This window comes from Pteronotus mesoamericanus, unplaced genomic scaffold (assembly GCF_021234165.1).
Source record: "Pteronotus mesoamericanus isolate MK-2021 breed Mesoamerican mustached bat unplaced genomic scaffold, CSHL_Meso_final contig_130, whole genome shotgun sequence".
Classification (NCBI taxonomy): domain Eukaryota; kingdom Metazoa; phylum Chordata; class Mammalia; order Chiroptera; family Mormoopidae; genus Pteronotus; species Pteronotus mesoamericanus.
In genome coordinates, this window is record NW_026555060.1 from 22,197,708 (window position 1) to 22,341,886 (window position 144,179).

The window sequence follows — 144,179 nt, forward strand, 5'->3', positions numbered from 1 at the left end:
TATTTTTAAAATGGCACATTAAATCCTTTGATGAATAAAAAAATAATAACTTTAGTGAGGCCAGCTTTCTAAGTTTTTCTTTATTTTTAGAGTTTTTGAGTCATGTTTAAGACATATTTCCCTGTCTCAACATAGCCTTCTCTATTTTTTAAGCAATTTTCAATTTCTTGCTATTCTTTAGCATTGCTTGGCCATTATATCTTTGTCATATGATACATGTATGGGTATGCTAGGTCTTGACATATACATATATACACCCTCCTGTGTATTTTTTTTATGATTTCTTTATTCTTGGAGCATTGGTTAAACCACTTTCTCTGTAAATGTAAACTTTGTAATTAGCTTGTCAAGCTCTAAAGTTAAAATCTTATTGTTACTATATTAAATTTACAGAACATTTCAGCGATAGTTGGTATCTAGACAGTTTTGAATCTCCACATCCATGAACATGGCACATTCCTCTGTGTGTTTAGGTCTTCATTAATTCTCACAATAATGTTTTGTAGCTTTAACTATAATAAAGTGTGATGTTTTGACATTCATTAGATTTATCCCTATTTAATATTTTAGAAGCTATTGTAAATTGTATGATTTTTGTACATTTATTCTTCAAAATTTGTTTATTAGTGATATATAGAAATACAACTAATTCTTATATTTTAACTATGAACATAGTGGCTTTTGTAGATTCATTTATTAATTCTGATAGTTTCTCTTTAGGCACCAAAAATGTAATCTGCAAATAACGGTCCTTTCCCCATTCTTTTCTAATTGTTATATTATTTATCCTGCCTTACAGTACTGGCTAAGATCTCTAGTATAATATTGAAATGAACTAATAATAGCAGATAACTTTGTCTCACCTTGATTTCAGGAGAGAGGTTTTCCATAATTCATCATTAAACTTGAAGTTCTTTAGTGGTTTTACTTGTAGTTATTCTTTATTGATATAAGGATTTTCCTTTTATTCTTGATTTACCAAGAATATTTATCATGAATAAGTGTTGAAGTTTGTCAAATGCTTTTTCTTCAATTGTCAAACTGATCATATTCTCCTTTTGTCAGCTAAGGTGATAAACTACATTAATTATCAAATGGTAAACAACCTTGTATTCCCAAAATCATTTGGTACTGTTGAATTATCTTTATCTATATCTCTGTATTAAATTTACTAATATTATAGTTCAGATTTTTGCATCTAATGTTATGGCATGAATTAGCCTTTACTTTCACTTTCTTGTAATATCTTTGTCAGGTTTTACTATCAAGTTTGTTCTGACTTCATTTTTTAAAAAAAAAGACAAATGTTCTTTCTATATTCTGCAAGAGTTTGCATATGATGATGTGTTTTTTTCCCTTAAATATATGTGATAATTCATCAGTAAAGCCATCTGGTTTGGGGATATCTCTTACAGAATAGTTTTAAATGATTTAATATACTTAATATTAAATAACTACAGAAAGTTTCTCTCCTCTTTTCCTAGAAATTTTTTTTGTCTGAATTATTAAATTAATTGCCATGAAGTGGTTTATATCTTCCTGTTATCTTTCTAATGCCATTTCTATCTGGAGTACTGTCCAGTTTTTCTTTCCTGATATGATAATTTGTGATTTTTTTTCTTGTTGATATTTTCAAAGAATTAACTCTGGGTTATGTTTAATTTCTTAATTTTATGTTTTTTATTCTTTTGATGTTTGCTGTTATTTTTATTTATATCTTTCTGCTTTCTTTGGGTTTGTGTATAAGATTGTTTTTTCCCTAGCTTATTATGATAGAAGCTGAATTAACTCATTTTTAGTTTATATTCTTTCTAGGAAATACACTCAAAATTATAAATTTCCCTGTAGGTACTGATTTCTCTATATCCCACAGTTTGAAAATCTTTTATTTCAAATAACTTATAAATCCTACTTTCATTTTTTTGTCCTGGAGTTATTTAGAAGTGTATTGCTTAATTTTTTTAATAGTTTTATATTTTGTAGTTGTTTTGACATCAGTTTTTAGTTTAGTTATTCTATGGTTAAAGAATATGCTATCAATTATTTCAATTTTTAAAAATTTATTAAGGTTTCCTTTCTGTCCCAGATATGGTCATCTTTGGTATATAAGGCACACATTCTTGAGAAAGACTGTTTTCTGTCATGATTTTGTGTAGTGTAGCAATTGTGTTGTATGTATTTTCTAATTCTTCATTGAATTTTATGTTTTTATTTAAACTCAAATTTTAGATTCTTTTTTTAATAGAATAGGCCCTTTATTGTTTACAGGTTATATTTGAGTTGCACAAATTATCTCACCCCCTCGATGTTTTTGGAATTCCTGTATTCATTTCCCCATTCAATCTTGGCTGCCACACTGAGAGATAAAAATGCAAAGATACTTTTTTTTCTTGCATTTATAGGGAAAACTTAACAACAAACAGTAATTGCTCCAGGTCTGTCAAATAGATGCATTTGAATTTGTTTCTGCTTATTTGGTCAGCTATTGAGGGAGACATGTTATTATCACATTATAATTTTGGATTTATAATAACTCTCCTTTACATCTGTAAATTTTTTATTTTTATACTTTAAAGTTACCAATTGGGCATATACATATTCAGAATCGTGTAACCTTCAGTGTAGATTGAACATAATTATTATTAAATAGTCCTATTTATTTCTAGGTGTGTCTTAGTTTCTATAACCGTTATGTTATGGCTATAAAAACTATCTTTTGGTTAGTATTTGCATAGATTATATTTTTCCATTATTTTCTCCCAACATTTTTATGTTCTTATATTTAAGATGTGTTTCTTTTAAGCAGCTTATATTCAATTTGATTTTTGTAGCCAATCTGTCAATCTTAGTTTCAAATTGCATTACATAGCCCCCGTAGGCTTAATGGCTTACAACCCAATTTGTGTTTAAAACCTAAAATGTTTGCCCTATTTACACCCCTCTCATTTTATATTTCTTCTTCTGTTTTCCTTTCTCTTCTATTTTATTGAATAATAAGTGCATTTATTATTTAGTTTTTTACTCTATTAACTAGTTCACAATATACTCTTTTTCTGTTCATTTAATAATTGCCTTATAACTTAAAACATAGTATTTTACTTAATAAAATCTTATGCAAATTATTACCTGATCACTTCCAAGATAGTGCTAGTTTGAGATCACATCAACTGCATTTACCCTCTCACATCTTTGTATTATTGTTGTAATACAGTTTAATTTCATATACATTTTTCCAGTTTTATTGATAAATAATTAAAATACATTGTTATATAAGTTTAAGGTGCACAGCATGATGGTTTGATTTGCATGGATTGGTATATGATTACCCATCTCATATAGATACAATAAAAAAAAGATTCTCCTTGTGATAAGAATTCTTAAGACCTACTCTCTTAACAACTTTTCTGTATGTTGTACAATAGTGTTAACTATAATCTCTATGCTATACATTATATCCCTAGTATTTATCTTTTAACCGGAAGTTTGTACCTTTTGACTACCTCCTCCAGTTCTCCCTCCCTCCACCCCTCACTTCTGGTAACCACAAATCTGATCTTTTTTCCTATGACTTTGGTGTCTTATTGTATTTTAGATTCCATGTATAAGTGAGCTCATATGGTATTTGTCTTTCTCTGGCCTTTTTCACTTAGCATAATGCCTTAAGGTTCATCTATGTTGTTGCAAAATGACAGTATTTCCTTGCTTTTTTATGGCTGAATAATATTCCTTTGTTTATGTATACCACAATTTCTTTATCCATTCATCCATTAGTGAACACTTAGGTTGTTTCCATATCTTGCTCATTGTAAATAATGCTTTAATGAACATGAGGATATAGATGTTTTCAAGTTAGTGTTTTTTTTTCCTTTGAATGTATTTCCATATGTGGAATTGCTAGATCATATGGTGGTTCTGTATTTAATTTTTTGAACAACCTCTATACTGTTTTCCACAGTGTCTGTACAAATTTACAATCAGCCAATTCCACAAGAGTTCCCTTTTTTCCTCATACCCATGGCAGTTTTTTTATCTCCTATCTTTTTATTATGGTGGTTCTAACAGGCACCAGGTGATATGTCCTTGTAGTTTTAATTTGCATTTTGCTAATGACTAGTGATGTTGAGCCTCTTTTCATGTACTTGTTGGCCATTTGTATATCTTCTTTGGAAAAATGTCTATCCAGGTCTTTTGGCCATTTTTTAATTGGAGGATGATGATGATGATGATGATGATTTTGCTGTTGAGTTATATAAATTCTTTATATGTTTTATCTGTTAACCTTTATCCGATATATAGTTTGCAAATATTTTTCCATTTCATAAGTTGCATTTTCATTGTTTCTTTTGCTGTGCCATACTTATTTTAAATACCAAGATAGTATCTATTTTTTGTACAGTGAATAATCATTTATATTTGCATACATATTTTTTCTTTTTCAGGGCTTTTTATTCATCATTACATTTCTGTCTGGTATCATCTTACTTCCATAGAATTCCTCTTATTTTAATGTAGGTCTGAGGGTAAAAGTTTGTCTCACTTTGTTGTTTTTTTTTTAAAGGGTGTGAGTACTTATGGAATTTTTTCTCCAGTTATAAAATTAAAAGTTGGCATGTCCTTTCTTGACTTTCATGATGTCATTGTATTTTTCTCTGGCATCTACATGATTTGTTGGAAAATCCAGTTTTAAGTCTCGTAATTCTTCTCTAATGTTAATGTTCTATGACTGTTCAAGATTTCTCTTTGTCTTTGATTTTCAGCATTTTGATTAATGTTCTTACATGTGAAGTTCTTTGTATTTATCCTGCTTGAGGCATCCAGAGCTTCTTGATTCTGTGGGTTGACTTTTTTCATCAGCACTGGAAAACACTGGCCATTATATCTTCAAAAAATGCTCAGCCATATTTTCTCTCTTCTCTTTTAGGACTCCAAACACAAAAGTTTTTTAGAGTTTTTCTTTGCTTCACATGTGTCTTTTGTTCTTTTCTTTCTTTTTATTTTTCGTGCTCAACTTCAGTTTGTATATTTTCTACTGAAATGTCTTCCAGTTTGTTAATCTTACTCTTCATGCATTTTTTATTTTTTAATTACAGTTCACATTCAATATTATTATCTATTAGTTTAAGGTGTTCAACATGGTGGTTAGACAATCAAATACTTTACATAGTATTTTTCTCAATATTGCCAGTACCCACCTGGCACCATACATATGTGTTTTTGATAAAGTGGTTCTTTTTAAAGTCTTTGACTATTTTTAAATGGGTTGATTGTTTTTTTAGTATTCTGTTTGAGGAGTTCTTTTTCTATGCTAGATATAAAAGATCTTTCTAAATTTCATTTTCAAAACAGTTTCTCCTAGTTTCTGACTTGCCTTTATAGTCTCTAACACTAACAAAGAACAGGAATTTTTTTTTAATTTGTTAATTTTTTCCATTACGATTTAGTCCCCTTGTATTTCCCTCCTCCCCTGCAATAACTACAGTGCTGTCCATATTCATGAGTCCCTTTTCCATTTTGCTCAATCCCTACGCCCCCTAACCTTCCCCCGGACCACCACTAGCATCATCCTGCTCTCCATCTATGAGCCTGTCCCCAGTTCCCTTGTTACATCAGTTTGTTCATTAGATTCCACATATAAGTGAAATCATATGATATTTGCCTTTCTCTGACTGGCTTATTTCACTTAACAAATGTTCTCCAGGTCCATCCATACTGTTGCAATGGGTAAAATTTTCTTCTATTTTATGGCTGAGTAGTATTGCATAATGTAAATGTTCATAGCTGTTTTATCCAGTCAATCTACTGATGGACAATTGGGCTGCTTCCATATCTTGGCAATTGTAAATAATGCTTCTATGAACATTGGACTGCTTATGTTCTTTCAAATTAGTGTTTTGGTACACTAGAGTTCCCTTTTCTCTACATCCTCATCAGCACTTATAGTTTGTTGATTTACTAATGATGGCCATTCTGACAGGTGCAAGGTGATACCTCAATGTGGTTTTAATTTGCATCTCTCTGATGGCTAGTGATGTTGAGCATCTTTTCATACATCTATGGGCCATCCATATGTCCTCCTTGGAGAAGTGTCTATTCAGATCCTTTGCTTATTTTTAAATGGGATTGTTTCTTTTTTCCCTGGTGTTGAGTCATATGAGTTCTTTATATATCTTGGAGACCAAACCCCTATCTGATGTATCATTGGCAAATATGTTCTTCCATACAGTCAGTTCCCTTTTTATTTTGATGATGGTTTCTTTAGCTGTGCAGAAGCTTTCTAGTTTGATGTAGTCCCATTTGTTTATTTTTTCCTTTACTTCTCTTGCCCTAGGAGATATATCTGCAAAAATATAGCTGCATGGGATATCTGAAATTCCCTTGCCTATATTTTCCTCTAGGACTTTTATGGTGTCACAACCTATATTTAAATCTTTTATCCATTTTAACTTTATTCTGGTGTATGGTGAAAGTTGGTGGTCTAGCTGTTTGTTTGTTTGTTTGTTTGTTTGTTTTTGCATGTACCAGTCCCGTTCTTCCAACACCATTTATTGAAGAGGCTATCTTTGCTCCATTATATGCTCATGCTCCCTTTGTCACTGTCTATGGGAATGCAGAATGGGGTAGCCACTGTGGAAAAAGGTATGGAATTTTCTTAAAAAACTAAGAATAGAACTGTCTTTTAACCCAGTGATTCCACTGATGGGAATATACCCTAAGAATCCAAGTCACTGATTCAAAATAACTTGCACCCATAGTGGCACTATTTACAATAGCCAAGTGCTGGAAACAGCCTAAGTGCCTATCAGTAAATGAGTGTATCAAAATTCTGTAGTACATTTATACAGTGGAATACTACATAGCAGAAAGAAACAAGGAACTCCTACCTTTTATGACAGCATGGATGGAACTGGAGAATATTATGCTAAGTGAAATAAGCCAAGAGGTAAAAGAAAAATACCATATGATCTGACCTATAAGAGGAATCTAATGAACAAAATAGAACCACAGGCATGGAAACATGGAACAGACTGAAAGTGACCAGAGAAGGATGATGGTGGAAAGAAGGGGAAGGGGCTAGACAAAGAACATGTATGAATGACCATGGACATGGACATGGACAACAGTGTGGGAATTGACTGTGGTAGCAGAGGGGATGGGTTGGGTGGAGGGGGACAAAGGAGGAAAATTGGGACAATTGTAACAGAATAACAATAGAAAATGATTCTTAAAAGATAGTGTTTTGGTTTCCTTGGTATATATTCCCAGGAGTGGGTTCACTGGACCAAAAGGCAGATCCATTTGTAATTTTTTGAGGTATCTCCATACTGCTTTCCACAGTAGCTGTACCACTCTACATTCCCACTAACAGTGCATGAGGGTTCCTTTTTCTCCATAACCTCACCAGCACTTGTTTGTTGATTTGTTTATGATGGCCATTCTGACTGGTATGACATGATATCTCACTGTGGTTTTAATCTGCAACTCTCTGGTGGCTAGTGATGCTGAATATCCTTTCATGTTTCTGAGCCCTGTGCATGTCCTCTTTGGAGAAGTGTTTGTCCAGGTCCTTTACCCATTTTTTAATTAGATTGTTTGTCTTTCTTGTGTGGAGTTGTGTGAGTTCTGTATATATTTTGGAGACCAAAACCTTGTCCAAGGTGTCATTGGCAAATATATTTCCCCATACAGTTAGTTCCCTTTTCATTTTGCTGGTGTTTTCTTTAGCCTTGAAGAAGCTTTTTAATTTGATGAAGATCCATTTGTTTAGTCTTTCCTTTATGTCCCTTGCTCTAGGGGACAAATGGTGTTGGGTGATCTGGACAGCTACATGCAAAAAAATGAAATTTGACCACCAACTTAAACCATCCACAAAAATAAACTCAAGATGGATAAAAGGCTTAAATGTAAGTTGTGATATCATAAGAGTACTACAGGAGAACATAGGCAGGAAAATTTCAGATATTCCACACAGCAATATTTTCATTGTGTTAGTTTTAGACTTACTATGCACAGAATGATTTAATATGTCTATAGGTTGTGAAATGATCACCACAGTAAGTGTAGTTAATATCTATCACCACACATACTTAGAGATTTTGTCTCATGATGAGAATGTTTAATATTTACTTTCTTAGCAACTTTCAGTGTGCAATATATATGGTATTAACTCTTGTCATCATGCTGTACATTACATCTCCAAGACGTATTATAGCTGGAAGTGTATAATTTTTGAGCCCCTTCACCCATTTTGCCTGTGCCCCCAATATCTGACAACCACCAATCTCTCTTTTGTATCTATGAGTTTAATTTTTATTCTTAATTTAATGAAAGCTAATTCACTGTTTTTTCTCATATGTATTGTGTTTTGGTATCATTCTAAAGAAATCTTCATCAAACACAAAGTCACAAATATTTATTCCTATCTTTTCTTCTATGGGTTTTATAAGTTTTAATTTAGGTTTATGGCCTATTTTGAGTTAAATTTTGTGGGTGGTACAGAATATGAATCAAGGTTGCTTTTATCCATATGAATACCCAATTAATTCGGTGCCATTTATTACATTAAATATTCTTTCTCCATTGAATTGCCCTTTCCCTCTTGCTGAAAATCAGTTGACTATATATATGTGGATCTGTTCTGTTTTGCTCATCTATATGTCTATTTTTGTTTTTATTAATTTTTTTCAAGTATATTTGCATTCAATATTATTTTGTAATTAGTTCCAGGTGTGCAGCATAGTGGTTTTATGGCTATTCTTTCATCAATACCACAATGTCTTGATTTCTATATCTTTTTCTTAAGTCTTGGAATCAGATATTTGTATATTTTCAATATCTTTATTTTATCAATTTATAATGTATTTTTAATGGTTAGAGACTACTTTGCATGATTTTTATTTTTTTAAATTTTCAATGTTTCTTTCATAGTCTTGAATATCTTGGTTAAAGTTCCATGTGCACTAGAGAGGAATATTTATTCTGTTATTGAATGGAGTGTTCTATAAATGTAAATTAGATAGTATTGTTATATCTTCTATGTTTTTGATGATTTCCTGACTTCTTATTTTATTACTGAGAAAGAAACATAAAGTCTACCATTATAATTTTGGCCTTATCTATTTCTCTTATTAGTTTTAAGTACTTGCCCCATATATTTTTTATTCCTCACCTGAGGATATGTGTATGGATTCAAGAGAGAGAGAAACATTGATGTGAGAGAAAAACATCAAGCATTGCTGTGCCCTGACAGGGATTCAAACCCACAAACTAGGCATGTTCCCTGACCAAGAATCCAACCTGTAACCTTTTCAGTATATGGGACAACACTCCGACCAATAGAACCACCTGACCAAGGCTATTTGCTTCATGTATTTTTAAGCACTGTTGCTAGATGCATACACATTTTAGATTTTATACCGTCTTGGTACATGGGTTCTTTACTGTTAAATAATATTCTTTATCTCTCAAACAATTGCTTTTCATGAAATCAGTGTTTTCTGATATCATTATAATTAGTTTTATTTTAGTTATTGCTTGAATGGTTTATTTTATACCATCTTTTCTCTTTTTATCTTTCTATGTCTTTATACTTACAGTGGATTTCTTGTAGTTAATATACAGTTAAGTCATTTGATTTAATTTAAATTAAAAAGTATGTACAATTTTAGTGGGTTTCTCATAAATACTATACAATTGGGTTATTTAGTTTATAATTCAATTGGACAATGCCTTTAATGATGTACTTATACTATTTATATTTAGTATAATCATCGATATTAGTAATAAAAATGAACCACCTTTCTAGTTATTTTTTATTCTTTGGTACTTCCTGATTTTCTGCTTTTTTTCATTGCTTTAAGAACTTTATGATTACACTTTTATCTCTACTATTAGCTTATCTTTTTTCCTAGGAAAATATTTTTTCCTGGGACTTTTTAAAAATAATTTTTATTGTTATTCTATGAGAGTTGTCCCAATTTTCCCCCCTTTGCCCTCCTCTACCCATCCCAATCCCCATTCCCTTCATTTCTGTTATTGCTTACTTTATTTATACGTTGAATTTTTTATAACGTACTTTCCTTGGTAGAAACCCTTCACCTATTAACATATCCACATTTTCCACTATTAATCATATTAATACAGTATATTAATTATGATTATTTTAAACTTCTTGTGTGATAGCGCCAACACCTGGGTCATACTGGAGCCTGATTTGTTGATGTCCTTGATATTATGTTGTTTTTTCTTATTTCTTTATATTTCTCATAATTTTTGTTTGAAAGCTAGACATCTTCCATTGAACAGTAGTATCTGCAGTAAGCAGATTTATGTCTGCAAATGAGCACACATCTTCATTTTATAGGTTATTGGTGTGGAAGTTAAATCAATGTAGCCATGACTTGACCTAGATTTGGATTTGGTTTTCCCTATGGTCACACAGTGCACCACAAGATTCAAATTCCTCTAGTGACACTTTGTGTTTAGTGTAGTGACTTCATTTCTGAAGTATTTTTATTAATGTTTCTTTTTTACCACCAGCCCTATCCTTTCTCTGTGATCTCAGTTCTCTAATATATTCAGGAAAGGTTAAGTTTTTATAGCTTAGCCATCTTTTTTCTTAATCTTAAAGTTTGGTAGTAATATTCTTTTCAGCTTTGTCCATTTTAAGCAAAATCCTTGCATCCTTGATTTTAACTTTCTCTTGGACTACAAGATTCTCGTACTATGTCAAGAGTAGGAAATCTCAGAAGGGACTTTCTAGAACACTTTGAGATAGTTTGGAAAATAGATTGATAGGCTGAGTTTGGCAATTTTTTGCTGAGTGGCCACAATTTAAACATATGCAACCAAAATTTATGTATACATTCTAAGAAAACCCAGGTGTTAACTAAAATTAATAATAATGGCTAACATTTATTCAGTGCTTAAAACATACTAGGCACATGCGAAGTGTTTTACATCTCTCATATCATTTAATTATATTAGCATCACTGTAAGATAAGAACATATAATGATGAACTCCACCTTCTACTAGAGGAAAGTGAGGTCCAGAGAACAATGACCTGGCCAATATCACACCATTATGAATGTTCTATAAAGTCCTAGAAACCCCTGTATTCTTTCCTTTTGGTGTTACCTGGTTATTCTTTTCTCTTGTGAAAGGTATTCTATTGCACTTATCTGTTTTGCTGTGTTCCTTTTTTATATTGTTAAAAGAACAAATGCTTAAGAGTTTGGCAAAGTATCCTATCTATTGCTAGGTTTTAATTTATTTTTCTGTCACAAAAGATTGATGAGTTATCTACCTTCTAAACCTTCTGTATTGTTTACTTATGATATAAAGTTGGTAAAAGTTTTGAAAATGAGGTACAGAAAAATTTTCTATTTTTTATTCTGGAACTATCATGTTTATCTCTCAGTATTAGCAGAGTGGGTCTGCTCATAAATTCCATCACTCTTGCTGCTATTTTTGTGTGGCAGATTATTTCTTTATTCACGAGGCAATAAAAGGTCACTGGAAAGAAGAATATAATATTCGCTCTCATAAAATAAAGTTAAACAGTATTTAGCATTTATATCTTTCAGTATAGTAAACAAAGTATGGTTTATTTGACTCAATGAAGACCTATGATACCAAAAAAGATAAATTTAATGATTTGTTTGAACATGGGAAGATAAATCTTGCACAGCATGCCCTCAGCAATGACATGCTACCATTGTCCTAGTTCTATGTAAATTGGATAGAAAGGCAAAGCAAACCTGGATTCTTGTTCCAAAACCTCTAGATCCTAGTCCAGGGTTAAAGTCTGAAAAATCAACTGAATAAGTACAATTTATTTTTTGTTTACTTGCCTCATTTTTATGCTACTTATTAAATAAGATTGTCATAGCTCTATATTTGCAAAAGAGAATAGAAACAGAAAAGGTCAAGTGTTCTTTTTAATTACATTTTATTTCAGTGAGTGTGAGAAAATGTAAAATTTTCTGACCTTTCTTCACAGATGCCATGACAAAATTATTTTATATTAATATTTATTTGAGACAGTCATATCTGTGGTTAAAGATTTAGCAAGCACATTGTTAAAACTGAGTTGGGAATTAAGTGTAAATGCAAATTTATTATCTTTAGAAAATTTCTATGAATTTTATTTGTAAAAGTTATTTTGTACAAAATTATCTTAAGAAAATTTTTCTTTATAATTCCTTTATAAAAAATGTTTCTTTATAGCTTCTTTATAAAAAATGGTCAATCATTTTTGTTGCCATAATTAAATTAACATAACTAAAATACAGTATTTTGAATAATCCAAATATAAAAATAATGCATTTCTTCTTATAAAGTGCATGACTTTAAATATTTTTGTGCAGAATTATTTTCAGTAGGATTATACTGTTAAAAAAACTAGAAAAGAAAAGAAAAACAACAGAAACGTTTCAAACAACAGTGAGGCCAGCTTTTGTACCATTTATCAATCTAGACATTTCCAAAAATTTTGGTGTTTCCCCAAATAGTAAAAGAAAATCCAGTTTCAAAAAGTGCTTATTTCCTCTAAGTTATTTACAAAAAAGAAATCTAGTACCACTCCACTGCTTAAACTCTTCTTTCCAATTTCTTTTTTACACATTCTGTTCCTCATGATCATATAAAAATCTGTCCCATGTTTTTATAAGGCTTTTACAAAGGACTCCCTTTATTGAACAGCAGAACATGGTCTTTTCTTTTTGTCTCTCTAATTAAAACATTGCAACCTGGGGAAGCTATCAGTTAGTTTTCAGAAAATGTCATTTATTTTTTTTTCTCTTTTGGCATAGCAAGAAAGTGGTGACATTAACAAAAATGTTCTGGTCCCTAAAATTAGATATAAACCCACTAATACACAACCTCCGTGTCTTCAGAATAGGCACCCAGTAATTTATTTCAACATAAATCAACTTGCTTTCACTCTATAGTTCAGGTGTGCTGAGATCATTTTTTAAAGAAATGTATTAGTTTAAGATTTTTCATGCCTTCTGGAATCCTACATCTATATTTTCTTTCTTAACTCATTCTCTGAAGTTTGAATCAAAGATCATAAATCATGGTACAACTCCAGACTTAGTAGATTCCTAATTTTGGCTGCCATTTTAAATGTTTTTCCCCCCCACAACTAAACTTTATTGTATTTGACTAACATGACTGCCTGGAATAATAAGATTTTGTTTTATTTTTATATTACTTTTAGTAGAAAACTCTTATGCTCTATTAGTAAAGGCATAGGCAAGATCTTAATAATTGTATAAACCAATTCCTTTACATCTTTTTCTGTTTTCCAAGGGAATCAATAGACTATGTGTAATGGACACATTGACTTAATAATGCTTTGCTTTTAAAAAGATTTCTTTTGAGATGCCTCAGCTCTAATAAAGAATGTCAAGCAAACAGCATAATCAATTCATGTTTAATGAGCATTCATAAATATTATGATGAATGTTTACAGTATAATTAGGAAGGAATTTCTCAAGAAATTTTGTTTCTAACATCTAGTCAGGCATATTTTCAGAGAGGCAATGTGTGTTTGGATGGCTCATATGTAAAATTCATGTCGGAATTTTGATTAAATATGTGATACAGGATATCTACTATACATGTGAGAAAACCAGAGTAACTGGTTTTGTCTAGGAAATATTCAATCCATAAAAGTTGTTTACCTAAAAGAAAAATGGCCAAATTGACTTTACATAACAGAAAGGTAAACCTTAGTTTAAAAAGCAGCAATTTCACTAAAAAGGAGTCATGGGATTTAGTTAGAAAACTTAAATGTTTTTCCCAGCTCTGCACTAAATGCCATGTGCTCTTAACCAACTGGTTTGATCTTTCCAGAAATTTTTCTGGATTGCTTATCCATAAAATGAGCAGAAGACCTTTTGACTTATAAGGTCATATCCAAATCCACAATCTACAGAGAAAGGACCAATAGAAAAGAATCAAAGAATCCTTTATGTATGGACTGACCAGACAACCCCCAACGTAGGAAAAAAGAATACTTTCCTATACTTTATAAGGAGCTCACCCAGACTACCAAAATATACAACTTTATTCCAGAAAACTTTAACTCTACAGCTATCTCTGGACAGCACTAAAAAATGATTTTGATTACCCCTTTTCTGGTAAATGTTTATCATTAAATATAGGAATTTTGATTTGGCCACTTAACACCTGGCATATTTTCTTATGGTTCAGAGTGAGTTCTGCTGATAAAAGAGATTGCTCACGGAAAGAAATCAAACAATGATATATTTAGAAATAAATTTAACCAATGAAAACAATAAAATACTGATAAATTAAATAAGAAACAAATAAATAGAAAGACATCTTGTGCTCAAGGACTGGAACTTTTAACATTGTTAAAATGTCCATATTTCCCAAAGTGGTCGCAGATTTATCATAGTCCCTATCAAGATCCTGATAGCATATTTTATCAAAATAGGGGGAAAAAAACCCATAAAATTTAGGCAGAACCACAAAATACCTCAAATAGCCAAAGCAATCTTGATAAGGAAGAACAAAGATGCAGGCATCACATTCCCTGATTTTAAAATATAGTACAAAGCTACAGGAATTAAAATAGCATACTACTCTTCCAGTCAAGATAGTGGCATAGGTGCATACAATATTCACATCCTCCCACGATGACATCAAAATTACAACTAAACTATAGGACAACAAGCATCTAGAACTACCTGAAATATAGCTAAAAGGAAGTCATACAACTAAGGAATTAAAGAAGAAGCCCCATCCAGACTGATGGGAGGGGCAAAGATGTGGAATGGGCTGATCCCACACCCACACGTGGTTGATAAAAATTGTGAGGGATATCTGAGCTGCAGAGGTCTCCCTGAGGAGCAAGGAGTCAGCACCACACCAAAGCCTCAACAAAAGGTTCCAGTGCCGGGAAGAGGAATCCCCATTTTTATGGCTATAAAAACTAACGGAGATTGAGGCTGAGGGAGACCGATGACATCTGGAGGTACAGGCAGTTCCTCTTAAAGGGCCCATGCACAGACTTACTCAGATTCACTTGCTCTGAGCCCAACGCTGATACAGCAGCTTAAAAGGCATCAAAGATACATAGGGAGGGACTTAATTGTCCAGCATCAGGCGAGAGCTGGAGAGCAGCTTTCTCCCAGACAGAAGTGCTGTCAGAGCCCGTTGTTTGATGAGCACTCCCTGAAAACTGGAAAGTGAGCACCATAGCCGAATCTCTATCAATCTGGCTAGCACTTCTTGCTCATCCCTGGTGATTCCTTGAGGCTCTGCCCCACTCAACTTTCAGGCCCACCCATGCTGTTCTCGCTGGCTTTTCTATATGAATGTCCTGTCTTTGCTTATTACTTCAGATTTTCCTACAGTGTCTCAAACAAGCAGTATTTGGCCTCAGCATGCCCTAAATCTCTTGCTAAGTGGCCCCAGATGCAGCACTAGCAGCAGCCAGCCTTGGTATGCAGCTTGGTCTTTCCAAGCAAAAGTAGGTTGGCAGCAAAAGTAGTAGCCATCTGCAGATCACTTTGTAGCTCATGTCAGGTGGCCTTGGGCAGAATACAAGTGACAGCTGACCTTGACCTGCACCTCTTGATGATGGCAGCAGAGCCAGCTCACCCAGTGGACAGCTACAGATCAAGTTAAAGCATCACCACCCAAACACCTTCACAAGCACTCAGGGGCAGATTCAGTGGGTCAAGAGCCCCGCTGAAGTAAGTCCTGCTCTATGGGGTGGGCTCCTGCACAGCTGATCCTCCATGGTGGTTAGAGGTCAGTGGTCTCAGCCAGTCCTTTCAGCTGTGGGTAAATCCCGCCCATTTATATGCCAAGAACAATCAAAGCTTAACTACAAGAGAATGTACACAGTCCAGCCCACAAGGTGTGTGCACCTTGAGTGCCCACCTTGGGGACTGGACAGGCTGTGCCATTGGACCCTACAAAACACCTACTACTTTAAGCCACTCTAGCTGGGGAACATAGAAGCTCTTCCTAAGACATAAAAACAAACACAGGGAGACTACCAAAATGAGGAGACAAACATATCCCAAATCAAAGAACAAAATAAAACTCCAGTAAAAGAAGTAAGCAAAACGGAGACAAGCAATCTACTCAAATGCAGGGTTCGAAATGCAGGATTATAAGGATGATCAATAAACTTAGTTAGAACCTCTACAGCATAAAAAGGGACCAATCCGAAATGAAGTATACACTAACTGAAATTAAGAATAATTTACAGGGGATCAACAGTAAAGTAGAAGAAGCTGAGAATCAAATCAGCAATTTGGAATATAAAGAAGCAAAAAAACACCCAATCAGAGAAGCAAAGAGAAAAAAGAATTCAAACAAATGAGGATAGTATAGGGAGCTCTGGGACTACTTCAAGTGTACCAACATTCACATCATGGGGGTGCTGGAAGGAAAAGAAAGAGAGCAAGAAATTGAAAACCTACTTGAAAAAGTAATGAAAGAAAACTTCCATAACCTAGTAAAGGAAATAGACATACAAGTCCAGGAAGCACAGAGAGTCCTAACAAGATGAACCCAAAGCATCCCACACAAGGACACATCATAATTAAAATGCCAAAGGTTAAGACAGAGAATCTTAAGAGCATCAAAAGAAAAGCAGTTTACCTACAAGGGAGTCCCCATAAGAACGTCAGATGATTTCACAATAGAAACTTGCAGGCTACAAAACATTAACAAGAAATATTCCTCTACCCAGCAAAGACAACATTTAAAATCAAAGAACAGATGAAGAACTTCCCAGACAATAAAAAGCTAAAGGAGTTTATCACCACCAAGCCAGTAATATATGAAATGTTACAGGATCTTCTTTAAGGAAAAGAAGAAAAGAAGATCAAAAATATGAACAATAAAATGACAACAGATACATATTTATCAACAATTGAATCTAAAAAACAAAATAAACAAGCAGAAGAGAAACAGACTCATGATAAGTACAGGAAACATTTTGACAGTTGCCAGATGGGAAGGAGTTGGGGGGATGGGTAAAAAAGGTGAAGGGATTAAGAAGTACAAATGGGTTGTTACAGAATAGTCATGGGGGTGTAAAGCACAGCACAGGGAATATAGTCAGTAATATTCTAATAACTCTGTATGGTGTCAGACAGGTGCAAGATTTATCGGGATGATTACTTAATAAGTTATAAATGTCTGATCACTGGGGTGTACAGTTAAATTATATATGTTAGTTGTTTGAAAAATAAAAATGATTTTAAAATGAGAAAAAAAGAATATGAACGAATGCAAGAGATAATAAGAGTCAAAATGACCTTACTAAAAATGTATGGTATTAGCATAAAAATAGACATATGGACCAATGGGACAGAATAGATAGCCCAGAAATAAACCTATACATGTATAGCCAAGTTGATCTTTGACTACATGATGGAGAAAGGCTAGTATGTTCCACAAATTTTGTTTAGTGTTTAACCACTAAAACTATAAAAGTCCTAGAAGAAAACATAGAGGAAAAGCTTCAGGACATTGGGCTTGGCAATGATTTCTTGGACACTAAACCAAAAGTTCAAGAAACAAAAGCAAATATAGACAAGGACTATATCAAATAACTATCATCTGCACAGAAAAAGAAACAATTAATAAAGTATTGGCAAACTAGAGAATGGCAGAAAATATTTGCACATCATGTATCTGACAAGCAGTTGGTATGTAGGTAACCCCTACTACTCAATAACAAAATGAAAAAGAAAAGGGAATAAGCAAAAACACCTGATTAAAAAATAGGCAAAGAATTTCAATAGATATTTCTCCAAAAAGGACATACAAATGGTCACCAGGTACGTGAGAAAAACTACTCACCATCACTAATCATCAGAGAAATGTAAATCAATCAAAAGCATAATGAGAAATCACCTCACACTTGTTAAGATGGCTATTATGTGTTTTTTTAAGATAACAAATCTTGATAAGGTTGTGGAGAATTTAGAACCTCTGTACATTGTTGGTGGGAATGTAAAATAGGGCAACTGCTGTGAACAACAGTATAATGTTTCCTAAAAAAAATTAGAAATAGAATTACCATATGATTCAAAGTGTGTACCTCTGGGTATATGTCCAAATGAATTGAAGTTGGAATCTTGAAGAGACATCTGCACAGCCATGTTTATTATAGTATTCTTCACAGTAACCAAGATATGAACACAAACTAAATGTCCATTTATAGATAAGTGGATAAATAAAATATGCTATAAACTTACCATGGAATATTATTCAACCCAAAAAAGGGAGGAAACACTGCCATAGGCAACCACATGCATGAACCTGTAGGATGTTTGCTAAGTGAAATAAACCTGTAACAGAAGGCCAAATATTGGTGGTTCCACTCCTGTGACTTATTCAAAATAGGCAATAGGACTCATAGGAACAGAAAACAGAATGGTGGTTGCCAGAGGCTATAGGGAGGAGGAAATGTGAGCTGTTGTTAACAGGTGGAAAGTTTTGGCTATACAAAATAAGTAAGCTCTAAGAGACCTGCTGTTCAACATTGTACCCACAGCTAACAACATTCTACCATGTGCTTTAAAATTTGTTAAGAGGGTAGAGCTCATGTTAAGTGTCTTACCACAATAAAAAAGAAAAAAGAAATTTATCCCATCCTGTTCTACTCTTCTTGCCCATGAGTGAATAAAAAATATCCTCAATATGTGATTTGTTGTAAATATCCATAAGCGTCATGCAGAACACTACTTGGATATCCCAGGCAGATTTCTTTTCATCTCCAGACGCTTCAGTTTTTCATCCATTCACAAGATAGAAGCCACTGAGAGGAAGAATGTTGCAGTGTCTTGGTGCTATTTCATCAAACATAGTGCCTCCTGAGAGAAAATGAATCAAAATACGTGGCTGTCAGTGAACTGTTTGGGGTTAGCAAGGGAGGGCACTCAGGAAATATTGATTTGATTGCTAAAGTCCATTTGTGGTTTCCTATAGATGTCTTTGAAAAGATTTCCAGACCATTAAAACATAGTTTGCTTTATAATGTTTCTATCAAGTCGACACAGTTATCATGGGAACAGTGCATATAACTTTGTTGTGCCTGATTAAATTTCAAAAGCCTCTTCATTCATGCCTGGGAACACACAATTTGAAATAAGACTCACTGAAAGGTGACTATTAACCCTGCTAATGAGCAAATGTAATTTTTGTCACTTGCAGATGACACTCGGTATGTTTTGGGCTCATATTTCAGAGAAGACTTCTGCATGAGGTTCATTCTAGCAGAAGAAATACTTCTTGATTATTGACCTGGAGCAGCTTGCAGGATGTGCCTGCTCTGCGGCAGATGCCAGATTGGCCTGAGTCCACCCTTGGGGGTTGCTCATAAAAATGAATGCCTTTATCCGAAAGACAATCTTTTGTGAGAGATGAATCTCATGTGACGTTTGACCATCCCTAGACATGGCAAGGACATAGATATATGTGCCTTTTCTGCAACCTTTTCTGCAGGCCTCTGATTTCTCTGTCTTATCTAGAGAAGGCTTCTAGGGCAGGCAGAGAATGAGGTCTACCAGGATGCTCCCTGTAATACTGAGCTATTGAGCAGACCATGAACCTTCATCAAAGCACTTGTGATCGTGATGGCTTTGATAATGTCAGAGGAATTCATTCAGAGAGATTAGGGTACCCATGACTACATGAGAGCTTCAGAGGAGGGGGAAATAAAATAGAGTAATGAGAGGGCATTGCAGGTCATCTAAGCAAGCCGCCCACCCTCATTCAGAAAAGATATTAGTATCTGCTTATTACTGCTAATGAGGTATCTCCCTTCCGAAGAGGTGAGATGACGTTCCCAAGATCACACACAGAATGAGGAAATGGAAAGAAAAGTGTGGACCCCTTAATGCTGTGTTATGGCACAGGTGCTTCTTTGTTTACACAGCAATATTATCTTGAGTGCAGAGTCCAAAAAGAATGGCCATATTGCAGACTATGACAATAAGAACATTTCTGTCCTTGTACAACCTTACAATTGCAGCTCTCCCCCCAAAAAAAATTCTTACCAGAAGGTAGTATAAAGCAGAGCCAAAAGGAGGTAAAAGCAAAGTGCCTTGGGAATACAGGGGAAAGAAGCTGTATTGACCCCTAGGGGAGTCAGGGAGAAGTCTGTGGAGGAGTAGCGCTGGTGCCGAGCCTCCGAGCATGGCTAAAATTTCATTAGAGAGAGTGGAAGTCCCTCTAACGACTAAGGGAAGAGAAAGCTTGCACACAAAATCATGGGCCTGGAAGTCTGCCTATGGGAGTGAAAGTTAGTGGAACAAAAAATCATGGGCCTGGAAGTCTGCCTATGGGAGTGAAAGTTAGTGGAACAAACTAGTGAGCGATAAGACTAGGAAAGTATATTATCATTGCCTGGGATTTTTTAAGCTATGTATTAAGGACTTTGACCTTTATAGTGCAAACATTGAGGAGTCATTGAAAATTATTTAACAAAGAAGTGGCATGGCATGATTAGAATTTTACCTTGTGGACAAGAGTCTGCAGCTGCAAGTCAAGCAATGGAAGGGACTGACTATGAAATAGAAGTAAAACAGGAAGCCACTGCGATGAACAGAGATTTAGGGGATTAAACAAGACTAAAGCCAGTAGGAAAAGAAAGAAAAGCAGCCTCAGGGGTCCTGGTGGGAGGACCAAATACTGCACTCATTTTTTATAATGCGTGCAGTCACTGAACAACTACTGAGGGAGAGGCATTTGTTAAGTGATAAAGATCCAAGGGTAAACAAATATATGTAGCCTTTGCTTCTAGGAGCTTGCAGTCTAAGATACAACAAAGATAAGTAAACATGTAATAATAACAAAATAAAAATAAGAGTAGTAAATGTGAAAGAATCTTCCAGAAGGGGAACAGGATGTGAAATGGTCAAAGGCGGGACAAAATAAGCCTGGTACATTCAAGGAGCTATCAGGCCTGGCTACAGCATTGAGAGAAAGGCAGCCAACTGAAAAAGATGAGACTGGAAACACACTCATCTACCAGATAATGGGAGATCCCGTAAACCACAATGAGTGTCTGTACTCAATGCTGAGGCCAGTGGGAAGAATAAGGAAACAACATTTTCAAGTTTCACTTTTTTTTTTTTTTTTTTTGTTCCTTGACTTGACCCTGCCCTCCCCTTTCCCTGCCCACCCCTCCCTCCTTCCCTCTCGACTCTGCTGGTTTCTTTTTTTTCTTTCAATGTTGCTGGTCATATTTTCCTTGCATCTTTGTTTTGTTTGTTAGGTTTCACTTACAGGTGAGATCATATGGTATTTGTCTTTCGCCCCCTGGCTTATTTTGCTTATCATAATGCTCTCCAGTTCCATTCATGCTGTTGTGAAGGATAGTCATTCTTTTTTCCTTTCTGCTGCGTAGTATTCTATTGTGTAAATGTACCATAGTTTCGTGGGGTATTTTTTTCACTTTAAAAGAGCAGGAAAAGAATGTGAATGAGAAGAATTTTTTAAAAACAGCTGTGGGGAGAAGTGTAGAAATGAGGAAAGTAAAAAATGTTAAGAAAATTATAAAAACCCTAAGGGTTTAACAATCAGGAACTCAGAGTTTTTGAGAGAGCAGTTTCAACAATCACTGCAGAAAAATCCAGATTACAAAGGGTTTGAGAAGAGAAAGTAAGATAGTTGGTGTCACATCATTTTTCAAGATGTTAGGTGACCAAAGGTGAATAGATAGATAGTTGTAAAGGAAGTAGCAGTATCTAGGAAAGGGTTTCTTTTGTTCATGGTGAGTAGCTTGAGGTCTTTATTACAGGAACAAAAGAAGCTCAAAGAAGAGATTGCAAAGAAGAGCGGCAAAGGGGCTGGAAGAAACACTTGGTGCAGTAAGGAAGGAATTGTATTGAGATATAATAAGAAGCTGTGAGAATTTTTCCCAAAATCCTAAGCAAAGCTAGTAAAGCCTTATCATGATTACCCATGCTCATTTTTTTCAGAGTCATGTACAGAAATCTATCACATGCAAGATTTGCTTAACAAAATCTTTAGTGTTTCTGGGAAGCCTACAAAACTTTGCAGAACTGCTCTCCCAGTTTTAAAAGATGTTACTTTCAGCCAGGAGTATTTCCTGTTTTAGGGAGAAAGAAACTGTAGAAGAGACATTGTACTCTTTCCTTTTAAGCTGATTTTAAAAACCCATCCAAAAATTATTCATAAGGTTTAGATCATGGTTCCTGCTCTATTAGGTTTAATTAGTCAATGAGGTGTCCTTGCTGGATGCTCCTTTCTTACAAGATAGAAAAGAGGCTTCTTGCCAAAAAGAATAAGACAACCAGCGGAGAGCACAGCTGGAGGTCTGTACTGTCTGGCCTGGCTGTCAGGGATCAAGCATCCTTCTTTTGCACTCTCTATTCCTTGGCCAAGTCAGCACCCAACTTAAAAAATGTTTTGATGTTAATGCATCTATCACTATCTTAAAAGGAGAAGCCTTCCTTTCAACAATCATATACTAGCTTAATCATGGAGTGTAAACATCACAGAAATTGTTGGGGATGTAGAAGTAGGTTGGAAATACAAATAAAACAGTGCAATTTGACTTCATGCATATCTGCCTCTCTTTTCTGATGCGTCCTCTTGTTACTTGAATCTTGAGGACGAACTTGGCTGGGGACATACAAAACCTGGACTATCCGGAAGGCAAACTGAAATAAAAGAGTTAATTGACTATCAAGACACAAGTGCTTCACTAGACAAATGATTGTTCGTTTTCTAAAGCCCTGTCTTTCTCACAGGAAAAAAAGACATGAAAAATAAGTCATCAATATGTCATATTTCATTGAATATCGAAAGCATACTTGATTGCAATACATATTCCAATTTCAGACATGTTAAACATGAAAAAATATGTCTTGAAACCAAAGAAATATGGTATCTTGAGATGGTGAGATTGAGAGTAGATGAAATTAAACCTCAGATTGTCTTAATAGTCTCTGTAAAAAAGAAAATGCTATTGTGAGCTGGGACTGAGATGATCTTAGTATACGCTGAGGGTTGAAGAGAGCAAGGAGTGTTTGGAAAAGCCATTGCCAGAGATGATAAGGAATAAGTGAAAACTTTTCCCACTGAAACTGCTCTTTCTTCTGCTTTTTTTTATTTTGTATTTCCCTAATAAGCTTGATTTTTATTACTTATTCATAATGTGAACCCTTATATTTTTATAAGTATCTATTTTGTCTTACTTACCTTATAGTTCTAATATCTGAAGTCCTTGGAATTGAATTCTGCTATTTCTACCCTTAATCTGATTCTGTGGGAATGTTAAGAGGCCTGTGTCAAAACCATGTTCATCTAGAGAGTGTTTGCCTTAGTTACCGATAGACATCAGAGGTCTGTAACCATTTGGATTTTTGTTTTAACGCTACAGTACAGCTTTTTTTTCCCCATTTATTTATTTATTTTTTCATTTAATTTATTTTCTTTATTTTTTCAAATACATTTGTCTCTGCCTTCCCCCCACCAACTTCCCTTGCCCCTCCGCCCCGCTCCCTCAACCCTTCCCCTTTGGTTTTGTCCATGAGACCTTGCTACATGTTCCCCGACCCTCCCATTCCCTTCCTTTTCCCCGTCCCCCCCTCCCTCCATCCCTCTTGTCTCTGGTCGTTTCTTTTCCTTTTAGTGTTTTGCCTTTTACGCTTTCTTCCGATTTTGAGGGACTGTCTTCTATTCAGGCATGCAAGTTAGAAATTTGGGGTTATCACTAATTCTGTCTTTTCCCTCTCCTACACCTTGCCAATCACCAAGTTTCATTAATTCTGCGTCCTAAACATTTATCAAGTCATTCTCTACTTCCTTTCCCTGCTGCAATTCTTGTTGTTAAGTCTCTTATCGTTCCTCGCTTTAGGTACTGGTATAATCTCTTTTGTTAACCAGCCTCCTCCACAGGCCCGGGTGCTCTCCGACCGCTGGTATTCACACTTACGTAAGTGCCCTCTCCCGCATTGTCGCAAGATCGGATGATGAGACCACTAGAACATGGCAGAAGTAATTACATGTCACTTCTCAGCCCAGGTCTTAAAGATGTTATAACTTCTGCCTTGCTTGCTCTCTCTCTGGGGTCACTCCCGGTCGGGATGTCGGCTCTCCTGTCGTGAGCACCCTCTGGCAGCCTTTTAGGAGAGATGCACATGGCACAAACTAAGGCCTTTGCAGAAAGCCAATAGGGAATTAAGGTCTTCTGTCAACAGATGTGCGCATGAAATTGGAAGTGGATCCTTCATCCCTACTTAAGCCTTTAGGTGACTGTAGCCCCAGCTCTAGTTTTTTAAACTACTTTATTGAGGAATGATCGATATGCAGTATATACATTTCATATATTTATTTAATTATACAACTCGATAAGTCTGAGGATAAGTATACATTTGTGACACAATCACTACCATCAAGGCCATAAGCCTATTCATCACCTTCCAAAGACTCCTACTGCCCCTTTATTTAGTGTGTGTTGGCGGCGGTGGGGCGGGGGGGACGGTGTGTGGTGGGAGGAAGTAAAAACACTTCACATAAGATCTACTCTCTTAGCAAATTTTAAGTATCCAATACAGCATTGTTAGTGGTAGACCCTAAGCTATGTAGTAGCTCTACAGACGTGCACAACTGAGACTTTGTATCCTTTGACCATCACCTCTCCATTTCCCCTGCTCCCAGCCCCTGGAAACAACCACTCTAATCTCTGTTTCTATGAGTTTGTACTAGAAATTTGTACCTTTTGGCTACCTTCCTCCAATTCCCCAACTCCCCACCCCCCACCTCTGGGAACAACAAGTCTGGTCCTTTTTAGATGAGTTTGTTTTTCTTTTTTAGATTCCACCTGTACGTGAGATCATCCAGTATCTGTCTTTCTCTGCCTGACTTATTTCGCTTACCATATTGTCCTCAAGTTTCAGCTATGCTGTCACAAATGACAGGATTTTGTTGTTTTGTTTTGTTTTTTTACTAGCTGAATAATATGTTATTCTCTCTGTGTATGTATATATCACAACTTCTTTATCCATTCATCCATCCATGAGCACTTAGATTGTTTCCATGTCTTAACTACTATAAATAAAGCTGCAATGAACATGGGGGTACATATATCTCTTTGACATAGTGTTTTTATTTCCTTTGAATATATCCCAGAAGTGGAATTTTTTACTATGTGGTAGTCTTATATTTAATTTTTTGAGAAACCTCCATACCGTTTTCCTTTTTCTTCATTGTTGTTCAAGTACAGTTGTCTCCATTTTCCCCCTCCCACTAACCTCCATTCTAGTCATCCCTACCTCCCACCCTCGAACCTACACCCTTTGGCTTTTTCCATGTGCCCTTTATACATGTTCCCTGATGGCCCTTCCCTTGTTTTCCCCCATCATCCCTCTAACCCTCCCCTTTGGTTACTGTCAGTTTGTTCTTTATTTCAATGTCTCTGGTTTTATTTTGCTTGCTTGTTTGTTTTGTTGATTAGGTTCCACTTATAGGTGAGATCATATGGTATTTGTCTTTCACCCCCTGGCTTATTTCACGTAACATAATGCTCTCCAGATCCATCCATGCTGTCGCGAAGGGTAGGAGTTCCTCCTTCTTTCTTCTGCATAGTATCCCATTGTGTAAATGCACCATGGTTTCTTTATCCACTCATTTACTGATAGGTACTTAGATTGCTTCCAGCACTTGGCTATTGTAAATTGTGCTGCTATGAACATTGGGGTGCATATGTTCTTTCGAATTGGTGTTTCAGGATTCTTAGGGTATAATCGCAGCAGTGGAATTGCCTGGTCAAAGGCAGTTTCATTTTTGGCTTTCTGAGGAAATTTCATACTGCTTTCCACAGTGGCTGTACCAGTCTGCATTCCCACCAACAGTGCACTGGGGTTCCCTTTTCTCCACAGCCTCACCAGTACTTGTTTGTTGATTAGTTTATGACCTCCATACTGTTTTTCATAGTAACTTCCCCAATTTACATTCCCACCAACAGTGCACAAGATTTCCATTTTCTCCACATCCTTGCCCACATTGTTATGTCTTGTATTTTTTATGATAACCATTCTAACAGGCATGAGGTGATATTTTACGTGGTTTTGATTTGTTTCCCTTCATGTTTAGTGTTGAGCACATTTTTGTGTACCTATTGACCATTTATGTACTTCTGGGAAAAAATGTATACACAAGTCATTTGACCATTTTTTCATTTTATTTTTTAGTTTTAATTTTTTAATATTTTATTGATTATGCTATTACAGTTGCCCATTTTTCCCCCTTTACCTCCTTCACAAAGCCTGCACACTTTGCCCATTTTTAAGTTGGATTAATTGGGGGTTTTTTCCTGTTGGGTTCTGTGAGTTCTTAATATGTTGGATATTAACTGCTCGTTAGATGTATGATCTGTATAGGATATATGTCTTTTTTATCATTTCTTTTGCTGTACAGAAGCTTTTTAGTGTTATGTAGTTCCACTTGTTTATTTTTTATTTTGTTGTTTGTACTTTAGCTGTTATATCCAAATAATAATGCCAAGGCCCATGTCAAGAAGCTTTTTCTATCCCTCTCTTTTTTTTACAGCCAAGTAGTGTTCCATTGTATAATGTAACACAGATTTTTTTTTTTATCCATTCATCTACTTATGGGCACTTGAGCAATCTTAACTATTGCAACAGCATGGATGGACCTGGAGAGTATTATGCTAAGTGAAACAATCCAGTCAGAGAAGGACAAATACCATATGATTTTACTTACATGTGGAATCTAATGAACAAAATTAACAAATGAAATAGAAATATAATCATAGATAAAGAAATCAGAGGGATTGGGGAGCTGGGTGAAAAAGGTAAAGGGATTAAGAAAAAACTCTCATAGACACAGACAACAATATGGTGATTGCCAGAAAGAAAGGAGGGGTGGGGAAGTAGAAGAGGATAAAGCAGGGCCAAATGGTGATGGAAGGAGACCTTGGTTGATGAACATACAATACAATATGCAAATGATGTATTATAGAATTGTATACCTGAAACCTATATAAATTTACTAACCAGTGTTGCCCCAATAAATTCAATAAAAATTAAAACAAATAAAATATAGAAAGAAGATTTTTTTCTCTGTTTTCTTCTAGGAATTATGTGGTTTTCAGTCTTAAGTTTAAGTCTTTAGCACATTTTGAGTTAATTTTTGTGAGTTGTGTAAGATAGGGATCTACTTTCATTCTTTCACATGAGAATATAAGTTTTTTCCAGCATCATTTATTGAAGAGACTTTCTTTTCTCCATTGAGCATTGTTGGTTCTCTTATCAAATACTATTTGACTGTATATGCATGGGATTATTTCTGGTTTCTCATTTCTGTTCCACTGGCTAAAGTTTCTGATTTTATGCCAGTATAACACAGTTTTGGATACTATAGCTTTGTAACATATGAGTAGTTTAAAATAAAGGTTTGTGATGTCTCCCACTTTGCTCCATCTCAGGATTGCTTTTGCTTGTGGTCTTTTGTAGTTCCATATAAATTTTGGGATTGTTTTTCTAGCTCTGTAAGAACTGCCATAGGAACTGCATTGAATCTATCAATGGCTTTGGGTAGTATGGATATTTTAATAATGTTAAGTCTTCCAATCCATAATGGGGCAGGATATTTTTTCATTTTTTTGTGTGTGTCTTCTTCAATTTCATTGATCCATGTCTTAGCATTTTCAGTATAGAGATTTTTTACCTCCTTTGTCAAATATATTTCTAAGTATTTTATTGTTTTTGATGCTATTTTAAATGGAATCATTTTCTATAATTCTTTCTCAGGTAATTTGTTGTTAATGTATAGAACTACTACTGATTTTTGTGTGGTGGTTTTGTTTCCTGAAACTTTATTGAATTAATTAATTAGATTAACAGTGTTTTGGTAGATTCTTCAGGATTTTCCATATATAAAATCATGTCATCTGCAAATAGGGACAATTTTACTTCTTCCTTTCCAATTATGTTGACTTATTTCTTTTTCTTACCTGATTGTCCTGGCTAGGACATCTAGTACCACATTGAATAAGAATAGTGAGAGTGGGCACCCTTGCATTATTTCCTACCTTAAATGAAAAGTTGTCAATTTTTTCACCACTGAGTATGTTGGCTATGAGGTTATCATATATGGTTTGTATTATATTGAGATGCATTACTTCTGTACCTAATTTGTTAAGTGTTTTTTTAATCATAAACAGGTGTTGAATTTTGTCAAATGCTTTTTCTGTATCTATTGAGATGAATAATCATTTATTCTTTCATTCTATTAAGGTGATGTATCACTTTGATTGATTTTTCATCCTTTCATCCCAGGGACAAATTTCCACTTGATCATTGTGAATGATCCTTTTATTGTGCTGCTGAACTCAGTTTGCTACTATTTTATTGAGAAATTTTGCATCTACATTCATCAGAAATATTGGCCTATAATTTCTTTTCTGGTAGTGTCCTTTTCTGTCTGTGATACCAGGTAATGCTGGCTTAATAGAATGAGTTTGGAAGCATCCTCTCTTTTTCTAGTATTTTAGAAAAGTTTGAGAAAGACTGTATTTTCTTCTTTAAATGTTCGGTAAAATTCACTAGCAAAACTTTCTGGTATTTGGCATTTCTTCATTGGGAGCATTTTTTTTTTCTGATTCACTCTCTTTACTAGTAAGTGGACTATTCAGGTTTTCTATTTGTTCCTAATCCAGTCTTGGTAGGTTGTATATTTCCAAGAATTTTTCCATTTCTTCTGGATTGCCCAGTTTGTTGACAAATAGTTGTTCATAGTGCCCACTCATGATCCTTTGTATTTATATGGTATCAGTTGTAATGTCTCCTCTTTTATTCATAATTTTATTGATTTGGATTCTCTTTTCCTTGGTTAGTCTAGCAAAGTTTGGCAGTTTTCTTTATCTTTTCAAAGACCAACTCTTAGTTTTGTTAAGTTTTCTATTTTTCTGTTCTCTATTTCATTTATTTCTACTCTATGCTTATTTCCTTTCTTCTACTAACTTGGTGCTTAGTTTGTTCTTTTATTTTTTCCCCTGAAGTGTAAAGTTAGGTTTTTAAAGCTCTTTCTTGCTTTTTCTATGCTGCCTTCCATAAGCTGTGGTATGTTGTGTTTCTGTTTTCATTAGTCTCAAGATACTTTTTATTTTTTTTCTTTAATTTCTTTTTTGATCTATTGGTTGTTTAAGAGAGTGTTTTTTTTTTTAATTTTAAAAGATTTTACTTATTTACTTTTAGAGAGAGGAGAAGGGAATGAGAAAGAGAGGGAGAGAAACATATGCGACATCGACGGGCTATCTCTCACACATCCCCAACTGGAGACCTGGCCCAAAACCCAGGCATGTGCCCTGACTAGGAATCAAACCAACGATCTTTTGATTCACAGGCTGGCACTCAGTCCACTGAGCCACACCAGCCAGGGCTAAGAGAGTATGATTTAATTTCCATAAATTCATGGTTTTCCAGTTTTCTTCCTGTTATTGATTTCTAGTTTCATACCACTGTGGTTAGAGAAGAAACCTGGTATAACTTAAATCACCTAGAATCTATTAAGACTTGTTTTGGGATCTAATGTATTGTCTACACTAAAAAATGCCAAGATCTAAGCACTGGTTGTTGCAAACTCCTTCCTCCCCTTTCCATAAGAATCAGATTCCCAGTAATCAAGCCCCTAAGATACCCTAATCACCCTCCTGAGTCAAGAGTGGACTGAGTAATCCCAAAAATCTACCATAATTCTGAGGGGCCTGGATGTTATCGCTGGGTTCTTTTTGCACTGGAGAAATAGTAGGCTCATGGGGAGAATATGGCGCTGCCACAGTGTGGGGAAGGGGTAGTGTGGTCCATGTATATCCTGCTCCTCTTACCCTTCTAATGCAGTTTGTCTTGGTCTCTGTGGTGCACGGGGTGATTCAGTCTCACTTCTGTGTTCTGAGATTTTCATTGGTGTCTTATCCATGATTAGTTGTTGGTAGTGCTTCTTGTGAGTGGGAGCAAAGTTGGGAACAACATATTTTAGCATCTTGGTAACATCACTCTTCCACATTTTCTTGATCCATTCATCTGTAAATGGACATTTAGATTATTTTCATATATTGGCTATTGTAATAATGCTGCAATAGATATGGAAATGCTGGTATCTCTTTGAGATCCTGATTTCAATTCTTTTGGCTAAATCCCCAGGAGTGGGTTTGCTGGGTCATATAGTAGTTCTATTTTTAATTTTTAGAGGTATCACCATACTGTTTTCCATAGCAGTTTTACCAATTTACATTTCCACCAACAGTGTACTAGGGTTTCCCTTCATCCTCACTACCACTTGTCTGTCTTTTCTTTCCATTCCTTTTTTTCCTTTTCTTTTCTCTTTTTTTGTTTCTTTCATAATAAACATCCTCGGCATGTGGTGATAGCTCATAGTGTTTTGATTTGCACTTTTTGTGATGATTAGTGATGTTGAGCACCTTTTCATGAAACTGTTGGCTGTTTGTGTGTCTTCTTCAGATAAATGTCTGTTCATGTCTTTTGTCCATTTTTAAACAGGTATTTGGTCTTCTGTTGTTGTTTTACAAAGTACTGTATATAATTTTCATGTACAATTTGAAAGAGTATTAATAAAAAGAATACTCATCACGCAGGTCAAAAATACAATGTTTTCAATATCTTTGGAATACCCTATCTGTTCATCTCTAATCACATCTCCTCTCTTTCCCCTCAGAGTTAAACTCTATTTTATATTCATCTTTCTCTTGTTTTCCTTTATAATTTTATTTCTAATGTGTACAACTCTAATTAAATTATTTTGCTAGTTTTACCTATTTCTGAACTCAAATTTATATATTTCTGCGTATTACTTGGTTTCCTAACATAGGGTTCATGCATGATGAAAAAAGCTGTAGTTCATTTTATTTTCAACTCTAGCAAAATATTTCTTCATTTGGATAGTCCACAATAAATTTGCCTAGGCTTCTGCCATCAAGTATTGCAGTTTTGTTTTGCTATGTGTTACTATTATAAACCATGCTCTTATGAATTGTCAAAATACAATTCTCTATTAATTTCTCCTGTTGTTTAACATCTGGCACTAACTGTCAATTTGCTCCAGACTTATCATTTTAGCAATGTTTGTATAAGCAAACAGCCCTAGAAAGGTGGGGATAAGGACTTCCTCTGAAGCTAATTTATTTATGTTCCCAGAAAATAAAGATAGACATAACCCCCTACCTAAAGATATTCCAGGGTAATAAAGATAAAGATGTTTCCCCTTAATCCACAAAGAAAACTGCTTACACTTCAGGCTAATAAGGAGATGTCTCTGTCTCTGAAAGGGAGGACAGGCAGGTTTATTGGCAGCTCTTACATAAGATCCCAGTCAGAGTTTTCTCTGTAATGCATTTTCATTGCTTGTACAAAAAACACCTGGCCCGCACCACATCATCCTAAGGGAATTGGGGTCTACCAGTTACTCTGACCATTGTTTTTGCTGTGAATAATTTATCTTTTGTCTCTAACTCTGATATCTTGTGTATTTTTGCCAGTATCTATGAATCTCCAATGGGCTAACTTAATAGGTTAGCAGGATTGCTAGCCAGTTGAAATCATCAAGTCCCTGACTTGTTGGTACAGGGTTCTCCAACCTGCAGCCCGTGGGCTTCATACAGCTCAGGATGGCTGTGAATGTGGCCCAACACAAAATCATAAATTTACTTAAAACATTATGAGGTGTTTTGGTTTTTTTGTGTGCATGATTATGTATTGCAATGTATTTAATGTGTATCTCAAGACAGCTCTTCTTCTAGTGTGGCCCAGAGAGGACAAAAGGTTGGACACCCCTGACTGGGAGTTAACATTAACATTCTTGTACATGTCTCTTAGAGCAATTTTTTAATAATTTCTTAGGCGAAATTCCTAAAAAAAAAAGAATAGCTAGCTTGTAATTTCACTAGTTAATGCCAAGTTGTTTTAAAAAGTGGTTAAACCAATTTGCACTCCATTTGATAATGCTGAAGAGTTTTTGGTTTTGTATCTTCATCAATACCATGCTTGGTATTCTCAGTTTTTTCAGTTTTTCTCAATGTCTTTTGTGTGAAAAGACATCTTGTTATGATTTTAATATGCAATTTACTGATCTAATGCAGCTAAGCAATTCCTCATATATGTAGTAGCAGTCTTGTTTCCCTTTCTACGAAAGTCCAGTTGACGGTTTCTATTTGGTTGATTGTCTTTGTCTAGTTAATTTCTATAAGTTCTTTATTTTTCTGGAGCCTAGCCATTTATTAGTTATATGGTATGCAGATATCTTCCCCAAGTTTTTTGCTTTTTGTCTTTAGCATATATTTTGATAGTTAGAAAAATTTACCTTTAATGTAGCAAAATTATCAATGTTTTTCTTTATTATTTTTGCCTTAGGATCTTATTCCAGAATCATTACCTGCTCTCTAAAATATAAAACTTTGTGTTGTCTTTTGAAATTTAACATTTTTGGTTTAACACTTAAATCTTTGAACCATCTATAGCTGATTAGTATTTATGTTATGGGGCAAGTTGCCACTTTAATTTTTCCCATGTGGATAAGAAATTGCCAGAGCACAGCTTACTGAATTGTCTGTCCTTTCCACACTGTGCTACAATGCCAGGTCTGTCATATATCAGATGTTGACATACAGGTGAGCCTGATCGAGGCTATGTGTTCCATCGGTCTCTTTGTCACCCCCTGCCTTGATACACATTTCTAAGGTTATATAATCACTCTAGCATTATAACGTCTTGTCTGCCAATATGGCAGGTTTTTTCCCAGTTCTTCAAATATGTACTTGCTTTTCTGAATACATTTTAGAATCAGCTTGTCAAATTCTACAATAAACAGGAACTATTTTAATTAGAAGTGTATTTAATCACACTGATTTTTGGTTGAATTTATAGTATTGTATATTTCTAGTCATGAACATGTTTTATCTCCACCTTTTTTTAGATTTTGCCAAAAACATCTTGCCCATCTTTTGTTAGATTTGTACTGATACTTTATTTTTCATGTTACTGTTAGAAATGGCATCCTTTTAAATTGCATTTTCTCATTGTTGCTGGAATGTAGAAATAAATTGAACTTTGATATGTTGATATCACTAAATTCTAATAATCTGTCAATTATAGATTTTGATGTAAAAAAATATATCACTTAATGATATAGCATTTACTGATAGATGGGGTGCAGGGTGTGAGAAGAAGAAAGGGGTGAAGCATGGCCCAAGGTTTGGTGAGAGCAGGTGAAATGGGAAAGATGTACACGGAGCAGGATTGGTGGGGGAGTGAGAGAAATCAGAAATTCTGTTATAAAAAGCTTTTTAAATTTTCAAGTGGAGAAGCCTAGTTGCAAGGAGATATGTGAAGCTGGAGTTTAAGCAGGTGGCAGACATACATTTATGAGTGAATATGTACCAAAAAGTAAGTATTAAAAAAAATAAGAACTAAGCACTCAGGCCTAAGTGGTCAGGGAGAAGAGGATGAACCAGCCAAGGATCCTATGGAATGACACAAATTTTTGCTTGTTTTGAGAGGACCGTACATGTAGTATGAATTCAGGCCCTAACCCTCTTTGAATGTGATCTGGTTGTAAGAAACTCTTATGTTCTCCTTGTCGACCCAGATCCCTGCCATGATGTTATATCGGGATTTCATGGGCCAAGTCTCCAGTCCATCCTCCCACCACTCACAGACTTCTCATTGGACTCCTCTCCACTCTTGCAATCCCTCAAAACGTAGGTCTGGGCTAGTGGACATAGGCACTTACCTCAGGGCAAAGTTAATCAGGATCTGTGTGTTTTTCATTATTGGCCTACAAGTAATTGCTCTACTTTCCATCACCTCAAACTGTGCATTAACAAATTGTATTTTAGCTAGAATTTAGATATAATGTACCTGGAGAGATATTTTTTATTAACCCTCACCAAATGATATATTTATTAATTTTAAAAGAAAGCAGTGGTGGGGGGAGGAGGGAGAAAGAGAGAGAGAGAAACATCGATGCAAGAGAGGAACATGGATTGATTGCCTCTCAGATGCACCTGACCAGAGATCAGACCCACAACCTAGGCATGTGCCCTGACGAATCAAACTCGTAACATTTCGGTACACAAGACAATGCTCCAACCACTTATCCACAGCAGCAAGTGTGAGAGATTTCTTTAAATATCCAAACTGCTTCACCATCCTTGTCAGATTTGTGGTTAGATTGGGTGTAGGGTACGAAAAATTGAAAGGCATCAAAAATGACCATAAGGCTTTTTGGGCTGACAAACTAGTGGAGTAGCCATTTGCTGAACTGGTAAAGATTAATGGGTGAATTATCCTCTTTTTTATGGGGTGAGCATAGAATCAAGAGATGAGGCAGTAATGAACTGATATAAATCCCAGATTAGAGTTGTCTATTTCAAAGTAATCGTCTTGGGAAATCTTTCATTTATTCCAGTGATGCTGCATTTCAAAATCAGTTTGGGATGCCTTTTAAAAGATTGCTATCAGAACCCGTAGAATATTTTTTTCTCAATATCCTGTGTAGCAGTAAATCTCTGGTCTGTGAGGATGAATTTGCTTTTTAGACACAGCCAAACAATTATTTAGTACTGGGTCTGTCGACAATAGTGTTTGATCAAAGCAGAGAATGATGGTTTGGGGTCTAAAATGAGTATGACCACACTTGAATGACTGGTTTTCTTTTGTAATATCTCTGCTGGCTTGTGCATGTATCAACACATGTGATCAATGTGCATTTATTGATGATGAGCCTCTTTATAGCATGATCAGTGACCCTGGCCAGAGTGAGTCAAAATCATATACCATAAATCCGAATGAATAATCGTGAAGAGGCAGAAGGATTCCCCGCACTTTCTAATATATCTTGCACTTTTGTTTATCCACTGGAGTTTAGTGTAGCCCTACAGAGGATAGTGCTTGTCAGTGATGCTGACTTTGAATGACAAAGTTTTCACATAACCTTCAAGTAAAGCCTCAGTCCAAACCTATCACTGACGGCCTAGGGATTCCCTTGGCAGCAATAAATGTCTCAGGTTCATTTTTCACTGGATAATGCTATGGCTCAGGGTCCCGGAAGAAAATTACACATGATTCTATTACATTTTAAATGCTGCTGATTCCCTTCCTTACCGACCTCCCTTTAAGGAAAAAAAAGGTTTCCTTTGTCATTTTTTCTTCATTTATATCTTTTTTGTTTCCTTTTTAGTTCAAATATCCTAGATAATGGTACTGTAAATAATCTTAGTGATTCTCATACTCACTTTAACATAATTTTCATGGATCTCTTCATCTATAACAAATACATGTGTCTTGGCTTTTGTGACAGTGTTAATAATTTTGAATTATTTTGCCATTAAAAGTATAAGGATAGAAATTATAATAAAATGTTTCTACATCTCTATATGTATATGTATTTTATGATAAAAACTATGAATTTTTGCATGACATTAAGTTTCTAATTCCAAAATAGCTAAGGAATATGATGTCTGACTTTCTGTATTATGTAATCACATGTTTACAGATAGCTGAGTGATTGTTTTAGACTTAACCAAATTGCGCTTCTATTTTTTCCCCAAGAAAAGTCATAATTCTAAGCTGGATTAGGAAATGTAAAAAGTGACCATATTAGATTTGTTAAATAATGTTTATCTTGTTTATTTTAATTTTTATTGAATTTATTGGGGTGAGATTGAATAATAAAATTATCTAGGTTTCAGATACACAATTCTAATAACACATCACCTGTATATTGTATTGTGTGTTCACCACCCAAAGTCAAATCTCCTTCCATCACCATTTATCCTCCACATATTCTTTACATGCCCACTTATGGTTAATTCTCAGATTCTTTTTTTTTTTAATTTTGGGGTTCCTGCTATATATGTAGAAAACAAAGACAGAGAAGTTAGCAAAAATTACCTCCTAAATTACATGGGCATTTTGATGCCAAACCAACTAGCTCTTCTCAATGTACACTTTTCAATAGCTTGCTTTCTAATTTTAAATGTAAATTCTTTGATAAACAGAAAGGGAGAGTCCTGGCACGAAAGGAGTTAGAGAAGGCTCATACTCATAGAAAGGAACTGGACTTCAAGTGCTAGTGACAAGGGGTCAGTGTGTCAGGTCCAAGAGAGCAATACATCCTCTTAACCCACAGCACATCTACTCAGCAAGGTAAGAAGGAAATAGTGGGAAATAAGTGGGGGAAAGTGACTTTTTGTGATTTCTAATTTCGTGAGTAAATTCTTGGTCAGTTTATGTGCTCCAAGTGTATAGAAATCTGTGATATGGACCCACTCTGTTTCTTCATTAGCTGATAGATATGATATAATACAAGATGAGCTGGTCTAATTTGAAATCCAGTTGTCTGTAAACTTTTACATGGCCAAATTTTAAAAAATTAAAATGCATAGGCAATTAGATGTCCTGAGAGATACACAGAAATTGTTACACATATGTATACACAAGCACACAACCACTTCCTCATGCGCTTTATATCAGGTATATAAAGCGCATTCTCTTCGGTTCACCACATATCCATTAAACAGTCACTCAAGAAGGAAAGAAATGGAAGATAAATAATTTTGAAATATTATTTAGTGACTATTACAGAAAGAGGAAAATAATTCTGTAATATTCTGTAAAAATGAAGAGGTATAGACACAAATAAATAATTATATTAAATGTAAATGCAAAATAAAAAATCCTTGTAAATGTGAGTGAAATTATGTAAAATACACATACATATGGACAAGGACAAGGTCATATTACAAAATAAAAAGTAAAAGAGCAATTATTTATGCAGCTATTTTTTTTAAGAAATCTATCCCAAAGATACACAGACAAAAATGCAACAGGCCATGTGTACAAGGATATTCACTGTAGTCTTATTTCTAATAGCAGAAGACTACAAACAACTCAAATGTTCAAAAAAGAGAGAACTTAACTAAACTGTGGGGCATCCACAAATTAGAATATTATGCAGCTGTACAGTGGAAGACAGATGATTCTCAATACTGATACAGGCTAACCTCCTAAATATATTGTTATGTGGAAAAGCAAGTCATAAAATTGTGTCAATAGTTAAGAAGTTGGGGAAATATCAATATATTTATTATGGACATATTTCAGATATAACTTTTAAAATATTACTGAAAAGTATAAAGCAAAAATTAATAAAATTAATAACTTTCATTTGGAGAAAGAATAAAATGGAGAGGAAAGGGATAAAGTGACTCTTCCGTGAAAATACTTTGCTTTATAATTTTGCTTTTGGAATCATGCAAATGCTTTATGCAATTATAAAACAACATATAATCAAAAGGAAAGAAAAATAATTCTTAAATATTAAAAAGAAACTGAATTATTTTGTACATACAAATGATATATAAAGTTGATAACTACAGTGACAATTGAAATTCTTTATTTTAAATGCAGTGTACTGACTGTGTGTTCTTAACAGAATATATTCTAGAAGCAAAAGAACCACAGAAGTCCAAAAGTGCTTCAGTATCTTATTAGTACTAGTAATATTAGTAGTGCTATATTGAAATTTTAAGATTATAGTATATAATGAATAATATGTATGTTAATGTAGTTAGGAACCAATATGATCAGTATATGAGACACAGCTATAAAGTAAAATGTATTGTCAAAATAATGTAATTTCTAGTATAAGCTCATGATTTATTTTTTCTTAATAAAAATATAGTTGTAACTACTCCCCCCCCCCCCCCGCAAATGGCCTAGAAAGATAACCTAGTAGCATTAGACACTATTGGCATAAAGGTAAGAAAGTTTTCTAAATGTTCATAGAAAGTGTTAATTCAAACTCTCCTACTGGAGTTCCAGAGTGTTGTGTGGATCAGTATGTAATCCACCATGAAATTCTCCTAAAGGTAATCTCTGTGCACCACACTCTTACTCATAAATTATGTAAAACACAAACTTCATGAACTTTTACCTTCTACTTAAATAAAACACTCAAAAATAATAGAAAAGTTTTAAGGCCAGTTTGACTGACCTTTAGTATTTCTTTCAAAAATATATAGAAGAAAGAAGTTTTAAAAAGTTACTATATTTAGACAATGAGCTAGTATCTACCTCTATAAATAATAATTCTCACATTTAAGTTTACTAAAACTTTTACCTTGTGTTAAGTCCTCCTTATCAAGTAAGAAATAAAATTTAGGACAGATATCAATATACTGTAAATAGACCAGTAATAAAAGATATAATCAACTCATAACTGCCCAAACTAGATGGTCATTTAGAGTTTTAGATATAACTTATTGAAAAAGCGTTTAAATAATCACCTTAAGTGTTATTTAAAATGATTTGTAAATGGACTTTCATCATCTGTACTACATTCTGCTCAACACTAATTTTCCAACATGATTATTTTAAAACATAATGTAAAATTACAAATGAGTTGTTGAAAGTGTACTTTAAAATATCATAAACAAAACAAAAAAATTTTAAATACTCAAAGAGAGAACACAAAAGGACAAAATAATACACCAGATTTATAGTAAAAACTATCAAATTGATTTTTGAGAAAATATCTAAAACCAATAATAAACACAATCAATATTTTTGAGATTATTAAATTTCTGTTTTTTTCATTAACAAGACCATTAGTGTGAAAACTGTGGACATTTCTCTATTTTAATGATATTTTATTGATTATGCTATTGGAGTTGACCCAGTTATTCCGCCTTTGTTTCACCCACCACTCCCTCAGGCAATGACACACCATTGTTCAAGGCAATGAGTCATGCATATATGTTCTTTGGCTACTCCAATACCTATACTGTGCTTTACATCCCCATGGCTATTCTGTAAATACCTATTTGTACTTCTTAATCCCCTCACCTCTTTACCCACTCCCCCACATCTCCTTCCATCTGGCCACCATCAAACACTCTCCATATCCATGATTCTGCCTCTGTTCTTGTTTGCTTAGTTTGTTTTTTAGACTTAAGTGTTGATAGATAAGTATATTTGCTATTTTATGATTCATAATTTTTGTCTCCTTTTTTTCCTTAAATAAGTCCCTTTAACATTTCATAAAATAATGGTTTGGTGTTAATGAACTCCTTTAGTTCTCTCTTATCTAGGAAGCTCTTTATTTGCCCTTCCATTCTAAATGATATCTTTTCTGCCTAGAACAATCTCTGCTGTAGGTCCCTGCTTTTCATGACTTGAAACATTTCTTTCCAATCTCTTCTAGGCTGCAAAGTTTCTTTTGAGAAATCAGCTCACAGTCTTATGGGAACTCCCTGGTAGGTACTAACTGCTTTTGTCTTGCTGCTTTTAAGATTTGCTCTTTATCTTTAACCTGTGGCATTTTAAATATAATATGGCTTGGAGTGGGTCTCTTGTACCCATCTTGTTTGGGACTCTCTGTGCTTCCTGGACTTGCGTGCTTATTTTTTTCACCAAATTAGGGATGTCTTCTTTCATAGATTTCCAATTTCTTGCTCTTTCTCTTCTCATTATGGCACCCCTATGATGTGAATGGTGGACCTCTTGAAGATGTCCCAGAGGATGCTTACACTATCCTTTTCTTCTTCTTGTTCTGATTGGTTGTTCTTTGCTTCCTTATGATCCAAATCATTGATTTGATTCTCAGCCTCATCCACCCTATTGTTGCTTCTCTATAAATTATTCTTTATTTCAATTAGTGTATTCTTCGTTGCTGACTGGATCTTTTTTATGCTATGTCCTCACTAAGTTCTTTGAGTATCCTTATGACCAGTGTTTTGAACTCTGCATCTGATAGATTACTTATTGCCATTTGTTTAGTTCTTTTTCTGGAATTTTGATCTGTTTCATTTGGGCCATATCTCTTCATTTTGGCAGCCTCCCTGTGTTTGTGTGTACTAAATAGAGCTTCTATGACTCCCTGTCTTGGTAGTATGGCCTAATATAGTAGATGACCTGCAGGGTCCCCTGACACTGCCTCCCCTGTCACCCAAGCTGGGTACTCGAGGTGTGCCCTCCATGTGGGCTGAGTACACCCTTCTCTTTTAGTTGAGTCTTTATTGCTGTTGGCTGGTCAATGGGAAATTCTAACTTCTGCCCTCTGTAGAAGATCACCTGTACAGGGGCAGAGTGGTGGTCTGTAGCTGCTCACTGGCTTCACAGGCTCTGGGATTTCCCAGGTGGTACAGGCCAAGGTCACCCTCCACCTATGTTCTGCCTGTAGCCACCCTACCTGAGCTATAAAGCAACCTGGGATGGTTGCTACTTGTGCTGGGCTTAAAGATTTCCAAGGGAAGCCAAGCTGTGAATCTTAAGCTTGTGGATATTTCTGATAAATAATTTCAAAATTTAATGGTTTTGAGGACTAGCAACTTCAGATAAAGAATCCACAAGTGTCTCTGAACTAACCCCAATTAATTCAAGTTCTAAACAATGTCACAATATAAACATTTCCTATTGACTTGGTATCTAGGTCATTACCTTCCATAACAAAATAAGCAACCCCCCTGCAAAACAGTCAAAAATGTTGGCTTGCCAATGCATTTAAAAATTCAGGTATCTGCCCAATGTAAGTGGAAATCAAACTCATTAAAAGGATAGCAGGTAACCCAAAGAACAGGCAGAACTGAAGATCGAGGCATGTGATAGTACTTACAGAAAAACTACTGAACAGGTTTGTGAGAATATTGCTGCTGCACTCCCAGTGCCCCGCACACTGAACACTCTTTGTTGCTACTGGCACTACTGCCCAATGCTGGCATCACAGGGGACTCCCACCTCAAAATAAATGACAGAGGCACGCCACTGGAGAAGCTTAAGTCATATACTCACAACCTAACTGCAATGGGGGCTGGAAAAGGGAAAGTCTGTAATGTTTAACTTTTACAATGGGGGACAGGTTCTCCCTCCTGCCAAGACTCATAATATAAGAACTTTAGATGCTGGGTTGACAAAGGGATGACAAATATCCACTCCAAGGTGGTTCTGTCAGGACTATGAAAAGACACCCAGGTAGAGAGACACATTAACCTGTTACCTGATTCTATTGCATTTCATTATGTATTTACTTCTGTTGCCTCTTCTAAATGTTAGCTCCTTGATGGTGCCAGCTATATTTTAATCACATGTGTTTCATTAGTGCTTTTGGTACAGAATCTAACATTCTCATCAAATGGTTGTTGAGTAAATAGAGAAATGAATGAACAAATGAGTGAGTGAGTGAATGAATGAATGAATGAAATAAACACTCTTACTTCATGGTGGTAATAGACCTAGGGTGATCTGATGGCATTTAATTAAGTTTCTCATTACGTTTCCTTGGCATGGTTGTGCATTCCAGAGGTTGATCCTTGAAAGTCTAAAGACATTTTCAGAAACTTAATGGTAATAGCCATCTCTTCTGTCATGAGACAGAAACTCTGGGACTTGAGCCCAGAAATATACACATGGAAGAATGAGAATCAATACAATACAGACCTCTTGAAGCAGGCAGCTGCTCAAGAATATATGGATCTTCTTTCATTTCTGATAGAACCTACTTCTTGTTATCCCTTCTTAAACCTATTTATGTCAGAGTTGACTCTTGGATAAAAATTAATGATTGATTCCAAAAATGATTCATTACACATTCAACCCAAAAGTCTGATTAGCATGTGACTAATTGGTTCCCTTCTCTTCAAAGAAAAAACTAGGACACAAAAATTGAACTTTTGCGGGGGGACAAAGAAAGCAAAATATATGACTTTGCAAATTCATCTCAGAAAGTTTTCTGAATGTTGTGATTAGATGTTTTCAAATATTTCATCATTAAAGATTGGACAAACTAAAAATAAGTTGTCAAGGATGGCTTAAGGGTCATTTTAAGGGACATTAAAAAAGGAATCTGTTATTCAAAGATTTTATAGAGAAGATACATAATTCATTAACAAAGCAATTTGCAAATCAAATGAGGCTAAACCTGTAGGATTTTAGTAATAAGTATGAAAGTCTTTTTAATCCATTGAAACTATGTTTTCTTACTTACCTAGCTGTAGCTTAAGTGCACGTAAAATGCATGCTGTAGAGAGAATGCAACTATATGCACAGTCTATGCAACTTGAAAGTCTTAGAAAAATATCTGTTAGCCTTTAATTTTAAAATACATTCTGCGGATCCACTGAATTTTCATAGTTCTTTGTAGCTAAGAAGTAGTACAATCTAAAAATCTCAAAAATAAACTGGTGGACAAGTTGTATTTTCAGTCCCATTTTATGCTTGTTTAATTTTGTAGGGTACATAATTGTTTTTTTCCCCCAAACTGAATTTCATAATTTTCTTCATGGCCAAAAGAAAACAGAAGCTTTGAGAACATGTTACGTGGGATTTATTGTCTGTTTCAACAATCTACTTCTGGTTCTGTCCAGAAAGGTTTAGGTCAGCAGCCTTAAAACTGCAATTCAGGCCTTGATGTAAGGATTCTCTCAATGGTGAGAAAGTGGGAAAGGACAATGTGTGCAGGGATAAGAGAGGTAACTGGTTACTTATTAGGATTGAATTTAAAAAGACAAGGACGTGGTGGAAGTCTGACTTACAGATACTTTGCCTAAATCTCTTCTTTTTTTCCCTCATCCACTTTCTGTTTTCTTCTAGCTGAATTCTAGCCTTGGAGAATTTTTCAATCAATATCAAAAGTTAGGAAAAGAGAGAGAGTGAAGGTAACAAACAGATTCAACTCTTCCATGGAATTTTGCTGCAAAAGGAACAAAGAAATGGGTATCTGCCAGGAGGCATATGGAAGTATGAGAAGGCTCTCTTTCTTTAAAGGGTAGAGAAGAGATCATTATTGTGGTGATGTCTTTAAGCAGGCAAAGGGAAATGGGATTCAAAATACAAGTGGAAGTGTTGGCTTTAGATGAACACAGAAAGTTCATCTGTGGAAACAGAAGGCAATGCAGGATGGGAGCTTGTGGATGCTCTCTTCTGACTATTTCTGTTTTGTCAGGGAGGTAGGAAGTAAGATCATCTGAAAAAATTGCTTAGAGTGTGTCCAAGGTTTGAGAAGAGTTAAGTATAAAATTGTTAGTTGAGAGAGAGAGGATAGAAGTGAGAGAGAGAGAGAGAGAGAGAGAGAGAAACAGAGAGACAGAGACAGAGAAAGAGAGAGAGAGAATGGGCAGGGAAATATAGCATTTCCCAGCATTGTCTGAGGTCGGTGGTATAGTTACAATGGTTGGGTATTTTTCTCTTACCAGGTTCAACATTATATGTATAGGCCTTCAATAAACCAAGTTTGGGTTTAACAAGGTGAGATTTTACTACTGAGGACTATGGGATCAGGTGAGAGGTCATGACAGTTGAGGGTGTAAACAGTGAAGTTGTAATGATGGACCATGGAATACAAGCAGGCTAAGAAAGAAGGTGAATACAAGACAGGGTTAAGGGACATCGATGATTTAATAGGGCCAATGAAATATGGGACCCAGAGATATACAAACGTTGCTGGATATAGGGTACAAAAGAACATGAGCTGCAACATAGAAGGTGGTAGTAAAACAGTGGACACCAAAAACAGATTACGGAGGCTGTGCAGTTATCGGTAATGACAAAGTCTAGTGGGGAGAGCAAGGTCATTCACAGAAAGGAGGTCAGGTACTGAGAGGGAGTATCATCTATTTATGAGTATATACTAAAATCAGTATGAAATATTAAAGTAGTATTAGATGTTGGAAGAAGGATCCCTAGCCTAAAGTCCTCAACTTAGAGTATCAGATCAGGTACAATATGTGTTATATGATAAACCCCAATAAAATAACAGCAGCTATTAGATTTGAGGGACTAAAACAAGACCTCTTTGATGCATAACTACTACCCTTTGGAGAAACAGCTCTTACTTGTGACTGGGCTCTGTTAGAAACTGAAATATTGTTGAGCAATACCTGCTGTTCATGCAAACTGAGCTGTGTATTATACAGTATGAGCTTTCTACATCTGCTGAGCCTCAAAACTAGGTGTACTTAGCTGCATTTCAGTAATAAGTGAAAGTGGTATTTATGAAACCAGACACTCAAAGACCCTGAAACGCAAAAATATATTTCCTGTGGTTTGCTCTTCCCTCAAGCTTCCTTCCATTCATCCTTGCTCAACCAATTCTTGGGACGCTCTGATGCCCATTCACAGAGTAAGAATGTTGACAGTGCATGACAAGATTTGACCTCTATTCAGTAAGGACTCTGAAATCTGTCTCCATCCACTCTGTAGTTCCTACATAGAAATTCCTACCAGTCTCCAGGAAATGGTTAAGTGGCCTTAATTCCACATTCTGTTGCCATTTTTTCATCTTTTTTTATGTGCGTTCTCAAACAATTTAACAGAAGCTTGAAAGAAGCTATTGTCAATTTCAATACAGTATTTGTGGTAGCTACCACAAACACTGAATTACTGACTATCAAACCAGTGCTCCCAGAGGAAATCCCAGTTAGGTTCCTATGAGCTCAGGTCATGATATTTTCATCAACCAGTCAATACATAATCTTGGTTTATGTGTGTTTCTGTTTAAAGACACCTTATTTGTTATACATTGCTAATTAATTATCATTGAAACCACAGCCAGCAGCACAATAACTCATGACTTGCTAAAGCTTATCTAGCTCACCTATTTTCTTTGTAAGACTCATCATAGTCTTCTTGTGCTTAGAAATATTAGCACTTTAGTGCTATGCTTGGAGCCCATATTAAACAGCAAAGTCACCAACAAAAAGCACAAATATGTGTAAAATGTAGCACTAAATAGACTGAAAGTGAATCTTGTTAACAGTATGAGAGGTGAAATGAGAAAGCAGAGCACTACCTGGGTCAACCTCAGCTGACATGAGTATCTGAGGACTCAAATTTTTTGCCACTCTACCATTGTTCATGATTGGCTGCAAAGGTGTCACATTTAGTTTGGGGATTACAAATGTAGTTTAGTGAAAAGGAAAATTTGCAAATGCAAAATCTGAAAATAATGAAATCAATGATATACTGGAGAAAAATCATTGGCCATGTGTGGGTGCTGTTCCAGATATCTTCTCTGAGCAAACTAGACTTCAGAAAAGGCACCTTATACAATTGTCCCTCAGTCTACCTATGGGAAAAGTGATATGAACACTCCTAGCATCACATTGACGATGTGTAGGGAATTATACTATTAACTGGTTTTTGGACAAAGAAAAAGGAAAAGGAAAGTGATAACACTACTTTCCTGTGTCTCCTAATCTCCTGCTGTGCTGCCAAACTGAAATGTTCTCAAAATCCTCTTTTGGATTGGGAATGCTTACAAATAAATATTAGCTTTTTAACCTTGTGCATAATGACTTGGTTAGCATTAGGCCATCTTTAGTCGCTTGTTCTAAAGAGAAAGTGAAGGACTAGAATCCAATCTCATCATTCAAACAAATATCTGTACCTTAGGGTCTGGCCTCAGGCTTTTGATAGAATTTGCTCCCATACCCACACACCTTTATCAACTCCTGTCAGTCAGAAGCAGAATGTGTTTCTTAATTGGTCTTCACTATGGTAGGAATAATAATAGCTAATATCTAATGAGAGTTTACTGCATGCCAAGAACTATACTAACCATAGTTTCATTTAATCATTGTAATAATCCCATAAAGTAGTGTTAGTATATTTAATTCACAGAGATAAGAAGCCTGAGCCTTACAACTGCATTTAGATAATTTACTCAAGAACATAGCTATTTAGTGGTATAGCCAGGATAAGGGCCTTGATGGAAGTGTCCCAATAAATGCTAAGCTTGTTATTTCAGAAGCATGCTATATCAGCAAGGATAGGCGGAGTTTTGCAGCAGTAACATGCAACCCCTAAAATCACAGTAACTTAAAATCACAGAAATTTCTTTCTTATGTATGCCACTTTACACATCCATCCTGGATGAGCTGTGGGTCTGCACTGTGCTGCTTTCATTCTAGTCTGCTCCAGGCTGGTGGAGCAGTCACAATCTGGACTATGTCCAGTCACCAGAGTAGGGGAAAGAAAGTATAGCAATATCACCCTGGGTAGGGAAGCTTCTTCCTGGAAGTGGCATTACTGCTTCTGCTCACATGTGATTGCCTAAAGCAAGTCACATGGCAAATCCTAATTCCAAGGGATCAGGGAAGTGCAGTCCTACCAAGTCTGGAAGTGGAATGTATGCCGGATAGCATTAATGACCACCACACAGGAGCTTATGTTTTATGTCTTATTTAGCTTGAAGACTTCTCAGAGAACCAGGGACTCTCATTTCTGACTCAGCTGCTTTGGTGTTCTTAGAGGGTGCATTCCATTTAGCTAGAAGCCAGGACACCTTTATGGTCAGATGCTGCTGACCATAAAAAAGATTTTTAAATAGTGGATATATTTCTAAATCTTTGTGTTAATGGTTGTATAATATTCCATTGTATTACTAGTTTGTTATATATTAAACAATACCCTACCTTCTGAAACTTCAGTTGGTATCTATTTTTTTATTATTTTAACCCAGAGCTGTTATAAATATTATCTATTGGAACAGATCGTGTTTTTTCTTATTGGTTTAAATATTTGATGTTTAACCACTAAGAGGCTTTTCTTGTCATAAACGTTTCAGATAGCTATCATGGTTTTCTCTTTGCCTTTTAAGCGTGATTATTGCATTTTTTGACAGGGAAGTTTTCAAGAACTCTGTTGGAACAGCCACATATGAGTAGATGAACACTCTGTCTCCATCCTGTGTATCAAATCAATGATCAGAGCAAACGAAATCTGATTGTGAGCTTTAGGGTCTTAATACCCTATAGCTGTCATTATCTTCTAGAATTTCTGTTTGCTTTTTTTAATTGATTCCTTGGATGCTTTGATCTCTATCTCTATAAACAATAAAGAATAATAAATCAAACACATGAGAAAGAACAAAATTTAGTTTTATTAAAGGAAAAAAGAGAACATTAGGTTAGGAAGACAGACAGGAAGAATGGATATCTCTAAATAATGGCAGATGCGCTAAGATACAGATCATATTACATTTCTCTAGATCATTTCTCCAATTTTCTTCTCATATCTTAGTCTCCAGCATTCAAGTATACTTGTTTTTTGGCTTCAAGGCACAAATCTCAAATGCTCATATTTGCTCATGTTAGATCACATCCAAGTACAAGTCTAACATTTTGTTCTTTGCTGAAAAAAGCAAGTTCATCCTCCTCTGATAATGCAAAAATGTTTTAAACTAAGTCTTCTTTTACTATCAGTATAGCTCTCAAACATTGTGGAATTTATCAAACAATATCTATCAAATAACACAGAGATCTGGGGCATTAGACATTTTACTTGATACCCTTTTATACCACTTGAATGTTTTACAAGTATTTGTAATTATCTTTACAATGATAATTTGTGATTAAGATATATACATAAACTAAGGAAATTAATTTAAAACAAAATATGCTTAATTATTTTATGTGATGCTAAGAAAATTCTAAAGATAAATACAACAGACTTTAAAGTATGATGGTAGTTTGGCGCAAAAGGCAAAGATATTCCTATGTTACTCTACATCATACAGCTAAAGAGGTTTCAAAGTTAAACAAAATCTTGATTTCACTGTAATTCCTATGACTTCTTTGAAATACATTACTTAGCATCACCTTGTTCACACTTTTTCCTCTAAAAAACAAAACATTGAATTAATCCAGAGCCTCTATTCAAGAATTACATTGTAGAATGTAGTTTAAAAGTTAATTTCATTTAAAAGAATAACAAATTTCTCAGATGACCTAAGGAATGAAATAAAGTCATTTATTTACAAATCACTGACATCAAAATGCACTGTGTGGACTTATTATCACAAAAGAAATGTAGAAATTATATTCTGATTTTTAAAAATGCCTCTCATTGGAAAAGTGAAAACAAATTATGTTTCCATGATGAGATGTAAGAAAGAAATATTCCATAGGTGACATGAATGTTGTTCAACAGAAAACTTTCTGAATCAGCCCATGAATAAGAAAGATCTATTTTAAAAAGTATTTGGATAAAGTAAGTCATCTCCTGAGAACTGTTTCACTACTAGATTCAACTTCTCCTGACCTTATGCTGATTATATGATAAAGTTTTATGAGGAGGTATAAAAGTGTAGCTGCTACTCAGTGTGGGGGAAGGGGAGCCAATAACAAGGTGACTGCTTCAACTACTCCATTTAAATAGGAGCACAAAATTATGCAAAGGGATAAAAATCATAAATATTTTAGGACCCTGATTGATGGACATTTGGCAATATTTTGAGATATTTAAAATTGGCAGTATATTTTTCTCTAGGCAAAAGCTATAACTTAAAGTTAAAATGACTGTAGCCTCAGGACTGAACTAAGCTAAGTAGTATTAGGCTAAGGAATCTTGAGGAACTCTTACGGTGGATTAAGCGGCCAGAGGGGAAATAAAGGCAGGGCCCTCACCATGACAATCTAACAAAGAACTTACTACAGGAGTCTAGAAGCAAAAGCTCACATGTTGACCCAGTAATAATGAGCCTGGTTCAATACAACAAGTGTTGTTGCTGAACAACAAATGAAACTATGATAGCGTAGGAGGAAGGGAGCCCTTGAAAGTCTGTGTGTATCATCCCCACTAGCTGGGGAAAGGAAAACCTTGAGACTGTTTATTCATCCCAGGGCCTGGAAGGAGGGAAAAGGAATAATCTACAGTGCTCAAAGAAAGGGCCCATAAACAATTTTAATTAACTGCCTGCCTTGCATCATGTATGCAAAATAAACAAGTAATGTCTGGAGCACGATAAGGATTCCAGCCATCAGACCCCCGACCCATACCTACATTTAGGTAGTCACATCACCCCTGAAAGCTGATACCACCTTTACCGGCCAATCAAAATGTAACTCCTTCACCCCCACCCCACCAACTATATAAGTCCTCAGAACAAAGGACTCTACTCTCTTGGCCTCTTTTCTTAGCCTCGTGGTTCTCTTGCCATGCAAGGTACCCCTGGCCAGCCAGCCTCTGGTGGGAGGGGAAGCCCCTGGCCACCCTTTTGGCCACCTGGCTTCTAGCCACCTGGGCCTCTGGCCATCTGGGAGCTGGCCACCCAGCCTCTCGCCACCCTACTTTTGCCACCCCTGCTCTAGGCCACCCTTGTTTTGCTTTTCTATTAGAATTTAACATTAATAAACTTTGCACACTAGTAGGCTCGCTGGCCTGTAATTCTTTACTTCATCAGTGAGAAGAATCAAGGTTCTGGGAGTTTCTCCCGTAACAGAACTATTTCTTTTTTGTGTGTCACCTCTAATGAAATTGTGTTGTACCCTTTCTTTTAGTAAATATTCATTCATTACATGACTTAACGACATATCCTACTGAGGCTTCTTGAGGTAGAACTGACCATGTGTAACAGCAATTTAACAATACCTCACAAACACAGAACTATTTATCTAGTAACTTAAATTACCTAAAATAACAAAAATCAAGAAGTAATACAGTACTTGAATAGCCAAAACAGGTAACATACAGACAAATTTTATGAGCTCTGTGCTCACTGAAGAAATCTTTAGGCCTTTGCTTTCTGTACCTAACACAACTACAGACATCCTTTTAACTGCTTTGTTTATTTACTTTCTCTATCTAAGCAAATTAGAAGCAATAAATTAGAAGTAGGGGACATTAAAGACACAAATTTACATCAGAAAGAACTGGTAACATAGCCTGACCATTAAGGGATGAGAGAAAAAAAAAATTAAAGCATAGATTCAAGAACTCAACAATGACAACAACAACAATAGTAATAATAATCTGTTGTCACTTAATATGCCATAAGTGACCCTTGTGTCTACCATTGTATAGGTGAAAGAAAGGCTGAATCGGGCGTATGCTAGTATTCCTATACAAGAGACATATCATCCTCCACGGAGAAAGTATATCTCTACTTTTATCATGAAATACTGCTAAGGGTTTGCACTAATCCATGTTCACTGAGGAAATTTCTACTTAGCTTCTTAGAAATTTTGACATCAGGAAAAGGGATGACCTCGTTAAGAGATATATACTTCCAGTCACTGAAACTGCCACATTAAATTTAATAAATTAACTCTTTCATTTACACAAGGATTGGAAAAGTAGGTTTACAGTTGTTGGTATGGAAAATAATACAATAATTAATAAATAATAATTCAAGAATAAACTGTGTCATGTACTCACAACTGTAAACCTACATGCCCCCCCCATATGTCTTGTATCATGAAAGTCCCTTATGAATCAAATTATCTTTGATTTTACTGATGAAATCCAGTTTTTAGACCTGGAATTCTAAAGACATGAACCTTAGTTCCTGGCAAAATTATGAAGCCATGCCACCACCTGGTGCCCCCAACCCCAACCCACCCCCATATTCCCAACCTAAAGATGATTTCTCTTCAAGCAAAGTTTCAGCACAAAGATTCTGATTGAAAAGCTTTTGCTATATTTCCTTGTGTAACTATTCATTTTCTTAAAGAAATCCTAAGAGTATCTACCCATTTGCATAAGGCAAAAACATTCTTTAATAAGTCACAGGCTGTGATTTTTTACAAATGACCCAATTACTGCTCTTTTAGACTCTTTAAACATTCATCATTAATAAATTTCTGGTCACACCATAGACATTACTTATAACTATATGGAGAAACACCTCCAAACACACACACCAAAAAAAAGGCTGCTAGAAACAAAAATAAAACTTTTTGTTTACAGCAAGAAGAAAAAGTATTAAGGACTAACAAGTACTTTTGTGATTTTAAGCCAATTTTTGGGAAGGTTAAGTTCTGAGGGATCATTGCAGGCACTCTGTCCAGAATAAAACTGAAACCTGTATCTGTAAACAGAAATGTCCTGAGGTGGACGTTCTAACAATCTTATAGCGTCATAAACATCAGCCCATGCCCTTCTGTGATTTCTCCCTCAGAGGGCAGCTCTAGGCACTGGTCAGAGCCAAATAGTCATGGTTGTTCCTTATTACCTTAGACATGGTTTACAAGCACAACCCTATTTTAAAAGCACACTGGTGGAGAGGCCAAGAGTGAATCCATGGTCTTGTTTATCTCTGAGTGTGTTTATGAAAGCTGCGTTTAGACAGGGTCAGGGCACTGTAAAGGTGTGTTCTCCTTTTCAATTGATCAGACAAGACTTTGTGGTGCTATTTAGAAAAAAAGGAAAGGGGATTGACAGTTGAGTAAATGGCTTAGTTCTTTTTTTTATTGGAGTTTGTAAGTCATTCAACAGAGATGCTTACACAGAGCTACAGAGCCTGTGGTAGGAGGCAAAGCATGGGTATCATTCTACAAATGCAGGTGTACCAATCACACCCACAATGTGAGAAAAGATGTTTATTTAGAAACTACAGAAGATGTGAACCCTGCACTCATGTTTAAATAAAAAGCAATAAAAAATTAGTTTGTTGCCACTTCCAACAAACCCTCCCCCCAAAAAGTGTTTTTACGTATCCAAAAACATGTTTAGAAGGTGGTCTCATACATGACATCTAAAAAGATATTAGAGACAGAGTGCAGATCTAGAAACTGAAGGTCAATGGCAACCCTGCAGAAAGCATGGCAAAAGGTTGTAAGCCCAATGTTAGTGTCCCTTTCAGTTTTTATTTGTTCTGCTTCATTGCCAAGCCCCTGTTTGCTTGAATGAGAAAATACAGTATTTGTTCAGGTAATTATCAGTGGGTAAGAAAGCATTACTTGAATCTTGGCTCTGTCCTTCACAGCTGGACAGCTAACCTTCCTATTCATCATTTTTTTATCTTGTTAAATGGGTATAATAATGCATACCTTCCCAAACTGCAAGCAGTTCTAGAGGTAATGTACGTAAGGCCCCCAACATAGCGCCTACACAGGAAATTCTCAATAAACAATTGGAAGTTCTCACTAATCGCATTTAGGAAGACCTCATTCACAGCCTGTTTTTGCTCTCTGTACATTATATTTTGACTTAAAAAACACATAAAAAGTTTCTAACTTTTCTTCCTGATTATTTATTCAGCTGTAAAATGAGGCTAGCAAGCTGAGAGCATATTTAAATCAGAGGTAAAAATTATATTTGTAAACTGCTTAAGACCCCTTGAGAGGAGGGCATTCGGAAATGCATCGTTGGTATTTTAGTAGAAATAAAATGCTGCTTTGGGAGTAAACTTTCTCTTCATTTATATGACATAAAATACTCTTCTGTAAGATAGTGTCTTTACAAAGACTTCCTTTATTGCTGGGAGATTGTTAATATAACACACAAAGTCTGGGGCAGGGACAGAAGCCATGACAGTGTGCCTCCGTGGCTTCATAGGAGGATGTCAAACAGAGAACCTGTGAGAAAATTCTGAAATCAAAATGCAAGAGAAATAAAGAGCTCAAAAACAGAGGGTTTTTAGTGTGTGTTTTCTTCCTCATTTGTTTCATTGTTTCCTGTACAAGGACTCAATGATTAGAGAAATTTATTTAGAAATATCTGTATTTTGGTAACTCTGTGTTGTCAGATTAGGTATCTGTATAAATCTTCTTATACAAGAAGTTAGTCAAAACTGATGGTGATAATAGTGAAAGGAAACTAGGTAAAAAATTATTTTGCAGTCAGGATTCTCGATGTCAAATAGATTGTATTGATGATTCATGATCTGAACCCTTCAAAATACATCCAGTAATTTAGTTTCATAAATACCATTTCAAACACATTCTGTATTCTTTCTAAAATTTTTAAAATATGAAAAAATAAAATTGGTACATTAAAAGATTTGGAGACTTGAAAATCAGAAGACAAAGTCTGTGTTTCATACCATTTATATGAAATTTAGAGACAACTAAATGGAATTTTCCACCTTATCTAACCTACATGAGAGGACAAAAGAGTGGATAGTCCAGACTGCAAGCAGTGACCTATAAGATTAAAAAGAAGTCTCTTTGTCGCAATTTGTAAGTGATAAAGTGCCAAAAGACAGGCTTGTGGCAGTAGCAATACATTTTCTTCAAGGCAGTAAAATCATCAACAAGGTGTCTGTATATGTGCAGTCCTGCTTAAATATAAAAGCAATTTTCCAGAACCCTGTAGCTTAATTCTATTGTTTTCGTCAAGAACGAATATTCTAGATCACAATTTTCAGTCACTGATTGTAATGGACACAACTTGAAAAATGGATGAGGAAGCTCCCCAAATGATTACAGAACAAGGATTCAATACCATCAGTGGCAGTATTTGCATTTATCTAAAAAGAGATTAAATGCTAACAGGTCTGCTGTACGTTTGCCTGCAGAGCATCCTTGCATGCTTTTTCTATTAAATTAAAGTAGGGAGGGTACAAGACTACAATAGAACAAAGTAGAACAAAATATAAATAAAATAAATCTAAGTAATACAAAAATGCAGTAGTACAAAAGTAAATATACACAGAGTAACACTGATTTTTAAATAATCCATAAATTAAAAATAAAACAACTCCACTAAAAATATAAATGCCACTTAATTGTACCACTTGCAACAAGTTCGTTTTAGGCTAACTTTTCAAGTCTAAGGCAAATCCGAAGTTGAAAGATGTTAACATATCACCTTTGAATATTTAAATTCAGTTAAGACCAAAGGCAGTTTTAATTATTTTGATTCTTAACAGTTTTTATGGATAATTTTATGGCTAATAATAATTTGTGTAAAATGTTGCTTAGAAAGAGTAATAACTTCTGTGTGAAGAAATAATCAGGTTGTCATGGGTCAGAAATTAATTATTCTCTCTGCTCTTTTGTACCACTTACTGTCATTGCGCAAGTTCATGCTTTGGAGGTTTTCTTATCCTTGGAAGGGTCTTATTGCTGCTGGTGGTGCCATCAGGGGGCATATATAAATGACAATCTCAAATTAGAGCTTCATGATATTCATTTTATGACATGCATAAGTGTGTGTACTTAAGAAGTTGGCAGGGGTACTTGAGTGGTTGTTTTAGAAGCACACAGGGGACAGCACGTGACGGGAAGGATAAAAGGATTGTAGGACGCAGGGGAACAGGGACAGCGGAGTATCGATGGCCTGACAACTTTAATTCAAATAGTTTGGAAGATACCAGGAAGAAAAGAGTAGCATAGGTTGCTCAGAAAATAGTGTGTTGCAATTAATTGAGTTTTTAAAACAATTATAAGGTTTCAATCCTTAACTTTGAAGATAGTTCTACAGAGGATTTTTTGTATTGATTAGCATATTAAGTAATATGGTTCTCTATTTCATTGTTACGATAATTTAAGGTCTTGTAGAAGCTCATTCTGCACCTCACATATCACTGTATACATATGACGAATTTAGAGAAAAAAAGCTCTGGAAGACTAGATTTAATGTGCATAAAACCAGGACATCCTTAAGGAGTCAATTCTTTCACAAACCTCTAGTATTACCTTCCTTTTTGGAGATTTGCTTTCTGATTTTTTAAAAACAATATTGTGGAAAGATTTTTATTCATTGAGTATTCTTATCTTTCCAGGTTTCACTTATCTAGAAAACCATGATTCGGAAAAATAAGCAACTTAAATTTGTGAAACACTACTCCAACCACGCATTTGAAAATCTTGCTTACATAAGTAACCGACCCTAATGATGAAGCTAAAACAATAGTCAAGGTTGCCAAGACACTATCTGAAAAAAAAATTCTTGTGATTACTATCCCTAAAAACTCTTTAAGTGATTAGGCAGTAGCCTGGGTAGAATAATTTAGCAGTAAGTGATCCCAGAAACAAAAGGATAGAGCAAAGCAATCTGCAAGCACTCCCTTACACCCAGCTCTGTGTATCTACCCTCGTACAACAGAATTCAAATGTGTTTCTTACTTGGGGAAAAAAAATCTAACTTATCTATTGTTCCCCCATCCTCATACAATTCCTTATAAGCACTGTAATTCTGACTTTTCAGTTGCCCATTGTTAGTAAGAGTGATTTCTCTACTCTTGAAAAGTCTGTAAGTCATTTGGTCTACCGTCTTTCTTTTATAGCGAAAGGAACTAAGCCAGAAATCAGATGATTTGTCAAGACCACACAAAATATTTCCTCGTAGAGCCAGAACCAGCACCCCAATCTTGCTCTGCTTCATACGTGAGTCTTTCATATTTAACAAGAAAAGTAGTCCTGAGTTATTCTATGACTGAACTACAGATAATGCATCCCCACCTCATGACTGAGGTCTAGAAGGCCAAATTCCAAAATATCAGTGAAGACTTTGTCTTTCTGAAAGAACAATGTAGGCCACACCCTAGAGACGTGATTTTCAACAGGTGTGCCACGAGAGTTTTAAAGCATGCAATACCTGACTATTTAGTCAAGGGCACCGACCTCTTGTCCCTTAGAACAACCAATACAATAGCCGTGCGGTGTGAATGAATCAAAATTATATCTATTTTTTGTCACATCAGCAAAAAATATAACATATTTTTTGGTGGGCTGCAGAATTTTAGTAATTAGTCTATATGCGCCATGAGATGAGAAAGGTTGAAAATCGCTGCTCTCGAAGGTCATTGTGTCCTGGAGGACATGACTGTTGTTCCTGGGACAGAAAATGAGTTAAATCCTAAGGGTAAGGAAGGGCTTAATTATCTCTGTTTTAAATATTCTAATGTAGAACTTGCTAGTATGTATTCATTTTCATTCCTTAAAAGCCAAGTATTAATCTACCAGTTGGGGGAAAAAAAGATAATTTTTAAGAAGATCTGACATTGAGTGTATAAAAGTGAACTTTGCAGGATTCCACAACCTGGAATGAAGTATTTCATTTAGTGTTAGCAAGAAACCTGGGGTTGTGAGGAGGAGGAGACCCTCTATATACCCTTAGGCCTGAAATTTGTATTTATGTGCCCAACTTCAGAACCACTTGATACACATACACTGCTAATCTCTATGTAAGAACAGTGTTTTTTAGAGATTCGTTATGTCTACTAAAAAGACCAGATTCGTGGTAGGATGAAATAGGTTGTTTAAAATAACATAACTCTGGGGTGGAACTCCTCTGGAATGCCAGAGTAAGGACCTCAGAAAATGTGCTCCTTCATAAAACCAAGAATACTGGCAAATAAGGTTAAAATTAAATTTTCCAGGACCCTTAAAATTATCCAAAGGCTTTCAAAGATCCAAGGAGCATTTATTGAAGACAAAAAACTAAAGCTCAGTAAGGACAGTGAACTTGTGGCATTTTAACTTCCTTTCGCAGTTCCCTCTCCCTAGTTCCAGAATCATCCTGAAGACCAGCAACCTTGCAACTCTGCTAACTGAAAACAGCAGCAGCCCAGCAGCACCGGAGAGAGCCAGAAATCCCGGTTCCATATAATTATCACAATTTCACCTGCCTGGAGGTTCCCTTGAAAGGGGTCAACCATTCACAGGGCTTGTCTCTACTATTACCTAAATAAGAGATCTCTCAGTGAGGAAAGTCCTGACCCCAAGTCGTTAGTCTAAATCAAAGAACTTGCTTTACACCACATGAGGTGATTATATCATTGGGGAAACAAAGCTGGCCAATAATCTGAAAAGAAAAATCTAAATAGGAAGATATCCATAGAAGGCAAACTTCAACATATTTCTTTGGATCTAGAGGGCTACAGGTATGTGGAGGAAACAACAAAAGGCTTAATCTTATAGCTCTGGATGACCTAGAGGTTTTGTACAAACTTGAAATGAAGGCTAAAGCAGAGCTTTAAAGTGCCTGGACGCTCAAGGCACGCCATAAAACAAGCACAGAACTCAGCAAACAGTGGCAGACTCACTGGTTCAATAAACTGAAGGAAATCTCTGACTAGTCATTATGTGGCCATTAATTAAGCTAACTAAGAGAGATTGCAACAGCTGCACGTGTTGCAAAATTAGTCCAGGAAAGTCACTAAACAAACAATCTCTAGAGCAGGAAGTGAAGCTCACTTCCAGGTAACCACAGGATGTCCAATATTCAACAAAATTATGAGACATGCAAATACACAGAACATACAAAAGTACACAGGAGAATTTTAAATTGCAGTCAACAGAAACTGTCTTTGAGGAAATTCAGGTAATGGGCTTAACAGAAAAAAAAATAAATCAGTTAGTATATATATTATTAAAGAACTAAAGAAAGCAGCATCTAAATAATTAGAGTATTAGGGTAAAGTCCAATCAAATAGAAAATAGCAATAAAGAAAATTTATTATTTTAAAAAACCAAATAGATTCTGAAATTGAAAAGCATAATTACTAAAATAAAAAAATATGCTACAGGGACTCACCAGCAGGTTTGAGCTTCAGGGATAAAGAATCAGCAAACTCTTAAGCCAACTGAAATGCCCAGTCTAAGGAACAAAAAGAAAAAATAATGAAAGAAAAAAAAGAGCACAGCCTAGAGACCTGAAGGATGTCATCAAGGGTGACCAACAAATCCATAATGAGAGTCGCAGGACAGAAGAGAGAACAATGAGCATAAAGATTATTTGAGGAAATTATGGCTGAAAACTTCCTAAATTTGACAAAAACATTAACCTATACATTTAGAATCTCAACAGAGAACCACACCTAGAATATCAGAGTCAAACTATTGACAACCAAAGATAGAGAGAGAATCTTGAAAACATCAAGAAAAAAAAGGGGGGGTCATCATCATACCTTCCCTATAAGAAATATTAAACGGAGTCCTTAAAGATGAAATAAAAAAGATACTAGAGACCAACTTGAATTCATAAAGAAGAAATAAATATCACCAATAAAGTAACTACATAAAAAATATCAAACACAGTATAAATGCATTTTTGTAACTCTTTTTTTCCCCTATTTGGTTTAAGCAACTGCTACATAATACTATATTTGTAAAACTCTGTTGAAGGGGTCATGTACAGAGATACAAATTTTAAAACAATAATAGCACAAAATGTGTGGGGAAGAGACAGAGCTATATTACAGCAAAGACTTCCTGTATATTAAATCAAATTGGTGTTAATATAAACTAGATTGTTTTAAACTAAAATATTAATTTTAATCACTGGAAAAATCATGAAGAAAATAACTTAAAATATATAGTAAAAGAATAATAAGGAAATTAAAATGATAATCTAGAAAAATACTTATTTACTGCAGAAGCAGTAATGGCAGAACAGAGAAACAATACATAAGATATAGAAAACAAATAGCAAAAGAGCAAAAGTAAATCCTGCATTGTCAGCAATTACATTAGAGGTAAATAGGTTAAACACTCCAATCAAAAGAAAGAAATTAACAGAATGGATAAGAATATACGCTGTTTGCAAGAGGCACACTAGATCTGAAGACAGGTTGAAACTAAAAGGATTTAAAAATATACCATGCAAACAGTAACCAAAGGAGTACTAGAGTACGTATAATAATAACACACAGAATTAACTTTAAGACATAATTACTAGAAACAAAGCACATTTTATAACAAACAAAAGATTAATCCATTTGAAATATGTAACACTTGTAAATATATATTCACCTAATAATAGAGCCCCAAAATATGTGAAGCAAAAACTGATGTAATTGAAAGAAAGAATAGACAGTTCTACAATAGAATTTGGAGGCTTCAGTGCTCAACATTCATTATCAGATAAAACACCAAGGCAGAAGGTCAACAGAGAAATAGAATCTTGAACAATACCATGTACCAAATAGACTTAACAGACATTTCCACCCAACAGAATAGATATTTTTTCTCAAGTGTCCATAGAAATTTATCTAGGATTGACCATAAGTGAGGACATACAAAAGGCCTGAATAAATATAAAAAGACTGAAACCATATCTCATATGTTCTACAAAAGCTATGAAGTAAAATTAGAAATTAATAATACTGGAAAACTTACATATATGTGGAACTTCAATAATATACTCCTTAATGAAAAATTAAAGACTTAAGTAAATGAAAGAAATCTCATGTTATGGATAAGAATACTTAATATTACTAAAAATGCAATACCCCCCAAATTAATCTACAGATGCAGTGCATTTCCTATCAAAATATTAGCTGCCTCTTTTAAAGAGACTGACAAAGTGATCCAAAAAATAGAAAATGCAAGGGATCCAGTGGTCAAAACATTCTTAGGAAAAAAAGGTTGGCGAAATTACATCCCCCAATTTCAAAACCTAGTACAAACCTAGTATAATCCAAATAATGTGGTACTGTCATAAGGATACACATGGTGTTCAAAGGTTTAGATTTGAGAGTTTAGAAGTAAACCCTTACAGTTATGGTCAACAGATTTTCAAAAGGGTACAAAGATAAAACAATGGGGGAAAGAATAGTCTTCTCAACAGATCATGTTGGAACAACTAAATATTCACAAGCAAAAAAAAATGAGGCTGAATTCTACTTCACATTGTAAAGAAAAATTAATTCAAAAATCAATAAGCTTTTTATGTAAACCTTCATAGTCTTAGGTTAGGCAATGATTTTTTAGATGTGATACCAAAAGCAAAATAATATATAAATTGGAATACACCAAAATTTAATAAATTTTATGCTAAAATACACTATCAAGAAACCAAAAAGATATCCTATGAAATGGAAGAAAATATATGAAAGTCATGTATCTGAGAAGGGGTTTATATCCACAATATGTAAAGAACTGTTCAAACTCAATATTTTTAAGACAAATAACCAATTTAAAAACAGGCAAAGGATTTGAACAGTCTTTTCCTCCGAAAAAGACATACAAATAGAAAATAAGCATATGGGAAGATGTTAAACATCATTACAATTAGGGTATGCAAATCAAAACCACAGTAAGATACCAGTCACACCCACTAGGATGGCTACAATAAAAAAAGATATTAAGTGTTGGCCAAGATGTGGAGAAATCTGAACCTTATACCTTGCTGGTAGGATTATAAGATAGTGTAGGCACTTGGAAAAAGTGGTTTGGCAATTTCTTAAAATGTTAAACATTAAGTTACCATTCGACCTAGCATTTCATTACCCAACAGAAATGAAAATAATGCATCCACACAAAAATTTGTACATGAATGTATCTAGCTCCATTGCTAATAGCCAAAATGTAGAACAATCTAAGTGTTCAACTGGTGAATGGGTAAACCTAGGTGGTATAACCATACAATGGTATATTATTTCTCAATAAATACAAATGAACCCAAATACATGTTATAACATGGGTTAACTGTGAATAATTGTGTAACTGATAGAAGCCAGTCACAAAGGAGGACTTATTATTTCATTTATATAAATTGTGTAGAAAAAGCAAATTCATAGAGAGACAAAGTAGACTAGTGGTGGCCAAAAGTGAGGAAGGGGAAAGAGTGATCGCTAATGACTACGGAGTTTGGGGGAGAGGGGAGGTGATGTAAATATTCTAAAATTAGATAGTGGTGATAGTTGTATAACTCTCTGAATATTCAAAAAAACACTGAATTGTACACTTTCAAATGGTTACTTCTATGGTATGTGAATTTTATTTCAGCAAAGCAGATTCTAATAAAAAGAGATCTTACAAAATTATACTCCAGCTCGCTCGCCCCTCCCTGACGGGCCAGGCACGGGGACACCCCAGCGGAGCAGGCGGTGTCAGCGAGGTGGGCACCCTTCGGCTCCGCACGGCAGGAGCGGCCCAAGGCGAGCCGCCCTCCCCCCTGCTCCGCCTACTGTGCGGCTCGCGCTTCCCTCCAGACCACACCCGTCAAACTCTGCTGCTGCTGCGGAAGCGTCACCGGTGCCTGAAAAGCAGCCAGGAGAGCCGGAGCACCGGGTGGGCCTAGCCGGCACCACGCTGCAGAGAGCGGAGAGCGGCGGCCCGCCGGAGGCCACAGCAAGCCCCAACACGCTAGGGCTGCGGATCCTGGGGGCGGGGCAGCCGGTGCTGGGAATGACCTTGAGGTGAGCTAGGAGCTGGTCCCCTTCTAAGGCTAAGAACCGGAGGAGGAGGAGCTGAGCAGCGACAGCGCCTTGGCGCAGCTGAGCCTGGACGAAGTCAAGTCGCCCCCGGTCCACCAGTTGGAGAACCAGGGCAGCTGCTGGGACTTGAGGCAGAGAGGCTCCGCAGCCTCTCGGTTCCCTTTCAGAAGCCGAGGGACTATTTCGCCTGAGTGAGAAGGCCCCAGGACAGCGCCTTCTTTAAGGATACCCTGTACCCTGGGTACCTGTTCCTCCTGATCGTGGATGTGAGCAGCCTATACCTCCCCAATGGCCCCTTTCTTCAGGAGGAGCCTGCTTATGAGATGGCCCCTCCTTGGTGTCCCCTCCAGCGCTACAGTCAAGGACATCAGGTCGCCGCCCCATCACACGTGTCCAATAAAGTTCCTGTTGTTCAGCATCCGCATCACTGCACCCGTCAACGCCCCCTCATCACCTATACTATTGATTTTCAACCTTTTCCATCGCATGGCACACATAAGCTAATTACTAAAACCTTGAGGCACACCAAAAAATAGATATTTTTGCCAATGTAACAAAAAAAATAGGTATAATTTTGATTTATTCACACCGGATGGCTATGGTGTTGGCTATTGTCATTTTTTTTAAATTTGACAATCTGCAGGAAAAGAGGTCAGTGCCTCTGACAAATGAGGTATTTAATGTTTTAAAAATTCTTGCAGCATAGGGGCTGAAAATCGCTGACCCTACAGCAACCGCCGCTTTTCCCCTGGCTCCCCAGAAACTGATCCAAAGACAGGAGGGACAGGCATGCCCCCACCCCCTCACCCATCTGAACTGTCCCCCATTATTACCCACTGTCTCCTGGAGCTGTGGGACAAATCCCACATGCCCCGTGGCTGGCTACTCCCCAAGCCAGGGCAGCCCATGTACTCCAGGCCTGGTGGCTTCCAGCACCTCTACCCAGCCCCCGCCATGGATGCCTCAACGTCCAGCCTGGCTGCCAGTTGGTTCTCCCCTCATATGGTGGCTCCGGTTCCTCCTGGTCTGCCCACCTCAAGGAATCCCCACCCCACCATCCGCTCCCCCATGGCCAGCGGGAACCAGCATACTCCAGGCTGAGCCCAGATGTAGGCTCAAAATCACCAGTCACGGAGAAGGAGGAAGAAAAGATACCCCTTGAAAAGAAACCCCTTAATGCCTTCCTGTTATATATGAAGGACATGAGGACCAAGGTAGTAGCTGAGTGCACCCTGAAGAAAAGTGCAGCCATGAACCAAATCATAGGAAGAAAAGTGGCACAACCTGTCCTGAGAAGAACAGGCCAAGAAGGAGCGGCAGGTTCACTCCCAGCTCTACCCGACCTGGTCAGCCCAGGGCAACCACAGTAAGAAAAGGAAGAGGAAGAGAGAAAAACAGCTGTCACAGACACAGTCACCGCATCAAGTCTAAGAGAAAGAGGGTTCTCTGGCCTCCAAAATCAGGAAGCCGTGTGCTCAGCACCTGCCCTTTGGGAAGCCCTTTGACAGCCCTGCCTGTTGCCAGGGTAGCATGCTCAGCTGCCCAGCCACGCCTCCTCAGCAGCCTTGGCCTCACCGGCTGCCCCCTGCAACCCACTCAGAGCGAGACCCCCTCTCTCCCGCACCACCAAGCCGGTCACCCGGGCCCAGCTGGCTTTCTGCTCAGCTGCCTTCCTGTCAGCTAACGCTGCAGCTATGTCCTCTGGCCACATGTGCAGCCAGGACCCCTACCCATTCTCCCCACACTCCTTGCTCCTCCTCTCCCAGCTCCTCCACCTGGGTGCGTGCTCACAGCCCTTCTGACTCCTCCCCCTTCCTTCCCAGCCACACTCCGTGCCCACCAGGCCCTCCCCTTACTCCACGCCCACTCTCTTTCTTTGGTCACCAAATCTGCCCACTAAGTTGTCCCATGACCTATGCAGGCTGTCAAGTAAACCATTAAGTAGTAATGATTCAGAAGAGGAGGCAAAAATAAAGGAAACTTTATAGGTCAAAATTTGACCACTCTGAACTATTCTGTAAGGTGACTGGCAAGAACAGCACTTTACATTTTGTAGATGCAACCAGTAGCTGACCTTACAGCTGTTTTAAAAAACAGAAGAAAACAAAACCACCACCACCAACAAAATCTTTAAAAGAAAAGAGAATTGAAAAGTACTGTGTCATTTTTCCCAGATGTGCACTGGGCAAAAGACCCCCTTCTCTTTACTCCAATACCCTCCTCCCTCCTCTGTGGTCCCCACTTGCCCCAGCCCCACACCCAGTCTGCATGGTGTCCATTGCTGAGATTTCTAGGCTATTGCTTCTTCATCTAGACCCTGTTCCTGGACATTTGCTTTTATCTCACCCAAGTTTTCTCCTTTGTTCAACTCCATGGGTTCTTGCCTTCATCTTCCTCACCCTGCGCTCAGTGTTAGGCTATCCCCACGTAAGAAGACACTCTGCCTGGTTCGTCTTCACCGGCACCCCTTTCCCTCAGCAGTCCCTACCCTACAGCCCCCAGCCTTCGAGGGGGGAAAGATCCTCTGCAGTGGTTCTTCCCTACATTTGAAGGGACTCCAGGGGCCTGCCACTTGCTGAGCAACGAAGTCTGTGTTCCACCCCGTTGTCCAGATTCCCCCTCACAGTCCCAGAGTGGCAGAGAGGACCTGCCCCAGGGACTGGCTCGCGGCACCTGGGTGAGCGCTGGCAGCGTGCCAAAGTTCTAAAGCCCTTCCTCCCTCCCCCATCGTCTCACATGCTTCTGCACGTATTTCTTTTTGTTTTTAATGGGGTTTTTGGAGCAATTTGAATTTCCAATAAACTGCTTATTTTCACAAAAGAAAATACGATTGCAGTTGTAGGACCAAAAAATAAATAAATTATACTCCAGACCCAGAACCTAAACGAAAACAAAAACAAAAACATAAATTTGGCAGTTGGAAATTTAAAATATTAATAAAAGGCAGGCACCACTCAAAAAGATAAATCATAGTAAAAATATAGCATAAATAACATACCATAATGTGACATAGCATGATAAAATACGAGTAGACTATAATAACATATGAGTATTCTAGAAAATGACATGGCATGACTCAGGGTGGAATGGAAACTGCAGCTGGGAAGGGATAACAGCAGCGCACCTGGAAATCAAGCTCCTAACTCGCGTCCTGGGAGTGAGTTATTGAGAACAGCTGTCGTCTTGTCTGTCTGCTGCCCGACTCTGATCCTCTTCCTCGGTGTTATCATGGGGTGAACATACTCAGAACCTACCATTTTCCTGTGAAAGACCAGGTCTTGAGAAGCTCAATGTAGGAGGCTGGAAGCATAGGCCCTGGACTACCCTCCTCTATGGGTACAATTGGGCTGACGGATTAGCCATAACTAAATGGAAACCTGCCTTCAAACTCGGGGAACTTGTACATTTTATTCTTTTTCTTTTGACATGTAACAGTAAAATTATAATCTACCTAAAATGTCTGTTTGTATTTGATTTCTTTATACATATATATAACTTAGAATACCTAATAGACATGCATATACTCCATATATGTAATTTTACATAAATACACAAGCATGAGCATACACAGGCTTATTTCAAGTATAAATTTTTGTTTTTCTTTTCAGCTTGGCTCCTCCTTCCTTATATTTCCCTCTTCACTGACATCAAATACGCTCCTCCAAATAATCCATGTTACAAATCTAATACTATGCATATGTCTTCCGTACTCCTATAATCCTATATAGTTATACATAGTCACTCGCTGAAGATTAGCTTGGCTTTTAAAAATAAAGTCATGGTGCACTGCTCTTCTACATCTTGATATTCATCCCACATACCTTATGGAAATTCTTCCAAGTCATCCGATACAGCTTTAATTCATTCTTTTAAAGCTACATAATAGCCCTTACTGTCCACGCTGTGACTGTGCTGTAAAGTATGCAGCCATTATCTCACTCATGGACATTCATTGTGCTTCCACTTTTTGCTACTATGAAAAATGCGGCAATAAGCAACTCCAGTTTTTAGAAAGGTATGTCCTATGTATGTTTTTGTTTTTAAGACATAAATTCCCAGGAGTGAGATGAATGGCATATATATACACCGTTATATAAGTGCATTTACATATATATAAAAATTCTAATGGATGTTGCCAGAAAGATCATGCTACTTTATATTTCTACCTCAATATATATGCATACACTTTTCCCTCATCTCTACATACAATCGAGATTGTAGTTTTTTTCTTTTTCTTTCTTTTTTTTTTTGCTATGTGTATGTTATCTATTGATGGTTAGTATTCTATCGATTACAAATTTTAAAAGAAAGCTACCAGGTTGCTTAACCAAAAAGTGAAGCAATTTGCTCAGTTATACAATTTCATCAAAGTTGGTTTCTCTCTCTTTCTCCGGCTCCCCGCCTCCCTGTTGACCTCATTCTCAGATCAACTCTCCCCTCCAGTCAAACCATTGTGACCAGCAACTGCTGGACCTATACATTCTGCTAGCTTGAAATTTAATAAGAAAGAAACAGCGCCTTGTTTTAGCATTGCCAGCAACAATCCTGAGGTTCACACCTACTAGGTCAACTGTATGCATTTCTGAACATAACACCGTGTGGTAGGAAAATGCGTTGCTTTGATTGTCTTAGGTCTGCATCTCATGCTCTACCTCAAGACTAGAGATAGGGCCTCAACCAGACTATCTGATATTGGGGTGGGGGAGTGTGGAATGCCCCACCCTCCTCCCCAAAATATCAGAATCATTGCTAAAAAAGAGAATAGCAACACCAATGTCCACTATAGCTTGCTTAATATGCAAAGTATGATTGCATCTTATTCATATCGCAATTGTTACAAAAGGATGTGTTAATCATAAGTAAATTATGGCTCATCCTTTCAAACAGCTTTAAAAGTCAAAATTTACAATTTCAACCTTCTGTTTAAAATTCTACTAAAGTATATTATAACTTACATAAATAATAACCATACTATCTTGTATGTGCTTGTTACTTCAGGGTAATCATTAGGAAGCACTATTGTCATGATACGCTATATTCCAATACAATTAGAGTCTATAAAAGATACAGGATAATTGGCTTTTAAAAATATGTTTATTGACTTTAGAGAGAGAGGAAGATAGAGAGAGAGAGGGAAACATCAATGTGAGAGAGAAATGTAGATCAGTTGCCTTCTATATACACCATGACCAGGACCAAATCCTCAACCTAGATATGTGCCATGGCAGGGAATCAAACCCACAACTTTTTGGTGCATGTGACGATGTTCCAACCAACTGAGCCATACCAGCCAGGGTGGATAACCGGTTTTTAACAATCTTCTCTTAATTCTTGGTCTTTGGTCTTTATTTCCCCCTTTTTCATAGTATCACAGTACCCATCTCTAGCTTTTTCCACTCTGATAGTCCTGTCCTTGAAACCTGCCACTTATAATATGCAAGTTATCTGGGATATAAGAGAGAAGATTTTCTAAGTGAGAACCTAAGGACTTCCTGTATTAGCAAAGTATACTAGCTTCAGTACAAAGACTCTGGGTCAGACTCAGGCAGCCTTGATCACATTTTTTTGTAAGCACCTAGAGGCTCACCAATTTCATGGCTGAAAAAAATCAGTTAGGGTACTCAGAGGTCTTTTTTGCTCACTTCCCAGTCCTTAGCTCTATAAAAACCAGAGATTCTCAACTAATTAACTCTGGATAACTGAGCTTTTAATATGTATGTGTGTGTCGTGTATGTATATGCACACATATAATATATTGTATATTATAAAGATATAATAGGAGCAAAGGCTTTGGCTTGAGCATTTACCAGCTGTATGACCTGATGCAATGCACTAAACCTCTCTGTGCTACAGGGCCCCTACCTATAAAACAGCAATGATAACAGTATCTACTTCAGAGCGCTGTTGTGAGTGTAAAGTGGGATCATCTTTGTGAAACTCAGCAAGTTGCCTTGGTATGTAATATATTCAATTAGTGAGAGTTGGTATTATTCATTTGCTTGATTGTGGGCAATGATATTCCCAATACATAGCACCATGATAGGTTATACATAAATATTGAATAAAATACTGGAAACTACAAGGTACTTTTTCTCTATGTTCATAGATGTGTCCACGCATATTTACAACACCTCAGACAGGAACTGCTGGTCTTAAATATTGCAGGAATAGAATCAGCAGGTATAAATGAAATAAAACTGTATATGTCTGGGTTTAAAACAAAGCCATCGTAATTCCTTAAAACTTTGTTGAGAAATCTCTGAACTGGAATTATGTTTTTCTGTTTCCTTTCATGGGGCTACTCATTTCCCCCATCAAAAATTATTTTTCCAGCAATATTTTAAATAGAAAGAGTATAATTTTCAAAGATGAAGCGGTTACAGGCAAAAGAATGTTTAACAGACTGAATAAAAATAATAGCAGAATTTTTTCTTTTGTAAAAAGTATTCAGATTCTGATTTGAGAGGTGTTCAGATTTTAAATAACATTGCCCCAAGTTACCTGGGGAATCTGTTCTGAATGCTCTGACCCCGGAATGTCTTTGTATGTCTCCACGACATTTTATACTGTGCTTTCCTTCCTCATAGCTACATTTCCCCCAGACATCAGAATTATCGGGTTTTATTGTTAAAAATCAAACAAAAAAATCAAGATTATACAGAGGTGTTAAAACAGAAAGCTCTGTCTTCAACTTTCAATCCTCTTATTAATACCCATGTCATGACTCTTGCTGAGAAAAAGCTTCAGTGTCACTGTCCTCAATCAGTGTTCTTCCCTTCACTTTCATTAGGAGCCATGTTTTCCTGACAAAGGATAACAAATGGATACTGTTGGTCCCTAATGTGCTTTTGACTACCGACCCTGCACCATTTCTCTGTGAAGCAATTGCAATTATTTGTCATTTTAATATGACTTGGCAAGGAGGTCTGACAAACATGGCTATTATTCATCAATATGTATATTTTGTACTTATATTAATATTAGAATACCATTATTACCCTTCTCACATTGTATGAGGAAGATAAAATTACACCATGTAAAAAATGCATTAAATTTCCTTTAGCTGCACTCATAGAGCAAAAGGAAAGGTAATTTAAGAGTGTACACCATTTATATGGTAAATGCTACCATTTATTATTATTATTAGTGTAGAAATAATTTTACCATTGCATTAATGGAAGATATATCAATATGTTTCCACTGTTAATTGAAAATAATACAGCTAATTCTAAAGCTCAAACCTTCCAAAGTGTACTATCCATTTTTTTACAGCCTGAAATATTCTAGTGTCTAATTTTTCTATTATGTTAGCATAATGTAAATGTAATTTTGATATTAGAGTATAATTCTTTAATTCTTTAGTTTGGCATTCTTTCTCAGAATTTTGCATATGGGATTAGTTTTTGAAACTCTTGAAATTCAAGAACTACATTTGTAAATAACTTAGCAGCCAACCTTCTCTTGGTATAGTTAATATTATATCATAATTATGATAAAGCAAGTTAAACTTCTATGCAATCCTTGGTAGTTTTAGTTTGTTTCTGTAGTTTTTTCATCCTTTTTTTTTCATTTCTAAGCAAGAGCTAAGTAAAATAAGAACACAAACAATTTTTAAGCACTGTATGCTAAACAAATAGAAAGGGTAAGTTTACTAGAATCTGTTTCTCTGAATTAAGAACAACACACACACACACACACACACACACACTCACACACACACACACACACACTCACACACACACACAATGAGAACCAAAAAAAGGCCAATCAAATGGATTTTGTGCTTTTAACATGAATGCAATTTGCATCATCAAACTCAAAATAAACTTTTATCCATTCAACAATTATTTACTAAGTGCCTTGCAAAAGGCTAGGTTCACTTTTTAATCACATACTGAATGTACACCCAAGAGGCTATACTAAGGCTTGATTTCAGCTCATAAAATTTAGAAAGTTCCAGAGCCAAATGACAGCCTCTTAGCTGCGAAAAAAAGCAAGTAGCAAAATCGAGGCAAAACAACATGCTTGTTTGTGTTGGTGGGTAGGACGGATAGGATGGGAGAAGGGAGAAGACTAAAAGCATTTAAGAGAGTATTGCCAAACTTCCGGTTAGAAGATAACTGCAGTGAAATTAACTGATCTGAAGAATAATATTATATATATTCAAGGATATCCATCCCATTATTATTTATAAAGATCAGTTAAACAAAACCTAAGATTATGTTTAAAAACTGTAGCTATGAAAACACTTAAAATGTGTCTTAAAAGTATAATTTTAAATGTGGAGATGCATCAGGTAAAAATAGATTTTTTATAAGAATGCATATACATACATAAAAACACATATATACATATATAAAACAATATGCTACCAAATATTTAATAACTGACATGATTACAGGTCATTTTAATTTTCTTCTTTATTTTTTTGTAGTATCCACATTTTCTGCAATGGATGCATTACTTTGTCAGAAAAAAATGTCACTTAAAAGGCATACTAAAATATTAATCAGAAAATTATTTTTTCATGTGTAGAATTTTAAAGTTTTATTTTTAGCACTCCATTCTGGATTAAATCATGGGTTTCAGTTGAATTTATTAGGAAGCTTAAATCTGTGCTAAATAAACTTTTGGTCCTTCTTAATGATATTTTAAATATTGACGCTTTTTAAAGTACCTCTATTAAGGGCTAAGCATTGTAGGAGACAAATTAAAAACTTGCTCCCATCCTTTAAAAATCACAGAACCCCTAGGTTATTTTTTTAAAGTAAACATTAATAATATAACCCAGAGTTTTTTAAAAATTGGGCCACTCAGGGACAGTTTCAGTGTCAAATCAAACACACATGGAGTCACAAAGTCATAAAAAGTAATGTAGGTTTTTACTGAACACCTTTTAAGATGATAATGAAATATAAATTTACACTAGATAACACTCCCCCCAAACGCTTTTTGAGAGCATCTTCTCAAAAGTTCACCCTCAGCTTTCTCCCCTCCTAGGAGTCTTTTTGGCTCTCTGCTTGTGTGCCTGGTTTCTCTATGCCTAAGCTCCTCCAGCCTACTCCTTCCTCTCAGATCATTCCCCCAACCCCCACCGTCTCCAGAAACCGCCATTCCTTGTCTATGAGGGTGCACCCCAAAAACCTGAGTTATCTCCTAGAGGGTGGGCCCCTTGTAGTACAGGCTGCCCCTGCCAGGTGAGTGTTCTAGAACCCATCTGTATCAGTGTGCCATCTAACGCTGCTGTGAGAGGCTGCCTTTGGCTTTGGTGAAGTTTTTTAAAGATTATTTCAAGGTGCATTTGTCCATTTCATGATGAGTGATTTACGAGCACACCTGCCCGCCCTGTGCTGAATGTTAAGCAGTGTTTGGCCAAAATATTCTGTTTACCTGGATGAAAAAAGTCCTCAAAGGGAAAAATGCTTTGCCAGTGTGGAAGAGATGAAATAAAAAACAGTGGAAACACTTAGAGGCACCAAAATGGTGGTATAAAACCCATCTCGATAGGTGTGTTGCATCAAATGGAGAGTACTTTGAAGATGGCTGAAGTTTAAACATGTAACAATAAATACACATTTTTTTATAAGTAAATCCTGGTTTTTGGAAGGTCTCGCCTTATATGTGCACGTCATTTGCAGTTTTGCTTGGATTCTTCCAGTTCCCTTCCCTAATTTCCATTCCAGTTAGCACTTCAGATTACTTATCTATAAAAATGTGAATATTGATACCAGCCACAGAAAGGGTTACTTGGATACCCTAGCATATAGTTCATGTTCAATAAATAGTAACTTACCCCTTTACCTATGATTGCTCTGTTTTAATCCTACCAGTCTCTTCTCAATCACTTTTAAAGTAGTCAAAATGTAAGATGATGAATTAAGAGCCTTTCCACCACATCACCTTTTGTGAAACAAAGTAGTAACAATAATAAGATTCAAGAACATTGTAATAATTATGCATGGTGCCAGGTGAGTGCGAGACTTATTAGGGGGATCACTCTGTAAGTTATATAAATGTCTAAGCATTATGCTGTACACAACATTAACATAATATTGATTGTCAACTGTAATTTAAAAATTAAAAACTATTTTAAAAATAAGATTCAATACTGAAAAAAAAAGTATTTCTTTCAAAGAAAGTCTTTGAAATTAATCCCAAAGCCAATACCAATAGAATTTTTCCACATGAAAAACTGATCTTAAAGTTTACACAAAAAGACAATTATGAGAGATCACTGAGAAATTCTGGAGAAAGATAGAAAAATGGAGGATGGATAATCCAATTAGGTATCAAAACCATTTATGAAACTATAGTAATTAAAATAGTTTGTCACTTCCCAGTAATAACAAGAGGTCAATGAAATAAATGGGGAATTTAAAAATGCATCTAAAAGTCATAGGTGTTAGATATATTATAAGGATGGCATTTCAAATAGGTAGGAAGAGGTGGGTGTTTCAATAGAGTTGGGAAAATCTATTATCTGCAAAAAATCTTAAGTAAGAAATTTACATCTCTCATATAACTAATAAAACAAATTTACTAAATATTTAAAGATAAAAATAAAAAGTCATAATGTAAAAGAAAACTAAGGTAAAATTTTGTATAACCGTGACATGAGAAAAGTTGTTTTTAAATAAGACACAAAACCTAAAAGCCAAAAAGAGAAAAGATTAAAATAGTTTACTACATAAAAATGTAAAACTTTAGTATGGCAAATAAATCTTTTTTTTCCAAAGTCACATACTTTTTTTCAATTGTTCAAATACTTTTGTCTCCATTTGCCCACCATACCTCTCCCCTGCCCCTCCCACCCCCACCTCCCTACCTCAGTCCTTCCCCACCTTGGCTCCATCTATGTGTCCTTCATACATGTTCCTTGATTTAACCCTTCCCCTTCCTTCCCCGCTCTAACCCCCTCCCTGCTTCCCTCTCACCTCTGTTGGTTTCTTTTTTCTTTCAATGCTGCTCATTATATTTTCCTTGCTTGTTTGTTTTGTTGATTAGTTCCACTTATAGGTGAGATCATATGGTATTTGTCTTTCACCCCTGGATTATTTCATTTAGCATAATGCTCTCCAGTTCCATTCGTGCTGTTGTGAAGGGTAGTAGCTCTTTATTTCTTTCTGCCGCGTAGTATTCCATTGTGTAAATATACCACAGTTTTTTGATCCACTCATTTACTGATGGGCACTTAAATTGTTTCCAGCACTTGGCTATTATAAATTGTGCTGCTATGAACATTGGGGTGCATAGGTTCTTTTGAATTGGTGTTTTGAGATTCTTTGGATATAATCCTAGCCATAGAATCGCTGAGTCAAAAGGCAGTTCCATTTTTAGCTTTTTGAGTAAATTTCAAACTGTTTTCCACAGTGGCTGCACCAGTCTGCATTCCCACCAACAAAAGTCAAAAGGAAAACCAAATGATAGACAAAAAAGAAAATTTCCTTTATATATAAATAATTTTAACAGTTCAGTAAAAAGAATAACAACCTAATATGAAAATAGGCCAAAATATGAAGAAATAGTTCATAGAAAAAGAAATACAAAGTAAGGTATTAACAAATAAAATGATATGAAAAAACTTGAAAAGGACAAGCAGCAGCCAAAATATCTGGTAAAGAGTCCTGCAGCATCAAACTCTGGATCTAAACTATCAATTCACCATTTCTCCATAACCTGCTTTAATTCTCTCAAGTACCAAAGATTTTATTCTGGTTACATTCAATATCTATAATCCTTCTTTTTGAAAAAAATATTTAACATACGTGTGTCCCAAATAACAGAATAATACTAAGCTCACTTAACATTGGTTGTAACTGAAAATAAATCACTCAAATCATTCAAATCATTCTTGATACTTAAAATGAACTAGTATCATTTTCAAAGGAGCCAGTTAATTAAAGGCCTTCGTTATTGGTTTAGTGCACATGGTCTAACTGAGAACACCATTGAGATGAAAAGTGTATATCATGCAGTTTGATGAAGCTGTTTGCTCACAACACATTCTTAAAATAACTTGGATAACATGAGGAACTCTGTATTATGATGTTAGAAAATAGGACTCAGACCCATTGTGAAAAGGTTTTTAAAATTTTTAAGTTTTTTGTAAAGGATATTGACCTGTCCGCAAGTTCAGTTAACAATAAACCTCTCAATAATTTTTTCCATTAGCGTAATAGCCCCATCACCAGTGTCTCTTGAGTATTCAATGGTATGAACCACAGACACCTAGTAAAATAATACCTAGAGTGAAGCTTAAGAACTTAATACCTAGAACTTTTAAAACTTAAAAAAAGCCAAAAAACTTATATGCATGACCCATGGACATGAACAAAGGTGTGGGGATTGTCTGAGGGAGTGAGGGGTGCTGGGTGGAGGGAGACAACGGGGCGGGGGGGAAATTCGGACAACTGTATTAGCATAATCAATAAAATATAATTTAAAAAATAATAATAATGTAGGAGCATCACATTGATGAAGCTAGAAAATTCCAGAATCTTTCGTTGAAAGTGTGACCTGTAACTCCAATATCTTAATATTCTTTTAACGTATAGTTGTTTTCATGTATCTAAATTACCAATATGGAAATAAGAGACAACTATTCACAAAGAAAATTTAAAGTCAATTGACAGCTAAAGATTAAAAGCCTAGAGGCCCTGATTTATAAAGAAAAATGAAAAGAACTAAATATATAGATTATTCTTGCTGATGATAAAGAAGTACTGTGAAAATTGAGAATATTTTAAAATTATGAAAAAAATGGGTGGAAGTTTGATTAGAATAGTCCAAGGACACAATAAAATAAAAATGATAAATTTTGAATGGTACTAAGGTGAGACACTAATAAATTTATTACAAAATTTTTTATAATACTCCTAAAGAGCATAACTTGAGTTTCATGCCTTTTTCTTTGAAGGCCCAGTTCAAGTTAACAAGTAAATTAAACTCATACCTGTGTTTATTAATGCAAAGTTAAGGCGAATTAAAATTTTCTCAACCTCTAATCTCTTAAATTGAATAGATTACTTTTGTTGAGTGCTGCACATTACTGTTATGCATGTGTATAATCTCTGTATGACATGGAGAGTATTTCAATTTCAAAAGTCAGTTATTTGACACTCAAAAGTAATGCATCACTGATGTGAGCAGCAACATGGATAAATCTTTGTTGAGCAAAAGAAGCCAGACACAGTTGAGCACATACTGTAAACATGCATGGAAATTCAAGAACAGGGAAAATTATTACTCGGCATAGAAATGTTGAGATTCATTCTTTGCTGCATGTAATAGCAGTTCATTTATTTGTTGACAAACAGTATGTCATTGTGTGATTATGCCACAGTTTACTTATTCATTTATCTGTTCATGGGCATTTTTGCTATTTTCAGATTTTGCCTATTATACCTAAGAACACTGTGAAAATCTTCTTGTGGGCATAGGTTATTTATTCTCTTGGGTAAAAACCTAGTAATAAAATGGTTAGATTCTGTGGTAGGTATACATATACATTTATAAGAAACTGTCAAACTATTTTCTAAAGTGGTTGCACCATTCTGTATTCCTACTGACAATACAACAGAGTTCCATTCATTCTACATTCTCATCAACACCTGATATGCTTAGTTTTTTAAATTTTAGTCATCTTCATGGGTTTGTAGTGTGTCTCATAAGATTTTAAGTTGAATATCCTTGATGCTTAATGCTGAGCTATAGTGACAGAAAGCAAATGGACTGTTGCCTGGAGGTGGAGTAGGGGGTGGGATTACAAGGGGAAACAAACAACTTTCAGGAGTAACAGAACTGTTTGTCATCTTTATTGTGATAACGGTTTCACTAGTATAGATTTAATTGTCCACTTTATATATATGCAATTCAGTGTACTTAAATCCCATCCCAACAAATCTTTTAAAAATCAATAAAAAAAGACAGGCAAAACTAGTCTAGGATAATAATAGACATCAGAACAATGATTTCTATGGGTGATGGAGATCACCTGGAAGGAGCCTACGTGAGCTGTTTCTTGATTGAGGTGTTGGTTAGGCAGGCATATACATTTGTGAAAACTAATCAAATTGCACACCTAAGATCCATATATTTTACTCTATGTAAATTTTACTTTAATTTTTAAAAGTATATTATTTGAAAATTTCATTCACAATGTCCCTATACCATTTCAATGATTGTTGCAAGGTTGTGATTGTTTTCTAACCGAATTAAGTTTTGGGCTTGTATTTTATTTTTACTAACACTATATATATATATTCTTAGAGATTATCATATATATATAATCTCCAAGAAAATCAACAAACTGGCAAATTAGTAACAGAGCTGCAGCATTGAAAGAACAGTCTGAACTGAGTGGCAGTTGCTGTTACTACAGAGCTCATTCATGGACCTTAGCAGTCAGTGTGGAAGCATAGTAATTTCACTCTTATCAACAGGGACAAGGGCTAACTGAAATGATCATTTTAAAATCATGACAGTCAATATTTTCTTATATTTCTGCTTAATGTCACTCTATTGAATGCTCAGTCTTTCCTTTGAGAGGTTCTTTCTTAAGTTAGAACATGTGTCTGTAGCAACTGACTCAGAGGTTTGCCCCATGATTTTGCCTCTTGGTGTTCCCTCTTTGTGTAACGCCTTGTGTATGGTCAGGACCTGTGGCTTGCTCCTAACCAACAGAGCGTGGCAGAGGTGACGGGATACCACTTCTGTGATTACATTACAGTATGTGAGACTCCATCTTGCTAGCAGACTCACTCTACAAACCCTATCCTCCTAGCTCGATTTGAAGAAATCAAAGAGCTATGTTAGAAATTCTACTTGGCAAAAAGTTGCGGGTGGCCTGTAGATGCTGAGAGCAGCCTCCAGCCGACAGCCAGGAGAAGCTGGGTTCTCAACCTACAACTGAAAAAAAAAAAAAAAAAAAAAAAAGCTGCCAAGGACCCTAGTGACCTTGGAGGATGGCTCCTCCTAAGTCCAGCCTCAAGTGAGAATGCAGCTCCTGCTACATCCTGACTAGAGACTATGAAACCTTAGGCATTAGACCCAACAAGCCAGGCACAGACATCTATCCCACTGAATCTTGTAAGTAACACATGTGTGTTGTTTTAAGTTGCTACATTTATGGTAATGAGCTATGCAGCAATGCAAAGCTAATACAGTATTTTCTTTTGGAATGTGCTAACTGAAGTTCTTCAGATACTTTCTGTGTTCCCTTGACTTCCCCATTTATTGTTGAAGCTTCAGCTCAGGTCACAATCTGCAGCTCCAGAGTCATTTTCTCTGCCAAGTATGTATTTGTTGGCACAGAATTCAGCTTGAGCTTGAGCATCTGACAAAACCAGACTCATATCTTCAATTCCTCTGAAGAGACGAAATTACGGCTCCATCTCAGGCCAAGAAAATAATTTCCCACCTGTACACAATAAAGGCTGGGCTTGTTCAATCAACTAAGTGATGTTAGGAAGTAACCCCAGGCTAAATAAACTTAATAAAATACGCACTATGGAAGAGAAATCAGGGTTTCATTTTGGTAGCTTAAAATTTTGAGTTGTATATACTTGCCTTTTTCTCATTAAAATGACTTAACAACTTCTGAAAAAGACCTCACTGTCAAAAATAGCATCAAAAGAATTGTTAGTATTATCACGTGGCTCACATTTCAGAACTGCTCATTTTGAGAAGGGAAGAGCTACAAAATAATTTTTGTTTTCAGTTTTATTTATATTTCTTAATTTTTAAAAGTTCAAGACCATAAAAGAATTTTTTACCACCTAAATGTTCTTTTCTCCTCTTTTCTGCAATGCAAAATAATCTTATCTTAGTTTTTTTGAAAGTGTTCCGCATTATTATCAAAGTTCTTCAAATCCCAATAATCTTTCATTTATTTCTTTAAAGCACTTTATTTCTAAAAATAATTGATTTGGCTCCTTTCAATATTTTCAAAATCAGAATTAAGCCTACATTGGTTTGTTTTACTCTATATATAACTCTGGAGATCACATTAGAATAACCAGAAGCAAACATTAAATCCACCATTTTAAGTGGTAGTTTAATAAATCAATCAGTAGGTATCAAGTTTCTACAAGGCACAGCACTGTGGCACAAACATATGTGCATGGTTTTAATTATATGGGACAAAGTTGTTAGTCTTAAGTATTATTTAGAATTGACAAAGCAAAGACAAAAGACTACGTGGGATATTGTTAAGTGAATAAAAGAAACTCATTGAACTTTGTTTACATATTATATGGAGACCTTGGAACTGAATCAAACTGTGTGTCATTAAATTGAACAATGATTTTATTTTTTAAGTATATTTTATTGATTATGCTATTACAGTTGTCCCACTTTTTTTCTCCTGTTTATTCCCCTCTGCCCTGCACCACCCCTCCCACCAGCATTCCGCCCCCACCTTAGTTCATGTCCCTGGGTCATACATATAAGTTCTTTGGCTTCTCAATTTCCTATACTATTTTTAACATTCCCCTGTCTATTTTGTACCTACCAATTATGATTCTTATTCCCTGTACCTTTTCCCCGCTTCTTCGCTCCCCTCTCTCCACTGATGAACCTCCATGTGCTCTCCATTTCTGTGATTCTGTTCCGATTCTAGTTGTTTGCTTACCTTGTTTTTGTTTTTGTTTTTGTTTTTAGGTTCAGTTGTTGATAGTTGTGAATTTGTTGTCATTTTACTCTTCATAGTATTTGATCTTCTTCTTTTTCTTAGATAAGTCCCTTTAACATTTCCTGTAATAAGGGCTTGGTTATGATGAACTCCTTTAACTTTACCTTATCTAGGATGCACTTTATCTGCCCTTGCATACTAAATGATAGTTTTGCTGGATACAGTAATCTTGGATGTAGGTCCTTGTCTTTCATGACTTTGAATACTTCTTTCTATAAGGTTTATTTTGAGCAATCAGCTGATAGTCTTATGGGAAGTCCTTTGTAGATAACTGTTTCCTTTTCTGTTGTTACTTTTAAGATTCTCTCCTTATCTTTAATCTTGGGTAATATAATTATGATGTGCCTTACTGTGTGCTTTCTTCAGTTCAAATTCTTTGGAACTCTCTGAGCTTCCTGATTGGGGAAGTTCTCCTTCACTATTTTTTCAAATAAGTTTTCGATTTCTTGCTCTTCCTCTTCTCCTTCTGTCACACCTATGATTAGGATGCTGTAATGTTTAAAATTTGTCCCAGAGGTTCCTAAGCTTCTCCTCATTTTTTTGAATTCTTGTTTCTTCATTCTGTTCTGGTTAAATGTTTATTTTTTCCTTCTGCTCCAAATCATTAACTTGAGTCCCAGTTTCCTACCCTTCACTGCTGGTTCCCTGTATATTTTTCTTTATTTTATTTGGTGTAGCTTTCTTTTTTTTCCTCTCTTTTGCAACCGTACTCAACAAGTTCTGTGAGCATCATGATTATGTGTTTTGAACTCTTCATCTGATAGGTTGGCTATCTCTTTATCACTTGTATTTTTTTTTTTTGAAGTTTTGATCTGCTCTTTCATTTGGGTCATATTTCTTTGTATCAGCACTCCTGTTTTGTTGTAAAGTGTAGAACCTCAGGTATTCACTGGGGCAGGGTAATCCACATCACTGTTGTGGTGCTGTATGTTGGGGAGGGGTCAGAAAGGGAACAATGCCATTTGCGGGGCTCTCGTCCCACTTTCAGTCACTTCAACCTCTACCCACAAGCAAATGGGGCCCTTCTAGTGCTCATTCCTGGGTAGATGGGTTTGTGTACGTTTCAGGACTCTGTGGGTCTTTCCAACAAACTCTACTGTGAGACTGGGAGTTTCCTCTGCTGCCGAAAATCTCACAGGGTTTTACAGCAAAAGGTTTTGAGGCTTTAGTTTCCCACACTGGAACCCTGGGTTGCACAGTCTAACTCCCTAGTTGTTCTCCCCAGCTTATTCACACATGAATGTGGGTGAATGTGGGGCCCCCGGGTCTACCAGCCACCACCTGGCCCACCTGGTCCTCCAGTTGCCACCTCGCCGTGGGTCCTGTCTGCCCCAGCTGCCCTTCTGCACTCCTCCTACTGATCTGGATGAATGTTTCTCCTTTAACTCCTTGGTTGTCAGACTTCCATACAGTTAGATTTTCTGGCAGTTCTAGTTGTTTTTCGTTTTTTAAATTGTTGTTGTCCTTCCTTTGGTTGCGCAAGGAGGCAAAGTGTTTCTACCTACAGCTCTATCTTGGCCAGAAGTCTGAACAATGATTTTAAAACAAAGGATGTAGCCAATAAGTTTAACGTAGACTCAAGATCTAAGTGTCTTTCTGTGTCTGTACAAAAAATACGAAACAGGAAATCTGAATGAGTTTTTGGTTGTTTTTTTTTTCTAAGAGGTTTCCTTATGACTGAAGAATAGTGAGGATTCTTGGGCATTTAAGTACAGAGTACACAATGAATATGTTGATTCCCAAAGTCCTGAATTACAGAGCATTGTTTAGGAATAATAGATTCCAAGGTCAAACAAGTTAAGAACATGCTTCTTAGTGATAATTTTTGGTGGGTCACAATACATATACTTTGGCATTTTGCAGATTTTGAGAAGCCCTATAGTAGATGAGCCTCTGTAATTTTGTTTAACATGGTATTTTTAGGACCTACTGAATACAGGACACTTTCAAAGGCATATTTATTGACTTCCTTGAGAACAATCTTTTGCAGAACATGCATCATGTCTGGTTAAAACTAGGGTGTGGGAAGAGACTGAAAATTTTAGGCCCACCATGGTATAAAGCTAAAATTAGCTTCTCACTAAATTATTATAAGAATAGAAAAAAGAAGACTACAAAAAATGAAAGCAAGAAATCAAGAAATGAAAACAAAAACTGACCATCTAATTTTAGGGTCTGGAAAGAATTAGTAATTATACATTCATGTGAGATCATGGCCCAGCTTTCGGAGAACACCTGGAAAATGGTAACAATATGCCTCAGATCTTTAAAGACCCTTCCACAATGAGAGCTAGCAATTATACCTTTTTCTCTGTATTTCTCCACTCTTACCCTCACTTTCATAGCCTCCCCATTCACCAATTGTTTCCATCCTTGCAGAAGAAGTTCATGATTTAGGAGGAGGCAAATATCTCATTAGCAAAATCCATATGCAAATTGATGGGCCAAAGCAACATTCTGAGGGCAGCTGAAGAAAGAATTGTAGTATAACTGAGTACTAGAAACCAGAGTTTCATGTATCCTCTCAGAGTCCCTAAGAACCAGAGAGCTGGATAATTCTGCTTATTTTAAACATAAGGAAAAAAAATGGGATGGAAACCATTGAATTGACCAGAACTTGACAAGGGAGGACTATCCATGTGTCTTTGAAACTGATGAACTATGTGATCCGCAAGAAAATTCTACATCAAAGAGTGAAACTGCTTAGTAGACGCATAGAATGTAGGAAGATATATCCATTAGGCAACAGTAATAGGATGTGAGGATAGTCTGGGAATAAAACAAAATGGCTAGGTGGGGGGGAGGAACAGGCTAAAATAAAACAAAACGAAAAATAAATACAGAGATACTCAAAAGAAAAGTGAAAAGCAAAACTCAGCAGAAAATTGGAACAGTGATGTAGAGAATAGTTGTTTCAAATGCAATGGTAAAAAAAAAAAATGAGTATAATGGAAGAAAGGACAGTTGATTTAAAGGATAGACACAACAAGCCAACAAACGAAGGGAAGAGTACCATTCTCAGAACACACTAGTCTTTTGCTCTTCGTTCATTTATTCCCTCCTTTGAAGATGAAAGGGACTTGGATGCCCAATTTTCTGCTCACTCCTTCAACCATTAAGATTTAGAACTAAGGCATAGGGAACAGACTCAATAATATTGCAATAACTATGTGTGGCACCAGTTTGGGTACTGGAAATATAAAGGGAAATGCTATGTAAAGTATATGATTGTCTCACCACTAAGCTGCACATCTGAAGCGAATATGAAATAAAACTGGGGAAAAAAAATACTTAGCAGACAAGGCTCTCATCTTGATGGGATATTTGGGGAAGGGCATAGTAAATTCATCTCATGGTGGTATTATAATATAATGCCTTGGACAGGAAACCTGAGAAATAAAGAGTTGAGTGCAAAGACTAAAATAACAATATAGAGAGGCCAAAGTGCATTAAGGAATGCAGCTTCAATTTTGGACTTTAGGTAAGCACAAAAAGCTTGGCAATCTGTGGAGACTTTTCTGTGCCATGTGTCTGATCTTTACACTTGTGGTTCTATATTTTTAATGTCATTAGCACAGTACCATAGAGCCTTTACCTATTGAGGTCACTGAATCTCAGGTGGTTTGGTCCACAGACAAGCGCTACCGTATAGAGGCAGGGTTGCATTTGCCAGACCATATATCTATGACTCATGGGTGTGACTCTACTTATGTGATATCAAAGGCCTTAGCAAACATGCAGGTTCTGGAAGCAACATGAGTCTCCATCAGGGTGCTGGACACAGTATGGCCTCCCCAGAAGTTGGACACTTGGGTGCCAATAAGAAAAACACCAGCTGCATAGGGTCAGCAGGCAAATGCCAGCCATGATGGCTTCAACTAAGCATCAAGCAGCCCTATTGTAGAGGCTGGACCAGAAATTCACAGATACAGCTTGACCTGATATTACAAGTTTAAGACAGGATTAGATATTTCCTGTGTAATTAGTGAACATTAGTGAAGTTCTAGGCTGAAAATGTTAATGTTGGTTTTGGGGGGATCTGGAATTGCTGAACAAATGAGGGGGGAACTCATCGTAACAAAGAAAAACATGGAAAGCATCACAGTATCTTTTACAAAACAAGAATAGTCTTGTGCTATAGACTGAATGCCGATGTCCTCCCAAAGTTCACGTGTTAAAACCCTAACCCCCAACATGATGGTATTAAGAATTTCAAATAATTTATACAGACATCTTGCCCTCAGGTAGGAAAAGAATAACTCTCCACTCCTGACGCATGGGCTGCACATGGTGAATTCCTTCCAAAGAGTACAGTAGGTAGGGGGAAAAAGAATAACTTTACAGTGAAGAAACCTTAGCCAGATGATCAAGGTTAACAACAACAGTGATGCCATGTTCATAGTATGTACTCTTCATATAATGTGATAAAAGTAGTACATTACCTCTGTAGTCTTCTTCCCCAAAACCCACAACTCAGTCTAGTCATGAGAAAAACAGCAAACAATTTTGAGGGCCATTCTACAAAATACCTGACCAGTACTCTTCAAAATTGTGAAGGTCATCAAAAACAGGAAAAGTCTGAGGATCTGTCACAATCTAGAGGACATGATTAAATGTAATGTGACATCTTATATGAGATTCTGGAAAAGAAAACACATATAAGGTAAAAATAAAGGAAATATGAATCAACTGCATATTTTAGTTAATAATCCTTATCATATGTGTTCATTAGTTATGAGAAGTGCATGCCATGTGCAAATGATAAGGAATCATGGGTGTGGGATATATGGAAACTGTATTATGTTTGCCATTTCTCTGTAAATCTAAAATAAAAGTTTATTTTATAAAAGACTCCACACTTTGGGACAACTGGATGACCAAATAATAAAAATAAAGAATGCTGCCCACTTGGCATAACAAACTGGCAGTATTCCCTGGAGATTAAAGAGTTAAATGTAGAAACTGAAACCATATTCTATTGCAATAAAATACACATGGATATGTATACTGTGGGAAAATATTTTCTAGGGGTAACACCAAAAATAATAAAATGATGAATTTATAAAAAATAAATTTGTCCATATAAAGAATTAAATTGTCTATATGAAATTATAATATACAAATTTTACATATTTACAATATAAATGATGAAAGGTTAGTTTCTTTATTATGTTCTATGCTTTTATGAATCAGGAAGAATAAAAATAATGGAAATAGAAAATGGGCAAATATCAGAACACAGATATACAATGTCTAAAACAGAAACACAAGTGACCACTATGTATACACTGAAGATTACCATCATAAATAATCAAATAAATTTTAATTAAGGAGAAAAGTGAAATTTATCCCATTATATTAGCAACAATAAAGAGAATAATAGCCACTTTTGGCAAGGGTGTGAGGAGTAGCCACTCTCATACACTGTAGAAACATATTTAAAACGTTCATAAACATTGTCATTCTTAATCTGTGTGAAAGAAAATTATCTCTAGTATTAATTAGTGAAAATAAATGACTAAACAGAACAGAGCTTGTTCTGTACCAAATTATTCACATCTAACTATTGATTAAAATCTGTTAGAGAAAACTGCTACTGAGCTTTTAACCAGTTCCCTTTAAATAAAAATGCTAAGTATCTGTTTAAGGAAGGTAATTGCTTTCAAGTAAGAATGCTTCCCAACAAACACAAAACAAATTAACTAACACTTGTATTATGTATTTTCTTCCAAAAGTACTGTGAACTTTAGGATTTCCTTCTGTTTTTGTCATCAAAGTAATTTGCCATAAAAATAAAAGCGATTGACAGCAAAGACTCACAATATTGGATGGCTAAGTGAAAAGATGGGTAGATGGACGGATGGATGGACAAATGGGCAGACAGATGGACAGGTGAATGGACAAATGAATGAATAAACTTAACATGTTTTTAAAAACTACTGTGTTTCTATCCTCACTCAAAATCATTTTCTTCTAATTGTGACATCATAATTATTAAGCCATTGATAACTGGAAAATCTTACCAAAAAAAATCAGTAAAAAAGGCAAAAGCAAAACCTTATTGTAAATTTTAAGTTATAATTTCTCAAATGAAATAAAAATGTATTCTTAAAAGAGAAATTAATAGCTATGCTTTGCATTAAACACTAAGAAGTCTTTTATGATAATAGTACAGATACTTTTTAAATGTAAAGGCCTTAAAATTATTTAAGTAGGGTTCCAAATATATTTATATGAATCTCTAAACTGACTCAACACCTCAGGTTATAATGTATCTAAACATAATATGACAGGTTTTGAATATTTTAATGAATGTTTCATATATTAAAGGAATTTAAAGTTTACTTTAGAAAAATATAGTCAACACTTTCTAAAATAGACCATGAAAATAACAGAGACATCCTTTTGATCCTCATGAGTCCTTTTTACTTGTCCTTGAAAAAAATATGTCCAATGTACCTTTCAGAATGATTTATTAGATGTTATTGTTATGGTGTTCAATATTGTTCAATACTGAACTACTATACTGATTACCACTCTCCACTCTGCTTTAGTTCTATCATATGCTTTTATTTACCTCCTGAGGCAAAAACATTTTAATTGGTTTAGAGAAGCTTGAACTCCCCTTTATCAATGACAGATTTTATCAGAATGGAACTAACTCAGGAGCTGCAGTCCAAGCGCACTAAACCATGATCCACTTTGGGCTTCCAAGGTATAAGACTTATAAACCAACAGGAAGAAAAAAAACTCTTTGAAATCTAAGAACTTTTAAATATATGCACATATGTGTATGTTTGCACACACATATATACACATACATATATATGAAAGCACATGCATGTAGCACTCAGGTATAATTTTGCAGAAATGTTGAAAATGACATATATTACAAAAATCTTTAACATGGCAAAAATAGTTTATAATTCTAACAGGGAAAATAGATGAAATTAATTAATTTTTCTGCTATTTTGTTTTTTTAATGGGCTGCTTGCCAAATTATTTACATATTAAATTTATAGAACACTGCAATCAATTTTCAAATAATTTATAGTTATAGTAAATCTTGCTAACTGCATAAATTTAGGCGAATAGTGCTTTATTTTAATAAGTCTATATTTCTTTAAGTATTCATTTCACAATGCTTTATTATTTATGAACAATATTACAAGGACTAATTTGTTTGTTGCACAAAAATTGTATTTATTTTATTTAATAGATTTTAGTCTCATACATATTTTACTGCTTCAAAAACTGAAACTACACTGACTTGCACCAAGCCAAATATTAATTGTAACGCACATGCAAAACAAATACTAACCACAGTGATAGACACCCACTTTTGGTTGTCACTTCGTATAATTTTTTTGTAATAAGAACACTTAACATGGGACTTACCCTCCTAACAAATTTTAAATATACAATACGGTATTATCAAAAGAATAACAGATAAGTGTTGGCAAGGATGTGAAGAAATTGGAAGCTTTGTGCACTTTTGATAGGAAGACAAAATAGTGCAGCCACTATGGAAAATAGTATGGAACTACCAGATGATCTAGCAATCCTCTTTCTGGGTATTTATCCAGCAGAATTAAGTTCAAGATCTCCAAGATAGGTTAGTACATCCCTAGTCATATGTGTATTGTAGCACTGTTCGCAATAGCTAAGATGTGGTAACAACCAAAATGTCCATTAGAAGATGATTAGCTGTCACTTTAGTCAAGCAAGATGACAACAGAAGCCACTAGACACAGAAGAGCAAGTAGAGGTAAACACAAGTTCTCCCTATGTTCCTGTTGCAAAGAGGAATAGCCTTTCCCTGCATTGAATTCAAGTGAAATTGGTGATATATAAATCCAGTGGGTACTCAGCATAGGAAAGGTAAAATGGGTATTTAAAGTGGCTGGTAGCTGGTGTCTTTTCAGTAAACTCTCGGCTTATGCTCAGTGAGAGTCTTCCTTAATTTTTTATTAAGCACTAATTTTTATTGCTCTCTCCATTATAAATTTGTTGGGGATTTTTTTTTATTCTCTCTTTCAATATCAAGCTGAGCAAAAGCCCTTGAGAACTGCAGACATTGATCTTAATGTTTCTCCTGCAAAGTTAGGACATTTGTTTGCACAGAAAGTTCATTCTAAAGTCATCTCATATTACCTAGCTGTGTTACAAGTAACAGTAAAATATTTCAGTGAGTTCGTGGAAGAAATTATTCTCTTCTAAAAGGCAAACTGGTGGAACGGGTAGAAATATAATGTAATATGAAGGGTACAGAAAATTTATTTCATTTACAATACATAAATCCAGTGCATTCACATATAATCTCCATACATGCAGTGTATATATATATATATCAGATACTGCATTACTTAGTCTTAATAGATATTCTTTGTTAAAAGCAAACAAACAAAATTCTGTGATATAGAAAGTGTACAGGAAGTACACTTTCATGGACAAACCAATCAAGTATTTAGTTCTATGCCCTAACTCTCACCCTAACCTAACCTTAACCCTAACCCATTCTTGCTCTTTAGCAGCACCTAATAATTTGGTTGGAAAAATCAAGATGAATTCATGAAAGAGTATCAAACAAAAAAGTTTATATGACTTGAACTCTTAAATGTTATGGTACCAGTCAGAGGTCAGCCAACTTTTCCTGCAAAAAGGCAGATAGACCTTGGCTGATGTGGCTCAGTGGATTGAGCTCTGGCCTGTGAAACAGAAGATTGCTGGTTCAGTTCCCAGTCAGGGCACATGCCAAGTCCCCAGTTTGGGGCATGCAAAAGGCAACTGATCAATGTAGCTCTTGCACATCAATGTTTCTCTCCCTCTCTTCCTCTCTCTCTAAAAATAAATAAAATATTTAAAAAATAAAAGACAAATAGTAAATATTTTAGGCTTTGGGGCACCCAAGGTCTCTGTCAAGACTGCTCTGCCACTGTGGCAGAGACAATGCTAAATAACGAATATGTCTGTGTTCCAATAGAATTTTATTTATAAAAACATAGTAATGGAAAACATACAATAAAGATTAAATTAAAAAAGAAACACTTGGTAGGCTGTATTGGTCTGCCAAGGTAGTTTACCACCCCTAAGTCCTTTAAATAAATGTGCTTACATTATGTTAATGATGACTTGGGAAGATCGAGGGTTTTTTTATCTCTTTATTTTTTATCTTTTAATTTTTTATTAAAATATGTGTAATATAAAACATTGTATAAATTTAAGCCATGCAATGTGTGAGTTAGATACATTTATATATTGTAATATGATTGCCATTAGCACCTCCATCACATTACATAATTGTTCTTTATTTTTCATAATTGGGATTATTACGTTCTAGTCTCTTAGCAAGTTTAATGATTACAATACAATAATTTTGTCTATATTCACTATACTATACTTAGATCTCCAGGACTTATTTACTACTCATTTCATATTTGTATCCTTAAACAACATACCTGAATTATCCCCCTACTCCTTGTCTCAGGACAATCACCATTCTACTCTCTGTTTATATGAATTTGGCTTTTTTAGATTCCACATATAAATGATATCATATAGTACTTTTATTTCTCTGTCTGACTTAGCAGAATATGCTCAAGGTCTATACATGTTGTTACAAATGGCAGAATGTCCTTTCTTATGGCTGAACAATATTTACATATATGTGGCATTTGTGTATGTGTGTGTGATACTCTTTACCTATCTGTTGATAGGCACTTAGGTTGTTTCCATATCTTGGCTATTATTAATAATGCTTCAATAACATGGTGATACATATATCTTTTTGACATCCTAACTTTATGTCCTTTGGGTATGGGGGTGCATATATCTTTTTGAGGTCCTAACTTTGTTTTCTTTGGGTGTAAATACCAAAATCATGTGATAGATCTATTTTTAACTTTTTGAGAACCATCCATATTGTTTTCCATAGTGCTTGAACAAATTTACATTCCTCCCAACAGTGTGCACGGGTTCCCTTTTCTCCACATCCTTACCAACACTATAGCTTGTCTTCTTGATGATAGGCATTCTAACAAGAGTGAGGTGATGTATCGTTGTTTTGCTTTGCATTTGCCTGGTGATTAGTGATGTTGCACATCTTTTCATATACCTGTTGGCCATTTGGCTGTCTTCTTTGGAAAAATGTCTAATAATTTACTCTACCCATTTTTTAATTGGATTGTTTAGTTTTCTGCTATTGAGTTATCCATCTATGAGTTCTCTAAATATTTTGGATACTAATCCCTATTTGACATATGGTTTGAAAATTTTTTTCTCATTCTATAGGTTGCCTTTTCATTTTGACAATTGTTTCTTTTGCTGCAGAAGCATTTAAGTTTGATATAGTTCCATTTATTGATTTTTGCTTTTGTTGTTTGTGCCTTTGGTGTCATATCAAGAAAATCATTGCCAATAACAATGTCAAGGTGTTTCTTATCTATGTCTTCCAGGAGTTTCATGGTACTGGGTCTTAAGTTTAAGTCTTTGATACATTTGGCATCAATTTTTGTGATTGGTATAAGATGGTGGTTCAGTTTCATTTTCTGTATGTGTTTATCTCTTTTCCCCAACATGGTTTGTTGAAGAGGCTATCATTTCTCCATTTGTTATTCTTCGCTCCCTAGTTGAGTATTGTTGATCATATACATGGAGATTTAATTTGGGGATCTCTATTCTGTTCTATCAGTCTGTGTGTCTATTTATACACCAGTACCATACCGTTTTATTAGTCTAGCTTTGTAATACAGTGTGAAATGAGGAAGGGCAATATCTTTACCTTTGTCTTTTCCCTCAAGATCACTTTGGCACTTTGGGGTTTTCTGTGTTTCCATACAAATTTTTTTAATTATATTTTATTGATTATACTATTACAGTTGTCCCAATTTTCCTACTTTACCACCTTCCACCCAGAAACATCTCCCCTCCCCCGACCAGGCAATCCCAACAGCATTGTTCATGTCCATAGGTCACACATATAAGTTCTTTAGCTACTCCATTTCCTATACTGTACTTTATATCCCCATGGCTACTCTGTAGCTACCTATTGTACTTCTTAATCCCTTTACCTCTTCAACCATTCCCCCACACAACCCTCCCACCTGGCAACCATCAAAACACTCTCCATATCCACAATTCTGACTCTGTTCTTGTTTGCTTAGTATCTTTTTTAGATTAATTGTTGATAGATACATATTCATTGCCATTTTGTTGTTCATAATTTTGATACTTTCCTTTTAAAAAAGTGCCTTAATACTTTGTATAATAATAGTTTGGTGATGATGAGCTCCTTTGTTTTTTTCATGTCTGGTAAGCTCTTTACTTACCCTTTAATTGTAAATGATATCTTTGCTGGGTAGAGCAATCTTGGCTATAGATCCCTACTTTTTATGACTTTGAATATTTCTTGCCAATCCCTTCTAGCCTGCAAAGTTTCTTTTGAGAAATCAGTTCACAGTCTTATGGGAGCTCCCCTGTAGGTAACTGCCTGCTCTTCTCTTGCTGCTTTTAAGATTCTCTCTTTATCTTTAATCTTTGACATTTTAATTACGATTAAAATGGAGTGGGCCTCTTTGCATCCATCTTGTTTGGGACTTACTGTGCTTCCTGGACTTGTATGTCTATTTTCTTCACCAAATTAGGGAAGTATTCTTTCATTATTTTTTCAAACAGATTTTCAATTTTCACTCTCTCTCTTCTCCTTCTAGTACCCCCTATGATGCAAATATGGGAACTCTTGAAATTGTCCCAGAGGCTGCTTACACTGTCCTCATTTTTTTATTTTTTTATTCTTTTTTCTTCTTATTTAAACTGATTGGTTGTTTTTGATTCCTTATATCTCAAATCATTGATTCGCTTCTCAGCTTCATCCACTCTAGCGTTGTTTCCCTGTAAATTGTTCTATATTGCAATTCATGCATCCTTCACTTCTGACTGGAGCTTCACTACTGAGGTCCTCATTAAGTTCCTTGAGCATCCCTACAATCAGTGTTTTAAACCCTGCATGTGATAGATTGCTTATCTCCATTTTGTTTAGTTCTTTTTCTGGTTTTGATCTGTTCTTTCACTTGAGCCATGTTTCTTTGTCTCCTCATTTTGACAGCCTCTCTGTGTTTGTTTCTATGTATTAGGTAGAGCTGCTATGACTCCCTGTCTTGGTAGCATGGCCTAATGTAGTAGGTGTCCTTTAGGGTCCAGTGGCACAGCCTCCCCTATCATCCAGTCTAGGTACTTGATGTGTGCCCTTCATGTTGGCTGAGTACACCCTCCTCTTGTAGTTGAGCCTTGGTTGCTGTTGGCTCGTCAATGGGAGGGATTTATGAAGCCCAGTGAACTGCAAGGACTCTCTGTGATCACAGATCACCAACTTCTTCCCTTTGTGGAGGATCAGCTATGCAGGGGCAGGGTGGTGGTGCTCCAGTGTGGTCTGTAGCTGTCTACTGGGCACACAGGCCCTTAGGTTTCCTGGGTGGTACAGGTCAAGGTCAGCCCCTACCTATGTTCTGCCTGGAACCATGCTGCGTGACCTATAAAGCAATCTGAAATGACTGCTATTTGTACTGGGCTTGGAGGTTCCCCAACAAAGCCAAGGTGTGAATCTAGGCTGGCTACTGCTAATGCTGAGCCTGGGGCCACTTAATAAGAGCTATGGGGGCTGGGGCCTCCCTGAGGCTGGCTGTTGCTTGTTTCAAAGTATTTGGGAAATTGTGAAGCATTCACCAAGACCAGCCATTCATATGGAAAAGTAACTGTTAACAATGTTGGTTGGCCAATAAGTTGGGTGAGATGGAGTCTCAGGGGATCTCCAGGGCAGAGGAAACAGTGTTAGTCAGGTTGAGGTAGTCTCACATATGGCACCTGCCTGATGGCTCTATGACTCTATGGGGGGAGAGTTTAGAATAAGGACAAAGGCCTCTGCCCACCTTTCTATTTGGGAGAAAGCTGTTCCTGATCTTGCCTTGATGCCAGACTCAACAGTTCCTCGCCGTATGCCACGGGTACCTTTCAAATACTATCCCAGTGCTGGAGCTCAGAGGGAATGAGTCTGAGTAAGTCTGTGTTGTGTTCTTTAAGAGGAACTGCTTGAGACTCCAGAATTTTCTTCCACTGACAATCCCTCCTTGTTTTTGCAGCCAGAAGTTACGAGGACTTATTCTCCTGGCACTGGAACCTTCAGCTTGGGGGCCTGGTGTGGGGCTAGGACTCCTCACTCCTGAGATATCCCCCCTGAATTTTTATCCACCACATGTGCATGTGGGACGAGCCTGTTCCACATTTCCACCCTTCCTACCGGTCTAGATGGATGTGGTTTCTTTAATTACATAGTTGTCAGATTTACATTCAACTCAATTTCTGACATTCAGTTTTGAGTGATGGTTGTTCTATAGTTTAGTTGTAATTATGATGTGATGCAAGGAAGTTAGCTGTGTTTACCTTTGTTGCCATCCTGACCAGAGCCCTCCATTCGGATTTTAGAATTTTTTTTTCATTTCTGTGAAGAAATACTTTAGTATTTTGATGGGGTTGGTCAAATCTAAAGAAGACTTTGGGTAGTATAGATATTATAAAAACATTTCTTCTGATCCATGAATACTGGATGTCTTTCTATTTCCTGTGTCTTTTTTTTATTTCTTTCAGCAAAGTCTTGTAGTTTTCATTGTACAGATCTTTCACTTCCTTGGTTAAAATATGACTAGGTTTTATTGTTTTGATGCTATCATGAATGGGATAGTTTTCTTTATTTATTTTTCAGGTTTCATTATTACTGTATAGAAATACAATTGATTTCCATGCGTTGATTTTATATCCTGTAACTTTACTCATTGTTGACTAGTTCCCACAGTCTGTTTATTTGTTTGTTTGTTTCTTTGTTTGTTTGTTTGTCTTGGGGATTTTCTATATACAAAATTGTGTCATCTACAAAGAGTAACAAATTTACTTCTTTATTTTACAATTTGGATGTTTTATTTCTTTGTCTTGACTACTTGCTCTGGCTATGACTACCAGTATTATACTGAATAAGAGTGATGAGAGTAGGCATCCTTGTCTTTTTCCTAATATTGGAGGAAAAGCTTTCAGTTTCTCTCCATCAAGTTTTTAGCTGTGGGCTTGTCATATATGGCCTTTATTATGCCAAAGAATCTTCTTTCTGTACCCAGTATGGTGAAGATTTTTACCATGAAAGGATAATTTTACCTACATGAACAAGATTTTTACAAATAAATCCTACTTTACCGTTTTTTTTTAATTTTAAGGATGTGACCTTTGTGTCCTCTTCATGAAAACTTTTTCTAACTGTTGCCACAATGAAGTCATGTTAAAAGTACCAAAGAGCCAGCTTTAAGAGTTGGCCAAAATTGTGATAGTTATGAACATTGAAAAGAATAAGATATTATGATTGTTGAATGTTCAATAAAATAGTGAATCAATAAAAATTTATGAATCCATAACACCCACCAAAAAGGAAAAATATCAGGAGAAAAGTAATTGTTGCATTTACATTGGCTATTGATTTTTCTTTGAAAATTTGAAATAAAAGGGAAACTAATAGGAACTGTATTTCAGAGTAACCATATGACCCAAGTTCTTGAGTGAAAGCTCTGTTACTGAATAATGTACACCTTGTTGGGGTGGGAGCCCCAGATGCTATTACTGAAACAACGCCCGCCCCCCAGGGGTTTCTCTGTTCTAGGTCTTTTGCCCACCACCTTTAAAAATTATGGCTCTCAGTGGCAGAATTTGGTGAAAGGAAAGGAACTATCTATTCAAAAGATACACAAATTTTGAGTAATGGCTAAATGTCGCTGTTAAATCTCAAAATCCCTTTAAAACAACCACCAACACACACAGCCCTGCCTTCCAATCTTTGGCCAGTCAGGTCAGTCAGGCCAGTCTTGGGTATTGTCCTTCAGAAGAAAAATAACAGAAGTCTGGGGCTCACTATGCAGGCCTCTCACCGTTCTCAGCACCATCAGCTGTGTCGCTGTGATCTCCAGCTCTTAATCCAAAAACACGTGGCACCTTCTCCATCCCACTAGCAAGAGTCCTTTCTCCCCTTTCCTTCCTGCCTGGTCTTCACATTGTTCCCCAGAGTCTGTCCCTTGGTCTCTCTCACACAGCAGGCCCTGTCTCTTCTTCCCAGTTATATCTTGCATTAAAGTTTTTCAAACCTTCGTGGTTAGCCTTGTTGAGATGCAAAATAACTGTCTTTGCATATGAGGTCTGAAGCTATCCTGTTATTGACATGCAAAGTGACTATCAATGGCCCTGCTCCACATCAGGTATGAAGCTGGCCTGTTATTGATACAAAAAGTAACTCTCAATGGCCCTGCTCCAGGTCTCCCATCCCTCAGGGCAGCCAGTCTTGCAGGGGGTGGGGGAGCACAGTAGAATATCTTGGATATCTATTAGAATATCTATTTTTCTTGGACACCCCAAGTTCTAGACCCCATTACGAATTCCCTTGGGGGGGACCTGGCTGTGCCCCATTACATCTCCACATAAAAATGTCAGCTAATAATGGGGAAAAGATAAAACTAGAAAAGCATTATTATTTTGCAATGTCTAATAAAATTATTTATTCAGACAAGGATAACAAATTTGTTTTAAAACCATTATACAATGGTTAACTTGAAAAATGGATGCATATATGATACCAAAGTGTATCACATAAATTATTTCTTGGTTGTAAAGTAAGATTTGAATGTGTAATGAAGGGACAAAGCTGCCGTCTTCCTAATATGATGGCCAATTTTTAGTTTCAAAAATGGTAGAACAACTTGATATCATGTGTTTCCAGATATATATAACATAGTAGGAAATATACATCACTATGATGCTACCTAAAAATGTTTAGTATCTAATCAAGACTTGGAAACTAATTCTAGGTTACAGGAAATACAGGGTATTGGATTATAAAGTTAACTGACACTGTGAAGAATAAATGAGGCCATGTCCAAAAGGTCAAATTCTTGTGTTATGAAATTGTTTTTGATCAAAAGAAACTCAGATATTACAGTCAGATATAACATGTGGCCTTGGATGCAATAATGTTTATACAAACAAACTATGAAGGACATTGGGGAACATAGGGGAAATTTAAATATGGATTGGCTATTAGATGTTTACATGCTAAAATGTTCTTTTTAGAAATGCAATTCATTTTTTATGTGTGGGATGCTGTAACATCAGTAAACTGCTTTTAAATGATGTACAGCAACAAGCGTTAAAAAAAAAGTACCCTCAATCCAACTACCCCATATTCTCCTATGCTCCATTCCCTGACCCACTCTCTAGCACATGTATTGTTTTCTCAATGACAGTTATTATTAACAAGAATTGGTTAGTTGGTTCATTGGTTTATTGATTGGTTGCCCCTCCCTCAGAACATGAGTTCAAAGAGATATGTGATCTTGCTTGTCATATTCACAATTATAGTCTTAGACCTTGAAATATATATGGCACACAGTAGATAATCAGTAAACATTGTTAAATGTTTTTTAAAAAGCACACTTGCACTAAAATCACAATTAACATTTTACTTGTGAAAACCTTTTGAGGATTTCCTGTACTTATCTTGACAAGTGGTTTCCTGTTGAAATATGTTGACAAAATTGGAAAAGGGATGATTTTTTAAATTTAACACACGAATGTAGTTTACATTGTGTACTGCCAGTTAACAAACAAAGAGGGTAAAAAGATTGAAAGATGTGGGATTAAATTCTGTGTTATTTGAAATAACATGTGAACAGTCTGCTGTGCACTGCTGGAAGACATCACTATGAACTTCAAAGAGCTGAGTGTTCTAGCACCTGCTTCTGAGCTATAACCTGTTTACACTTCCTTAATAAGATGAAATTCAATGTTTTCAGAAAGCCAATACGTGAGCGTTCTAAACATATCCTGTTGGAATTAAATCTTCAGTCCTAAAAATAAAGCTTTCAGTGCTCAGATGAAAGAAAATTAAAACATTTTATTTAAAAAATATGACACTAAAAATCATAATCTAAAGTAACTATACCAATGTGAATAAGAACATCTTTTCTATCTATAGGAGGCATATATTAAATTCAAAATTATATTTAAATTTATAGATTACAGAGACTCTTTGGCTCAAAAAGAAATACTAGTAACAAATTTTTGTCATATATAGACTGAATTCCAGGGAAATCTAATAAGACCATATGCTTATCATTTGATGACTTGACATTGAAAAATCTGCCTTAAAAAAAAGGCCACCCAAAGAAGTCCACTAGTGACCTGTCTAATGGCTTATTCTGTGTCTCATACTCTAATCAAAACATGGAAAACTGGAAATAAGCATCACTGATGCTACCATTGCAACAGAAAAGCAGTTACATGAATATATTTATGCTAGGTTACAATTTCTTACAACCAGAACTCTGCTTCACTTCCAGGTCTCATTGTCATTGAAAGAGAAGATCCTAAGAAGAGGCATAGAAACATGCAAGGTAAAAACTCATCAATAATGAGAAATAAAATCAATCTTTTTCCCCAAGCCATGGTAATCTCACCTCTTCAATGGGTATTTAGTGAGATTTTACTACTTGTCACACACTATGCTAGGAGCTAAGAATACCAAAAACAAAGGGAATATGATTCTTGTCCTCAAAACTTACATTATAGTGGAAACTTTCCTGTTCTCATGGTGTGTTCCCACAGAAGCTACCTGAGTGGGGCAGAAGATAGCCAAAAGCTGCACAGAAAAGATCAAGAAGTCAAGCTTTTAATATTAGTGTTTCCATAACAAGCACAGGGTAATCTGCTAAATAATCTGTTAATGCTATGGTCTGAATGTCTGCGTCACCTAAAATTAGTATGTTGAAACCCTCACCCCTCAGTGGTGATATTAAGATGTGAGGCCTTTGGGATGTGATTAAGTCATGAGGCTGAAACCCTTGTGAATGGGATTAGTGCCCTTACAAAAACGATCCCACCGAGATATCTCCTGCTACCATGTGAGGATGCAATGAGAAGTCTGCAACCTGGAAGAGTGCCCTCATCAAACCATAACCATGCTGGCACCTCAACCTGGGACTTCCCAGCTTCCAAAAATACTAGTCGTGGTATTCTGTTATAGAAGCTAAATAGACCAAAAAAAGAAAAAAAATTGATATGTTAGATGCATGTACTATCTGATGATTGATGAAGCAGGTAAGAGAAAATACTTATCAAAGTTTAAGGCATTACACAAACATAGTAAAATATTAGAATCAGCATCCAACTTGCTCATTGACATTGGTATAATTTCAATAAAAAATGAGTACACCTGTCTAAAATACACAAATGTATAAAGGTAAAAATAAACAGCTAACATATCAAGACAAAATAGAGTTTGTTCTAGAAATACAAAAAGACCTCAGTATAATTCACTATATTAGTATAATCATCTACATGGAAACCAAAAGGTTTTTGAGAGAATCATCATCCATTCAGACTAGAAATTATCTTGATTTGATAAAGAGTGTCAGAGACCAAGAGCAAACTCTATGCTTTAGCAGTGTTCCCTACCATGTTTCCAATATAAGAAACAGAACCTATCTTCTGGCTTTATTATAAGGGCTAAATAAGTTCATGTGTATAATGCACTTGTACCAATGCTGGATGCACAACACAGTCTTTTATACCCTTTTATATTTAAAAGTGTTAGAACTATTCTTAGTTCATGAATCATACTAAAACAGGGCATGGACCAGATTTGGCTACTGGGTCATAGTTTGCCAACCTCTATCTAGAACTCTGTAACCAGAAAAAATATCCATAAAAAATTAAGGCAAGAAAAATTTTTCAGAAAAGAAAGTCTTAATTATGTTCAAAAACTTGAATAATACCAAGCAATTTTCTGATAGCAGTGCTGTTAAAATAAAATTTTTTAAATTGTATCCCCAAACTAAAACATTTGGAAACTAAACAGTAACTTCTAAATAGCCATGGGTCAGAAAAGAAATTGTAAGAAAATTAGAAAATACTTAAATGATAAAAAACAATCAGTGAAATTTGTGGTACGTGCTTATTTTACAAAAAAAGAATTATTTTCTTTTTTCTTTTCTTTTTTGAATCAAGGTATAGATGGCATGTAAAATTATATTAGTTTCATGTATATAACATAATGATTTAATATTTGTATATCTTGTGAAATGATCACAACAGTAAGTTCAGTCAGCATCTACCACTGCACATAATTTTTTTTTTGAGATGAGCACATTTAAGATCTCTTTTAGCTACTTTCAAATACGCAATACGGCATTATGAACTATATTGCCATGCTGTGTATTACATCTCTATAATTAATTTATTTTATAACTGGGAGTATGTACCTTTTGATCTGTTTACCCACTTCTCCCACTCTGCCACCCACTGCCTCTGGCAGCCATGAATCTGTTCTTGTGTCTATAAACTTAGCTGGGTTCTTTTGTTTTGTTTTTATTTAGAGTCCACATAGGAGATCATACTTTGTCCTTTGCTGTATCACTTTTTCACTAAGCATAATACCCTTGAGGTCATTCCATATTGTCATAAATGGCAAGGTTACATTCTTTTTATGAGTGAATAGTGTTTCATTGTGTGTATTTTATACACACACACATACACACACACACACACACTTCCTTTATCCGTTCATGTGTCAATGGAGACAGGTTGTTTCCATATCTTGGCTATTGTAAATAATGCTGCAGTGAACATGGGGCTGCAGATACTTTTCAAGTTGATGTTTTCATATTCTTTGGATAAATACCCAGATGTGGAATTGCTGAATCATATGCTAGTTCTGATTTTAATTTTTGAGGAATCTTCATACTGTTTTCCATAGCAACTACACAATTTTCATTCCCACCAACAATGCACATGCTTACCAAAACTTGCTGTCTCTTGTCTTTTTTATAATAGCCATCCTAACAGGTGTAAGGTGATATCTCATTGTGCTTTTAATTTGCTTTTCCCTGATAACTGGTGGTGTTAAGCATCTTTTCATATACCTGTTGGTCATCTGTAGATCTTTAGGAAAAAAATATCTATTCAGATCTTCAGCTCATTTTTAATAGGATTGTTTATTTCTTTGCTGTTGAATTGTAGGGGTCCTTTATATATTTTTATATAAACCCTTTATCATATACATGGTTTGCAAATATTTTCCCACATTCAGTAGGTTGCCTTTTAATTTTGTAATGATTTTCTTCACTATACAAGAACTTCATAGTTTGATGTAGTTTCACTCATTTATTTTTGCTCTTGTTCACTTTGCTTTCAGTTTCAGATCCAAAAAAAAAGCATCAATAATACCAATGTCAAGAATCTTACTTCCTATATTTTCTTCTAGGAGTTTTATGGTTTCAGGCCTTACCTTCAAGTGTTTAATGCATTTTGAGTTAATTTTTTTGTTTTGTATAAGATAGTGATCCAGTTTCATTTTTACATGTGGCTGTCCATTTTTCCCAAAACCTTTTGTGAAGAGACAGTTTTTCCCCATTATGTATTCTTTGCTCCTTGTCATAAATTATTTGAACATATATGTGTGAGTTTATTTCTGAGCTCTCTGTTCTGTCCCATTAATCTGTGTGTCTGGTTTTATGCCCATACAATACTGTTTGATGACTATAGCTTTCTAGTATGGTTTGAAATCAGGGACCATGATGCTTCCAGCTTTGTTTCTCTTTCTCAAAATTGCTTTGGTTATTTGTAGTCTTTTTGTGGACCCATACAAATTTCAAGACTGTATGTTCTCTTTCTGTGAAAAAAAAATCACTGAAATTTTGAAATGGACTGCATTATGTGTAGGTTGTTTTGAGTAATATGGATATTTTAGCAATATTAATTCTTCTGATCTATGAGCACAAAATAATCTATCTTTCCATTTATTTGCATTTTCTTCAATTTCTTTCATGAGTGTCTTCTCGATTTCACTGTACAGATCTTTCACATCCTTAGTTAAATTTATTCCTAGGTATTTTATTCTATTTGTGCAAGTGTAAATGCAATTGTCTTCTTAATTTGTCTTTCTGGGAGTTCATTATTAATGTAAAGAAACAACAGATTTTTATAAATTGATTTTGTGTTCTGCAACTTTACTAAATTTGTTTATTAATTAAAAGAGCTTTGGTGGAGTCTTTCAGGATTTCCATATAAAATGTCATGTCATCTGCAAATAATGACAGCTTTACTTCTTCCTTTTTTATTTTGATGTCTTTTGTTTATTATTCTGGGTTCATTGCTCTAAGACTTCTAATTCTATATTGAATAAAAGTGGTGAGAGTAGACATCCTCGTCTTGTTCTTGACCTTAGAGGGAAAGCTTTCTTTCAGCTTTTCACCATTTAGTATGATGGTAGCTGTGGGCTTGTTATATAATATATGGCCTTTATTGTGTTGAAGTACATTTCCTCTATACCCACTTGGTTGAAAGATTTTATCATAAATGGATGTTGAATTTTGTCACTATTTTTTCTGAATCTACAGTCATGTGCTGCACAATGACATTTTGGTCAATGGTTCACTACATATACAACTGTGGCCCTACAGGGTTATAATGAAGCTGAAAAATTCCTATCACTTAGTGATGTTATAGCCATCATAGCATCAGAGCACAATGTGTTGCTCATATTTGCGCTGACTCTGGTATAGACAAACCTACTACACTGACAGTCATTTAAAAATATAGTACATACACACCCTGGCTGGTGTGACTCAGTGGATTCAGTGCCAGTGTGCAAACCAAAAGATTGCCAGTTCAATTCCCAGTCAGGGCAGGGCACATGCCTGGGTTGCGAGAGGCAACCCATTGACGTTTCTTTCACACTTTGATGTTTCTGTACCTCTCTTTCTTTCTCCCTTCCACTCTCTCTAAAAATAAAATAAATAAAATCTTTTTTAAAATACAGTATATACTATTATATATAGTGTATAATTCTTGATAATGAGAATAAATGGCTATGCTACTGGTTTATGTACTTACTATTTTGTGCTTCTCATTAGACTCTACTCTTTTTACTTAGAAAAATGGTTACAGTAAATCAGTATGCCATGTTACACTGGCAGCAGCCTCATACATTTCATGTTTATCATGTCTCTTGATTGCCTCATTTTCTTTTGTATTGATTTAATCTCATGTTATTTTATACAGTAACATGCTATATTGACTTGTAGCCTAGGAGTGATAACCTCTGCCATATAGCCTAGATGTGTAAATACACTATGATGTTTGCACAATGACAAAATCACCTAAGAATGCAAATCTCAGAATGTGCCCCCATCATTAAGCAGCAGCAGGCTGCACTGAGATGATCATGTAACTTTTATTTTTATTCTAATGATGTGGTGTATCACAGTGATTGATTTATGGATGTTGAACCATCCTTGTGTCCTTGGAATAAATCCCACTTGATCATGGTACATGATCTTTTTAATGTACTTTTTAATTTGGTTCACAAATATTTTGTGCACTAACTTTGCATCTATGTTCATCAGGGACCCTGGCCTATAGTTTTCTCTTCTTGTGGTGCTATCGTTTGGCTGAGATATCTGGGTAATGCTGGCCTCATAAAATGGGTTTGAAAGTCTTCCCTTCTCTTCTACTTTTTTGAAAGAGTTGGTAAGTCTGCATAGCAATCTCTTTAAATGTGTGATAGATAGAATTTACCAGTGAAGCTATCTGGCCCTAGGCTTTTGTTTGTTAGGAGGTTTTTAATTACTGATTCAATCTCATTACTAGTAACTTAACTTGCAGATTTTCTGCTTTTCGTGATTCAGTCTTGGAAAATTGTATGTTTCTAGGAATTTATCCGTTTAAGAAAAACTATTTCATTTTTTTTCCTTTGGCCAACTTTATTCACCAACAAACATTTTCAAACAGAGAAACATTTTCTAACAACTAAGAATGCACATACTGTATACTATATGATTTATAATCCACAAATTTCTAAAATCTATGACAATATCATGACACCAGCCTACCTGTTGACTTTCATCTGCTTTTCTTCTGTGAAACCTATAGTGAAGAGTTTGAACATTCTTCAATTTGATTCATACCAAGTGGGATTCATTTTAGCAAACCCTTTTTTTTTATTATTATTGTTGTTCAAGTACAGTTGTTTCCAGTTTCCCCCTACTACTCCTCCCGCCCCACCCATTCCCCACCTCCCACCCTCAATCCTACCCCCATTGGCCTTGTCCATGTGTCCTTTATTCTTGTTCCTTGAAGACCTTTCTCCTATTTTCCCCCATTACCCCTTTTCCCCCGGCCTCTAATAAGTGTCAGTTTGTTTTTTATTTCAGTATCTCTGGTTATGTTTTGCTTGCTTGTTTGTTTTGTTGATTAGGTTCCACTTATAGGTGAAATCATGTGGTATTTGTCTTTCACTGCCTGGCTTATTTCACTTAGCAGCATACTCTCCAGATCCATCCATGCTGTCTTGAAGGGTAGGAGCTGGCAAAAGAACAGATGCATAGATCAATGGAACAGAATAGAGAGCCCAGAAATAAACCCAAGTCTCTATGATCAATGAACATTAGACAAATGTGACAAGTATAAAATGGAGTAAAAGTAGCCTCTTCAACATGTGGTGTTGGAAGACCTGGACAGCTACATGAAAAAAAAATGCAATTCAACCACCAAGTTACACCATACATAAAAATAAACTCAAGGCAGCTTCAACCGGAGTCTCCTCTAGTCGCCTTCCTCCTGAGTGTTGGCTTCTCGTCTTCCTTCCTGAACAGCATGGGCTTCAGCACACGCTCCAGCTTCTCCACGAGCTACCGGACCCTGGGCTCCGTGCAGTCGGCTAGCCACCGGGTCCAGCCGGTCAGCAGAGAGACCAGCATCTATGCAGGCGCCGGGGGCTCGGTCTCCCGGATATCGATGTCCCCCTCCACCAGCGTGCGGGGCGGCTGGGGATCCGGAGGCCTGGCTGCAGGGATGGCGGGGGGTCTGGTGGGCATAGGGGGCATCCAGAGCGAGAATGAGACCGTGCAATGCCTGAATGACCGCTTGGCCTCCTACCTGGAGAGGGTGAGAAGCCTAGAGGCTGATAATCGGAGACTGGAGATCAAAATCCGGGAACAGCTAGAGAAGAAAGGACCCCAGGTCAAAGACTGGGGGCATTATTTCAAGACCATCAAGGATCTGAGAGCTCAGATCTTTGCACATTCTGTGGACAATGCCCGCATCGTTCTGCAGATTGACAATGCCCATCTTGATGCTGATGACTTCAGAGTCAAGTATGAGACAGAGCTGGCCATGCGCCAGTCTGTGGAGAATGACATCAATGGGCTCCGAAAGGTCATTGATGACACCAATATCACTCGCATGCAGCTGGAGACAGAGATCAAGGCTCTCAAGGAGGAGCTGCTCTTCATGAAGAAGAACCATGAGGAGGAAGTAAATGGTCTACAAGACCAGATTGCCAACTCTGGGTTGACCATGGAGTTGGATGCCCCCAAATCTCAGGACCTGAGCAAAATCATGGCGGAACTCCAGGCCCAGTATGAAGAGCTGGCTTGGAAGAACCGAGAGGAGCTAGACAAGTACCGGTCCCATCAGATTGAAGAGAGCACCACAGTGGTCACCACACAGACTGCTGAGATAGGCGCTGCTGAGACGACACTCACAGAGCTGAGACGTGCGGTCCAGTCCTTGGAGATTGACCTGGACTCAATGAGAAATCTAAAGGTCAGTTTGGAGAACAGCCTGAGGGAGGTGGAGATGCGCTATGCTATGCAGGTGGAACAACTCAATGGGATCCTGCTGCTGGACGCAGAGCTGACCCAGATCCGGCCAGAAGGGCAACGCCAGGCCCAGGGGTATGAGGCCCTGCTGAACATCAAGGTCAAGCTGGAGGCTGAGATTGCCACCTACCACCACCTACTGGAAAAAGGGGAGGACTTCAGTCTTTTTGACGCCCTGGACAAGAGCCACTCCTTAGAAACCATCCAAAAGACCACGACCCGCAAGATTGTGGACGGCAAAGTGGTGACTGAGGTCAACGACACCAAAGTTTTGAGGCATTAAAGGCAGCAAAAGTGGCATCCCTTGGCAAGGTAGGAGGCCAATAAAAAGTTCAGAGTTCATTAAACGTTCCTTTGCATCTTAAAAAATAAAAATAAAAAAATAAAAAAAAATAAACTCAAGGTGGATAAAAGATTTTTTTAATTTTTAAATAGTTTATTCTATTACAGTTGTCTCAATTTTTCCCCCTTTGCCCCCATCCACCCATCCCACCCAACCCCCACTCCCACAGTCAATTCCCACTGTCAATTCCCACTCTGTTGTCCATGTCCATGGGTCATTCATACATGTTCTTTGTCTAGTCCCTTCCCCTTCTTTCCACCATTGTCCTCCTTCCCCATTCCCTCTGGTCACTTTCACTCTTTTCCATGTTTCCATGCCTGTGGTTTATTTTGTACGTTAGTTTATTTTGTTGAATAGATTCCACTTATAGGTGAGTACATATGGTATTTGTCTTTCACCAACTGGCTTATTTCACTTAGCATAATATTCTCCAGTTCCATCCATGATGTCGCAAAAGGTAAGAGTTCTGTCTTTCTTTTTCTTTCTTTCTTTCTTCCTTTCTTAAAAGCATGTAGATTTTATTTATTTTTTTAAATTTCAAAGTCAATCATAATAAAACCATTATAAAGTCTCAGCAATTAAAATAACATGACACCAGCACAGAAATAATCAAGTAGATCAATGAAATATAATGAGCTTTCTAGAAACAAACATATATATCTGTCTAACAATGTAATATATAATTAAATTGATATTTCAAATCAATGGGGAAAATAAGGCTTATTCAACAAATAAGGTACATAGACCACTATTACTTGAAATAAAACAAATATAGAGCCCTATTTCATACATTTACAAAAAATTATTCAGGTGAGTTAAATATCAATATGTAGAATCTAAGGAGTTTTAGGAGAAAATACAAACTAATATTTTTCTTACCCTGAAGTAAAATATTCAAACCCAGAAGCTATAAAGTAAAATATTGACAATATGACTATATTAGCATTTAAGACTATATAATAATATACATGTAAAGGAAGTTAAAGGACAGATAATAGAATAGGAAAGTATTTGCCACACATCTAAAAAAGAGTTAATCGTTGTCGTCATTGTTGTTGTTGTTGTTTTAAGGGAAAAAAGTTCTACACACCTTTAATTGATAAATGAATAAAGAATACCAAGAAGCCATTTAAAGCTTTTTAAAAATAATAGAAATAGGCAAGAAATATACAAAAACAGGTTTAATTTCAACAAATAATAAAGTAACAAAATAACACATCATTGTCACAGCAGATAAATACATATTAAAAAATATTGGTATTATCAAGTATTGTCAACTGTTAAAGAACTGGGTATTCATAGACTCTTTTTCTTCATTTTAAAGCAGTCCCTTTAGCATATTTTGCACTATTGGTTTGGTGGAGGTACATTGTTTAGCCTTCTTTTGTCTGAGAAGCTGCTTATTTCACCTTCCATTTTGAGAGCCTTGCTGGTTAGAGCAGTCTTGGTTGCAGGCCTTTGCTTTTCATGACTTGAAATATTTCTTGCTACTCCCTTCTGGCTTGCAGTGTTTCTGTTGAGAAGTCAGCTGCTAGCTGTATCAGGGCTCCTTGTATGTTACCACCTCTTTCTCCCTTGCTGCCTTTAGGATTCTCTGTCTTTGCTATTTGCCAGTTTAATGATGGTGTGTCTTGAAGTGGGCCTCATTGGGCTCTTCTTGAATGGGACCCTCTGTGCTTCCTGGACTTGTGTGACTTTTTCTCTCCTCCGGTTAGGGAAGTTTTCCATCATTATTTTTTCAAACAGGTTCTCTATCCCTTCTTCATCCTCTTCTCCTTCTGGTATCCCTATTATACAGATATTATTACATTTCAGGTTGTCCTGCATTTCCCTAAATGCCTCTTCATTCTTTTTTAGTCTTTTTTCATTTTCTTGCTCTTTCTGGAAGCTTTTTTCTACCTTATCCTCCAGCTCATGGATTTGATCCTTGGCTTCATCTCGCCTGCTTTTGATTCCTTCTACTGTGTTCTTCAATTCAGAAATTGTATTCTTCATTTCCTCTTGTCTTTTATGGATAGTTTCTATGTCCTTTTTCATGCTGATATAATTTGCAGTAAGTTCCCCATAGTTTCTCTGTAGTTTTTTGTAATTCTCTGTGAGTTCACTAAGCTCACTGAGCTTCCTTATAACCATTGTTTGGAACTCAATATCTGATAATTTACTTGCTTCTATTTCATTTAGTTCTCTTTCTGGGGATTTCTCTTTTCCCTTTGAGTGGGGGGTATTTCTTTATCTTCCCATTATTTGTGAGACTCTTTTTTTTTTGCTTCTGCTTCTTAAATTGATCTGTATTGATTCCTGATTTTGTGGTGTAAACTTCTATGGTAGGAAATCATTGTTTTTACTTTCTGGATCTGCCTTTGATGATGTCAGCTGTTTACTCTGTCTGACCTCAGGCAAGTCTGTTCAAGAATTCCAGGAATCTACTGTCTGTGGCTGTCTCCTTCAGCTGTTAATCAAGTCACTCTGCACATAGCAGGCCAGCTTAGACAGCTCAGGGCAGGGCACAGTCCCTCCTGGGGGTGGGGCTATTGGGTCCTCTGACGCTGCTGCCGCTCAGGGTAGTGGTCTCTGCCTGAGCAAGATGGCTGCTTCCACACGGGGAATGAGTCGGCACCAAGATTCCGCCCGCTACTCTCTCAGTTCTCTCCCCAAAGCCTCCTTCCCCAGTGTCTACTCAGGCATCTCCAGCCCACTCTGCCTCCGCCTTTGCTGGAGACCAGGATAAGTAGCTGCAAATAAAAATTTATGCATTGGCCCTTTAAACGACTCTTTGCATCTCTAGCCACCTGTCTCTGGCAGAGAGCAACCTTGCTGCTTTTCACAGTTGGCTGTTATCTGTGTACTTTTTGGGCTCTGGTGCTGTAGGCTGGAGACCCCACTTATGGTTTAGACCTCGCTCTTCTCAGGGGGATCCAACTGGCCCTTTCAATATCCTTCTGGCACTGCTGCCCACGGGTACCCCACCCACCTTCTTGAGTCTCTACCTCACTCCTTACCAGTTAGATTGCACTAAAGCTGATTCTTCTGTATCCGAGGTTATAAGGCTCCTCTCTCACTATTGTTCAGTTGTTTGTTCCAGGTGATTTCTCCGCAATTTAGTTGTAATTCCAGATTGGTCCTGGGAAGAGGTCAGTGTGACTTCCACTCACTCCTCCACCATCTTGATTCTCCTGGATAAAAGATTAAAATACAAGTCACGACACCATAAAAGTCCTAGAAAATTATCGTAAATCAATGTTCTCAACTTCCATAAAAATAAGCCAAAAAAGGAGAAAAATAACAATTAAAAAAATGATTAACTTTTCACACAAGAACTGGAAGCCAAAGGCAATGGATTAGCACATTTAAAAAGGTAAAAAAAAAAAAAAAAACTGGCAATTTAAAACAGAGATCAGCAAATGACATTGGAATCAGGAAATATTTAGGGTTTTCAGGACAAGAGAGAAAATTGAGCAACTCTTTTCATCAAAATACTAAGACAAAAAGCCAATTAACCCCAGAAAGGAAAAAATAATTTAAGAGTCATAAACCATAGAGCAAGAAATGAATTAACAATACAGAATATCAACAAAGTGAAAATAAAGTTCTTGGGAAGATTAATAAAACTGATGTACCTCCATCAAGATTAACCAAGAAAAAAGAAAGTATAAATTATTAACATCATGAATAAAAAGGGAAATTATGCCATGATATACAAATATTTAAAGAAATTTACAGATAATGGATTAATGATATGTTATCAGTAATTTTTTATCAATTAACACTAAAATTGATATGAAATGGAATAATTTCTTCCAACATACTACCTATCCAAATTGACAGAATTGTTTTTAATTAAATAGTCAATACCTATAAAAAGATGTATATGTCATCATAAAATTTGCTACACACACACACAAAAAAAATGTAACCCAAAATGCTAAATTCATTAATCTATTTAAGGAGAATAAAAATTCTACACAAACTCTTTCAGAAAATATAGAAGGCAAAAATATCTTTCCAACTCATTTTACAAAGCCAGTATATTCCTAACGATACAAACTCTAATAAAAGTCCAAAAATAGAATTACAAATATCCTTAGAGATCATATGATCATGGGCAAAAAAACCCCACAATATTGTTAAATTAAACCCAGCAATAGATCAAAGAATGATACATCATGACTAAGATAGGGTTCCTCCATCCAAGAATGAAAAATTAATTTCATATTACAAGATGTAACTCAATACATTAACAGAGAGAGAAAAAAATGAAATGATCACTTCAACAGAGATAGCAAAACATCTGACAAAATTCAACAACCCTCATGAATTAAAATAAAATTCTGTTCTCACAAACATAATATCATGAAATATTTAAACCCTTATGACTGGGAGGAAAAGCAAGCATATGCACTTTTACTGTTTTATATAACAGTATATAGAAGTTCTAGCCAGTGTGGTAAAGAAATAAAAATATTTTAAAATTGTGTAAATTTGGACAGAAGTGAAACTGTCAATATTAGTAGACAACACGATATGTAGATAAGATGGAAAATTTAGCAAGGTTTTGGGATGCAAGATCAATTTTTAAAATCTGTTATATTTCTATATAATAGCAACAAATAATGGGAAAATAAAATATAACACCATTTAGAACTAGTATTTCTAAAATCAAATACATAGGAATTAATCTAACAAAAGATATATGGCAGATCTCTAAACAGAAAACAAAAGTTACTGTTGATAGAAATCAAAGATCTAAATAATAAAAAATAAATAGATCAAGTTGATTGTATGTCTTGTTAAGCTATCTATTAGCCCCTACTTGGTCTTGGAATTCAACACAATTCCAATAAAAATTTTATCAGGTTTTTAAAAAATGAATTAGCAAACTGATTCTACAATTTATATAGAAATGCAAAGACTACAGACTAGGAAAAAAACTCTTAAAGTAGTAAAGCAAGAGTAGAGGACTATCCTATTTCAAAAGAGCTACTGATATTAGTTATTCTGTTAATTAATCTAGGTTGTACCATAGGACATATAATAGATTAATGGATGAATGAGCCAGAATAGAGAGTCCAAAATATACCCACACATGCAGGGTCTAGTGAATTTCTGCAAAAGTGCAAGACATTTCAAAGAGGATAGTAAATAGAAATACTGCTGAGATAATTGTCACTCCATATTCAAAAGTTAATTTGAGATAAATAATAGCCAAAAATCTAAAAATATACCAGAATAAAACCTAAGAAAATGTGTTTACAATCAAAGACAGTTGAATATTTTTTAAAAATAAAAATATTAGCAAATAATTTGATCTGCTAAGATTATTTTAAATAATCTGATTAGCAAAAAATCAGATACCAGTGGCGAATAAGCATATGTTAAGGTTTTCCAAATCCTTAACAATCAGATATATTCAAATTAAAACATGAGATGTGATACCACTACAAACTCAATGCAATGATTCAGATTTAAAAGACTAACAACACCCAGTGTTTCTGAGGATAAAAATAATTGCAATATTGATGCATTGCCAGCAGGACTGTAAATGCAATGCCCACTTTGGTAATTTCCTACATATAGCTAACCTGTATCCCATCAATTCTCTACCCCACCCCAATATATTTATGCAAAAAAAAAAAATCATCATCTAGCAGCTTTATTCATAGTAGCCAAAAATCTGGAAACAAGCTATCAAAGAATAATGGAGAAACATATTGTGGTATAATTAGGACAATGGAATACTACTCAGCAAGGAAAAGGAATAAACTACTGAAATATGCAACAACATAGATGAATCTTGAGAATTATTGATAAATAAAAAATCCAGATACAGAAAAGTAGATACTTCATGATTTCATTTGTATTACGTTCTACAACAGTTACAATTAACTTTCAGTGGTAGAATTCAGAAGAGTGGTTGCTTCAGAGGCACATGAGAACTTTTTAGGTGGAGATAATAGTCTTGCTTTGAGTTTACATTCTGTAAAGTCATTAAACTAATGCTTAAGATCTGTGTTTTTAAATTATACCCTTAGGAGTATCATAAAATAAAAATATATATAACAATCAATATGTGCAGCCCTGGCCAGTGTGACTCTGTTGGAGTGTCATCCTGGAAACCAAAGGTCACGGGTTTAACTCCCTATCCGGGCATATACCGAGGTTGCGGGTTTGGTTCCCAGTCAAGGCACACGCGAGAGGCAACTGATTGATATGTCTTTTTCACAGCAGTATTTCTCTCCTTCTCTCTCTCCTTCCTTTCCCCTCTCTGTAAAATCAATGAACATGCCTTCAAGTGAGGATTAAAAACTATATATAAGAGAAAGAGTGTGTGATGTGTGGGGTGTGTGTGTGTGTGTGTGTGTGTGTATCTGCAAACATATTCTACAGGAACATTGTGAATATATTTAATGCCACTGAATTATACATTTACAAATGGTAAAAATGACAAATGTTTTGAGTATATTTTGCTATATTAAATATGTATATATTGTACAGCAAAAAGTCGTAAGTTTACCCAACCCTGATACCAGTGGTCACAAGAAAAAATAATATGGAAGGATGAGCGTACAGGTAAACTTTACCATTAACCTGTAAACTTCACCTTTTACTTTTACCTGTAAACATCCCATATATTCATTCATAGAATTGTCTTTAACATAAAAATGCAAAAAAGAATTACGATCAATGAGTAACCCTTGAGCTCTGCACCTTCCAAAGTTTTCTACCCAGTAATAGTAAAATATTCCAAAGGTACACAGTCTAAATCTGAGCCAAAAATATTCCTCAGCCTTCCATCCTGCCCATCTCTTCCTTGTGCCCCATCCCCTTCACCCAAGCTCACTTTATCCTCATGACTATGTTCACAAAGGCATCTCTGATTGACTCATTGTGCAGTCATCAGCAAGCTGGAGAAACGTTTTCCTAACAGCTTGGCCAGTGAGTTTCCTGGGGAAAAGAAGCTGTTCTGGTGTCCCTTAATGAGCTTCAACACAGAGCTAAAACCCGTGCTTTTTGCTCACAGTTCTTGTGCTTCGCTGGACTATCTTCTTCTACTGGCCTACACTCCTTCAAAAAGAGAAACTTGCCTCAGACACCTTTCTCTTTCCCCATTCTTTTATTCTTCCTTTCCTCCCCTTTCCTCCTCTTCTCCTTCCCTCCCCTTTCTCCTCCTCTCTGTTTTTTCTCCTGCTCCTCCTCCCTCTTCTTGGTTTTGAGGCCGCTCCACTTAGAAGACTGATCTCTGAGGAAGCAGCTGAGAGGCTGAAAGGCTAAGAAATGCTTCTGACAGCCTGGCAGGCCAAGGCGAGAGGCACTGAGTGTGGGGCCCTCACGATGGGGTGGGAGGGCTTGCTTTAGCTTGGGAACCCAAAGATCAAAGTGTGAACTGGCAGCTGATAGGCCCTTCCAAGAAGCACAGTCTAGCTTCAGAGCATCTCAGTCTCTGAAATTGGACTGAGATGATCCCGGATTGCTAGGGCTCTCATGGGCCCAGCAAAAGCACATGTAAAACCCTCTCTGGGGGAAGATTACATCATCCAAGGTCTCAGATTACTTCTATAAACAATTCTGCAGCTGCAATATCCAGCACAAACTGAACAGTAGCTCGACACCGAAAGAGGCAAGAACACATAAAGGAAAATGAGCAGAAATGTCACACCATCTGATCAGACCCAAAAGAGCTCCAGGTATTAATGTCAGCAAAACACAGATTTTAAAATAAGAATGAAATAGTCAAACAAATGGTATTTCCGTTCATAAAAATCACCCTTACTAAACTGACGTGGGAAGGGGATCCTAAGAGAAACGAGAAGTCAGGCAAGGGTCCAGAGATGCTTTGTCCTTATGTCCTGTTCCTGGGAGCTGAAGGGAGCAGCCACGCAGGCCGTGGTGTGAGACTGTCGTGGGAGTGGAGCGGGCAAGGGCCACTAACGGGAATGGAGGAGGCAGAACCGAGATGTGGAACCTCACGCTGCCCATACTCTGCTTTAGGTGTCTCAGGAGGGATCCTGGTGTCTGTGCCTTTTTCTGATACAGTTCAGGATTAGTGACCCAGAACTTGAAAGCTTAAAGGGATCTCCAGGACTTGAAGAATAAGAGAGGACATCCTTGACAACTGGAATCCAAAACTTCCTTCAGAATGAGAACTATTGAAGAGATAGTGCTTTGGGAATTCCCCAACATTCAGAACCAACCATAGCACTACAAGCTTTACTCATGGAAATACCATGGTTGCCTACTTAACTGTGAGCTGCACAGTATCTGGAACTATGTTTCTCTCACTGCATTTTTCCCAGTGTTTATCACAGGCGTAGTACTGAGCAGTGGCTCTGCTCAGCATATTTTGATGTTAATTAAATTGAACTGCATTGAGATTAACCTATACAAAGTCACTCAAGTCCATGAATAAAGTGGTATTCAATTCAAGAATTAATAATAACAGCTAAAGCCCTGGCCAAGTACCTTAGCTGGTCACAGCATTATCCCAATACACCAAGGTTGTAGGTTCAACATCCAGTCTGGGCACATACAAGAGTCAAACAATGAATGCATAAATAAGTAGAACAACAAATCAATGTTTTCTCTCCCCCTCTCTCTCTCTCTCTCACTTCCCCCTTCCAAATTAAAAAAAAAAATTGTTTTAAAGACTTTAAAAAATAAATAAAATAATAACAGCTAATACTTATATAGTGATAATATATAACAAGCACTATAGAATTTTACATATATTAACTTTTAATGCCCATTATACTCCTATTTAGTAGGTATTTCAGGATCCTCATTTTACAGACAAGAAAACTGAAACACAAAAAGGCTAAGTAATTTTCCTAAGCTCGTATGACTAGTAAGGGGGTGGGACTTAGATTTGAATCAGGTGGTCAGGCCCCAGAGGCCAAGCTATTAACCACCACTTCTGATTCAATGGAAAAATATTAAGCATTCAATCCTAGATTTCTTCTTGCTAGATGAGTTCCATCATACTAGACTGTCTCCTTTCTAAAATGCAATTAGTTCAGTTGAAACTATGTCTTGACTCTTAATCTTGTTCTCTTTGCAAAAGGCTTGTTACATATTTGTATTTGCTTCCATATCTATTTACTTAGAAGGCTAAGCATTGTGCTTATGATTAAAGCATATAGAAGTGATGATGTGCTGAATGAAAGTGTGCTGCCCCCTAAGTTAGTTGCTTTTTGGTGAAAACAAGCCAGTTCTGTATATCCAACTGTGACAAAACCAACTGAACTGACAATACTCTCTCACTCCAAGAAGTTGTACTGAGAACATGTTTGATTGACTTGCCAGCTATACTAAAGTTATTTTTTTAAAGGAATTCAGATTTTCTGATTTAAATATGGTGTATTTTGCAATTACAGGACACAATGTTTGCAATGACATACAAGTTTTACTTTGCCATTTTGTAAATAGTCTAGTGACTTAAACCACTGGTCTCAATCAAGAATCCACTGCCTAATGTGGGTGTTTTCCTGTTTGAAGGCCATTGGCATGTTTATCAGAATACTAAATTGTATTTTCTGCGTGTACATATTTTTAAAAACATTAATTTAAGATTGGCAAGATGGCAGAGGAGTGAATGGAAGTCACACTGACCTCCTCCCAGGACCAATCTGGACTTTCAACTAAATGGTGGAAAAATCACCTGGAACAAACAACTGAAGTCCTAACTAGAGTGATCAGACAACAAAAAGAAATGAAAGGCATCCAAATTGGAAAGGAGGAAGTAAAACTGTCATTGTTTGCAGATGACATGATTGTATACATTGAAAACCCTAGAAACTCCACCGAAAAGCTATTCAACCTAATAAGTGAATTTGACAAAACAGTGGGATACAAAGTCAATATTCAGAAGTCAAAGGCATTTTTGTACACGAACAATGAAATATGAGAATCAGAAATGAGGGAAAAAATCCCACTTGCTATAGCAACAAGAAAAGTAAAGTACCTAGGAATATACCAGATCAATGAGGTAAAAGACCTATACTCAGAAAACTACACGACACTGAACAAAGAAATTAAGGAAGACACAAGTAAGTGGAAGCATATACCACGTTCATGGATTAGAAGAACTAACATCATCAGAATATCCATCCTACCCAAAGCAATGTATAGATTCAACACAATCCCTATTAAAATACCAATGACATATTTCACAGATATAGAACAAACATTTCAAAAACTTATGTGGAACCATAAATGACCCCAAATAGCCACAGCAATTTTGAGAAAGAAGAACAAAGTAGGAGGGATCACAATACCTAACATCAAACTATATTACAAGGCCACTGTAATCAAAACAGTCTGTTACTGGCAGGAGAACAGACACATAGATCAATGGAACAGAATAAAGAGCCCAGAAATAAACCCATGTCTCTATGGTCAATTAATATTCAACAAAGGGGGCAGAAGCATAAAGTGGAGTAAAAATAGCCTCTTCAACAAATGGTGTTGGGAGATTTGGACAGCTACATGCAAGAAAATGAAACTCCACCACCAACTTACACCATACGCAAAAATAAACTCAAGATGGATAAAAGACTTACATATAAGTCACAATACCATAAAGGTCCTGGAGGGGAACATAGGCAGGAAAATTTCAGATATTCCACATAGCAATATTTTCATCAATATGTCCTCAAGAGCAGGGGAAAGAAAGGAAATAATAAACAAATGGGACTTCATCAAATTAAAAATCTTCTGCACAGCTATAGAAAATATCAACAAAATGAAAAAGGAACCAACTGTATGGGAAAATATATTTGCTAATGATACCTCAACAAGGGTTTGACCTCCAAAATATATAAAGAACTCACATGACTCCACTCCAGGATGACAAACAATCCAATTAAAAAATGAGCAAAGGACCTGAACAAGCACTCCTCCAAGGAAGAGATACAGAGGGCCCAGAGACATATGAAAGGAAGCTCAGAACCATCAGAGAGATGCAAATTAAAACCAAAATGAAATACTACTTCACACCATCAAAATGGCCATCATAAACAAATAACAAGTGCTGGCAAGTTTGTGGAGAAAAAGAAACCCCAGTGCCCTGTTGGTGGGAATACAGACTGGTGAAGCCACTGTGGAAAACAGTTTGGAATTTCTTCAAAAAACTAAAAATTGAATGGCCCTTTGACTCAGCAATTCAATGGCTGGGATTATACCCTAAGAATTCCAAAACGCCAATTCAAAAGAACCTATGTACCCCAATATTCACAGGAGCACAATTTACAAAAGTCAAGTTCTGGAAGCAACCCAAGTGCCCAGCAGTAAATGAATGGATCAAAAAATTGTGGTACATTTACACAATGGAATACTATGCAGCAGTAAGAAAGAGTGAGTTACCACCCTTCATCACAGGATGGATGGAACTGGAGAGCATTATGCTAAGTGAAATAAGCCAGGCAGTGAGAGAAAAATGCTATATGATCTCACTTGTAAGTGGAACCTAATCCACAAAACTAATGAGTAAGAAAATAGAACCAGCAACACTGAAATAAAGAACAAACTGACAGTAACCAGAGGTGAGGGGGGAGGTGGATAACAGTGGAAAAGAAGGAGAAAAGTCATCAGGAAACACATATAAAGGACCCATGGACAAAACCAAAGAGGGGAAGGATTGAGGATCGTGTGGGAGAGAGTGGTAGGGGGAAAATAGTGGCAACTGTACTTGAACAACATTAAAAATATTTAAAAATTAAAAGAAAAAATAATAATTTGCTGTTTCAGCATGCCAATTTCAGGTATCAAGTATGTGCATCATATCTGTGGTTTGATTAAATCAATATGTATAAAATCTTCTATTCTCAAATTTATTTAGACATCAATATTCTTTTTAGCCAGATTTGTGAAAATTGTCTACTGCTTAAATTCAATACAGAGCATGAAGTGAATTTTCAGAGTTAAACAACCATTTGCTGAAATTTAAACTGAAGGAGATATACTAAGATAATATAGTATTTGGAAAAAAAACGCATGTTGCAAACAATGCACAGTGAACCCAGGTAGAGAGATCTCCCCACATTTTTAAGAAGACTGGTAACAGAGGAAAGCATTTTAGTGAATTGAGAAATGTATTCCCTTATGGGAGGAAATATCTCATTAGAGCAAGTGTGGCCCTGAACTCTTTATGAGGTGGACCAAAGGTCAAAAGCAATGCAATCTGCAGAGCTTAGTTCAACGGAATTCCAGCTAATATTGCACAAGGGAAGGTTTTCATGGACTCATCATTTCTTGTCACCCAATGCAGTTCCTGAAGGTCAAGATTGCTTTAATTGCACTTAAATAAAAATAAATACAAGTAAAGCAGTACTACAGCAGGCATTTGCTTGCTGATTGTACGGCTTTCTTTAAGCAGTGTGAATATGCCACAGAGAAAGCACCTGCATTATAACAAATAGTGATTACCATACCCTGTAACTTCCATTCACCCTCCAGATCCGCTCTCCATCTTTCTCCATGGATACAATGGGAAGTCACGCTTTAAGAACAACAGCTCTGTGGCTTGCTGTTGGGTTGGCCATTTGGGAGCCTCTGCAGATGAAAGGAGGAGAGGGGAGTTGCCTCAGGATATCCATGTCACTGGATAGATGTCACAGTTTTTCTCAAAACACATGATTTTCTCCTTGTAATTTCCAGTACCCCTGTCTCCACTCTTTCTTTGATCCTGGGAGTTGGCACATCCTTGCTGATATTAGTCCCAAGGTACTGACGTTTCTCTTAAAAGTTCTCTGTGCCCTAATCACCCCTCTTCCATAGCCCTTTTAGAAAACATACACCTCCCTCCCAGTGAATTACCCCAATGCAAGTGGGCCATCAGATTCTATTTGGGGCCCTGATTTATAAAATTAACATAAGAAAATAATTTTAAGTGGCCCAGTGTCATAAAACAGTATTTAGAAGTTGTGATCTAATTCTTCTGAGAATCAGGAATGTATAACCTCCCTTTTGCTTGTAAATAGTTTAAAACTTTTTAACTTAAATAACCAGAGAACTTACTAAATCCTTCTTTATCCTTTAGTGGACAAGAAAAATGACTTGATACTACTTAAAAGACTACCCTTCATTTTTTACAAAGTGCCCATTGTATACCAGGCACTCCGCAAAGCCATGGAGATGCAATGATTGATAAGAAGCTGTTCCTGTCTCTAAAGATGTCAGGTGGATAAATTGATAATTATAATACCATGTGACAAACATGACAATGAATAAGAGAAAGAGCATTATAAAAACTCAGTCTGGGAATACAAGTGAAAGTTTCTTGTTGGAAGAGAGATTTTTTTTTTTTTTTTTAAGAAATTGAATCTTTTCATGGCCTGGAGGAAAGGAGCAAATTTCAGGAAGAAATGCCAGAGTAAAAAAAAAATTAAAGTGTCATGAGCTAATTGCATATCTTTTAGAAAAAAGAAATAAACAAGAGGTGCCTTTTGTTTACTTGGATGACAGAGGACAAAGTATTTTAAGGTATTAAAATCAGTTCAAGTGTAGCAATCCAGAAGGATTCTATCTCAAAATCAGGATTTATTATCACTCAGCCATCTGTGACCAGCAGTCCCTATAGAATTGTTCCAAATGAATTCTCCAAAGTTAAATCTATGACAGAAAAAAAAAGAACTAGCACCCTTTCACTAGGTGAACATCTGCATTCCTTTTAAAAAGGTAAGAACAAGATACCTAATATTTTAAATTTTAATGACCATAAGGACTCATGTGGAAATACATTACTCTATTGTAATAAAGTAGGAAGAATTAATTAAATAACCTGGAGGCATACTGACAATGGTTAGAACATCAAAAGGCCTACAAAATTGCAGAATATAGTTTTAAAGATTTACTAATAAATCAGCAGGTGTGTTGGGGGTGGGTAATGTTCAGTTTCGGGTTCATAGTCCCCAGCTTGGTTTAAATTGAAAGACTAATCATTTTAAAAACTTTCTATAAAATGCATTTTAAATTTGAATGTCTGTGAGTTAGATAACATGCACGTGGTATGATTGGCAAAGGGGTGGAGTGAACCTCATCTTCAGAGAACAATATATTGTTATAGAAAAATTGTTAGGTATCTCTCCAAATGTCTACTTTTCCGTGGGTCCTCATGCTTCCTGCCAATTTGCCATTGGTGTCCATGCAGAATGGCATGATATTTCTAACCTTTAAACCTCCTTTATAATAAACAGTGATGACTGTGCCCTACCTTCTATTCACACTTCAGATCTACTCTTTATTTAAATTAACTTATTTTTACTTAGTTGTATTTTTAATTACATTCATCAGGGTGACATTAATTAATAAAATTATACAGGTTTCAAGTGGATAGTTCTATGATACATCATTTGTATATTGCTTTGTGTGACTTAATTATTACCTATAAAAAGGACAGAGGAAAGTGGTCTGTCTGCCCAGATCACAGAACAGGAGCAAAGCAGGCCTCTAAGCTGTTCCCTCTTGGAGTGAACTAGAGACTGACTATGTCCCCCTGCCAAAGTCTGATGTTGAAACCCAGTCTCCAATGTGTTGCCATTTGGAGGAGGAACCTTTGGGAGGTGATCAGGTCATGAGAGTGGAACCCACATAAATGGGATTGATGCCCTTTTAAGGTGAGACTTCAGAGAACTTCTCTTGCCCCATCTGCTATGTGAGGACACATTGAGAGAAAGGACTTTCATGAACCTGGGGTAAGATCTTCACGAGACACTGAATCTGTAGGTGCCTTGATCTTGGACTTTCAGCCTCCAGAATTGAAAGAAAAAGATATCTGTTCTTTATAAGCAACCCAGTCAATCGTATTCTGTGATAGCAGCCCAAACTCTTACAGAGTGCTGTGATCCCCCCGAAGTCATCCACGCAGGAGGGCTGGGGATCAAGATGCCTGGGAAGGATGGATCTCAGCGAGAGGCAGCCCCAGAGTGAAGGGCCCCCTGTGAAAAGGCAAACCCTGGACCCTTAGCGCCTGATGACCAAGGGCAGAAGCAGGCTGGCAAGTGTTGCTTCTGGGGTCACTTCTGGCTTTGCCATCAAGAGCGGCAAACATCCCTCCTTCCTTCAAAATACAATGAGGTTATATGCACATTCACCTGTGTATGAGTTTCTGTATGTTTCTTTAGCAGGCATTTATAAAAGGGCTCTTACCAGGTAAAGCATATGACCTTTTTAAGTATATATAACCATAACGAAAATCCATTCTAAAGAAAATGTACCAATTTTCACTCCCACCAACAGCCTATGAAGAGTTGCCAAATGTGAGTCGTATCATTTTTTAAGATTGTAACCAATAAGTAAAAAATTGTTATCACATTATCATAAATTGTATAAATCTAATGAGATTAAAATTATCTTCCATTTATAGTCACTTGTGAGGGTATGTGTCGATGTATGTTTGTGAATCAATTACTTTACACTGATATTTTTTTAAATTAGTTGTATCACTCTATCATTTCTTTACAAACCAATGGTGTACCATGCTGAGTCTAACGGAAGTTAGTCATTAGGTTGTCCAACAAGTGACTTTCAACTGTTTGAGGGAGGTTTTAGAGACAGCACAATATTTACATTTTAATAGAGGAAAATTACTAATGTTTCCTCTCTTTCTCTTCTAGGGTAATAAGTCAATAGGCATAGGAAATTCGTATAGAAATGTCCTAAGTTTAGTTTAAGATAACCAGTTTAAAGATATTTTAGATTAAGTATACAAAATTTATTCAGGAAAAGATTGCACCTACTTGGCACTTTTCTTTCCTTTTCAAAGGCAAAGTATGGGAATAAACTCATTGTTCTAAACAATGAGTAGTATTGGTACTATCTTTTTATAGCATGTCTTTATTCAACACATAATGCATCTTTAAAAATATTTTTCCTTGTAAGCAAGATCCATAATCATTTTGCCTTTAATTTTCTTAACCACATAACGTTTCTGAACAACTCAAAATGATATTTTAAGACAGTTAAATGTCTTTCAAATGTTCTCTCCAATTTTAACTGTTAAATCTTGAAGTTTCTAATTAGCCCAAAGTTCTTTCTTACAACTATATTTTTAGAATGAATAAAAACTCACTGTCAACACATTAGTGTGGCACTAATATCGATCATTTCAAAGCCATTACTGTGTTCAAAAGTAATAGTCCTTCATACCACCATTACTTAGCCACATGTGACATTTTGATGCTTTCATTTATTGAGCAACCACTACGAGTTGACACTGTGCTCTCTGGATATAAATATGACTAAGATAAAAACTCTACAATCAAAGTGCATATGATTAGGGTTACTAGCAATAAAAATCCCAATTAAATATTAATTCCAGATAAACAAATAATTTTTGGTACAAGTATGTCCCAGATATTTCACAGGACATATTTATACTAAAAAACAACTATGGTATATCAGAAATTCAAATATAACTGGATGCTCAGTATTTTGTCTGGAAAGCCAACTATGATGTAATAGAAGAGTAATAAAGCCCATTATTTCTTGTAATAAATATAAACAGTTGTATTAGTGCTATAAAACAGGAACTTAATCATGCTATTTGAGAGGTAGGGGATTAAAAGATTCATTCATTGAAGAGTTGTTTCTAAACTGGGTCTCAAGTAAGCAAGTCATGTTTAGACGGATGATAACCACTGATGTTCCAGAAAGTGGGGAAAGTATGAGTAAAAATGGGTGGGAACAAAAGGGCCAGAAATATCCTGGTACTGTACATCCTGACTGGCAAGGAAGTTTACACTAGGAGACATGTAAAAAGGAGTACCATCAGCAACTTATGTAGAAGTTCCAAGTTACAGGTTATGAAGGAAATATCACATTAGAATTCTAAGATAATAATGAAAAATTCTAGGGTATAAGAATTCAATAATTTATTACAGGTTGGTGGTGGTATTTCTGCAAAGGAGAAAAAAGACTTTATATCAAGAGTAATAGTTCCCTCTGCTGGTTGGAACTAGAAAATCCTAGGTTGCTATCAAAGATAAATGTAATGGTTTAGACAAAGACTGTACATTTCATTATAAACTATCTGGTAATATTGGTAATACCTTGGAATATCTTCATTTAAGCTAAATAGTTTTTCTTTTTTCTATATACTACAATTCATAAACTTATCAGTGACAAAATACTTAAAAATTTGGTGATTCACTGAAAGACGTTAAATAAAAAATTGTAAATTGCTAAAGAAATCTCACCAAAGTGTTTTCGTCCTCACCATGGCTGTCCTTTCTATATCATCTAACTTAAAATCAGAGCAAACAGTAAATCTGTTATGAAATACATTTTCTAACTACTTGGAAGAGAGTGGTGCATAAATGCAACTCTCTGTGAGCATGTGAAAATACTGTTTCTCTCCCAAATCCACTAAAGCATAAATGCCAGGAGAGGGGTTGCCAACTTTACTTTTATAAATTGCCCTCAAGTGATTTGGAAAAATGCTTTTTCGATGCACATCTTCCTTAATAAACTGAAACTCTTCATCTACAAACTTGCTCTCACTCCTGATTATCCTGAATTAATTAGCACCACCTGTTTAACAAAAGTGACTTGCTCCTTATTGCCTATCAGACCAACCGTAAAACCTCTCCCTGGCAGGAACTCGGGCTCCTCACAGGCGCATCTTGTCTCATCTACTTCATCCCTATCCGAGGCCCCATTCCAGCCAGGCTTCTCTCTCATCCCTCCTCATGCTACCATGCTTCTTCCCATGGAAAAAAGATCCTTGCAGGAAAACATGACTTCCGCACTTTTTTTGAGACTTACCTTAAGTCTCTGCATCAACAGCATACTGTGGTCTTCACTCTCCAAATGCTACATGTTCTTCATGTTTTAGAGTTGCTCCTAAATGCCATGTACTGTTTGCTGGTTTCTGATCAATTTATAGGCCAATGTATGTGTGGGCATCCCTGGCACTATATATGTATGATTAGTTCATCTGGAAACACCAACACTAAAGCACTATAATTGCCAAGTAAAAATTAGTAAATATCTTTTCTAATATATCAAAGACAATACTTTATAAAATAAGAGAAACAGAATATTATCCAAATTTTTTTTTATTAAACACCAGGCATATTTGACACAGAACCAAACAGAACTCCAGTAATTAGAAAATAAATGTACTTGCTAAACAGAAAACCCCAGAATATTCAGACTTCAAAGCTGTTATGTTTACTTCTTTGACATAAATTTTTTTTGTCTGCAATTATGTCTCTGCTATCCTGAACTAGAACATCAAGCTGTTCTGACAATGTCTATTTTATTCAGAACTGAATTTCAGCCAGAGCCTCACACAGTACAGGAAATGTGGAATATATCCAATAATAGTTAGCTACTTGATTTGAAATGACCAACTGCCTTAACCTAAACACTCACTTACAAGCATCAATTTGATGTGGAATCACCTGTTGGCCATTAACTAAATAAACAAATAAACCAAAACAAATATAAATGTGTCAAATTTATCTAATAAGGTCACACACTAGTTGTAGCTTTATATTGCTGCAAAGCAAATTACTACAAACTTAGTGGCTTTCAACAATACCCATTTGGCATCTCACAGTTGAGGAGGTCAGAAGTCTGGGAAGACATGGCTGGGTTCACAACTTAGGGCTGAAATTAAGGTGTGAGCTGGCTCCTCTGCTTTCTGAAGGATCTAGGACAGTGATCTTCAACTTTTTCTTCTCAGGGCACACATAAACTAACTCCTAAAATTTTTCAGCACACCAAAGAATATGTTATATTTTTTTGCCAATCTGACAGAAAAATAGGTATAATTTTGATTCATTCACACTGGATGGCCATTGTTGTGTTGACCGCTGCCATTTTTTAAATTTGGCAATCTATAGGAAAAGAGGTCAGTGCCCCTGACTAAATAGTCAGGTATTGCACGTTTTAAAAATTCTTACTGGGGCACAGTGGTTGAAAAATCACTGATCTAGAAGAATCAATACTTCCAAATTTATTCATGCTATTGGCAGAACTCAGCTCCTTTGCGGGTGTAGTAGGACTGAGGTCCCCTTCCTCTCGCTGGCTGTCAGCTGAGTGCCACTCTTTGCTCCTAGAGGTCACTCAGATTCCTTGGCCTGTGGCCCCCTCTCTTTTCCAAAACAACATTGGTACATCAAATGCCCCTCAAGCTTAGGATCTCTAACTTCCTTTCCTGCCACTAGTCAATGAAAACTCTGCTTTTAGAGTGTTTGTGAGATCAGATTATCAACTTTTTGCCTTATTACATAATCATGGGACTGGTTCCTCCCCAGATGCAAAAATTTCACTACGCTAAGGGGAGGGGATTCACTGGGATTTCTTAGAATCTGTCTACCACTCATGTCAAGTATATTAATTAGTAGGTATGCTTTGTTTAAAAGAAGATTGAGTATGTATTTATTAATTCAACAAACATTAATGGCACCCCAACTATGGACCAGTTGCTATTCACACAAAGATTAATAAACCATAGCCCCTGACCTCAAGGAGCTTGACTTATGAATCAATCTTTACTGTGATGAGTAAACAGAGACTCTAGAGGTACAGTGGTGGCATAAAGGAGGGAGAGAGGGGTCTGCATCTTGATGCAGGACTTAGGTGGGCATGAGAGGATGAGATACAGTGGCAGACCAGATCACAGAGGGCCTTATATGTCATGCTAAGGAAGTTTTACTTTACTTCATCATTGAGATAGACCATTGATAGTTACTAAGCAAGAGAATGACGTGAGACTTCTCAAATCATCTGACACACAGACTATGACATTATCACTAGCAATAAATAGTACAATACACCTACAGCATATGCAGACTGACTCGCTATTATTTGTTACCACATTTAGGAGAAGTGAATTCTAATGGCATAGTGGACAAAAATGTTAGTGCAATCTTCAAAAAAATCTAATTTATAACCAGATCATCGCCTAGGCCCAGGGAAAATCTGACTCAGCCTGGCAACTCCTCCATCACCATTCTGTGACAAATTTCTAATTTATCATAATCTACTATGTCATACTTCCAAAATGCCATGACTTTTCAGCCCACCCCCTGCCAGGCTTTTCAACTACCCACAAAAAAAGGTTTTCTTTTATAGACTAGAATTAAAACTTTGCACACAAAAAGACACTGTACATTTTACACCTGCAGTTGCTTCCTCAGAAAAGGTTACAGGAACCTCAAATAAATTTTAATGAGTTAGATTTTTAGGTCTCAAGTGATTTATGTCAGGAAACATTTGAGATGTTGTAGAAGTTCATGGTTGACATGAATTATCACATAAGTATGTACCATCCACATACATCATCCTCTTATTTTAAAGAGTAGCCAGTTTACAGAAATGGAATAATTGTTAAATATCACTGTTGGATCTCTAATAACTATAAAGAATTAAGTATGTAGAAAATAAAATTCCTGCTTTTTAGTTCCTTAAATTCATCATTAAGTTTCTTTCTGATGACAAAATGCATTGTCTAAAAAAAAAAGTCAAGGAGGAAAGACAATTTCCTGATGAAGCTGAGAAGAAAAACACTAAGTAACTCCCTTCCCATTGTCTTCTGTACTTGAACATCCACCCTCCTCTTCCTCTTGTTACCAGACATGTGGATGACTCATAAGAGTCTAGCTAAAGTTTGGGATAGGCTAGTCTCGCCCCCCAACAATGAAGTTTTCTGTCAAAATCCATGAAGGAGTAAAATGGAGGAGCCTGAGCATTCAAGGTTCCTGACTTCCTACAAGACAGGTCAACATTTCTAAAAAGGAAAGATCAAAAATCAAACTATTAGTAATAATTTAAGGGAGCATATTGTCATCTTCCCTATAGATATTATTTAAGACATTTATGTCATTGTAAAGTAACAGGAAATTTTAGGGCTTCAAATTATGAACTTCTAAAATATCTAAACTTCTCAAAAAGGATTTTATTTTATTCAACTAGAAGAATATTTTCTGAGCACTTACTTTGTGCTGGCATACTAGGAATGGAAAATACAATAGTGAACAAGCCACTTTGTCAGACAGTATTTTAACCATAGGGTGCTGAGGGTCCTGTCCAATTTTCACACACCAACAGATGATGGCAAGATTTGCTCTTTTTCTTTTGCTTTTTCTTCATTTTTTTAGTTTTATTGAGATAAAATTGATATAAAACATTGTGTAAGTTTAGGTATACAATGTATTAATTTGATGTACTTATTTATTACAAAATGATTATCACCAAAGCATTTGTCAACATTTTCATCATATCATAAAAGTTGCCTTTTTTTGTAGTGAGAATATTTAAGATCTACTCTTTCATCAACTTTCAAGTATATAAGCAATATTATTAGCTCTAACTACCACACTATACATTAGGCCCCTAGAACTTATTCATCTTATAACTGCAAGTTTGTACCCTTTGACCATCTCCCCATTTTCTTCATCCTCCAACCCTAGCAGCTATGAGTTTAGCTTTTTTAGACTCCACGTATGAGTGCGATTGTACAGTATCTATCTTTATCTGACTTACTTCACTTAGCATAATGCCCACAAGGTCCACTGATGATGTCACAAATGGAAGGATTTCATTTTCCTCATGGCAAAATAACTTTGTATCATATATAATAACATTTATGGCATACTCTTTATCCATTTCTCTGTTCATGGACACTTAGGTTGTTGTTTCCATATCTTAGCTATAGTGAATAAAACGATCTTCCCCACCAGATGCTATGTCTTCCTCCTCTAAGGATTTTTCCTTTTAATAGAGCCCTAGCCTATCTTTCTTTGTGTTCAACTTATTGATGTGATTGTACTTTTAATCATCCTTGTCATACCATCACAGTTCACTATACCCTACTCCACCGAAACATACTCTTTTGTGAATTAAGTCTCCTGAAGCAAGGACTCTGTGTCTGTTTCTTCTGCAGCCCTGAGCAGAAGTGTTAAGGAAATATTTGTCAAATAGAAATGTTTCCATTCATTACATTTAATTGTCTATAACTTCAGTGACTCGATGAAGATTCCGAGTGCATGATGGGAGGAAGTAGGAGAGCTACAAGGAGCTTCATGTTGTCTCACAGCACCTATTCCTTGGGTTTTGTAGAGTTATAGAAGAATCTATAATTTTGCCTTTCCCAGAGTTATCAAAATGGCCAAAAATCATAAAGCCCATTGAATAGTACTAAGTAATGATACATTATTTTCTGACAGCATTAGGAAAAGGACTTTCTAGAATTTAAAGGATGTCTTGTCCTTATCTCAAGAATAACTCCAGAGTCCGTTGATGTTTAAAACCAGGCTAGACAGATTTCTATGAGATAAGGTCCCTGCACAATATACAGGCTAAAATTCAACCTCTTCTTCTTGCCTTAAAATAATTGGATAATTTTTCTCAACATATATAAGGGTATTTAAATTTTCATTTCAGTATCAGTTAAAATATTGAATATGTTGGAGAATTAACAAATAGATACCTTTTGGAACTTTGGATAATTAGCAAATAATAATCTTCAATAAAATTCGATTTGTTTAATCTATGAACAGGGTCCAAATTTGCCAACATCTGGTTGCAAACTAGAACATCTATCTTTTGGCTGGAGTTCTGCTATCTGGCAAATAACTTCTACTCTTCCTACCAAGGGCTAGGGGAGATGGTTTATGAGTGATTTTCTTATTGGTAAGTACCTAATCTTACAGTTTTGCATGGGTATAGACATATTGAAAATAAAAACAACCCTGGCCAGTTGGCTCAGTTGGCTGGAGCATTGTCACATACACTAAAATGTTGCAGGTTCCATCCCTGCTCAGGTGCATATGGGAGGCAACCAATCAATATTTCTTTCTCTCTCTCTGCCTCTGTCTCTCTCTCTCTCAAAAAAAAGAAAAGAAAAAAGAAAAATCAGTAAACATATTCTCAGGTAAGGATTAAAAAGAAAAAAGAAAAGAAAAATACAATTCCCACTCTGAACCATACTCTACTGTTTGAACATCCACTCCCTAAAATCAGATAGAATCCTTGTTGTACCTGCAAACATCTTGGCGATGTCCTCTTTTAATTTAACCCCCCTAACATTGTTAACTACTTAGATTTTGGAAGAAACTGCCAGGGCACTGCTAGCCTAAGGCTTTATTCAACAATGTCTGCCAGGAAAAGACAACCAATTGGCTCCCTCTCTTAGGAAAGTCTGGGGGGTGTTGTGTAAAGCTGTAGCATGAGGGCATGACTGAAGTCAGCTGTGCAGCTAGTGCCCAAGGTAAAGGAATTGTCCTTGCATGGCAGTAGCCATTGTTTGGGCAACCTGATTTTAACCAGGACACCTACTGCGTAAAATCTAATGAAAGAGGATGGGGAGGAACAACTGCCAGGGACAAAGACATGCAACTGCTGCAGTGGGAAAAACTCAAGTCTCAAGGCCTTCAAAGACCTCAAGCATTTCCCACAACATTAATAAATGTGTTGAAAGTAAATTCTAATAGTAAGAAAATTGGCTTTTAACTACATACAACAACACAGCTCCACTGTAAATAGAGAGCTGCTAGCTCAGTTCATTTTATCCTTTCTAATAGTGGATTCTGTTAAACTCCTAACCACGTCCAGCTGAGCAGAGGATATTAATTTTTGCTAACATTTTGTAAAATGATGGAGTTACTTCTTGGCAGAAATCAATTTCATATAATGGTTACACTAGGTTGTTTTGTGATTTGAAACAGTATTAGCCTTGGTTACATGATCTTTATAGGTATTTCTGTCTTGGTGGCCATGTAAACTACAGGATTAACTATGCACTTGTGTATTTACTACTTCATTTTTTAAATAAATATTTATTAAGCCACTATTATGAGAAAGGTGTCTTGATAACTATTACAGAAAATGAAGTATTTGATTTGGAAGTATTAATCTGCTTTAGATAAAATAGAGATAAAATTCAAATACATTAACAGTATTGAGAATCATTGGTACATGGAAAACATCTATATGTTTATTTTCCATGTTATAGATTTTAATTTATTTTACAACTAGTAATTCTTATCATTTTAAAAACCCAGAGAAACAGATAAAATTATCTATGATCTTACCTTCTATGATAAACAGTATTACAATTTTATTTTATATCTTTCAGTCTTTCTCCCATACTTACAATGTTGGCTCAGAAAGACACTGTGTCTGTCAGCAGAGTCCCTTGGTGCTTACAGTTGCAGGAGAGGAAAGCAAGGCTCTAGTCCCCACTCACCTAGTTTTGCCTTTGTTGCTTGTGCTTTTGGTGTCACATCCAGAAAATCATTGCCTACTAGACCAAAACCATAAAGCTTTTCTCCTATGTTTTTCCTAAGAGTTTTATAGATTCAGGTCTTACACATAAGTCTTTAATTCATTCTTAGTTGGTTTATGTGTAGAATGTAAGATAAAGGTCCAATTTCATTCTTCTGCATGTAAATATCCAGTTTTCCCAACTCTATTTGCTGAGGAGGCTATCTTTTCTTCATTGTGTGCTCTTGGTATTCTTGTTTATGCATTCAGTTCCATTGGTCTTTATGTGTTTTTGTTTGAGTACCACTCTGTTTTAACTACTATAGCTTTGTAATACATTTTGAAATTTGGAAGTGTGATGCCTCCATCTTTGTTCTTTCTCAACATTGCTTTGGGTATTTGAGGTATTTTGTGGTTTCATATGAATTTTAGAAGTGTTTTTCTGTTCCTGTAAAAAAAAAAAGATGTCATTTTGATCTCAATAGGGATTGCACTAAGCTTGCAGATCTCTTTGGGTAGTATGGACATGTTAACATTATCAAGTCTTTCAGTCTGTGAACACAGAATATCTTTTCATTATTAGCCTGTCATGATTCCATTTACATGAGACATCTAAAATAGTATGACTCAGAAACATAGATTGGTGGTTTCCAAGGACTGGGAGAGGAGGAAATGGGATGTTGCTGTTCAATGGGTGTAAGAATATAAACAGAAGAAACATTAAGCAATATGTGCTGAGTATGCCACTATAAAGATTTAAATTGCTTTTCAAATTTTGAGAGGCTTTGACACTGCTATTTATTTTCATGAGGACCAACAGATGATTCAGCTTCATGTGAATTATATGTTCACATTTTTTTTTATATGACACCTGTAAGATTTCTGCCCAACCGTATTCATTCCCCTTTTATCAGGGATAGCATCGACTCCCAAAACATAGAGGGCTCCTGGTAGCCATGTTTGTCTGACATGATTCTATTCCTCTGGCTGTAATTAATTAACATTATATAATCATATATTCTTAGAGTGCTGGCAGTGTTTAAATATGTAATTTAGTCTTTTCCTAAGAAACTTTTCCAAAGAGGTAATCTTAAAATCCTTGACACATCTTTTTGGTTTTATAATAAATTCCCTTTATTTTGCTTTGGCTAGCTCAAGTTAGTTTCTTTCCTTTATAATCAAACACATGCACATACAAACATGTTCAGTGACTTCCTGTTTCTAATTCAATCAATAATATCTTTTCATCCTAGCTAGTATGACTCAGTTGGGGCATCACACCATAAAACAAAGGTTCATGAGTTCAATTCCTGGTCAGACAGATGCCTAGGTTCAAGGTGCATACGAGAGGTAACTGATGGATGTTCCTCTCTTGCATTAATGTTTCTCTCCCTCTCCCTCCCTCCTGTCCCCTCTCTCTAAAATCAATAAGCATGTCCTTGGGTGAGGGTTAAATTTTTTTTCATATTAATAAATGTAGCTTTATCTCATCTACATTAATTACTGCATAGTTTTGTATCTACAAGTGCCCCACAATTTATTTAACCACTCCCTATTTTTATACATTAAAAAATGAGCAAAAATCCCTCAAAAACAATCTCTACACATATATCTTTGCATGCATATTTGATTATTTTCTTAGAATAAATTTATAGTAACACACATGCTGGGTCAAGAGTAGAAAGTTCTTTTAAGACATTTGAGACATTGTGACAAATTGTTCAAAAACACATAAAAATTTATCAAAAATGCTATAAAGACTTTATTGTCAATAGGAAGAAAACGAGAGTCCTTTGGTCACTAGAGTAGTAGAATATTCATGTGTAGGCCATTCTATTTCTTTTGTTATTTCTATATGTTTATATTCTTAACTCATTTTTGTAAAGGCATACAGTTTTACCTCATCAATTTGCGAAAGATCTTTAATATAAGTATATTAGTTCTTTGCTTTAGCACATGTGTCACACATGTACCTCCATTCTTTCTCATTGATGTTTAATATTCTGGACTTTGTTTAACATTTTATGAATTTATTATATAGCAATCTTTATTTTCTATGTTTCTTTCCTTGAGAATATGCTTAGAAATTCTTCTACATTCCAAGATTATATAACCATTAATTGATTCTCTTCATTTTTCTCAAGGAGATGATCATATGATCATCTCTGTTCTATTATTGTAAACTTTTGTTTGATGTTTCTTCTTCCTGTCTTCTTCCTTCCTCCTGCTTGCCTGCCTACCTGCCTCCTTTTCTTTTTGTCTCATTACATTGACTTGAATTTCCAGAACAATGGTAAAAAATAGCACTGATAGGAGGCGTCATATGTCTTGTTCCAGACTCCAGTGGAAAAGGATCTAGTGTTTTTCTGTTAAACAAAATATTTGGCAATTGGATTTTGAAATAGTCTATTTATATTAACAAGGTAACTTGCTATTTATAACTTCCTGGGAGATTTTGTGAGGATTAAACATTGACCTTGCTTAAATGCCTCCTCGGCATATAGAGCTAATTTTTTATCGTTTGACCTATTGATGTTTTAAATAAAAAAAAAAAAAATAAAAAAAAAAAAAAAAATTAAAAAAAAAAAAGAAAAAAAAAAAAAAAAAGAAAAAAAAAAAAAAAAAAAAAAAAAAAAAAAAAAAAAAAACTTTTTTTAAAAATAATAAATTTTTTATATTGAAAAAATAATAAAATAATAATAAAAAATTTTTATCCTTATTTTTATTTTTTTTTTCCTTTTTTTTATTTTTTTTTTTTTTTTTTTTTTTTTTTTTTTTTAATAAAAAAAAAAAAAAAAAATGTATTAATAGACTTTCTGATATTGCACCATCCTTAAAATCCTAGAATAAATCCAATTTTGTTGTAATTTATTATTATTTTAATATATGACTTCACTCCTTTTCTTTCCTTTTTATTGAATTTATTGGGGTGATGCTGGTGAACAAACTTGTACAGGTTTCAGATGCACAATTCCATAACACGTCATCTATACACTGTATTTTGTGTTCACCACCCTGAGTCAAGTCTGCTTCCATCACCATTTAGCCTCGTCCATCTGCCCTCAACCAATCTCCTCCTGAAAATCACCACACTTTTAAAACCTTAAAATCTATATTCATAAATAATATTTGCCTATAACATATTCTCTATGTCTTTTAAAGTACTTATAGTGTGAATATACTTGCTACATAAAGAGAATTTGGAGATGTTATTTCCTGTCTAATAACAGTTAACTATGCAGTGGAGGTCTGTTCTATTACTCATCTCTGGTGAATAATTCCCACTCCTCTCCCTCCCATTAACTGTGTGAGTGATTTTAAACTTCTTTATTACAGGAATTTTTGACCATACATAAAAGTAGAAAGAACTGTAAACTGAAGAAAATATCATGAACCCATCACACGGTCCCAGCTTCAAAAATGATCATGCATTTTACAACACTTTTTCATCTATCCTCTTGATTTTTTAATGGATTTTTAAAAAGCAAATGCCAGACATCATGTTATTTCACAGTAAATTCTTCAGGACACACATCTAACTAATGCAGTGGAATGAACAAATAAAGTGCCTTAGTTGTTGAAGCTGATCCAAAGTTGTTTCTTTGTTTTTTTACTTCAAGCAAATCATCCTGATACCGAAATCACAGTTTCTGTGCCTGGAACATTTCATAGAAGCTTCCCATAACCTTTCTGGATTAAATATTTTTGGATGATCACCCTTCCAATGCTATTTTTTGCATTTCCTTTTATTCATGTTATTAAATTTATTGGGATGACATTGGCTAATAAGGTGTAGGTTTCAGGTATACATTTCTCTAGTACATCACCTGCATGTGTGCTCACCGCCCAAAGCCTAGACTCCTTCCATCACCGTATATTTGACCCCCTTTACCCTCTTCTACTTCCCCTCACACTCTTCCCTCTGGTAATATGGTTTTAAAAAATGGTAATCACAATATTTTTTGTATATGTTATTGATTATGCTATTACAGTTGTCCCAATTTTCTCCCTTTCCCCCCTCCATGTGATACCCCCTTTCGTCCAGCAACCCCCTGCCCCCCATTTAGTTCATGTCCATGGGTTGTGCATGTAAGTTCTTTGGCTTCTCTATTCCCTATGCTATTCTTAACCTCCCCCTGTCTATTTTGTTCCTACCAATTATGCTTCTTACCTGTCCATTTTCCCCCACTCTTCCCTTTCCCCCTCTCAGATGATAACCCTCCAAATGATCTCCATAGCTATGATTCTTTTCCTGTTCTGGTTGTTTGCTTAGTTTGCTTTGTTTTGTTTCTCTAGATTTAGTTGTTGATAGTTGTGAATTTGTTGCCTTTTTAATGTTCATGGTTTTGATCTTTTCCTTAAATAAGTCTCTTTAATATTTCATGTAATAATAGCTTAGTGATGATGAACTCCTTTAGCTTTACCTAGTCTTTAGCTTTACTTTATCTTCCTTAAATTCTAAAGGATAACTTTGCTGCATAGGGTAATCTAGGTTGTAAGTCCTTGGTTTTCATCACTTTGAATACTTCTTGCCATTCCGGCCTGCAAAGTTTCTCTTGAGAAGTCAGCTAATAGTCTTATGGGAACTCCTTCAGAGGTAACTCTCTGCTTTTCTCTTGCTGTTTTTAAGATTCTCTCTTTATCCTTAATATTTGGCATTTTAATTATGATGTTTCTTGGTGTGGTCCTCTTTGGATCTAACTTGTTTGGGATTCTGTGCTTCATATGAGGACTTGTATGTCTATTTACTTCATAAAATTAGGGAAGTTTTCTTTCATTATTTTTTCAAATAAGTTCTCAATTTCTTGCTCTTTCTCTTCTCCCCCTGGCATCCCTATGAGTTGGATGTTGGCATGTTTGGAGATGTCCCAGAGGCTCCTAAGCCTACCCTTGTTTGGGGTTGTTTTTTTTTTTTTAATTCTTGTTTCTTCTTTCTGTTCTGGTAGAATGTTTATTTCTTCCTTAGGTTCCAAATCATTGATTTGAATCCTGGTTTCCTTTTCTTTATTGTTGGTTCCCTGTGGATTTTTCTTTATTTCACTTATTATAACCTTCATTTCTTCCCTTACGATTTTGCCATACTCAATAAGTTCTCTGAGCATTCTGATCACCAGCGTTTTAAACTTTGCATCGGAAAGGTTGACTATCTCCATTTTGCTTAGTTATTTTTCTAGGGGTTTGTTCTGTTCTTTCATTTGGGCCATATTTCTTGACTCTTCAATTTGGCAGCCTCTTTATGTTTGTTTCTCTGTATTAGATAGAGCTGCTTTTACTCCCTTAGTAGCATGGCCTATGTAGAAGAGGTACCTGTAAATTCGGTGGGGCAGAGCCTTAGATAATTGCCAGGAAGGGCAACCTGCTTGCCACTGTGGCTCTGTGTTGGGCGAGGACTTGGAGAGGAGATAGTGCCGCTCCCTGTCTCCTGGAGGTTTGACTAGCACTTGCACTGTTGGTAGTCACTTCACCCACTTCCCGTAGCTGCTGCACTCATGGTAAAATGCAGAGTTGGTGGGTTTTATATACATACTAAGTCCGTGCAAGCCCTTCAAGGTGTGAAAATCTGGCAGTTTCTTCCACCACCCCATTCGGGCACTTTAAGCAGCAAAAAATACAACTGTTTCCTCTGTCGCCCCAGCCCCGACTGGTTTTTACAGCCAGAGGTAACTGGAGATTTATCTTCACAGTGTTGGATCCCTGGGCTGTGTGCTCTGGCCTGGGACTAGGATCACGTGCTCCCAAGACGTCCCTCCTGATTTTTATACCCCATGTGAATGTGGGTCTATCCATTCAGCCTCCACCACCACCACTGCCTCTCCATGTCACACCACCTCTCTGCCTGTCTCGGCAACTCTGCCCCTACACATCTGGATGAACATGGCTTCTTTAAATCTTTGGTTGTCAGACTTCCATACAGCTCGATTTTCTGATGGTTCTGCATGTTATTAGTTTTGAGGTCTAGTTATAATTCTTTCTATAGTTGTGCGAGGAGGCAAAGTGTATCTAACTGCACTTCCATTTTGACCAGCAGTCCGGCAATCACCATGTTGTTGTCTATGTCTGAGTTTTTTTGGTTTTTTGCTTTCTGTTTTATATCCCACATATGAGTGAAATTATATGGGTCATTTTTTAATATGATTTATTTTGATTATTATTAATTCAAAGTTTCTACCCTTTGTTTTATGGATTTCTGAAAGAATCAATTTTTGGATTCACTGCTTTTAGTTCATTATTTCCTGTTTTTCTCTCCACTATGCCTTCCTCTGTTGGGGACCACTTTGTGTAGTCTCGGGAATTATAGACCTGCACAAGCCAAGCCTTGAATGGGGCCTGTAAGTCTCCACCAGAAAACTGGGAATGTTGGAGGTAGGCATGACCCGATGCTAACACTGAGGGTTCCCATGGGAAATCTGACCTAAAGAATGCACTGTATCCACTTAAGCTTGATCAGCTTTGCACTGCTCTGATAAGGAAAAACCAGATGTTTAAGCTCCAAACAGAAGGAGTGAATTCCTAAGTTCAGGAGCCATACCTTAATGGCCATCTGCGGCCATCTGACATAAGCATGTCTAACAGACCCTGACCTGAGGCAAATCTCTGTGTTCCATCCATTGTTATCTATGATCTCTATCTGCTTTCTATAAATATAGCCTTTAGGCATTGATTGATAAGCTTTGCATGCATGCTGTATATCATTCTCAATAAAAACCACTTCAGAGAAGAGCTTAGGGCATTCTCCTCTAGAGGGAATTGTCTTCCTCTTTTCTTGACAGCACTTGGTGTCTGGAATGACTTGTTATTTCATCCATGGCAAATCAGAGGACTCTTGTGGGATGGGGTCCACCACATTTCTCCTACATTTTTTTTTTTAGATTTTAATGTTATTAGATCTTTTCAAGTGAAATTTTTACTTCGTTTATGTTTGTCTTCTTGTTTAACAGTAAATGTTAAGGCTATAAATTTCTAATATTTCCTGAAGTATTTCACCTTACCTAGAAGTTATATATAAAGTAATTTATATATTTCTAAGTAGTTAATTTTATTAACCTTTTGCTATTAATTTCTATTTTATTCTTTGGGGATCAAAGAATATATTCCATATAATTAATACATTTACTAATAAATATATTTATGACCTAAACTATCATTGGTTATTATGAATGTTCTAAGGCATTGTTAAACAGAGGCTACATACTCAATTTAAGAAACAAAATTTATATATACATACATGTATGTATGTCTTTAATTGTAAAAATGACATGGTTTGTTTTATTAGTCATACATATATTTCCAAAAGCAGGGTGTACAAGATATGCTGAAAGTATTTTCTGATTCAAACTATCTAGAAATGATAAAGCCGAAAATGCCTGTTTTCTAATTTTTGTTATTGTATTTTATTGTTTATGCTATTACAACTGTATGGAGCAATGGAGATCAAACCTCCCCACTTTTTCTCCCTTCACCTATCTATTTGGCCTCCCTCCCCCGACCGGGCAATCCCCTCATTGTTGTCTATGTCCATGGCCTATATGTTCTTTGGCTAATCCCTTCACTTCTATCATCCAGCCTCCTCACTTCCAGCAGCTGACCACCTGTTCCATGTAACTGTGTTTCTGTTTTTATTTTGTTTGTTAGTTTACTTTGTTCATTAGATTCCACATATAAGTGAGATCGTATGGTATTTGTCTTTCACTTCCTGGCTTATTTAACTTAGATAATACTCTCCAGGTCCATTCATGCTGTGACAAAATGTTTCTTCATTTTACTGTTATGAGACATTCATTGTGTAAATGTACCGCAGCTTTTTAATCCCATTCATCTACCGATGGGCATTTAGGCTATTTCCAGATCTTGGCTATTGTAAATAACACTGCTATGAACATAGAGAAGCATATTTTTTTTTGTATTGGTGTATCAGGATTCTTAGGCTATATTCCCAGAAGTGGAGTTACTTGATCAAAAGAGAGTTTATTTCTTTTTTAATTAATTAATTTATTTTTTTCAAATACATTTGTCTCTGCATTCCCCCCACCACTTTCCCTTGCCCCCTCCCCCTTCCTTCCCTCAACCCTTCCCCTTTGGTTTTGTCCATGAGTCCTTGCTATATGTTCCTTGACTTGCCCTTTCCCTTCCTTTTCCCCCTGCCCTTCCCTCTTCCTTCCTTCTTGTCTCTGTTGGTTTCCTTTCCTTTCAGTGTTGCTGGTCTTATTTTCCTTGCATCTTTGTATTGTTGGTTAGGTTCTGCTTATAGGTGAGATCATATGGTATTTGTCTTTTGCCCCCTGGCTTATTTCACTTAGCATAATGCTCTCAAGTTCCATCCATGCTGTCACAAAGTGTAGTAGTTCTTTTTTTCTTTCTGCTGCGTAGTATTCCATTGTGTAAATGAACCATAATTTTTTTATCCAATCATCTACTGATAGGCATTTAGGTTGCTTCCAACACTTGGCTATTGTAAATTGTGCTGCTATGAACATTGAGGTGCATAGGTTCTTTTGAGTTGGCGTTTTGGGGTTCTTAGGGTATAGTCCCAGCAGGAGAATCACTGGATCAAAAGGCAGTTCCATTTTCAGCTTTTTGAGGAAATCCCACACTGCTTTCCACAGTGGCTGCACCAGTCTGCATTCCCACCAACAGTGGACTAGGGTTCCCTTTTCTCCACAGCCTTGCCAGCACCTGTTGTTTGTTGATCTGTTTATGATGGCCATCCTGACCGGTGTGAGGTGGTACCTCATGGTGGTTTTGATCTGCATTTCTCTGACGGCTAGTGATGCTGAGCATCCTTTAAATGTCTCTGGGCCCTCTGTATCTCTTCCTTGAAAAAGCATCTACTGAGGTCCTTTGCCCATTTTTTGATTGGATCATTTGTCTTCTTGGAGTGGAGTCGAGTGAGTTCTTTATATATCTTGTAGATCAAACCTCTATCTAATGTATTTTTAATTTTTTAAAGATACTCCATACTGTCTTCCACAGTGCGTGCACTAGTCTGCACTCCCACCAACAGTGCACTATGTTTCCCTTTTCTCCACACCTTCGCCAACACATTATTTGTTGATTTATTGATGGTAGTCAATCTGACAGGTGTGAGGTGATATCTCATTGTGGCTTCAATTTGTGGCATCTTTCTGATGATTAGTGATGTTGACCATTTTTTCAAATGTCTTTGGTCCATCTATATGTCCTCTTTGGAGAAGTATCTATTCAAGTTCTTTGTCCATTTTTTAATTGGATTGCTTGTCTTCCTGGTGTTGAGTTGTATTAATTCTTTGTACAGTTTGAAGATTAACTCCTCATCAGAGGTATCATTAGCAAGTATGTCCTTCCATATAGTGAGTTACCTTTTCATCCTGCTGATGATTTCTTTAGTTGTGCTTTTTAATTTGATGTAGTCCCATTTATTTACTTTTTTCTTTGTTTCCCTTGCCATCCTTGGCAGAAATATTGCTATGTGAGATATCTGAGATTATACTGCCTATGCTTTCTTCTAAGATTTTTATGGTTTTGTGACTGATATTTAAGTATTTTATCCATTTTGAGTTTATTCTTGGGTATGGTATAAGTTGGTGGTCTAGTTTCTTTCTTTCTTTCTTTCTTTCTTTTTTTTTTTTGCATGTTCTGATCCAGTTTTCCCAACACCATTTATTGAAGAGACTATCTTAACTTCATTGTATGCTCCTGCCTCTTTTGTCAAATATCATAATTAAAATGAGAAAGCGTCAAGACAAAAAAAGGGTCTTAAAATCAGCAAAAGAAAAACACTAGTTGCCCTCAAAGGGAGTCCCCATAAGGCTGTCAGCTGATTTCTCAACAGAAACACATCACGCCAGAAGTAAATGGCAGAAAACATTCAAAGAGATGAAAACTAAGAACATGCAACCAACAATACTTTACTCAACAAGGTTATCATTTAATATGAAGTCTGATCAAAAGCTTCCCAGACCAAAAAAAAACCAAAACAAAACCTGAAAAGGCTAAAGGAGTTCATTACTACCAAACAAGCGTTGCAAGAAATGTTAAAGGACCTACCAGAAGAAGAAGAAGAAGAAGAAGAAGAAGAAGAAGAAGAAGAAGAAGAAGAAATAGAGAATGACAAATACATAGGTGCAATTAAAAAATGGCAATAAATACATGCCTATCTATAATAACCTTACATGTAAAAGGACTATATGCTCCAATCAAAAGACGTATAGTAGCTGCATGGATAAAAAAAAACAAGACCCATATATATGCTGTCTACAAGAGACCCACCTGAGGACAAAAGATTTCCACAGGATGAAAGTAAAGGGATGGAGGAATACATTCCATGCAAATGGAAACAATAAAAAGCTGGGGTAGTAATACTTACATCTAACAAAATAGACTTCAAAACAAAGGCCATTACAGGAGACAAAGAAGGTCACTACATAATACAAAAGAGACAGATCCAACAAGAGGATATAACCCTTAGTAAACATATGCCCCCAATATAGGTGTACCTAAATATATAAAGAAAATCTTTATATATATAAAGGTGGACTTTACAGAAAAGATCAACAGCCATACATTCACAGGGGACTTTAAAACACCACTGTCACCAATGGACAGATCTTCCAGTCAAAAAATCAGCAAGGAAACAACGACCTGAAATGACACACTAAATCAAATGGATTTAATTGATATTTTCAGAACCTTTCATCCCAAAACAGCAGAATACACATTCTTCTCAAGTGCACATGGATCATTCTCAAAGATAGATCATGTGTTAGGACAAAAAGTAAGTCCTAACAAATTCAAGAAGATTGAAATCATATCAAGCATTTTCTTGGATCACAGTGGCATGAAAATAGAAATCAACCTCAATAAAAAGATATAAAATCATTCAAATACATGGAGACTAAATAGCATATTATTAAATAATAGATGAAGCAGAGGACTAAATCAACAAATTAGAGGACAAGGTAGAAAAAAATCACCCAATCAAAGCATCAAAAGGCAAAAAATTAAAAATCAGGAAAATAGTTTAAGGGATCTTTGGGACATGAAATGTAACAACATTAGCATCACAGGGGTACCAGAGGGGAGGACATTGAGTAAGAGATAGAGAACCTGTTTGAGGAGATAATGGCAGAAAATTTTCCTAACCTGATAAAGGAAAAAGTCATGTAAGTTCAGGAAGCACAGAGGGTCCCATTTAATATGAACCCAAAGAGATCCACAACAAGACAAAAACAAAAAACAAAAAACTGCAAACAGCTCAACAAAAAAAGCAAGCACCAAAAACAAAAAAACAGCAACAAAAAGAATCAGAAAAGAAGAGGTAAAAAAAAAGTCAAAGAAAACAAAAAAATAAATAAAATAGAAAAAAGACAAAAAAACAAAGAATTCAAAACGGAAAAGAGAAACAAAAACAAGAATAATATAAAAAGGAAAGATGGGAAAGAAAAATTACAGTAAAATAGTAAAAATAGAAAGAAAAAATAAAGTTCAATTAAAATAAAGAGTATGGATGGAAACACAGGAAGAAAACAGAATAAAACACAGAAAAGAAAGGGAAAAATTAGAGAATAGGAAAGAGAAAATAAAGAATATAGGTGCAAAAAAAGAAGAGAACAAAAAATAAAGTAAAAAAAAGGAAATAAAGAAAAGATTAAAAAAGAAAAACATGTGGTTTGCCTCAGCAGTTTGTTGTGCCCGGTGCAATCAGTTTCTGGACGCACTGAACGGGGAGCTTCTTGAGTCCTGCTCCCATGTTTTCTGAAGCTGGCCACTTACCCTGGTCTAAGGGCTCCCAAGAGGTTTTCTGTTTCACGCAAAAGTCAGACGCTGTCCCAGCCCAGCCTGCGGCAAGTTGTTCAGGGCAGAGTTTCTAGTAAAGCAGTGGGTGGGACCTGCAGAGACTTAGTCTCACTCTTCCAATGTCCCTGCCGTGAGTTGCGGCGTCTTCCCCAGAGAAATGTGCTCAGCAGGGGTAGCCAGGACCTGGCAGGAGTGATTCAAACAGACTTGGGAGTGGTGCCCTCTCTCTGTAGGAGTCAGGTGCGGACACTTCCTCTCCTTCCCTGGCTGAACGGGTTGAGCTCCGTGGGAAGCTTGGCTCTGCCACCCATATTGCAGCTGCAGTGCACAACCCTGCCCATCTGACTCCCGGAAGAAGCCTGCCTGGGAGACGCAATACCAAAAACCCAGCTTTGCACTGCACCTCCACACACACACACACACACACACACACACAAGTCTCTCCTCTCCGAGAGGTCAGCGACTGCAGGGAAAGACCAACTCTCAGCTCCAATCGGTCTCAGAATGGGATAAAATGTCCCCCTCCCCTGCTCTGTCTAACCAAGCAGAGCTAGGTAAAATTTCCAACCCAGCACCACTGCATCCATTTGTCTCGGGGCAGATCCAGCATCTCGACAGACGGGGCACGAGCAGTCTTGTTCTTCAAGCCTCACCACGCTGACTCTGATGACTCTCTGCCCAAAGCCCTTCCAGAGAACAGATGGCCCTTCAATGGATGGAGCAAGCCCCTCCTCCAGCTCTGAACCCCAGCGCAGCCCCTCCAGCAGTCACAGATGGGGCAAACTTCCCACGCTAGTGTTTTAACAGTGGGCTCACTCCTTCCCTGAGATGTTGCAGTCTGAGTCTCCTGCATAAATCAATCTCCACTACTTCCCACTGCCCAATGCTACAAAAGCTCCCCTTCCCGTCTCTTGTTGCTCTGGTTTGGGGACCCCTGGATGGGGCTGACATCCCACACTCCCGGGGAAGGTGCTGCTCCGCTGCAGTATCCCCCAGCTTCACAGTCATAGCACCTGCGTGTGCGGGTTAACCCTGTCCTTGTTTCTTCCGGTCTCCTCCAGACTCCCGTTTATGTTTCCAGATCAACTACACTTCAATCGGTTTTTCAAGGCAACTACTCTGCAGTTTAGCTGCACGTCCAATCCAGTCTGGGATCAAGCAGATGAAGCTTCCAGCTACTCTGCAGCCATTTTGGAACCCCCTGGCCCAAAAGTGCTTCTTTAAACGAATAGCTAAGCTTCCAAGAAAGTAAGGGAAATTCTGAGTGAGTGAGAAAGAAAGGGAGAGAGAGAGCGCACATGCAGATGGAATGTAAGCAGCAGAAACCAGAGCGGTAGCTGAAGCTGAAACTTACTAATTGTTTTTACGATACTTTCAGGGTGCAGGAACAAGGTCTTGAACCTACCTAAAGGAGCTGGAATTTAAGACACCCAATGCTTCTTTTACAAAGACATAAAAGATATGTTGATAATAGCACAAAGGACAGGAAAGAGGAAATAAAAGTACACTGTTGTAGGATGGTACACTCTTAAGTGACAAGGTGAAGGTAGACTGTAATAACTTAAAGACATGTAGTAAACCTAGAGCAGCCACTAAAAGATAAAGCTGACTATGAGGATAAAATGGCATTCTAGAAAACACTCCTTTGTTATAAAAGAAGGCAGGAAAAAAGGAAGAAAAAACAACAGAGCAGACAAATAGAAAACAAAGAGCACAATGATAAATTGAAAGATCACCAAATTGATAATGAGAGTACATGTGATTTAAGTGGACCTAGGGGACTCCCAGTGAGACAGACTTAGATCAGGACTTCATTTATTACCTGCCCCCCATACAAGTGCACTCAAATGGGGACTGTAGGTCCCTTGAGAGCAGCATCAGCTTGGATCCTATATCCTAGAGCTTGCAAGTGATTTGTGTATTCCCTAGTCACCAATGTAAGTTTACCAAAATAAATGGTCATAGTACTTTTCGTTGAAGGATTAAGAGAATCACTGTCATATTCTTGCTGTGGATTTACAGAGTTCTTCCCCATGGGGATCAGACCTCTTCTTCAGTCAATGGGTTCAGGGTCTGAAAAGGAGTTTAGGCCTCGTCACTGGACAAGGGTACATGATTTTCCGCTGGGGCAACAACTCCAACCCCTGCTTATCCATTCTTTATTTATTAACTTATTTTCTTTCTTTACTGAATTCATTTATTAATTCTAACAATTTTTTTTGGTGGTTTTAAGATTTCCTAGATATCATGTCATCTGTAAAAAGAGACTATTTTACCTCTTCCTTTCTGATTTGGATGTATTTTAATTTCATTTTCTTCCTTTGTCGAGGACTTCCCATGCTGTGTTGAATAAAATGGCAAGAATGGATAGCCTTGTCTTATTCTTGATCTTAACGGAAAAGCTCTCAGTTTTTCACCTCTGAGATGATGTTAGCTATGGGCTTGTTGTATATGGTCCTTATTATGTTGAGGTATTTCTCGCTATACCCACTTAATTAAGAGCTTGTATTATGAATAGAAGTTGAATTTTTCAAATGTTTTTTTCTCTATCTATTAAGATGTTCATATGATTTTTTTAAACCATGCTTAAATTCCAAGGATAAATTCTACTTGATCATGGTGTGTGATCCTTTCAATGGGTTGTTTAATTTGGTTTGCTAATGTTGTGTTGAGGAAATTTGCATCTATGTTTATTAGGGATATTGGCCTGTAATTTTCTTTTCTTGTACTGTATTTGTCTGGTTTTGGTATAGACTGGGTAATCCTGGCCTCAAAAAATGGGTATGGAAGTGTTCCACCCTCTTCTATTTTTTGAAAAGAGTGTGTGAAGGATTGGTATTAATTATTTCAATGTTAGGTAGAATTCACCACTGAATCCATCAGGTCCTGGGCTTCTGTTTGTTGGAAGGTTTTTGATTACTGATTTTATTTCCTTACTAGTAATTGTTCTGTTCAGATTTATTTCTTCACGGTTCAGTCTTTATTCTCTATTTCTTTTGAATACATATATTAAATAATACCTTTTTAACTACTGTAATGGACAGTGTGATGCACTACTCAGATCTCCCTTCAATGAATGACTTGATGTCCAAGATGCTGGGAGCGCCACTGGTAGACAGTTTGTAACTGCCAGCACCCTTAGGTATCATATCAGCTGCACAGAGACCATCAACTAACATCATGTTCCTACCCAGAGTGGCCCCATCCAATGGTTACTTGATGCAGGAATATAAAGGCCTATCATCTGAACTCAACTTAGGACAACCCTAAGGGGGCCATTTTGGCTTCAGAGCTCCCATGTGGTCCATCAAGACTGACGGTGAATCTTCAAAGCATCTGGGTCTCCCTCTGCCCTGTGGAAAGGAGAATGTTAAGGCTGATAAAGGACTTCCTATGGATGTGAGGACACATAGAGGGAAGGGGTGGTGGAGTCTTATTTCATTTCAGCTTACTGTGCTCTCTAAGACTGCCAATGGCCAGAGAATGTGGCATAACTCTATCCTACAGAGCAGTTTTAGATCATTATACACCCCGCTCCCCATTTTGTCCAAAATTATAATGACCTCCGAGGAAGCAACAGCACATCCAACTATTCTTGGTGTACCACACACACAGAACAGAAGCCCAGGGCTGGCGCAGTCCCTAGAGGTCATTTTCTCCCTTCTGGCTATGCTTTCCAAGAACATGATTTGACTCCATAAAAGTATCCGAGGTCCAAATCCACCTCCTTCATGCATCTCAACATTTCACTCAAAAGATTAGTAGGTTAAATTTATGAAGTTACTAAAACTCAGTATATCCTGTGGTCTGATGAGTAATGGGACTGAAGGTCTGTCCCAGTCCTTTTCTGATACAGCCGAGCCATTTTCAATGGGGGAAGCTACAAGTAAACTTGAGTTTCAATTTCTCCAAATGAGAATGCCAGTAAATGAAATAACCTTGGCTTCCGCAACAGTTTCAAGGGGCATGGAATCTCCTTAACATATCGGTGCACCTGCTCTGTGTGGTTCTTATTCCTGAAGAGCTGCCCTTTTTTCTTCTTCTGCCAGGCAACAGAGAGCCATGCAGGGGAACAAGATCAACTCAGCCTGCACCATGAAGTACTTCCTCTTCAACCACAAGCTGAAATTAAGTACTATCTTCAAAACGGATTAAAATGGTAAAAATCAAAGCAAGTTGTGTGGGCTACATAATTTTGTTTGCTTCTTCCAGGCAAAAAAAGGAAAAAAGAAAAAGAAAAAAAGAAATAATACTCATTTTAATCAAACACCTGTCTTAATGTTTTTCTCAAAAAGAGGTTGACATGATTTGTTACATAAACCTCATGGCAGGTGAGGAAACTCATTGTTTCCTTTGTGCATAAAAATCTGAAAAGTACAAAATGAGTAATACCTTGAAGAAAGAGAAAGCAGTTTTGACATGTGTTGATTTTCTGCAACAACAATGAAAGGGAAATATTCTTGTTGTCTTCTGATTATTACCAGAAGAAGTAGCCTCGTTGAATATGCAAGCCCAGTGACGGAGAAAAGTTGCCCAATTTAATAAGGAGAGAAGCTCTCCATTAGGTGCCCACAGAGACTGGAGTTCATTGCCTTCCAGAAGAGACCCTGGGGAGCATCCATCTTAGGTGAGTGAAGACTTTTCCAGGCCACATGGAATCCTACCTGTAGGAAACTAGAATACAGAGTCACGGTAATCCAGCTTAAGGGCACAGGGAAATGATCAGTGGGAGAGAGATGCAGGTTTTAATTAAGAGTGAGGAAAAGTCAATAGTGAAAAGTAAAAAAATCAAAGAATCTATATTTTCACATTTCATAAAATGATATTTAATAAGGTTCAAAACCCAGATATTTAAATAAAATCAGAAAATAACTCATTGCTTGAATTAATTACTATGTGCAGTCAATATGCCACTTGGAAACTTAAAAATATATCTAATTCACTTCACAGTTAATAGCAGCTTATTTCTGTACTGAACAAAAACTCTCTGAAAATTACTGGCTAAATGAAGACAGTCTTCATGCTCCTCACCTCTTCCAAAATCTGTCGGTCTCACAGCTAGTAATGATCCAAAAGGATGAAGGAATAATGGATCTCAGAAATATGGTAATTTAAAAATATTCCACATCAAGGAAAATTTTATTGCAATTATACAAGATACATGTTTGGTCACCCTTTATTTCAGGTGAGGAAATGGGGGCATTTGAGATATTTTACCAAAAGCCTATGCCATTCAAGGAGCAAGTGATATAGCATCAAGCTTCTAGGCTTTGTAGCCCCAGAGCTAGTGAGCTGTGGTGTCTCCCAGCAGTAGTTATCACCACCATTGAGGAACATTTTATCAGTCAGCTATCCCAAACAACTAGACATGAGAAAGATAGATTTGGATGGACATTGCAAAGAAGAGGGTATAATGACCCCTTAGGTGACCCTTTGTGGCCCCAAATATCACATTTATTATACAACATAAAATTGTAGCCTATGTAAAAGGACAAAATAACTGGAAAATTAGACAAAGAATGATTCATAAAAGTGGGTACAAAA

At 36.2% G+C, this 144,179-nt stretch overlaps 1 protein-coding gene, 1 non-coding gene and 1 pseudogene across 2 annotated transcripts; 2 read left to right on the forward strand and 1 right to left on the reverse strand.

The window, feature by feature from the left end:
* Nucleotides 1-2,322: 2,322 nt before the first annotated feature.
* LOC129087851 (small nucleolar RNA SNORA31) lies at nucleotides 2,323-2,454 on the reverse strand. The gene has a single exon (XR_008530951.1). It is a non-coding gene; the product is annotated as a small nucleolar RNA SNORA31 (small nucleolar RNA).
* A 40,940-nt stretch (nucleotides 2,455-43,394) lies between these two features.
* Nucleotides 43,395-62,820, forward strand: LOC129084724 (transcription factor 7-like 1; annotated as a pseudogene).
* A 38,489-nt stretch (nucleotides 62,821-101,309) lies between these two features.
* LOC129084367 (keratin, type I cytoskeletal 18-like) lies at nucleotides 101,310-102,608 on the forward strand. Its single transcript, XM_054590573.1, has one exon. The coding sequence runs from the start codon at nucleotides 101,310-101,312 to the stop codon at nucleotides 102,597-102,599; it is 1,290 nt and encodes a 429-aa protein (XP_054446548.1). The 3' UTR covers nucleotides 102,600-102,608.
* The last annotated feature ends 41,571 nt before the right edge of the window (nucleotides 102,609-144,179 follow it).

Excerpts from the sequence above, each read along its gene's own strand:
- LOC129084367 (XM_054590573.1), top strand. The coding sequence starts at position 101,310 with ATGGGCTTCAGCACACGCTCCAGCTTCTCCACGAGCTACCGGACCCTG.